Genomic DNA, 130,602 nt, shown 5'->3' with positions numbered 1-130,602 from the left:
TTGAAAAAATAAATCCAACATTTTGAAAAATAAATCTAACATCTTTATTTAACCTATTAAAAATCTAACCTATTCAAAACAAATCAAATTACTTCACATATTAAAAAAAAAAATCTAACATCTTTTATTAACCTATTAAAAATAAATCCGAATTTCAAAAATAAAATCTAACCTATTCAAAACAAATCAAATTACTTCACATATTCAAAAAAATAAATCTAACATCTTTTATTAACCTATTAAAAATAAATCCGAATTTTAAAAATAAAATCTAACCTATTCAAAACAAATCAAATTACTTCACATATTCAAAAAAATAAATCTAACATCTTTTATTAACCTATTAAAAATAAATTCGAATTTCAAAAATAAAATCTAACCTATTCAAAACAAATCTAATTACTTGACATATTCAAAAAAATAAATCTAACATCTTTTATTAACCTATTAAAAATAAATCCGAATTTCAAAAATAAAATCTAACCTATTCAAAACAAATCAAATTACTTCACATATTCAAAAAAATAAATCTAACATCTTTTATTAACCTATTAAAAATAAATCCGAATTTCAAAAATAAAATCTAACATATTCAAAACAAATTTAATTACTACACATCTAACAAATCTAACATAAACTAAATAAATCTAACAAATCTAACATAAAATAAATCTTACAAATCTAATTACTTAACAAATTTAATAAATCTAACATAAACTAAATCTAACATTCAAGTTAAATTCTAAATTTCTCTACAAAAATAAATCAAACATCAAATTTAATTTTTAAATTACTCTACAAAAATAAATCTAACATTCAATATTTCAATCTAACAAAATTTAATCTAGCAAATTTTAATCTAACAAAATGTAATCTACCAAAAATTAATGTTACCTTTTTAATTTCGCGGGAAAATCTTCGAGAATACATTCGTAATTCCGTTTGCGTGTTTGCGTTTGCGTATTTGTTAAATTAACAACTATATTTTTTTTTAACAATAAAATTAAAATTGGAGAATAATAAAATATTGAGTGAGGGATGAAAATATTGAGAGAGATGTGAAAATTTGTAAGGAATGGGTGTATATTTATAGAATTTTGTTTGGAGGGATTAAAATTTGAATTTAAAAAAAAGAAACTGAAAAAAAAACGGGTAGGGGTCCGGGTAGAAAGTGGGACTGTGGGGCATGGGGGGGGGGGGGATTTGAGTTTAAATTTTGAATTTTAGACCAAAAGTAAAAAAAAAAATCTGCCACGGGCTCACGGGCACGGGCGCACGGGTTCACGGGCACGGGCGTCACGGGTACGGGGGTCCGGGTTCTCACGGGTATTTTTTCAAAAAATCGAGTCCGGCCTGTTTAATACCCGTGCCCGTGTACCCATGCATACCCGTGGCACGGGCGGACCGGTCCGGGTTGGGCCCCTGGGGGAATTTACCAAACACTACGGATGGGCAATTAAAAAATTAGGTTATCTCTGGCTTAATTCTTTTTTTTTCCTCTGTCAAAAGTTGCAAAAAAGACAATGTTATTTGGTTTCTCGTGAAAGCGCGCCTACGTAGCACGAATTGGCCATTTGATCAAGATCTAATGGTCATAAAATTATGATTTTTTTTTTGTATGTGCATGCATCCAGTCGAAGAAATACTGAAATTTGATATCTATCAAGTAAAAGTAACAACAAATCATCACATATTTATTCTCTTGACGCAAACTCAATACATTCTTGTCTCTTGACTGCTTTGAAAACAAATTAAGTAGCCAATTTTATTTATTAATTTGGTTATTTAAAAGAATAACTAAACCTCGAAACTTCGAATTGAATTACTAAATTAATGTGACATTGGTATTTTAAAATCCTTGGGCGCGTGGCCACCACGCGAAGTATCTACCATCGAGGAACTGTATCGAAACGAACCAGCGAATAATAGCAAACAAATGCGTCACTAGAGAGTATGTAAAGCACGTCTCCATTCCATCAATTAGTTATAAAACATCCCTGATGTGGCTGTGAAATATGGACCCATACGAATTAAAATTGTTGTTTGTGAAATAAAATTAATTAAGTAGCAGTCGTCTGAGATGAGATCATCTTTTTGACTTTTTGGTAATTGTGTATGGCAGTAATTAATATAAAAGTGATTGCTTCAGATCATGGCTTTGCTAAGCATACGTAATTTTTTTTTTTTTTTTTAATATAGGAGTCGTCTAAATCTGTAATTTGTGCCTCTTGCTTTTACTTAATAAAAGGTATCACTTTCTCAAAGAAGCAACAAAAATATTTAACATAATTCTTCTTATTTCTAAAAATACCAGGGGGCAAAAAATTAAGAAATTATTTGTATATATATTATTTTACTATTCTCTAGAAGCCCGGCCGTTTTAAAAAAAACGATAGTTTAGACTGATTAGTTGTTGGCGATAATCAAATCCTCATGAATTTTTTTGTCTAATCGGATGATTATTTCTGAATATGATCGATATTTTCAATTATTTCTAATTAATCGCTTAGCGGTATCTTGTCAATCTGACAACCGCATACCGTTATTTACAACACTGATCTGAACTGAAATGTTTTAAAGATAATAAATTCTTGTCTGTGTTGCTAGGCTTGGTTCTGTACACATCCAAATTGGACCAAATCATAAAATGAAGAAGCTTGATCACAATAATATATATCTAATTTTCAGTAAAATACTTAATAAATATTAAAAAAAATAAAATAAAAATATAAATTTAATCTAAAAACACATTTTAATATAGATTTTCATTGTGAAACAAACATTTAACACGCACCAGATGCATGTCTTAAAAGGAGGAGATCAAATATCTTTATTTTCAAGTCATTCACTACAAATCATTGCAATAACTTAAAAATTATTATTTCTGTACGTATGTAAATATAAATATCGATTAGTGATATTTCGACTTCAGTTTGATAGAAATGAAGAACCTAAAATATCAATATTTATATGAGTGGATTCTTACATTTTTTTTTTTTGATAAATAATTGACAGTAGCTATCAATCAGTGCAACAACTAAAGTAATTTTTTTTTACAAAACATCTATATACAGCAACTGTCAGCCTCTAAGCATGCTAACCTGAGCCCGCATTCCAATTCTTACATTTTTTTTTATTCCAACTAAAATGATGTTAAAAGATCATTACATTTTATGTGTAATTATTTTGAAATAAATTACATTTAAAGGCTTTATTTTAATATTTGGGTCACTACTACAGAAAAAGAGATTGCACACGAACGTAAACAAGGGAGCTACACGGATTTTCTGCCGTGTGGAATGTGAGGGTGTAGAAATCCCTGAATACATTACACACGGATATTTACCCGTGTGCGATTATTGAGAGCTACATGGATTATTACATAAAAAATCGTGTACAAACACTTGCCAGCATCGCTCTCAAAATAACCGAGCTACATGGATTATTACATAAACAGCCGTGTACGATTACTCTTTCTACACAGACATTTAGCCAAATGTTCATGTACGATTACTCTTTCTACACGGATATTTAGCTAAATGTCCATGTAGCTCTCTTATTTTTATGTTTAAATACCTTTCTACACGGACTTTAGTTAAATGTCCGTGTAGAATTGTCTTTTTTTTTAAAGTTTTTTTATTTTATGTTTAAATACCTTTCTACATGGACTTTAGTTAAATGTCCGTGTAGAATTGTCTTATTTTTTATTTTTATTTTGTGTGGCTAGCCTCCAGTTTTGCTAGCCATTTAAAATCAGAATTCCAAAACAGAGAAATATTAAACAAAGGCCTTTTAAACTCAGAATTCCAAAACTATACAACAGTATAAATAATTCATGTACACTACATTATACAAAATTATACAAATCCATATTTAGCATTACAAAATTCTTCTTGAAACCACCGTGCCCACAAACATCTGAGATCGTCGATCTGCTCCTTGGAGTAACACTTTTGCTTTGGTCCATACTACAATTATGATTTGGTATTAGTTAGTAACAAAAAATGGTAGATGCAAGACACTCGCAAATATCAATTGCTATTAATAACATAAAATCCATATTTAGCATTACAAAATTCTTCTTGAAACCACCGTGCCCACAAACATCTGAGATCGTCAATCTGCTCCTTGGAGTAACACTTTTGCTTTGGTCCATACTACAATTATAATTTGGTATTAGTTAGTAACAAGAAATGGTAGATGCAAGACACTCGCAAATATCAATTGCTATTAATAAAATAAAAAGTATAAGTAAGACAATATGAAGACCATAGAAAATATTAACATATTACAATTTATGCAACATATATATATATATACATAGCCTTTTGTACACATACAATCCCATGTGATAAAACATAACATGTACTCCTCAGGATCCAATACAATGTCTGTATATAAGTTATGTCCTTACCACTTAGTAACCATGTGTTCAAGATTTGGCACAAAATAATCTGTAAAGTTGGGCTCATGTTGCCAAAACGCTTGGTTATGATCTAGTTTCGACTAGAATTTCATACAAACTAAGGCGTATTAGATCTAACATATCAAAAAAAGAGCTCCCATGTGATCCATGACATGATGCATCATGGTTAAAGGTCTCCGACATATTGCATCTCCAATAAGAATCCATTGATCAAGATATATGTGCATACATAATAGCGAATAAAAATTCTCCTCTAAAATTTTCATCCAAAATTATAAGAAAATATTTATATATAAAATTAGTTGAATCTGTATAGCTTTTATACGAACTATTGAAAATCAATTTCGTAAAAAAAAATTTATTGCATCTTATATGAATTTACGATGGCTCTGATACCAAATGATAGTCTTAATAATTCATGACATGTTTTGCAATTTAAAAACACAAGCAATCCAGAATCCGTAAATAAGCGTTAGGACTGATCTTCAACGGTTTTCCTCAGATATGATGATGGAGACGTTAGGCGTTTTATTTACTTCTCACTTTCAAAAAATGGTCCACAATACACGAAATATTTACATTATCTTAACAAATCAAGCATGCATGCATTAATTAATAATTGACCTAAATAAGCAATAATAAGTAACAGAAAATTAGAGAAAGAAAAGAGAAATATACATGACTAACCTTAGCAAGATAGAGAGGAGAAATACAAATTAACTTTAAAGATCTCAGATCCAGCTTCCTTGTGCGCAGAAATCAGACCAACATTCAATACAGAGAGAGAGAGTATTATAATTGATCAAAACGGTGCTGGAAGGAGAAACCAAAACCCTACAATAACCTTTCTACATGGATTTTTAAGTATAAATCTGTGTAGCTCGCTCAAGGCTTTCTACACTGTTATTTAAACAAACATCCATGTACAATGCCTACCTTTCTACACGGTTCTTTAATAAATACCCGTGTAGCTCTCTCAAGGCTTTCTACACTGTTTTTTAATTAAACATCCGTGCACAATTCCTAATAAACGTCTGTGTAGCTCTCTCAAGGCTTTCTACACTGATTCTTTAATAAATATCCGTGTAGAGATCCCACAGATATTTCAGGCTTCCAAAAAATTATAATTTCTACACGGTTTTTATATAAAATTGCCAAATCCGTGTACAATGTGCAGTGTACAATGACCATTTCTGTAGTAGTGGGTATTAAAGTTGAATTGTAACATTTTGAAAAATTAAAGTATAGTAAAAGATAAAGGCCTATGAACTCTTCTCATCTTCAAATTTGTTCACACATGATGTATTTTTTTTTCTTGGATTATCTGACTTACCATGGGTACGAGTCTGTAATAAGAGAAAGAATAGGTCCAATGTCTGTTGGATCTACTTTTGAGTCTATTGGGTTCCACAATCGTTTGATTTGTTTCAATATATAGATTGCCTGTTAAAATTAGAAATAAAATAGAGAAAATTAGAAGAAAATTCTTATGACATGGAGGAAACTCCACTAGAAAAAAATATTCTTTAGTTGCATGGAGAATTGTATGCAAAAGTAAAGAGCAAGGAGGCTTAGGGGTCTTAGACCTTAAGGTTACGAATAAAGCACTTTTGGCTAAATCGTGGTATAGATTTCTTGATAATATGTCATTTCAAAGGCAAATAACTGGTATATATAGAACTGAATTGATCTCTATTTATGAAAGAATAAATCAATCCATCAATTGTCACCGCACAATTTTTTTTTTTGAATCGTCCCCGCACAGCTGGGGACCATTAAATAAACAATCCCTTCACCCAATGATAAATATTTCTCAGACATAATGATAAATACTTTATGTTACATGGATAAATACTTTATGCTACTTGTATAAATATTTCTCAAACATAATTGCAACTTTCAGTAAAACATCAATAACAAATACTTCTCATACATAATGATAAATATTTTATATTATATGGATAAATACTTTATGTTACATGGATAAATACTTCTCAGACATAACTGCAACTTTTAGTAAAACATCAATATAAATACTTCTCAAGCATAATGATAAATATTTTATGTTACATGAATAAATACTTTATGTTAAATGGATAAATACTTCTCAGACATAATTGCAATTTTCTTATGTATAAATATTTTATTATAATTTTGGACGAAAATTTTAACTGAGAATTTTTATTCTCTATTATGTATGTATGCATACACATTATAATTTTCTTATGTATGTATGCACATATATGTTGATTATTGTATTTTTCCATTGGAGATGCAATTTTGTTGGAGACCTTTAACCAAGAGACATCATGTCATGGATCACATGCACACTCCTTTTTGATATGTTGGATCTAATACAACTAGGTATGTATGAAATTTCGGTCCAAACTAGATCATAACCAAGTGTTTTGGCCAAACCTTGATCACATGGTTACTAAGTGGTAAGGACGTAACTTCTATACAAACATTGTATTGGATCTTGAGGAGTATATGTTATGTGGATCATATGGGATTGGATGTGTACAAAAGACAATATGTATACATGTTGCATGAATTGAAATCTGTTATGATTTTATATGAATTCATATATAATAATCGGCACAATGGAAGTTTAATGTATATTTTTCATATAAATAATTTAAACCATATAATGTTATTTTTCTTTAATAATTTACTGTTATTAATTTTTATCAACTTTAAATTGCAATTTTCAATAAAATATATGTATGTCAAAGACAACGATAAATACTTCTTAGAAGTAATGATAAATACTTTATGTTACATGGATAAATACTTTACGTTATATGGATAAATACTTCTCAGACATAATTATAATTTTCAGTAAAACATATGTACGTCAAAGACAATGATAAATACTTCTCAGATATAATGATAAATACTTGTCAGAACAATGATAAATACTTTCTTGAAATTTGTTCTTGAACTTGTCAATAAGTAATGTTTAATCAAATCAAAGTATTATTATGTCAGGGATACTGATAAATACTTGTCAGAACAATAGTAAATACTTTCTTGAACATCAATAAACAGTAAAAATAATTGTTAGCGGGAATTGTTATTAAAGGACAGTATAATTAATGCAGGGATTGTTATTAGAGGACAGTATAATTAATGCAATGATTGTTATTAAAAGGACAGTATAATTAATGCGGGGATAAATGAAAATTCTTAGCGGAATTAATGGGGGGATAAAAGGCAGTTAAGAAAGTTAATTTGGAGAGAGTGAGTGGGGAGATAAATGGGGGGATATGAGTGAGGGGAATGATATAATTATTCTTGGATATATATATATGCAACATTTGGGATTTTTAAATTATAAAAAAAAAATCTGAACACACATATTTTCACAAAACAAAGAGAGTAGAGAGTTGGATGTTCGGTACTAGTATACTTATTTTTTTTATGATAACATGCTTTTTAGCCCGTTTAAACTTGGAAAGTTTGTTACAACCAAAATAAGAGAACATCATCTCTCACTAACACCAGTTTCAAAAACTACCATATCCAAAGCTTACTACTAGAGTCAACATCTCCAAGTATTACTAGCATACTTATTATTAATTGTTTGTCAACTTATTCATGTGGATCGGTGAAACACAATTGCTATTGTTATTGTTATGTATATTTTTTTACTATTCTCTAGAAGCTTCTTCATTTTAATGATAATTATAAATTCTTGTCCGTGTTGCTAGTCTTGATTCTGTACACACCCAAATTCGATCAAATCATAAAATGTAGAAGCTTTTGATCGCAATAATATTTATCTAATTTTCAGTATGGTCCTGCTCCTGCAGGTGGGACCCAGTATGATAAGAGCTCACTTTAAACCTAATTAGAATCCAAAATCCTAGTGTGAACCTCTAATCACTACCGACAGGAATTATAATATGCCATGCAGATACTATATGCACTCACACATTCTTTTTTTAAGATCAAGAAATCAAAGGTCTTTAATTGACACGATTATGGTATAAATATAACAGCAGAAGGCATCTAAAAAAAATGCACAATTGAATGTGTAGACTATCACCGAAAGCAAAGGAAACACAGAAAAACAATTAAAGATAACAGAAAAATTGAAGCATAGATGGAAAAGGAATTAATGTGGGCCCTGGTAACCATCTTGACGCTCAAAGTTTCTGTAAATTAAGATTTTAAGTGTTAATTTAATGATGAATTTCAGATAGAATTCTAGAATGATGTCATGTACCCATCAATGTAGACAAAAGTGAAATATTCTGTTCCGATGAACACAGAATAAATCATTCTACTGAAGAATAATATTGTTCGTTAAAAACAAATTAAACAATATATATATTGTTATGAATAAAATATTAATGTGGATGTCCATAACTCCCAACATTCATTCTCCACTATCCCCACTACTCCATGCACTACAATTGGAATTGATGGCCACTACTATTGAAATTTATTTCTCTATTTATTTAGATGATTTTTCATTTACAATTTGTAGCCTATAAATAGAGGGTTTGTAATATTGTATTGTACACACATATGAGAAATGTATGAATAAAGTGATTACCATCTTTTTCCTCTCTATTTTGTTTATTCATCTTATGCTTGTTTATATTTATTTTATAAGACGTTATCAGCACGAGAGCTCTACTAGTTGAAGATTTGAGGTAATTTTAATAACTTTTATTTCAATTTCATTTATATAAATAATACTTCCTAGTAATTGCTAAATGAAATAAGTTATCAATTTATTTATATTTATTTTGAGATGTTTAGTACGATTCATAGAATTTTATATGAAGTGCATTTTTTATTTAATCTTCCCGGAGAAGATTTAAAAGAAAAATCTTCTTGAAGAAGATTTATATGATGTATAAATATTGTATAGTGGTTCATATTTTTTTCTTCAATAATTGAATCTTCTTGAAGAGGATTTCAAGAGATATTACGAAAATTCTCAATTTTATAAAATGCACCGAGCAATTGGCCCGAAGCCATTGTAGCCATTTTATCAACTTTTTCAATTCATATTATTGGCCCGAAGCTAATTCACCTCTAAGAAATTCAATTTAATTGATATCATATTATTGAATTTTAACATTTATTGAAAATTGGCCCGAAGCCATTCTATCATAGTATTGATTTCAATTTTAAATTGATTAATAAGAAATTGAATTTATTAAAAATTGGCCTGAAGCCATTCTGTCACCATAATTCAACTTTTAAATGTTCATAATTTTTTTTTTCAATAATTCAATTTTCCGGAAGAAGATTTTAAGAACAATTCTATAATTTTGATCTTCCCAAAGAAGATTTTAAGAAATTTTCTTGAAGAAAATTTAAATAAAAATTCATGTGATGTTCATATTTTTTTCTTAAATTTTAATCTTTATGAAGAAGATTTCAAGAAATATAATTTGTTCAAGTAATATTCCTGAAGAAGATTTATGTGGCTCACAAAAATTAATATGAGAATATTTCAATATATCTTCTTGAAGAAGATTTCAATAAGATTTATATGATGTGGAATTTTTTGATGTACTCTTCCCGAAGAAGATTCAAGAAATATTTCGAGCTTATACATTATCTTTTATATTATATTATGTTAATGAAATGACCCGAGGCCATATGAATATAAATTATGTTAATGAAATTGGCCTAAAGCTATTTCATCAATTTTATCAATTGACCTGAAGTTCAATTATAATAAATTATTGAAGCCACATGTCTTGTTCTGGTTGAACAAAATAATAATTACACATGAAGTGGAAAATAATATGAGGGACAAACTATTAGATATGGACGTGATAATAAAGAAAAAGCGCATCATTCCACTAGAAGTGGAAAAATAAATGAACAAAAAGAATTACCACTAGAAGTGGAGAAATAATTAGAAAGTGAAGAGAATGACAAATAAGAAAATTCATGCTATTATTAGTCATGTACCTGTCGTACGCCAACGTACCTGCAGTACGTCAAAACATTATATTGAACTATTATAGACAAACTCAATTTAGTCAAATGATTTGACATTATTTGAATGATGAAAAGGGATATATAAAATAGGTGACATTTATGAAAAATTGAGCCCTCACTGTTTGAAAAAAAAAAAGTATATCAAACTTATACAAAATTATTTGAAAAGAGATGATTTACTTTCAAAAATCATTTAATTTTCTATTAATACAATGCTCTAAAAGAAGCTTGTTCGTTTCTATTAATACAATGCCTTAAAAGAAGCTTGTTCGTTTCTATTAATACAATGCCTTAAAGAAGCTTATCTATTTCATTAGAGGTATTACATTATAAGGTGGAATTTTAATTTTTATCTTTTATGTTGTTACGAAAAATTGTAAGATAAAAAATGAATAGTTATTCATTCTTTATTTTGAAAAATGAATTAATACTTATTTATTATTTATATTGATTGTAGTGCATAAAAAAATGTAAATGTAAGATAAAATTTGCTTATTTATGTTTAATTTTTTAAAATACTATTTATTTATTCTTTTTATTATTGATTATTGTTGAAATCGTGTTTATTTATTTTTATAAAAAAAAATTGATTGAAAGCTCCAGAAGAGTTATTTTGTTGTTACATGTAGAAATACAAATTTATATTAACGATGTATTATATTCTTGTAAGTCTCAAAGAAATTTGAGACAACTAATGAAAAAATATTGAATATTTGAAAAAGAATGCATATTGAAAACAAATTGCATATGTTTTACCTTCGACTTGTACTACACATATATTAGTACAATTAAAGCACATGTTATTGTAAACCAGAAATTTACATACAATAATATGTTTATAGTTTGGCATGACCGGTTGGACCATTCCGGATCAATAGTGATGCAAAAAATAATAGATAATTATTATGAACATTCATCAAAGAACTAGAAGATTCTTTAATCTGATGAATTTTTTTTTGTGTTGTTTTTATTTCTAGAACGTATACAATGTGATATTTGTAGAACAATATATCCAACATGTGAACCATTTGAATATTTTATGATTTTAATTGATGCATCAATAAGATGGTTACATGTATGTTTATTATCAAATCGCAACCTGGCGTTTGCGAAATTACTTGCTCAATATATTTGATTAAAAAGCATAATTCAATTATGAAAATACGTCTAGACAATATCAAAATTAATGTTGAACATCCTGTAGATGCTCATATATAAAAAGAAGATATGATATTCGCATCATGCCAACTAGCTATTATAAAGCTTCCCCTTATAATTGGTTTTTGGTCACATACCTAATATTTCCCATATAATAATTTTTGAATGTGCAGTATATGTTATAATTGCTCCACCACAACGCACTAAAATGAGATATCAAATAAAATTGAGAATTTATAATGATTTTGAATCTCCATATATAATAGAGTATCTAGAACCATTGATGGGAGATTTATTCATGGCTAATTTTGCCGGTTGTGATTTTGATGAATAAAAATTTTCAACCTTAGGGGGAGAAAACTATCAGCTGGAAAAAAATATATTAGTATGAATTATCATTGTCTTATTTTGATTCTCGTACTAAAGAATGTGAACTAAATGTTCAAAAGATAATTCATTTGCAAAAGTTAGTGAATCAATTGCCAGACACATTCACAAACTCAAAGAACGTGACCAAATCACATGTACCATCTGCTAATGCTCCAATTAAAGTCGGTGTCCCTGTTGGACAGACTAATTATAACACGCATGAAGCGTGGAAAAGCAATCGGTTCCAAAGATTAAAAATATAAAAATCCTCGAAAAAGAAAAGGAGCAAAGAATGAAAATGGTCAAGTCGAGGATATGATAATTTCAGATAAAACTCCAGAAGAGAATAAAATTATAAGTAATATTGGAGTTCCAGCAGAAACTCAGGTATCTGAAATTCATGAAAATAAAGAGATATCGATAAATTATATCATGAATGAAATAAGATGGAACCAAGATAAAATTGATATCAATAATATTTTTGTATATAATATAGCGCTAAACATAATAAATATTGAGGATCATGACTAGAAGTCTATTAAAGAATGTCGACAAAAGAATGATTGGCCAAAATAGAAAGGTGCAATTGAGGTAGAGGTAAACTATCTTGAAAAATGAGAAGTTTTTGGACCTGTAGTCGTTGTAATTCAAGGTATAAAACCAGTAGGATATAAATGAATATTTATGAGAAAATAAAATGAGAAATGTGAAATTTTGAGATATACTCATATGTGGTGGATGCAACAACTTTTTGATATATAATTAGTCTAGCAATCTATGAAGGACTTAATTTGCACCTAATGGATATTGTTACAACCTATTTAAATGGCTCGCTTGATAATGATATTTATATGAAAATCTCTGAAAGATTTAAGATGCCTGAAGCATGTAATTTAGGTTCTCGAGAACATTATTCAGTTAAATTGAATAAATTTTTATATCGATTAAAGCAATATGGACGCATATGCTATATATATTGAAATATGGATATAAGAATGATACGATTTGTCCATGTATTTTCATGAAAATATATAGAAATAATTTTGTTATAATTGCAGTTTATGTTGACGATCTAAGTATCATTGGAACTCCTGAAGAGCTTCCAAAAGCAATAAATTATTTAAAGGAAGAATTTGAGATGAAAGATCTTGAGAGAACAAAATTTTGTATTGGATTGCAAATTGAACATTTAAAAATGATATTTTTATGCATCAAGAAAATTATATTGCAAGAGTGCTGAAATAATTTTATATGGATAAATAACATTCATTAAGCACTCCGATGGTTGTAAGAGCATTAGATGTGAATAAAGATTATTTAGACCTCGAGAAAATGATGAAGAACTATTTGGTCCTGAAGTACCATATCATAGTGCAATATGAGCACTTATATATCTTGATGGACATACAATTCATGATGTATCATTTGATGTAAATTTAGCAAGATATAGTTCTTCTCTCATGCGAAGATATTGGCATATAATTAAACATATATTTCGCTACCTATGAGAAAATTTAGCAATACACAAAAGCAAGCCGAGTATGTGTTTGGTTAAGATATGTGATTCAACACGTTTGTCAGACATGCAGCTTGTCTTTTAGAGAAATGATCATGATGATCATATATGAATATAATATTGTATGTATTGCTCAATGAAAGAAATGATACATTAAAGGAGATATAACAAAACATATTTCACCAAAATTATTTTTCACACATGATCTCCAAAAGAATAATGTTATTAATGTTCAGCAAATCCATTAAAGTGAAAAATCTAGCAGATTTATTCACTAAGGCACTCCCTACTGCAATATTCGAAAAGCTAGTTCGTAATATTGGAGTTCGCCGAATTAAAGATCTTGATTGATACTGTCATGAGGGGGAGTTCATATGCACATATTTTCCTTAACCATGATTTTTCCCACTGGATTTTCCTGGTAAGGCTATAGTTGCGTATTTAGAATAATATTGTACTCTTTTTCTTTCACTAGGTTTTTATCCCATAGGGTTTTTCCTAGTACGGTTTTAATGAGGCATATTCTCATGTAATGGACATCCAAGGGGGAGTGTTATGAATAAAATATTAATGTGGATGTCCATAACTCCTAACATTCATTTTCCACTATCGCCACTACTCCATGCACTACAATTGGAATTGATGGCCACTACTATTGAAATTTATTTCTCTATTTATTTAGATTGTTTTTCATTTACAATTTGTAGCCTATAAATAGAGGGTTTGTAATATTGTATTGTACACACATATGAGAAATGTATGAATAAAGAGATTACCATCTTTTTCCTCTCTATTTTGTTTATTCATCTTATGCTTGTTTATATTTATTTTATAACATATATATATATATATATATATATATATACATATATATATATGAGCAGGGTTCAAATGCTCCAACATTTTGTGCTCCAAAAATAATCCAATATTTGAACCGCACGTCCCATTTGAGATTAAAGGTTCAGATGCGATCTGACTGCGACGTTTCATTTCCAAAATGACACGCCCACTAGTGGAGAACATACAATTAGTGTCGCCTTAAAAAACCGACACTAATACTTTAGTATCGGTCGTTTACAAAAACCGACACTAATAATATTAGTGTCGGCTGTTTATAAATAGCCGACACTAATTGTTAAGTATTAGTGTCGGCTGTTTATAAACAGCCGACACTAATACTTAACAATTAGTGTCGGCTATTTATAAACAGCCGACACTAATACATTAGGGTCGTCTTTTTATAAACAGCCGACACTAATTCTCAGTTATTAGTGTCGCCTATTTATAAACAGCCGACACTAAAGCTAAAAAAAATTCATTTTAAGTCCCGCGCACCTCTTTCAAACGCACGCCTAGGGTTTAAAACATAGTCTTCACTTTGCTTCATGCTTCTCTCTGATCTGATCTTCTCAAACCTAGCCGCTTCTTCTAGGCGAATACCAGAAGATGTGATGCAATATGGTCCTGCGCATGCTTCACGAAAAGGGGTGTAACTTTTGATCCGTCCGTCGGATCGGGCTGAAAGTTTGACAGGAACTCCACAGCCCAAAACCGGACCCGAAACAAATTTTGACAGGAACTACTATGGAGTTCTCGAAGAGGTCATTCAGCTCACATATGAAGGAGGCAACAAGGTGGTTCTCTTTAAGTGTTATTGGTTCGATATAACAAATGGTGTAAAGGTCGACCGCCAACATGGGATTGTCGAGGTTAAACACGAGTCTCGGCTGAAAACTTATGAACCATTTGTATTGGAATATCAAGTAGTCCAAGTGAGCTACCTTCCTTATGCTTCAATGCTTCTTGAAAGAAAAAATGGTGGGTTGCGTTCAAAACATCCCCGAAAGGCCAGTTTCGTCATGATGAAGACGACACAAACCTCGAATTTTACCAAGAGGAAATGAGGGCAATTCAGCAAAAATATATGAGCATTCCAGAACAAAAAATTTCATTTTTAGAATTTTCTATGATTTATAGTGAATTTTTGAAATTTATTTAAAAAAAAAAAAACATTAGTGTCGGCTATTTATTAAAAAGCCGACACTAATAGGCATTAGTGTCGGCTATTTATTAAATGGCCGACACTAATACTTATTAGTGTCGGCTTTTTAATAAATAGCCGACACTAATACTTATTAGTGTCGGCCATTTAAGAAATAGCCGACACTAATGCCTTACTTTTAGTGTCGGCCATTTAATAAATAGTCGACACTAATGCCTTACTTTTAGTGTCGGCTATTTACAAAGTATTAGTATCAGCCCGATTAGTGTCGCCTATGTTAGTGTAATAATCTAGAAGTCAATAATACGATAATTTCTCATAAAGCTTTGTTAATGAATTGGATGATTAATATCATTTTGTTGCCTTGAGTATTATTGAATTTATGGATCATTTCGAGTTCATGACTGAAATTGTGAAACTCCATAATATAGATAATATATACTCTTAAAAAGTCACAAACCAAGGTAATTAGCAGGAACACTAATTACCGCGATAATGTTAGTATGTGGATTAAAAGATGGTTAAGTTTTACAAACCACCTGACACGAGATGTCATTTTAATCACATAGATACATGTTCGAGGAACATGGTATTTGACAGACCCCGAATGAAACATTAAATAGAATTGTGTTCGTGTCATTTATGTTTTCATTCAGTGTCAAGTTCTACAGTATGAGGTATTCATCTTTCCTACTAAGAAATGTATATGTGTGATTGTTATCAAACGCTGTCGGTAAAATGCAGTTATAACGGTAGCTCTTCGGTATACATGGCTTAGCTGAGGTAGTGATGGTTTACCAAGAATACTATTTGTCCCTCATATCTCTATACGAGCTATAGCATCACTGGGCCCCTTGATAGAGTAAGATTATCTGCTAGCGGTATAATTACAAGAGTAATTATATTTGATAATCTGCTCAAGATCAAGAAAAGATTCAGTTAGCAAGGATGACACACATCTACCTTGAAACTAATCTGATAGCTATGAGACAGAAGAACAGACACAAGTAAATTGTTTACTGGATCGTGATATTGTACTGTACAGCTTCATCTGTGTAATTGGATGGTCATGATGTGTTGCCAGATGCTGCTCATGATTATAGAAGTTAAAATAGTTTTAACTCTATTTACCAACATAACACAGATCCTATTGGGTCACATCATATAGGAGTTAATCGGAGAATCTTATTGTGATTGATTATAAATTGGTTATGATCAATAGTAAGATGGTTATAATTAATTATACGTGTTATAATTAAATTATAAATGTTATGTAAAAATAACAAGCAAAAACATTGGCTAATTTATAAACGTGTGTGACACGTTGTATAAAAGTTAACCGGTTAATTTATAAATGTGCAGGACACATTGTATAAATTACCGAAACAACAACCGCAAGAAAAATATATATAATTGTTCAGAATAATTATACGAATATTATTTGTATTCGGGCCGAGGGCATTCGGGTCTTTTCAGATTCGTCCTTATCCGCATGACATGTCATCAATCCTATCCAGATGACACGTCATCGATACCGAAACGAACAACCGAAGAAAAATATATATAATTGTTCAGAATAATTATACGAATATTATTTGTATTCGGGCCGAGGGCATTCGGGTCTTTTCAGATTCGTGCTTATCCGCATGACATGTCATCGATCCTATCCAGATTACACGTCATCGATCTTATCCACATGACATGTCATCCTTATCCATTCAATGGCATATCTTGTAAATAGGCCGAACTTGGAGGGCATTTTGGTCTTTTGACAACCGACCCTAAACCCTATAAATAGGGGTGGAGGGGTAGAGAGAAATTCGCTAATTCACTCATACCGTTTCGTGTCGAAACGGATCGGTATTTTCTCTCTTTCTCGGTTTCTCTCCCAAATAGTGTTTCGGTTGAGAAAAGAAAGTTATACGTAGTTGACGTATAATCTTGCGAGTTGTTGTGAGGTATATTTACGGGATCGATGAATAGTGTTTTACCGAATTTCGCGGTATGTCAGTTTTGCATATTAATGAAACTGAGCAACCGAAAATTCGTGTTTACGGGTTTTCGTCTTTTTCCTGTGAATAGTATTTTTGCAGAATTCCGCGGTTTACGGTATTTCTGGCAGAAGAAATAAACCGCTCTCCGGTTAGTCCTGGTGGATAACCGATAGAGGTATCACACGTGTGATACTCCGAGTCGATTCCTTCCCTGGTGAGGCTCTACTCGCTCGGTCTGCATTCCAACTGTGATTTGGAAACAAGATATAAATATGTTATATTAATCTATTTAATTGGTAAGTATATTAAAGTTTTAGAAATCAATCATGGAGTAGATCTGTAAAAGGATTAAATTGGGTTTTGATGCCAAAAAAATATTGAAGGTGGACCGCCTTGGAAAGTTTCCTGACATACCCCGTTTAATCCTGAGCTTAAGTTGGCCGTAGAAATTTTTGTTCTACGGTTATTCCGCAACTTAAGCCTAAACGGGTTTTTGGTTAGCACCGTAAACCCCAACAGCCTAATGTCCGACACTAATACCCATAAATAGCCGACACTAATTTCAAGTTCTCCACTAGTGGCCTTAGCTTCTTTCAATGATCTCCAGTATCTGAAACTAGCCTTCTCTCCAGTAATTCAGAAAATTGTTGCCATGACTGAATCGTGCGTCCCTGTCTTCGGTAATTCTGAAAATTGATGCCCTTTCTTCTTTCCACGACCTTTGATGTTCTTGCCTCTCTCATTTTCTCCTTCATGCGACAGAGAAAGAGAACAGGAAGTGGCTCCTTTTATTTTTTGCGCAAATGAAGTTTTTGGAGACAGATCGGTTTTGATTTTGCAAATGAAGGATTTTTAATTTGATGATCTCTCTAGCAAGTAGTAACTCCGTCAAGATACCCATTTTTACTCCAGTCTCTACACCTCTATATGTATTTGATTGTTGATACTTGATTTTGATTTTACCATAATTTGAACTGTATAGATTAAGTTTGTACTTAATTGTTAAAAATGAAAATCATGACTTGATGAAAAAATGACGCTGACATATAAATTTAGAAACTTGACAAAATAATGAATATTCTTATTTTAGTTTTTTCGTGACCTTGTTCACAAGAGCGATATGGTTCTGGGAACGACATCTCAAAAGAATGAGATGATCGAGGGGAGAGAGACTCAAAGAACGATAGTGCTTGGGAGAGGATGGGAGGGGGTCGCCGAGTCAAGAGGAGGGCAGTGAGCAAAGGAAATGGGCGAACAGAGAGATATTAATTGTAATTGGAGGCGATAGAGGAAAGTAGATTATATTTTTCTTTCGCTGATCAGAGCTTTTGATCCGTATAGATCTTAACACAAATCGTGCAGTTCAGATTTTGGATTATTTTTGGAGCATAAAATGCAGGAGCATTTGAACCCTCCTCTATATATATATATATATGGTTCAGCCTGATGAACCATCGTGCAACTTATGTATAGAAACCAAGATATACATTAAGCAAGTCATGATGATTCAAAGGTAAATGATTTGATGGTCATTAATTATTGCTCAATCTTGTGCCGAAAATATGGTAATGAAAAATTATAGAATTGTCATACACTTCAGAAAAAAAAAGGACTCATTAATATTATGTAAAAAAAATATTACTTACGTCATATTCCTGTAAATCTTCTTATGTGGAGAATTAATATATACTAAGGTCTAACAGACATTAGATTTTGTCAGATATCACTACTACAGAATAAGTGATTGTACACGGACATAAACAGAAGAGCTGCACGAATTTCTTGCCATGTGAAATGTGAGGGTGTAGAAATTCTTGAATATTTACACACGGATATTTACCCGTGTGTGATTATCGAGAGCTACACGGATTATTACATAAACAACCGTGTACAAACGCTTGCCAGCGTCGCTCTCAAAATAACCGAGCTACACGAATTATTACATAAACAGCCGTGTATGATTACTCTTTCTACACGGACATTTAGCTAAATATCTGTGTACGATTACTCTTTCTACACGGATATATAGCTAAATGTCCGTGTAGCTCTCTTATTTTTTTTAATGTTTAAATACATTTCTACACGGACTTTAGTTAAATGTCCGTGTAGAATTGTTTTTTTTTTCCAATTTTTTTTAATGTTTATATACCTTTCTACACGGACTTTAGTTAAATGTCCGTGTAGAATTGTCCTTTTTTTCCATTTTTTTTTGTTGGCTAGCTTTCAATTTTGTTAGCCATTTAAAATTAGAATTCCAAAACAGAGAAACATTAAACAGAGGTCTTTTAAACTCATAATTCCAAAACTATATAACAGTATAAATAATTTATGTACACTAAATTATACAAAATTATACAAATCCATATTGAGCATTACAAAATTTAAATTGAAACCGTCTTGTCCACATACATCTGACATCGTCGATCTACTCCTTGGTGTAACAATTTTGCTTTGGTCCATACTACAATTATAATTTGGTATTAGTTAGTAACAAGAAAAGGTAGAAGATTACAATTCATGCAATATATATATATATATACAAAGCCTTTTGTACATGCAATTTCATGTGATAAAACATAACACATACTCCTCAGGATCCAATACAATGTTTGTATAAAAGTTATATTCTTACCACTTAGTAACCACATGATCAAGTTTTGGACCAAAATTCGGTAAGTTGGGCTCAAAAACTCTTGGTTATGATCTAGTTTGGACTGAAATTTCATACAAACTAAGGCGTATTAGATCCAACATACCAAAAAAGGAGCTCCCATGTGATCCATGACATGATGCCTCTTGGTTAAAGGTCTCCAACATATTGCATCTCCAATAAGAATCCATTGATCAACATATATGTGCATACATAACAGGGAATAAAAATTCTCCTTTAAAATTTTCATCCAAAATTATAAGAAAATATTTATATATAAAATTAGTTGAATCTGTCTAGCTTTTATACGAACCATTGAAAATCAATTTCGTAAAAAAAAAAAAATTATTGCATCTTATATGAATTTACGATGGCTCTGATACCAAATGATAGTCTTAATAATTTATGATGTGTTTTGCAATTAAAAAAGCACAAGCAATCCAGAATCCGTAAATTCAAAATAAAATAGCAAAGTAATTTAAATCTTACAGTTATGAAGTGCAGACATCTTTAGGCAGAAGTGTTAGTACTGATCTTCAACGGTTTTCCTCAGATCTGATGATGGAGACCTTAGGCGTTTTCTGTACTTCTCACTTTCAAAAAATGGTCCACATTACACTAATTATTTACATTATCTTAACACATCAAGCATGCATGCATTAATTAATAATTGACCTAAATAAGCAATAATAAGCTAGTAACAGAAAAGAGAAATATATATATATATATATACATGACTAAGCTTAGCAAGATAGAGAGGAGAAATAAAAATTAACTTCAAAGATCTCAGTTCCTAGCTCCTTGTGCACAGAAATCAGAATGACACTACTGGAAGGAGAGAGAGAGAGAGTATTAATTGATCAAAACGGCGCTGCTGGAAGGAGAAGGTTTTTTATATAACCAAAATGTTACCCTGACACTCCTAGAAACCTATCGTACCCGTGTCCGACACGTATCCGACACCGACATGCCTCTGACACGGCCACGATACGTATCAGACACGCCAGCTGGCGCGTCAGGTGAGATGGCGTGTCCCAACTATGTTGATACGGTCTCCGACACCGCGTTGAAACGTGCCGATACGGCCCGAAATGTCCGATACGATTGGGACACGGCAGGATACGCACATGTGGACCATGAGCCACGCCCGTGCCTGTGGACCGCGACCGTGAACCACTCCTGCACCCGTGCACCGCGCGTACACCACCAGTGAAATTGAATTTTTTTTCCTCCTTGCGTGAATCGAACTGGGGTTTCCTTGGTGAGTGTCAAAATGTTTTACCACTCCACTAGTGCTTCTTTTGTGTTATCTTCTAGTAGTTATAATATTTACTATATTCTTTGGTTAAGTCTTTACTCATTTATACAAATTTATTTTATGTTATGATTATCTTAAATACAATATATAAAATAATTAAAAATAATAAATATATAATAGACGTGTCGTGTCCTCTATTTTTTAGAATTGTCGTGTTGCCGTACTCGTGTCGTGTCCGACACGACACCCGTACCCGTATCCATGCAACATAGCCCTAGAATAACCTTTCTACACTGATTTTTAAGTAAAAAATCTGTGTAGCTCTCTCAAGGCTTTCTATACTATTATTTAAACAAAAAACCGTGTACAATTTTCACCTTTCTACACGGCTCTTTATTAAACGTCCGTGTTGCTCTCTCAAACTTTCTACACTACTATTTAAACAAACATCCGTGTACAATTCTTACCTTTCTACACGGTTCTTTAATAAATATCCGTGTAGCTCTCTCAAGGCTTTCTACACTGTTATTTAAATAATAATCCGTGTACAGGTCCTAATAAACGTCCATATAGCTCTCTCAAGGTTTTATACACTGATTCTTTAATAAACATCCATGTAGAGATTCCACAGATATTTCGGGCTTCCAAAAAATTACAATTTCTCCACGGTTTTTAGGTAAAATTATCAAATCCGTGTACAATGTGCAGTGTACAATGACCATTTTTGTAGTAGTGTATAGAGTAGTATATTTTTTCTACATATTTTCCGAAAATATATTGAAATATTGGAGTTATTTAAGTATCCATTCCTATATAACCTCCATCTGGTTTTGGCCTTAAACAGAAAAAAAAAATGTGCTATGCATTAACTGAGTATGTAATAGTCAAGTGTGTTTTAAGAAGGTTTAGACTTTAGAGAGAAAAAAAGTGTTGAAGTTGAAAACAGTATGTGTTTATTTTTGTTTAAATTAAGTGTCATATTGTAATAGTTAAGTATGTGTATTAATAGTTTTGAATAATGACAACTATAGAAATTTACATAGATTTAATTTGACATAATGTGATAGATACAATAATTAATTGTATTTAAACTGAACAAGATAAAATTTGGATTATATAAAATAAATGCACATTTTAAGATGCGTTAGAATGGCGTGAAATGCAAGAACCTGATTATAACATGAACCTGTTATTCCGATCTAGATATTATTATCTGATAATTGTAAATCTATATAATAAGATGAATAGCTTCTCTAAAACCATCCTTTGTTAAGTCCAACAGGAATTATAATTAGGGACTGAAATAAAAGAAGCAATTATAATTAGGCACTGAAATAAAAGAAGCATTTGATCTTAATTTAGATACTTAATTAGGACTGTCAGAAACACTATCCAACTTTAAGTACCATGCAGCAAATTATTTAAGGGACTCTAATTTACAATTTAATAAATTGATATGTAGAGATGAAGAGAAATTTTCATTCCTTCTATATATTTATTCGATTGGGGAAGATTGGGGAAAGTTTCATTTTTATCATTAAAAAAAAACATGCTAATAGAAGCTTAAGGTATATATTGTCTTATGACATATATAATATATGATATATTGACATATGTAGAGGAGGATTAAAATGCACCCTCTTTATGTGCTTCTAACGTGCACTCTTCTCTCATATCTTCATTTTCAAAGTTCAAATAGTTGATTGGAACCTTCCAACGTGTTCTTCATATTAATATGTGCTTGAAGACCAAATTTTACATTAATTTTTTATAATTTTTTTACTATTTTTTCAGAATTTTTGATTAAACTAAACAATAATAAAAAATTCAGAAAAGTGATGATTTTTAAAAATTCTGAAAAAATAGTAAACAATTTCCAAAAAATGTAAAATTTGGTCTCTAAGCACATTTTAATATGAAGAACACGTTCGAAGGTTCTTACCGACTATTTGAACTTTGAAAATAAAAATATGAGGAGAGGGTGCACGTTAGAAGAACAAAAGAGAGGGTGCATTTTAACCCTCCTCACAAATATATTATGTATCAATAAACTAAGAGGATCTGTATATGCGATTGAACCATATATATACCCTTATAACATAGGATTAAAGTTTGAGTTTTAATTAAAACTTAAAAAAAAAATTATGCAAATCATGTACTTGAATAAAAAATTTAGTATGATTGAATCTAAGAACTTAAAAAAACTACTTTAAAATTATTAGCTTTGGTTAATGTTGTTTAGTGCGTCTTGAGTCTTGACTACATGTCCATAAATGCAGGCAGCAACAGGTGGGGATTTAGAATTCAAAAGGTCATTTTAAAATATTTTTTCAAATTCTTCAAGTATAAAGGAAATTTGTTTATTGTATCAAGTACAACAAGTTATACTAATATTGCGGACTCTAAATTTCAAATTTCAAATTAACGGTTTGTATGTTATTTTTATTAGAATTGCGGACTCTAAATTTCAAATTCTACCAATATTGCCAACGATAATTAATTAGTTTATTAGCTAATGCATGCAAAAGAAATTGAGAAATTTGAAGGTAAATATCAAAACCTGGTGAAAATATTCCAGAGGGGGTTGGTTATGATCACCCAGGGGAAAATTCATCCATTTTGTAGATAAATTTGCTTTTACTACTAATAAAAAAGCTCTTTTTACTATGTGATTCCAAGTTCCACTCAATAAAGATTTTGACTTTATTTATAATTTTGTTTTGGTATCCTCTCCATATATAACTGCTTTATAGAATTATTATTTAGCGCTAAAAACAGTTGGAGCGATCGCCTACTACAAGTCCATGAAGAGCACTCCAAATTAACGCATCGTTCATCACCTTCTCCAGAAACTCATCGCTTAACAACTCGTCAGAGCCGCCGGGCCTTCAGGCGGCCAATGGGGAAGAAATTGACGAAGACGAAAGGCTCATGGTGAAACTAGTATGTCGACTGCGGTGGTACTGGAGAGGAAAAGATGAAAATGGATTGGTATATCGCTCGAAATGAGAGGTAATGGTTTTAAGCGGTAAAGTGGAGGGAGAAAGGGAAAGGTTGGAGAGAAGGGTTTCGAAATTTTGTTTTCTTATTTGGGTTTTGAAATTAGAAGGGTTTGTCTTGGAGAGAAGGGGCAGGAAATGAAAATTTCCTTAGCGCGCGCGGCTGATCGAAAAAGAACGGGGGAAGAAATTTTTCGCTAGAGAGAACACTGACGGCTCCGAAAAACAGTCAGTACAGTGTATCAACACTGACGCTTTTAAATAACAGTCACTGTTGCTATACTTATACTGTAACACTGTGAACTTTTAAAATTCTGATTTAATTAAAATAATAAGTGGTTAAATCGAATAATATATATATACGTATATACGAAATTAGTGACGTGGATGGTGAACAATAATTATACGATTAATTGTGTTAAGAAAGAGGAGCAATAGGTGTTATATAAATCATTTAATCAATATCGAACAAGTGGAGGGTTTATTTTGCAAAAAAACCACTTACAAGTGGGGGCCCTTGTCATTCTTTCCTCTTTCCCTCCTTCCTTTCCTTTCCTGCGCCCCCATCCCTTCTCTTTTTCTTTCTTTGTTTCCGCCAAGAGAGAAAGACAGCGAGAGAGTGAGAGAGAGACAACCTTAAACCCTCCCCCGGTGACCGTATTACCCGAAAACAGAGATTTAGGAAGAGGAGCTCAAACCTCGCACATCCATCCGTTCCATTGGTAATTCCCCTTTCTATTTCTCTCTCATTTCTTGATTCCGTGTTTTTAGGGTTTCGGTGAAAACCCGTAGAATCGTACCAAACTGATTATTTCGTGCCTTTGTTGTTTCTATAGTGTAAATTGATTGATTCCGTGTTCCAAAGTGCAACCAAATTTTCAATTTACGGATTTTCCCAAAAATTGATTAGGGTTTAAATTGTAAAAGTGCCAGAATTTAATAAATTGACCTATGTATAGATCCTAACGAGCACGGCTAGCGGGATTGACGAGCTTACCGAGTCGCGAGATCGCGGACCCTCTACGTGCCCTACGTAACCAGGTGCGGGGGTTCACGGGATCTGTTTTGGGGTTTATTCGTAGAACTAAATAACGGTGCATATTATTATATTTATGTTGATTGCTTCATTTAAATAAACTGTGCATAGCATGTTGAATCTCTAATTGAAAACATTTGTTGCCGCATTGCATTAATTGTGATATTAGTGTAATTGAATTGTATAACTGTTATGATTCTCATGTTGGTACGGTTTATCGATTGTTGATCTATCGTTTTGAATAAGTGAGTGGAACCACAGTATGACTTGGATTGATTGTGTGAAGTGAACAGTGTATCATAGTGGAAAGTCTAGCTAGCTACTAGACTTTCATCCAGGACCCTTATGCGCATCTGGAGAATGGCCCTAGTGAACCCAGTACCGGTTGGGTAAGGGAAGTGCAGTGTAATTTTAGGTAGAACTGTGGTTCAGTGATTCAGTGAAAGTGTCAGTGATTTCTTTTTGAGAAAAGTGATATTCTGTTGCATATTCGCGGAATATGCCCGTGTATATTTTAAGTGATGAATTGATGAAATTGTATGACTTGAAACCAGAAAATATAACTGTTAAGCCGGAGGTGATCGATAGTTGATATCTGTACCTCATAACCAGACTTATATATATTATATCTATGAAACCAAATCTTTCTGGAAATTCGTTGATTGATGTTGATGAGATGTGAATTGAAATCCGTTTGAATCTATTCCCGGTACATGTGCATTTATTATTGTTGGTGAATAAATAAATAGATACCCTTTTGCTAGTGTATTTAGTTCTGGTGATGGATTTCTCACAAATCTAGTAGCCCTTTAAATTCCGCACTGAGAAAACGGATGACAGGTTTTTCTCACCCCCTCCCCTCGGGGAATTTTTTTTCCCTTTGAATTGAAATGTGCAAGTAAACGCGAGTGAAGTGGGACTCGGGCTCGACGCGTGAGTTTAGGCCGAGCTAATAGGTTATGCCAAACCCTTTATGCCCATTTTGAATGTGTAGTTGAACCTGTAGTCGGTTATTTTGATGTATAGGTTATTATCGAACCGTATTATGTTATAAAACCCTAACGGTATGTTTTAAATTGTTGTTATGACTTAAATGTTGAAATTGCATGTTTAAATGTCATTAAAATTTCTAGTAAATGGGGAATAATTGTTTAATTATATGGGGATTTGATCGGGTTTGAAAACGGGGTGAAATTTCACGAAAATGGGCAAAGGAATGAAAAACTGTACCCTTATTGCGGGCCGCAATAACCCTATTGCGGGCCGCAATGAGAGTAGACAGAGGGAATTTCGCAGATTAAAATCCAACCAGGTCATTGCGGGCCGCAATACATTTATTGCGGGCCGCAATGAATGGAGGCAGAGACCAACCAGGTCATTGCGGGCCGCAATACATTCATTGCGGGCCGCAATGAATGGAGGCAGAGACGATTTGCAGAGGCTGGAAATTTTGGAACTTGTTGCGGGCCGCAACAGCCCTATTGCGGGCCGCAATGGGGTTTCTGAAAAATGCTGTTTTGGGTATAACTTAGCCAAATTAAATCGGATTTGAACCAAACTTATTTTAAATCAAATCCTATGATAGTATGATTGTATTTTAATTAAAATTTATGTGAAAAAGGACTAATCTGGACCGTCCATCTTGATCGGTAAACTTGACTAATCTGGGCCGTCGGTTAAAGGATTCGAAACCTCAGACAACGCTCGCAGGGAGCTGCCGCCCCCCTGCCACCCCCCTGCCACCCCCCGCATACTCCTAGGAGCAGGCCCACACACATAAACATAACAATATATATATAAATCCGCATGAAAATCCGCATATGCGTCCGCATACCGCATATGCGGCATGCAGTGGCCTTCCGCATGCATGAACAAAACCGCATTTTAAAACACTGGCGAAAACTGCGTGACACCCTGTTTCGGGGTGTGACATATACTGACCCTTTTATCAAAAAGAGTCAGTGTTAGTTGCCAATACTGACTGTTTTTTTTAAAACAGTCAGTGTTGATTGTAAGTGTTTTTTTTTCAACTATTGTATGGTTTGGAAATAGTTTTTTGTAAGATTTTTTGGAAATCGTCATTGTAGCACCTAAAAAAAAAATACTCAAGTTTGTATTTATTTATTTATTAAGTTATTTTCATACTATTGTATGGTTTGGAAATCATTTTTTGGTAAGATTTTTGCATATGAAGTGGAAATATATTTCAAATTTGAATTGAGTTAATTCATGGTAGTGGTATCAGAGACTTTGTTTTAATCGATTTTTTAATTACTTGTACACATTTCTTGCATGGTTGATGCAATGATTTTTAAATTTCTTGTATGATTTTTTTATGAATTTTTTTTATTACTTCATGCAATTCATAATTTTTATTTTTATTTTATGAATTACAACAATAAAATATTTATCCATCCCTTATGAAATTGTATTGTAAAATATCCACAAATTACTTAATTGGACTCCCTTATAAAATTTGTCAAGCGACGCAAAATCCTGGTTGAAATCACATTTCAAACCAAAATAGTATAATGTGTTAAAATTTGTCATATATGCAATATGCATGTAATGCTATATAATATAATGTGTTAAAATCATATATGCATATGCAATATGCATGTAATGCTGTATTTTACACTAACTCAAAATTTGATTATTACAATATTGCTATTTAGATAGATAAACGATGAATCTCATACTTTAAACTGAATTCTTACACTAAATTATCAACACTGACGGTTTTTCAAAAAATAGTTAGTGTTGAGAACCAACACTGACTGTTTTTAAAAACCGTCAGTGCTGATAACCAACACCGAAGTTTTTTGAAAAAACAGTCAGTGTTGCTAGCTAACACTGACTGTTTTTTAAAAACAGTCAGTGTTAATCAACCTCTGACTTTATTAATGTGTTTCAATTAAAAACAATAATTTATGATCTACGTAACAAATTTCTATCAAATAATAAGAGTAATTATTTAAACCATTTTAACTGAAGAAGTAACTAAATATGCCCTTTATACATGGCTCATGTACGTGGGATACTGGGATCAGACATAAAATTTGGTGCTGGCTTAACATATGCTCTCTGTTTTACTTGTGTTTAACATAATTTCAACTGTTGCCTTCCCTTTAGGGTGAATCCAATTTTTTCTACAATAAATATATACACAACATTAGAATAATTTTATACAAAATTTGAAGTTAGAATTAAATTGAATTTAGAATAATGTACCTTAATTTATGCAAAATTCATATATGCAACATGCATGTAATGCTATATAATTTAATGTGTCAAAATTATTTAACAATTTATTTTTAAACTTACAATTTAAATTTACAAAATTCTAAGTTTCTAATTAACATATTTTTATTTTTATTTTCTTCAACATAAACTATATTATCATATTATTTATTTATGTACACACTTTCTTAACAACTAATCAAAGTTTAAAAATATATTATAAATTTTGGAAGACTTAATTGTATTGTAAAATATCCACAAATTAATTAATTGGATTCCCTTATCAAATTTGTCAATGAAAGCAAAAACCCGGTTGAAATCACATTTCATATAATGAACTAGTGATTTTCTTTAGGATTCTCCGTCTTCTTCTATTATCTTGTGATTATTAAATTCGTATTTGTAAAAACTTGAAAGATTTTAAGTTTTAACTTGATATTATTAAATAAATTGACGTATTACATGTGTTCAATGAAATGTTATAATATATTTTTAATTATGATATTTGAAAAAAAAAATAAAGAGAAAAAATGTAAAATAAAATGAACAAACAGTCAACACTGACTGTTTTTAAAGGGTCAGTATTCCCACTCAACACTGACTCTTCTCCAAAACAGTCATTGTTGACACCAACACCGACTCTTTTGAAAAACAGTCAGTGTTGAGCACCAACACTGACTCTTTTTAAAGAGTCGGTATTTCTACTCAACACTGACTCTTTTTAAAAACAGTCAGTGTTGGTGATCAACACTGACTGTTTTTCAAAAGAGTCGGTGTTGGTGTCAACACGGACTGTTTTTCAAAAGAGTCGGTGTTGGTGTCAACACTGACTGTTTTTAAAGCGTCAGAATTGGTAATCAACACTGACTCTTGAAAAACAGTCAGTGTTGGTGTTCAACACTGACTCTTTGTTAAAAAACAGTCAGTGTTGATAACCAACACTGACTGTTTATAAAGCGCCAGTGTTGAACAATAAAGCTGACTGTTATTTAATAAAAGAGTCAGTGTAGTGTGAGCAACACTGATGCTTTGCTTAAAACAGTCGGTGATTAAGAGTCGGTGAAGGGATTTTTTGTAGTAGTGAGCGAATTTCCTTGATTCCCCCAAAGTATATATAGTGTCAAGAAAATTCAAATTAATTTGCCTCTTTCCTTTATGATGAAAACTGTTTACTGAAACCAGGTGATCACATGCTTAAAAACGATGTGAAGGAAATCAAGTTACTCAGATCCGAGAGAGCGGTCCTCTTGTTTGGTATAGCTAATAACTTGCACGTATTATGTATCTGCATGTGTTGGCCATAAATATTTCGATAATTCACAATTTGACTGCAGTTCATGGAATCCTGGTTTAAGCTACGCACTGCTGGAATACCAACAAAAATAGTGGAAAAAATAAACTTCCCCGGCTAAGTGAAAGAAAATATTTAAATTACAAGAAAAAAAAAAGCAAGGATTATTAAATCTACATGGAATTAACCACCGTCAAGATATTATTACATATACTAATTAATGACATGATACTACACTGAAGGGGAATATCAGGCACTCCTGCCGTATATATTATTAGCAGGAAAAAAAAAAAAGGAAAATAGAGAGCAATATATAACTAACATAAATAATTCATAGGCTTGGCTTCCAACCCAACTAGGCACTTATAGCCGTTAATAATTTATAATCACTTTAACCAGATGAGGAAATGTTCACATGGAAAAGTAAACTGAACACTTTGAGAATCCCATAAGTAATCAGCATAGCCAGCCATCCTCCGATCAAAACCCTAAGCGCACCCTTATAGGGCTTGGCACCACCGAGAAGTGCACCAATTGCACCGAACACAACCAATGCAAGACTACTCACTCCACAAACAACACCCAGCCTCGCTCCCCAAGATTTAATAAACGCCCCAGCAAGCAACGGTAGCAGCCCGCCAATTAAAAATGCTAAAGCTGATGCACCAGCAGCCAGTAACGGATTTGCTAATGGTTCCTTATCTTCTTCTCCATCTATCACTTCACCTTCCTTGATCAGAGTCTTTTCTATGTCGTACTGAGCGTAAACCGACACAAATTCACCGATGGCCATGCTACATGCACCAGCTACCAGACCAGCCAGGCCAGAGACCAGCATAGCCTTGGCAGCCGAGCTAGCTGCCCCCACACCAATCATCAGGGAAGCGACGGATACAAGCCCGTCGTTGGCCCCTAGGACAGAGGCACGGAGCCACTGGGCCCGTTGCATGTAGTCAATGGTGTCATCGGATTTGCCGAGTTCAAGGTCTTTGTTTTGGTCGGGGGGCGTCGGGATTTGGGAAATTTCTGGTGATGGGGTTGTTGTGGGGACAATAGAGTTCATACGAAAAGACATAGTTGTTGTCTCTAGTGTTAGATCTTAGGGGAGAGAGAGGTTTGGGAGTATGGAGGGCACACGCCTAATAGTCCGGTATTTATGGACTCTGTATTTTGACTGGACCAGGCGATTTTTTTCAAAAATTAAATAAAGAATTTATAGGAGGATGCTTGTAGAGTGGAAAAAAGGTATCCTGCCGTGCCGTCGTTAACACACCGTGACTTTGGTTTCGTGCCGTACCGTGTTGTACCGTGACTAAAATATTGAGAGATGATCACGGCACGCGAGTAACGTCATAAGTCGCGTGTCGTGTCCAAATGTAACTGGTTATGTTTCTCACATTTAACTATTTTTTGTCATAATTTAAGTTAGTTTATTCAAGATTCACCATTTAATTAAGATCTAACGGTCCTAATTATACGTGACTCGCATGATTACGTGTCGTGCCGTGATCGGATCTTTCGCGTGACGTACCGTGATCGGATCTTTCGCGTGACGTGACATGTCAAATTTTCAAAAGCTGATCACCGCACGGGATACACAGCACAGAACAGTCACACATACCATACCATAATCGTGACGTTCCATAACGGAGCCGGCTCCGTCGTGCCATTTTTCCTACTCTAGATGGATACTTCGGATTTTATTTTCTTTTGGGTTCCCATGTGACTCGGGCAAAACGACAAGGAATTCGGTTTTGAGGTTTGAACCAGGGAGGAAATTAGTGGGGTAGGGCCTATATTGGTAGTACATTTACTATTATAAATTTATACTTTATTTTTTAAAGGTGGGAAATAAATCTGCTACGATTCCAGCAAGAATTGTAGGACTTTTTTTTTTTCAAATCTAACTATCAATATTTTAGAATGCATGAATTTTAAAAACAGTTGATTTTTATACACAAATTTCTAAATAAATGAGTGATTGGATTTGAAAAAGCAGCTTCTTACGATTCTTTAGAATCGTAGCAGATTTATTTCCTTTAAAGGTGTGCAAGGAGCTAGCAGGTGTTGTGCTGTACTTATTTCTCAGAATATTTAATTTTACCACCCAAAAAGAAATTCTTTAATTGATTTTTTCTGTATGCCGAGCAAGATGAGCAATTAAGAATTACATTATTTTTCTTTTGCTGTGTCAAAAGTTGCAAAAAAGACAATGTTCACTACTAGAATCCCTAATATTAGCAACGGCAGGATTTTGATTCTAGCAACGGCGTGCCCTTGCTACAAGCTCGAAAAAGGCCATTAGCAAGCGCTGCGCTTGCAATAACTACCGTTGGTTAAAGCCCCCTTGCTAATACTCGGATTCTGATTTGTTGCAAGGGCTACGCTTGTTAATATTCTTGTCCAGGGTATCCGCAAGCGGGGCGCTTGCAAATAGCACGCTTGCTAATACATTGATTTTTGGAGCCCAACTGAGTATTAGCAAGGTTATGTTTTGTGGGTCCCACTGAGTATAAGCAAGGATATGTAGTGTAGGCCCCACAGAGTATTAGCAAGGATATTATTTGTGGGTCCCACATATTATTTGCAAGGATGTCCCATGTGGGTCCCACTTGATTATTAGCAAGTGTATCCAGCATGGGTCCCTTCCGGTTATTAGCAAGCGTGACTCTCGTGGGACCCATCGGGTTATTAGCAAGGTAAGTGTGATTGGACCCCACATGATTATTTACAAGGTTAGCTCGTGAGGGTCCCAGGGGGTTATTAGCAAGGTTAGCTTTAGTGGGGCCCATATTTTATTTGCAAGGGTATTTATTGTGGGTCCCACCCAATTATTTGCAAATACAATATAATTTAATCATATTTCTTTTTGATAATCCGGAACAATTTATAAAATTACTATTAATGCCAACATATCAGTAGCCATGTTTATAAAATTCTCCCGGTACCAACCAGGTACCATGTAATTTGATACGTTTAACATTGAAATAAATAAACCATAACATAACACATTGAAATTGAATAGGAAAGCTTGGAAATAGCAATGACAGTATTAAAATCAAGCATGTACAAAGCATGCATTGTACCAAAATAAAAACTGTTATAACCTTACATGTGTTATAACATTACAACTATAGATAATATGAAACTATACCAAAATATGAGCACCACCCATCAACAAAAATTTACCAAAAATAAACATCCACTATGTTCCTATTGAAAATCCAAAAATCTATAATTATCGGTTAAATATTGGCAATACCCCAGACAATTAAAGCGGGTTGTTGTCCGAGTTGCCTTGCCCGAACCATTCACACATTGACACTTTGGCCCCCATAAGGTTGGCCACCTCTGGTCCAGAATTTGCTTGTAGTAGTGCTTGGAATCCCCCCTCTCGATTTGTTGATGCCTGCAAAGATGGAAGACCCTGTGTATACATTGGCATAAGCACCAAGTTAGTACTGTTCGTACATTATAAGCATTGAAACAAGGGTTAATCTGAAAATTTACCCTTCAAAACTTTTTCAATTTTCTATTTACCCTTGTACTTTTCATTATATGTAATATACCCCTTTACTATTTTTATTATTCTCTATTTATCCATAAAAATAGTTAACTACAGTTCAAAATTACTAAAATATGTTTTTTTCCCATTATACTCTTCTTTTTTTCTTACTCTTGATCTCCTCTATGCCCACTGACAAAATTGCAAATTGCTTTGACCATGTATCATTTCTATGAAATGTATGAACCTCAATTAATCCAGTATCAATGAATTTTATTCGAGTCTAAATAAATCATTTCATGTGGCTAACTGAGAGTGAACAGCAATGTGCAATCACACACTGGAATTAAAATCCTGTGTTGCAATGAATCCAAAATAAGCTGGTTTATATCCTAACCAAGAGTTGTAAAGATAAATAAGAAAGACTCAGAAGATTTGAGGGGTAAATATAATATACTCAAGTCTTGAGGGATGAGTAAGAGACTTAGTAAGAGTTGGAGGGTACATAAGAAATTAACACAAGAACAAAATGTTCTTGTTATTGAGGCTAGATTTCCATATACACCCTCGATGAAATCGATTTTGCAGCCTAGTCACTGTATTCAGTGAAATTTCAGTTTTTTTTGGGTCTTTTTACATTATCAGTGCTTTTCGTTGCTTGAAAATTTCAAGGTATGTAAGTATGCAAGTACTAGTAAATCTCCTTACCTGAGAGTGTGGAATCTGCATTAGTGAGCCTCCTTTCTGAGATTGAGGTAGAGATGTAGGACACTGACCCTAGTAATTACATATGCAAGGGCATTGTTAGCATTTGGAAGAACAACATCTGATAATAGAATAACATTACAATGATCAAGTCCTAAAGTTGAAAGATGTCACCTGCAGAGTTTGCATATTCCCCATTACCCCCTCGTGCAGTGCATGAGAACTATAAAGTGGTTCCTATGTAAAAATTTTGCAAGAGGAAAGGTTAGTACTAGGATGTAGAATGGTATGAGATCAGTAATTAATAGGATCAAGGAGTGAGTACTTTTTAAATTACATAGGTGACAAACCAATAAGAGCTAACCATCATAGTGCAACAGTACACTAATTTTTATTGTACTTACGCAGTCCCCTCTTAAGCTTGTGAAATTAATTTGGTCATATGAGAAATATATATTTAACAAGAAAGTTAAAAGGAAATAAAAACAAACTAAATTGATATTTCCTTTGCATTCCTAATTAGCATATGAACAAAACTGTAACATTCTTAGGACAAGCTGTCATGTTGGAAGAAGACAAAATAAATAAAATTTGTAATAAAGGCAGTGAGTGGAGTTATAAAATGGAAGACCCAGTTATTCTTACTTACCTGTACATTTGGGTTTTGTTGTCCAACAAGGGTGAATAATTTGTTCAAGAGCATGTTATATCTTGCTCCTTCTATTTTTCTCTCTTGTCTTTCTTCAGCTAGTCGCATATCACGTTCTTTTAACATTCCGACTAGGACATCATCCATGAAGACCCTGTTGTTTCCAAGATTTGTAACCCCAGAAATGTCGGATGCTGTAGGGGTTGCCCGGCCTCAAAATGTTTTTGGCAACCTTGGGTCTAGGACGCATCCAAATCCTCTTACTCGGCCATGGTTGCGACCGCCAACCGCTGACATAAACAGGTCAGCCTCTTCCATATGAGCGTTGACATTGTTAGCCCTCATGTCCATAACATCTGTCTATTATATACAACAGACGAGAAATATATATTATTGCTCAATACGGGTTTAAAAGTGGTGAGGTACAGTTGTGTGTTTCTAATTTGTTACTGCTATAAACATGTAGCAGCATCCTTTTGGTGTAGTGTCTGTTAAAACCAGCTTTATATACTCTGAATTAAATATGGTAAATGTCAGTGTCTACAATGCAAAATTTATGTCATGAATGGATTTGGGGAGTTTGAAGTGTTTGGTACTCACAATTTTGATGAAGCACAATTTCTGAAAACTCGTTCATTTAGTTGTACATTTTAAGTAAGTAAACGACAAAGTCTATGACAATTATGTTGTGTGCAGCCAGTAAACAAATAAATCATATATTATTTGCAAGTTATTATAATTGATCATTTGAAATATAGTTTGAAAACATGACCTGCAACGAAGGCCTTGCACATAGCATCAATTCCATGCAACAATTTAATTTCAAGTTTTTATAAATAGTTATTGTACTTAATAGAGAAATTTGCCTAGGTTTTAGGTGATACAAGTTAAAACTTACAAGAACTTTTTCTGCTTTCTGGGTGGTAAATTTCAAGGAGGTGATGTCGAAAGATTCAGTTTCTGCGCCAGTCTCCTCGGTAGTTGGTTTCAGCGATACATTGTCATTATCATTTTCATTAGCTTCAGATGCAGCCTCCACCTGGGATGCCTTGTATTTTTCCAACACCGGTGATTTCCCCTCTGCATTTCTACTGTGAAGATGGACGAAGAGCTCCCTCATAGTTGGCGCACCTCCCTTTTTCAGTTTTGTCTCCAAATGCGAAAACAGTAAACAATTAGTATTCACGAGTTGAGTAATGACTAAATTACACCTTTATTTTTTTTTTTTAACACAATTGCATTTCAGCTTACCAATTTGTTAAGATGCTGGTGTGCGCTTGAACAACCACCATAATGGGGGATCACAGTGCCAGAATTGGTGTGGTTCATTTTGTTTTGTTTGCTCAGTTCTTTCCAATCCTCAGTGTCAAATATATCACACAGAGCAACCTAATTGGGGGGGTCCAGACACCAGTGAGGAACCATTGTCTTCCATGCTTTTACATTGCCTGGAAATTTCTTCTCACATTTAGCTCTCGCTTTGTTCAGCTCCTCATTGTATCATTTGGCTGCAATGGCATCCATGACGGTCCGACATAGGCTAACATCTTGGTCTTCCCTATACCTGTATCGTTCCTGTCAACAATGGGAAATAAGGAGCATCATCCAACACGCATATTAGTAAGTAAAATTGTTTTGGAGAATAATTTTAATCATGGGTTCTGTGTGGATTTTAATTAAAAATAATAACAGTAATAAACTTATTATAACATGCATGGATTTCATTTCATGTGAGAAATAAGTGCATACACAACAAAATCAGAAGTATTTAAAATATAATTCTTGATATTCATGTGACAATGACCTAAACTATATGTAGCATATTTTGAAAATAGATAATTACACTAAAGAAACAGACATGCATTAAAAGAGAACTTTAAAAAGTCCAAATTAGTCAAGGTTAGACCATACAATTCCTGGACTTAACCAGTACCTAAGCTTTTAATGGCCTATACAAAGATATACTTCAGCTCATAATATACAACATAATATAAAATTTATATTGACCAATATACCATTTCCTTGTCTTCCACTTCTCTTTCACGAACAAAATATAAAACTAAACTTGTTTGCAGCTAGAAAATTTGCAAAGAGATTGAATACACGAAAACTATCAAATTTATTCTTGATCTAAAAAGCACATATTATATCATAGATTGTAGCACATTCTGACAGAAACTATGATTTCTATTTTCAAATCTAATAAAAGTATTTTGTTACCAAGAACGCCCTCTCCACACTGTTCTTTCGTTTGAGATCCCAGCTGTGATAACTTCTTAGTGGTCCAAGCATGTAGTTGAGAGCTAGCCTAGTGATCGATTTGGTGATATCCCCTGGTTTAACATTTTCTGTTTCTTCACAGGTGAACTCCTTTTTCCCAACCACCCATATGATCGGACGTTCTTCGACCACCTCTGTCGCGTCTCGCACAATTGCAGGGCCTCTTCCCTTTCTCTTTGGTGGTGGTACTTCAACTTCTGTCGAAACCATTGAACTGTCCCCAATTTCCAAAGAGCCAAAACCTTTTCAGAGCCGATTTCCGAGGAGGCATATTGTTCTGTCTACCTATAGAAAGATAAATGTTATCAAAATTAAATTTAGTTTTGAGTTTGATGCAGGAGAGTTGTAGAAAATAGAGAAAATGATGGAGGCATATCTTTCTGTCTACCTATTGCAAGGGTGTCTATTCCTATTAAAATGAGGGTCATAATTAACATGATTGGTCATGCTAAAGAGGTCCATTTAATGTTGGTGTCCATAGATGTCAAAAATATTTTGCTTGAAAAGTTAGGACGAAATTAGATTAGTATATCACGAAGTATAGTGGTTTGATACCTAAGTTACCGTAGGTGCTCAACGTCATTTATCAAGAAGGGAGGTAGTTTTATTTATAAACAAAAACAAGCACCAAGTTAAGTGTAACCCTTCATCATTTTGAATGAATTATGATAATATTGTCAACAAGAACCAAGTTTAACTTTGTTGTCAATTTAAGTGTAACCCTTAAGAACCGTTTAAGTAACAAGAAAATTCAGAAATTAATGATATATTAGTTAATTACTAGTAAAATGTTAACAAATAAATATGAGTATGATTAAAAAAACTGGATTAATCTCCTAGATAAGTAAAAGTGTTCTCCAATTTCTTATTTACCCTTCAAGTCTTAAATTGGACTTATTTGTCCCTTAACTCTTACAATGATGTCTTATTTAACGAACACTTAATGAATTCTAAATTATCTCTAGTTAAATTATAAAAAATATTGATTAAACTTTGATTAAAAAAACTAGAAGACAAAATTGCCCTTTTTCTGTAACAAGTGTGAAGTCGCCCATACTGGTACCATGAGAAAGAGTGTTACCAAATGAAAAATAGCTAAATTAGTAAACAACTAAGAGTTTGGAGATGTATTGAAGGGTGATGGCCAAAATTAACCCATACATTCGAAGGGCAGCAATGAAACCACTCAAACGAGTGAGTTGTTATGAAGGGTACGAAATCAATGGTTACCGCTATCACACTGAATCGCATGGGCAAGACAAGTGTTCAAGAAATAGCGGGGTTTGCATCAAAGGAGAAACCGAATCAGGTGGCACCCCACATGACTACTATGGAGTTCTCGAAGAGGTCATTCAGCTCACATATGAAGGAGGCAACAAGGTGGTTCTCTTTAAGTGTTATTGGTTCGATATAACAAATGGTGTAAAGGTCGACCGCCAACATGGGATTGTCGAGGTTAAACACAAGTCTCGGCTGAAAACTTATGAACCATTTGTATTGGCATGTCAAGCAGTCCAAGTGAGCTACCTTCCTTATGCTTCAATGCTTCCTAAAAGAAAAAAATGGTGGGTTGCGTTCAAAACATCCCCGAAAGGCCAGTTTCGTCATGATGAAGACGACACAAACCTCGAATTTTACCAAGAGGAAATGGGGGCAATTCACATCGAGGTTTCGAACGGACTAGGTTTTGATTGGGATAATGTCGTCATTCAAGAAGACGACTACGACCTAGTGGACGACATCATGGAGGTCCCACAACCACGCGCGACGAATGATAGCAATCCGGTAGAGGATGGTGAGGAAGATAATGACATGGATGAAATGGATCAAGGTCAGCAAGAAGCTTATTGGGGTCAATTTTATGAATCAAAGGAGGAAGATGGTTTTTAATTAGTAAGCACTCACATTTTTTACCAATTACCACAGCCTTAGACAGATGCTGTTACTGGCGCATAGTATAGATGCTTCAGTACTATGCATTTTGTTCTTGTGTTCTATGCACTCCTTTAATTGATTGGTGACAACAATTTGCTACCAAGTTTTTTATAATTTTCTTATTGAAATGCACATATTAATTTAACATGATCTAATTGCTCACAAATATTCAAATTTTTTCCACATTATCAGCAACTATGCCTATCCGATGCATGCGCGATTGCTTCTATGTGAGGTCAGTGCATTGACGTATTATTCCTTTTAGTCCTTATTATGTTAATATTAACATTTTAATGATCAATCTTATTTTGCTCATAACAGTATGCTTGTAGTAGGGAACAACTTAGAATTAAAACATCACAAGCATAAAAAAACTCTATCAAAAAACACTAAAAACCATCACATGACTGACAACCACAAACATCATCTACAAATAAACAAATTACCCCATCCCTAGGGTTATATTAGTAAAAAACAGTAATGTCAAACCAAACTAGTCATCTTGACCCCCTCGTGGGCGTCTCTTCTTTTTAGCCGGGAAATATCTGACCCGTTGCCCATTATTGTGCCTTTCCACCCCTTTCCAAACCCTCTTGCTTCTCCTCAGTCCCAAACTCACAGGCTCTCCTACTGGGCCGTAAGGGTAACCGGGAGGGCTCTGTCCAAACAAATTCACTTCTTCATCCGAAGAGCCAATCTCATGCACTGGAGGATCCGGTACTCTCCATTCAGAACCATCTCCGGGTTGAGTCACCACTGACCTGTTATAGATTATTAACCTGTCAGCCCCTTGCACAATAACGGGCACCGGGTTAGGATTGGGATGATTAGAATGAGAATTTGGATGATTAGGATTAGGATTAAGAGGAGTATGATTAGGATTAGGATTTTCTATTCTTTAAATTATTTTTTTCTAATCCTAATGAAAACTCTAATATGGTGTTTGTTGCATATTAGATTACTATGGGGGAGAAGACAGCAACAAGTGCTAATTAAATAGTGTCAAGGCATAAACCCTTCATTGCCCAAGCAATGAATTCAACCCTTCATATGCCACCCTTTCATAAACCCTTCATAAACACTTGTGTTTTTTTCATTCCAGAATCTGTTGGTGACACCCCTTCACATCCAATGCTAATTAATATGGTTTTTTTTTTATATTAATATTTTGAATTATAAAATTGTATTATGTTGTGGATGTTAATTACAAGCAATGAATCCACCCCTTCAAATGGCACCCTTTCGTTTTTTTCATTCCATAATCTTCACAAGCTAATTAATATGGTATTTTGGTTATTAGTATTTTGAAATATAACATTGTATTTTGTTGTGGTTATATTAATATTTCAAATTTATGTGATTGTTGTATTAATATTTATTGTGTCACAAATGGAGATATCAAATTTAGGTGTGTCTCTCTTTCTAAGGGTGTCAGAAACAATTGCAACGGTGGCCCTTGCTAATAAATTCCTCCTTTTATAATAAAATAATATAAACCGAAACATAGAAAACATTAGCAACGGTGCCCCATGCAAATAGTTAAGCCCTTCACAATAAACTAATATAATCTGAAACCTAAACTCAATTGCAACGGTGTCCCTTGCAAATATTCTTGACTTTAATAATAGAATAATATTAAAAAATATCGTTAAACATTTGCAACGGTGCCCTTGCAAATAGATATGGCATAAGCAATAAAATATTATAAATAGCATCCTAAGAACTTATGCAACGGTGGCCCTTGCAAATAATAAGGTCTTTCAGAATATAATAATATAAAAACCCACTCCAAATGCATTTGCAACGGCGACGCTTGCAAATAGTTTAGGCATTCACAATTAAATAATATAAACACAATTCTAAACATTATTTGCAACGGTTGCCCTTGCAACAAATGTGTGGGACCCATCTATGACTCATTTGCAAGCGCAATAAAACTGCTAATTGCAACGGGTTTTAATAAAAAAATAATAGCTGGGGTGTTTGGGGTGGGTCTTATTATTTTCAAGGGGGAATATGTGACATTAGCAAGGGCCAGTGGAACACATTAGCAAGCGTGATTATTTGCAAGCGCCTCCCGTTGCAACAATATTAATTTAATCAGCGAAATTCAAAAGCTCTATTTCTATTGCAAGGGGGCTTCCTACGCTTGCTAATAACGCTTGCTAATATTGGGAATTCTAGTAGTGGTTGGGTTCTCGTGACACCCTACATCGGCACATCGCACGAATTCACATCATCTAAGGTATCTCAAACTTTGAGTTAATATGTGAAAAATTCATATCGTTCAAAAAAATTTTATGTACAAATATAAAAGCAAAAATAATACTAATCCAGCATTCTGATTAGACATCAAAACAAATTTAATCTGATCTTAAATAAATTGAAATTTTGAGATATCTCAGAGGATATATATATAACGGACCAACATAGCACCTGTTTGTGGTCACCTTTTTTACATTAATTTTTCTGAGATTATCTTGAAAGCTGAACTTTTACCCCCCCACCCCCCCTTAACAAGTTAACATGCATGCATGGTTTACTGCGGCATAATTTTGCATGTAAACGCATCACTCGTAAGGTAGAAAGATTTCAACGGCTTGAATTCGTCGTTTAAAGCCAATTCGATAAATTTTAAAGTTGAGTTTACAAAAGAACTTGATGAACTTAGAAACACTATAGTACTATCCAGAAATAAAATAATTTTGATGAAAAATTTCTAGTCAAGCAGAATAACTTTCATCATTGAAAATTTTAAGATCTTGAAAAAGTAATTGTCTTGACCATACCAAGCACAGATTATTATTTTTTTTTAAAAGGCAAAATGTTCATTTCATTGATCGGAATATGGATAATTACACCATCACATTTGTTTCAAGACTAGAGTCAACCAAAAAAAGTAACGAAATAATATTCAGCAAGACATACATCATCCAAAGCTTAACATTTGCAATACTCCAAAAATAGACTAATGTTGCTAAAACTAAGCCACTAAGTAATGGGCTGAGGCTAACTATATCTAAATGACAAAATTGGGGTTTATTCTTCATAAGCATCTAGGTCATCTCAGGAGTAGCCCTATCCGAGCCAGCTACTGGTTGCTAAACGACCACCTCCATAGGCATGTACTGAGCTAATGGAATGGCATCTTCAATCACAGGAAGCCACTCTCCAACCGCATCCTTGACTTTCTTCTTCAAATTGCCTGACCAATATCCACACAAGGTTTTAATGAGCAAAATTAATGATCTAGCAGTTTTAACATTATAATTAGTAAAGCAAACTTCATTTCTATGTTTTCAAATACTCAAACTAACTGCACTAAGAACAATCATGAACCCAGTTCTATTTTCAAAATCCAACGACTGAGCAAAATGTATTATATCATCCCATGTATGCCAATTTTTCATTACCCATTGACTTTTACCCAAATAAAACCAGATTTGCTATGCTAAATTACATTTAATGAATAAATAATCAATGGATTCACGTTCAGAACAGAAATGACAAGTTTGGTCTCCAACCCACCCTTTCAATGTAAGATTATCTTTGGTCAGAATTGTGTTATGAGATACTAACAACATAAACAATTTTATTTTTGGTGGAACCGGTAATTTCCACCAGAACATTGATTCTCTAGGTTTAATCCCCCCAAAATTAAGAAGTGTGTAAATGGAGTGTGTTGAAAACTTCCTTGAAGCCTCCCATTTCCATTCAATGTAATCATGTGGAAGAGTGAAAGAGGTTGTGCTGATAATGTGTAGTAGAGCCGTCCATTCATGATAATCTACTCCTACTAATTCTATCCTAAATCTAACTACATGTCCTTGAGAGTGGATAATATGTATTTTGTTGTTTTGTATTTTAGGTTTTTATGTTGCTAGCTGCCTTCTTCAGAAGTTCTCAGTTTTTTTTTCTTTTTCTATTTGTGTGAGAAAACAATAACACTCTAACCCTATTTAGTTTTTTTTTAATGTTAGAATTGTTGTTAGTCAAACTTAATGCAATATTCCTCCTAGACCAAGTCTTCAATGTCCACTTTTTTTTCAGAAACAGAATTTATAATATCTGATATAATTGAACAAATTTTATGATGGTATATAATTCTATAAATATTTAAAATTATGATGTATTTTTATAATTTTATTCTTGAAAAATTACAGCAAACAATATATATTTTTGAAAATTTTATGGACAAGGGATGGCGAGTGTCCCACACTGTCCGTCATGCAGCTCTAATCCTTTCTTTTCCGAATTAATGTCTAAAAAATTAGCATGTACTAGTTCTTAAAGGATGAACTAAATTCATAAACTTCCTATATTTCACAAGCAAATAATGTATCCCAAAAATTAATGTAATTTTTTAATTTCATTTCATCATAAATCAAAAGGACAAAAATGTGATTAAAATATAATTTTTACTTATTAATTAATTTTACGTTCTTACGAACTCGTAAAATTATGATTTTTTTATTTATGTGCTTGCATTTAGATGAAGCAAAATAGAAATTTGATATCAATAAAGTAAAAGTAACAACAAATAACAACATATTGACGCAAACTCAATTTTTATTTTGAAGCTCCGCCTCTGCTATTAACACAAACTCAATACATTCTTGTCTCTTGACTGCTTTGAAAACAAAGTAGCCAATTTTCTTCATTAATTTGTTTATTTAAAAGAATAACTAAACCTCGAAACTTCTAATTGAATTGCTAAATTAATGTGACATTGGTATTTTAAAATCCTTATTAAAAGGTGGGCGCATGGCCGCCACGCGAAGTATCTACCATCGAGGAACCGTTATCGAAACAACCAGCGAATAATAACAAACAAATGCGTCACTAGAGAGTACGTGGCTGTGAATATGGCCCCATAGGTATTAAAATTGGAAGCGTCTAATTGTCCACAGCCTTTTGTCCACCATTTGTCCACAGCTTTGACTTGAGCGAATACTGTAAAATTACTTCTACATGCTGTATAATTATACAATATATCACATAAAATATATCACTTAATCACAAAACATCCAGCAACTATTTGAAGTTGTTCCATCATAGTTAGAAAAAGATTGCAACTTGCACAACATGACAAAATAAATGTACTTTCAAACTGTATTTTCGGAAATTACAGTTATAGGAAGTTATTGGCAGTTAGAGTTAGTTATTAGCGATTATTAGCACTGGGTTGAATCTTGTATACTGTAAAATTGAATATTGTATACTGTAAAATTGAATATTGTATACTGTAAAATTAAATCTTGTATACAGTAAAATTGAATCTTGTATACTGTAAAATTGAATCTTGTATACAGTAAAATTTCCAATTGAATCTTGTATACTGTAAAATTGAATCTTCTACACAGTAAAATTTACAATTGAATCTTGTATACTGTAAAATTGAATTAGCAGAATTGTATAATTGAATCTTGTATACAGTAGAATTTTCAATTGAATATTGTTCGGATGAGTAAGAAGCCTTTCTATCATCTTTTTCTTCCAGATTTTCACAAAATGAATACTGTAAAATTACAATATGAAAACTGTAAAATTACAAGATAAATACTGTAAAATTAACAAATAAATACTCCATATCGCCTTTCTATCGTCTCTTTCCTCCAGATTTCCACAAGATGAATACTATAAATTGACAAGATGAATACTGTAAAATTAACGGGGCAATACTATAAAATTAACAGATCAATACTCCATATCGCCTCTCTATCATCTCTTTCTTCCAGATTTCCACAAGATGAATACTGTAAAATGACAAGATGAATACTGTAAAATTAACAAGGAAATACTGTAAAATTAACAGATTAATACTCCATATCGCCTCTCTATCATCTATTTCCTCCAGATTTCCACAAGATGAATACTGTAAAATGACAGATGAATACTGTAAAATTAACGGGGCAAAACAGTAAAATTAACAGATCAATACTCCATATCGCCTCTCTATCATCTCTTTTCTCTAGATTTCATTTGAAATGCTAGATCTGTTACTGCATACAACGAAAACAACAAATTCAACAGAAATAACAAATTCAACAGTGTAAAAGTACAGTCATTACCTCACTGCTTATAGGTTTCTTAGGATCCATTAGGTCTTTCATCACAATCAACCTGCACCAGAAGCCTCCGGGCGTGCGAAGGAAATCAACTTGAATTTGGACTAGACGTCTCCAGCTCTTCTAGGAATTGATCTTTATCCGAATGGGAGCAATGAAGCATAGAATTATTTAAATCCAAGCAACACGTGAGCTGTAGAGTCAAATCATAATTTTATTTTCTAGCATCTCCAGCGAAATAAGCATCACATTACTCGTGGAAAGGACTTTTCTCGGAGACAACACCAAAGTCATATGTTCAACGGGATTTTGTGATTTATAGATCGAAACTGAATCGCGTCACGATACGATCAGTCGGTGATTCGCGATCGCACCCGCTGCTCCATATTCGTACTGCCCTATTTCAGAGATAGATGGAGATAGCGAGACAGAGGCAGAGAGAGAGAGAGAGAGAGAGAGAGCGAGCGTCAGCAGCCTGTGGTGGCACCCGGCTAGATCCGATTAAAGGTGCTCATGCTCGATTGAGATCAATGGAGGCGGAGGGATATTGATTGGAAATTTGTACGGGAGAGAGATTAGGAGAGAAAACAATATGGCGATATGAGGAGAGATCTGAAATTTTGAAAATTAAAATCGTGTTGACGGAGTATGAAGGTTCTATTTAAGGCAATGCGTGAGGAGGGACGGTTAAGCAGATTTATCCAGACTTATTAAAACAGTTAGACAGAAGTGAATAAGATACTGTGGACAAATGGTGGACAGAAATCAGTGGACAAAAACCTTTTCTCATTAAAATTGTCGTTTGTGAAATAAAATTAAGTAGCAGTTGTCTGAAATGAGAGCATCTTTTGGACTTTTTGGTAATTGTGTATGGCAGTAATTAATATAATAGTGACTGCTTCAGATCAGGGCTTTGCTAAGCATACATAATTTTTTTATTGGTTATTAATAAAGGAGGAGTCTAAATCTGTAGTTTGTGCCTCTTGTTTTTACTTAATAAAAGACATCACTTTCTCAAGAAGCAACAAAAATATTTAACATAATTATTCTTATTTCTAAAAATACCAAGGGGGCAAAAATTTAAGAAATTATTTGTATATATATTCTTTTACTATTCTCTAGAAGCTTCTTCATTTTAATGATAATAAATTCTTGTCCGTGTTGCTAGGCTTGATTCTGTACACATCCAAATTCGATCAAATCATAAAATGTAGAAGCTTTTGATCGCAATAATATTTATCTAATTTTCAGTATGGTCCTGCTTTAAACCTAATTAGAACCCAAAATCCTAGTGTGAACCTCTAATCACTACCGACAGGAATTATAATATGCCATGCAGATACTATATGCACTCACACATTCTTTTTTTAAGATCAAGAAATCAAAGGTCTTTAATTGACACGATTATGGTATAAATGTAACAGCAGAAGGCATCTAAAAAAAATGCACAATTGAATGTGTAGACTATCACCGAAAGCAAAGGATACACAGAAAAATAATTAAAGATAACAGAAAAATTGAAGCATATATGGAAAAGGAATTAATGTGGGCCCTGGTAACCATCTTGACGCTCAAAGTTTCTGTAAATTAAGATTTTAAGTGTTAATTTAATGATGAATTTAAGATAGAATTCTAGAATGATGTCATGTACCCATCAATGTAGACAAAAGTGAAATATTCCATTCCGATGAACACAGAATAAATCATTCTACTAAAGAATAATATTGTTCGTTAAAAACAAATTAAACAATATATATATATATATATATATATAGAGAGAGAGAGAGAGATGGGCTATGATGCATTGCAATGCATGGAGGGATTTGTGCATTGGACCATAAATCTAAAATTAAACAATATATATATATATATATATATATAGAGAGAGAGAGAGAGAGAGAGAGAGATGGGCTATGGTGCATTGCAATGCATGGAGGGATTTGTGCATTGGACCATAAATCTAAAATTCAAAATCCAAATGACCGATCCAAACCGTTCATCTTGTTCTCCATATTAATATGTGCTTGGAGACCAAATTTTACATTTTTCTGAATTTTTTTACTATTTATTAAGTATTTTACAAAATTGTTGATCCAACGGTGGCTTAACAAAACAGTAAAATCAGCAGCCACCGTTGGATCAACAATTTTGTAAAATACTTAATAAATAGTAAACAAATTCAGAAAAATGTAAAATTTTATCTTCAAGCACATATTAATATGGAGAACAAGATGAACGGTTTGGATCGGTCATTTGGATTTTGAATTTTAGATTTATGGTCCAATGCACAAACCCCTCCATGCATTGCAATGCACCATAGCCCATCTCATATATATATATATATATATATATATATATATATATATATATATATATATATATATATATATATATATATATATATAGGCTAATATGCATTCGGTTGCATATGGACCGAAGTGCTACCGGTCCAAATTTGATTTTTCAAAATCCAAACGGTCAATCTGAACCGTTCATCTTGTTCTCCATATTAATATGTGCTTGGAGACCAAATTTTATATTTTTATGAATTTTTTTACTATTTATTAAGTATTTTACAAAATTGTTGATCCAACGGTGGCTGCTGATTTTACTATTTTGTTAAGCTACCGTTGGATCAACAATTTTGTAAAATACTTAATATATAGTAAAAAAATTCTGAAAAATATAAAATTTGGTCTCCGAGCACATATTAATATGGAGAACAAGATGAACGGTTCAGATTGACCGTTTGGATTTTGAAAAATCAAATTTGGACCGGTAGCACTTCGGTCCATATGCAACCGAATGCATATTAGCCACTCGCTCTCTCTCTCTCTCTCTCTCTATATATATATATATATGAGGAGGGTTCAAATGCACCCAAATTTTTGTGCACCCAAATGCACCCTATCTTTCAAATCTTTTTTCTCCGTTTTCAAAGTCCAAATAGTCAATCCAAACGTTAGATGCGATCTATATATTAAGATGTGCTTGGAGCTCAAATTTTACATTTTTTGGAATTTTTTTACTATTTATTAAGCCACTTTGAAAATCGCTGATTTTACATTTTCTGGACCATTGGATCAGCAATTTTCAAAGTGGTTTAATAAATAGTAAAAAAATTCCAAAAAATATAAAATTTGGTCTCCAAGCACATCTTAATATATAGATCGTATCTAACGGTTCGAATTGACTATTTGGACTTTGAAAACAGAGAAAAAGGATTTGAAAGATAGGGTGCATTTGGGTGCATTTGAACCCTCCTCTATATATATATATATATATATATATATATATATATATAGAGTTAGGCTGGGGTGCTATGGATAGCATAGTGGCCTCTATGCTACGGCTCAATATTCGAGTTTTCAAAATCCAAACGGTCGATCCGAACCGTTCATCTTATTCTCCATATTAATATCTGCTTGGAGACCAAATTTTACATTTTTCTGAATTTTTTTACTATTTATTAAGTATTTTACAAAATTGTTGATCCAACGGTGGCTGCACAAAACAGTAAAACCGTTGGATTAGCGATTTTCAAAGTAGCTTAATAAATAGTAAAAAAATTCAGAAAATTATAAAATTTGGTCTCCAAACAGATATTAATATGGAGAATAAGATGAACGGTTCGGATCGACCGTTTGGATTTTGAAAACTCGAATATTGAGCCGTAGCATAGAGGCCACTATGCTATCCATAGCACCCCAGCCTAATTCTATATATATATATAGAGAGAGAGAGAGAGAGAGAGAGAGAGTTAGGCTGGGGTGCTATGGATAGCATAGTGGCCTCTATGCTACGACTCAATATTCGAGTTTTCAAAATCCAAACGGTCGATCCAAACCGTTCATCTTATTCTCCATATTAATATCTACTTGGAGACCAAAGTTTATAATATTCTGAATTTTTTTACTATTTATTAAGCCACTTTGAAAATCGCTAATCCAACGGTTTTACTGTTTTGTGCAGCCACCGTTGGATCAACAATTTTGTAAAATACTTAATAAATAGTAAAAAAATTCAGAAAAATATAAAATTTGGTCTCCAAGTAGATATTAATATGGAGAATAAGATGAACGGTTCGGATCGACCGTTTGGATTTTGAAAACTCGAATATTGAGCCGTAGCATAGAGGCCACTATGCTATCCATAGCACCCCAGCCTAACTCTATATATATATATATATGTATGTATGTATATATGGTTTAGCCTGATGAACCATCGTGCAACTTAATTATGTATGGAAACCAAGATATACATCAAGCAAGTCATGATGATTCAAAGGTAAATGATTTGATGGTCATTAATTATTGCTCAATCTTGTGCCGAAAATATGGTAATGAAAAATTATAGAATTGTCATACACTTCAGAAAAAAAGAACTCATTAATATTATGTAAAAAAAAATATTACTTACGTCATATTGCTGTAAATCTTCTTATGTGGAGAATTAATAATTGTATTTAAACTGAACAAGATAAATTTGGATTATATAAAATAAATGCGCATTTTAAGATGCGTTAGAATGGCGTGAAATGCAAGAACCTGATTATAACATGAACCTGTTATTCCGATCTAGATATTATTATCTGATAATTGTAAATCTATATAATAAGATGAATAGCTTCTCTAAAACCATCCTTTGTTAAGTCCAACAGGAATTATAATTAGGGACTGAAATAAAAGAAGCAATTATAATTAGGGACTGAAATAAAAGAAGCATTTGATCTTAATTAGGACTGTCAGAAACACTATCCAACTTTAAGTACCATATGTAGCAAATTATTTAAGTGACTCTAATTTACAATTTAATAAATTGATATGTAGAGATGAAGAGAAATTTTCATTCCTTCTATTTATTCGATTGGGGAAGGTTGGACTTGATAATTCTAAGGGCAGACGTAAATATATATATATCATTCTCAAATCCTATTTGATTTCTTTGGGGACTAAAAAACCTTGTTCATCATAATTGTTTATTGGAAATGCAATTTCTTTGACGATCGGTATATATATTTGTTTTACAATGCCAGCTCCAGCCTCCAAGCCGTTGGTGGAAGTGTGGCCGCCACACGAAATAAAATAGGTATTGACTCTACAAGCCGGTATTCAAAGTTGCATTAAAGAAACGGACACGAGAATCGTGCTTAATTTGTTAAAAACATGCCACAATCTATATGAATAGTCTTATTTTTCTATTTTTTGTGATTTAACTCTCATTAATTAGGAAAATAATTAGTTATTATTTTATCAGCCAAGATTCTCAGTACGTAATAGCTCACAAATTTAAATTTTGATTAGACGATTGTTATGAATATTTAAATTAAAAAAAAATTAAGTTTCATTTTTATCATTAAAAAAAACATGCTAATAGGAGCTTAAGGTATATATTGTTTGATGGCATATATTGACAAATGTAGAGGAGGGTTAAAATGCACTATCTTTTTGTGCTCCTAACGTGCACCCTTTACTCATATCTTCATTTTCAAAGTTTAAATAGTTGATTCGAACTTTCCATTTTTTGGAAATATTTTACTATTTTTTCAGAATTTTTGATTAAACTAAACAATAATAAAAAATTCAGCAAAGTGATGATTTTTAAAAATTCTAAAAAAATAGTAAACAATTTCCAAAAAAATGTAAAATTTGGTTTGTAAGCACATTTTAATATGAAGAACGTGTTGGAAGGTTCGAATCGACTATTTGAACTTTGAAAATGAAAATATAAGGAAAGGGTGCATGTTAAGAGCACAAAAGGGAGGGTGCATTTTAATTAACCCTCCTCACAAATGTATTATGTATCAATAAACTAAGAGGATCTATATATGCGATTGAACCATATATATACCCTTATAACATAGGATTAAAGATTAAGTTTAATTAAAACTTAAAAAAAAATTATGCAAAGCATGTACTTGCATAAAAAATTCAGTATGATTGAATCTAAGAACTTAAAAAACTACTTTAAAATTATTAGCTTTGGTTAATGTTTTTAAGTGCGTCTTGAGTCTTGACTACATGTCCATAAATGCAGGAAGCAACAGGTGGGGATTTAGAATTCAAAAGGTTATTTTAAAATATTTTTTTCAAATTCTTCAATTAACGGTTTGTATGTTATTTTTATTAGAATTGCGGACTCTAAATTTCAAATTCTACCAATATATTGCCAACGATAATTAATTAGTTTATTAGCTAATGCATGAAAAAGAAATTGAGAAATTTGAAGTTAAATATCAAAACCTGGTGAAAATATTCCAGAGGAGGTTGGTTATGATCACCCAGGGGAAAATTCATCCATTTTGTAGATAAATTTGCTTTTACTACTAATAATAAAGCTCTTTTTACTATGTGATTCCAAGTTCCACTCAATAAAGATTTTGACTTTATTTATAATTTTGTTTTGGTATCCTCTGCATATATAACTGCTTTATAGAATTATTCACTAGTACAAAAAACCCCTTCACCGACCCTTAATCACCGACTGTTTTAACCAAAGCATCAGTGTTGCTATACCTACACTGACTCTTTTATTAAATAACAGTCAGTGTTTTTGTTCAACACTGACGCTTAAAAAACAGTCAGTGTTTGTTATCAACATTGACGGTTTTAAAAAAAAACAGTCAGTGTTGGTTGTCAACACTGACGGTTTTTACAGCGTCAGTGTTGAACACCAACACTGACGATTTTTCAAGCGTCAGTGTTGATACTCAACACTGACGCTGTAAAAACCGTCAGTGTTGACAACCAACACTGACTGTTTTTTTTAAAAACCGTCAGTGTTGGTGGTCAATACTGACGCTTTTAAAACAGTCAGTGTTGGTAATCAACACTGACGGTTTTTAAAAAACAGTCGGTGTTAATATCAACACTGACAGTTTTTAAAGCGTCAGTGTTGACAACCAACACTGACGCTTTTAAAACAGTCGGTGTTACTAAATTTACTGACTGTTTATTTTGTAGCCGTCAGTGTAGGTTGATTTACTGATTATTTCGTTTAGCCGTCAGTGATTTACTGACCTGTTTTTCATGGGTCTGGTGTGAAGAGCACATACATACTTAACATGAACATGGATTTTCTGTAGCAGAATTGCAGGTGCCTCATCGAATGGAGCATGAGTGTATCACTGACATGTGGGGACCCGACCCAAACTAATAGTTCTCAATAGAGATTCTACCAAAAGGAATAAAAAATATTTGAAAGCAGTTTTTGAGTTACGACTCTGAATTTGTACTCGTTTGGTGGTCCACACCGAATTCAAAGGATTGAAACACTTTGTTTTTCTGTTTCGTCCTTTATTTTATTTTTCTTTGAAAGTATAAATTCTTGTTTTGATAATATTGATTAGCTTTAAAAATATTTTTTAATTTTTAAATGAGACATTTAAAATATGATGTATACTTTATACATTCACATATATATGTGTGTGTGTGTGAAGAAAAATGGTGAAATTGATGTAAGTTATACTGTCTTGCATCAAAGTTTGATCAAAATTTATTTTTATTTACCCATCCATCTAGTTGACCAAAAATTGAAGCATCGTATGGCCATAAATATTTCTCGTTAGATCGAAGCTCATACATAATTAAACTTTCGAATTTTTTGGTTGGTTACGTTCAATGTTCTCCCTTGATCATTTTAAAATATTTATGCACTGTGTATATTTTGTAAGATATTTAATAATTAAGTTTGATTGTTTAAATTTAATTTATAGATGCAATAAATATTTTATTGTTGTAATTCATAAAATATAAAAATAGGATTGGAATTATATTTGTGACTGAAATATCAATTTACAATTATAGTTGCTGAAATATATACCAACTATTTATATCTTAATTAATAATGTATCACCCAACAAACATGCATCTCAACACAAAGCAACATAAACTCTTGTTTCGTGAGTTAATGAAGACGCACGAGAATATGTTGTCCTTGGTTTGTTTTTTTTTTAGAGTTTGGAGTTTGGAGAAAAAAAATATCCATGGTTTGATTTGTTTTAGGGCTTAATACCCAACAACAAATATTCATGCATAAAAAATAATGCAAACTAAGATCAAGAATTTCTATTCCCTGTAAATTTGTTAACTCTCTACCAAAAAAAATCACCGACGGTTTTAAAAAAAACAGTCAGTGTTGGTATTCAACACTGACGGTTTTGAAAAAACCGTCGGTGTTGAGCACCAACAGTGACTGTTTTTCAAACAGTCAGTGTTGAGAACAACACTGACGCTTGAAAAACAGTCACTGTTGGTGCTCAACACCGACGGTTTTTTCAAAACCGTCAGTGTTGAATACCAACACTGACTGTTTTTTTTAAAACCGTCGGTGATTTTTCTTTTATATGCCGCTGAAATCTTCGTTCCCGGGTTATATATTTTGATTTTAGCGAACTTCATTTCCCTCTGCGATAAACCCTCCCCGTCTCTCTCGCTCTCTTACAAAACCTTCTAGCCGCCAGACCTCACCCTTTTCGCCCAGCACTAAACCCTCTCCGCACCATCCCTACCCATCTCTCTCTCGCTCTCTCGCATCAGATCGGCACCATCCCTCTCTCGATCTCTCACCAGCACAGACGCATCAGATCGGCACCGGTTTCTCTGCCTCCGCCTCTGACGCTGCCACTGCCGCCGGTTTCTCTGCCTCCGACTCCTTCCTGCCACTGCCACTGGTCTCTGATGTAAGTGGTTCGATAATCCCTTCTTAATTTGGGAGCTCTTTGTTGTTTTAGGACTTCTTAAAAGTATCGGACTTGAGTCATGCTGGTACTGGTACCCCCTTTTCTGATTTGCTTCTGGTATGAATTAATTATGTCAAAATATGAGTATTTGTTTGTGAATTTTTGTTATAATACAATGTCAGAGGTTCAAAACTGAAAAATTGACGAGAAGGTTCGGACGCTAGAAATTCTTCACGGCCTTGGCGCTGCGCTGTAATTCTTCTTGTTGAATCAAATTAAGATGGTCTTCCGAAATCTGGCTTGGTTAATTGCTTGGTAAAATGCATGATTATGAAATTGCTTGGTTAATTGTAAATAGGTAATCCCACATATTAAATAAAATTGACACCCAATGATAAATTGGTGAACAATCTTGATTTCAAGCTTTACAAAACCTGTAAAGAAGAACAACACCAATTTTTATTATCACTAGACTATCTCGATCTTATTTGATATTTCACATTCTATAACTCAGATTGGTATAACATCAATATTCCCACAAGATGCGAGAGTGGGAACTTGTATCTCTGAAGAAGCATCTTCCATTTGGCAAGAAGTTTGATTGGGTGTCAAATGTACAGGTTATACAATTTTACTTTTATTCTTTCAGCTATTATTTATTAATTAAGTCGTGATACCCATTGTCTGCTCCATGAGATTTGTGCTTATGTTTTGCTACTGTCATTGTTGTATCCAATCTTGGTAGAATTACTAAGATAAATGGCATCATGACACAAGTATATTAGAAAGAAAGAAAAGAAGACGAAACAAGTAACATCTGCATGTAACTTTCAAGTAGAGCTTATTTACCATACTAAATTTAAACCGCAACTTCTAATAATTTAGCATACTCCTTTGGCATAATGGAAACCAGAGCCTAACTGCATTCATAACATTGAAGTTTAATTAGGCCAGTGTGGGTTTAAATGCAAAACTGTCATGATTGTTATTGCTCTATATAAATAATTGGTTAAGGATGGAATAGTTAAAATTGCAGATTTGGGGCTAGCAAGGGAACTTTACTCGGAGCCTCCTTATACTGAATATGTCTCTACGAGATGGTAAGTTCATTATTTTTGTTCACTAAATGAAATTCTACTGGTACCTCAAAGACCCCAAATGACCTTCTGTGACAGATCAGCCAGTGCAGGCTGATCAGAAGTCCAAACCAAAAATCCACATGAACAGTCAGATAGAGGACTCAAAAACACACACTTTAGACCCAAATTTTACATTCATAGCATTTTTCTATGATTTACTAGCTATTTTTAAAGTTGGCTTTCTGAATCTCCAAAAATTGCTGTTTTCTGCATCTTTTACCAATCTGCCCCTGCATTCAAGCATCTGTTAAAAATAGTTAGAAAATTACAAAAATCCTGAAACTTGGCAAGCATGTAGTTTAGACTTTCCTTTACATTTCTATAAAAAGAACAAAAAATTTGGCGTTGTAGATTGTCCAGAATGCATTAATTTGAGAATAATTTGCAGAGTGAGTTTGCATGGAGTGAATACACTTCTACGGTATATTGTCATACTACCCTCTTGTCAAGTTGTCATACACTTTATCATTGTGACATTAAATTTAATGGCACAGATTCTAATTTTCACTAATTGCTAGCTGTAGGTTGTACTAGGTGAAGTAGCAATGTGAGGTTGATTACGTTGAATAGGCCTCGTCAATTGAATGTCATCTCTTTTCGGGTGGTACTATCTTTTATATTAGTTATAGGTTGCAAGAAAGAGAAGCATTTTTTATTTAAGTCAAGTAAATAGATTTTAGATGCCAATTAACTTGGATAATTTGGTGTCTTTTGTGTGTTTTGTGGATATATGGCATGTAATTTGGATAGTTTTGAATGGCAATTAACTTGTTTGGTGTCTTTTGTTTGTGATTGTGGCATATTAATTTTTTAACGTCAATAAATGTTGAATGGTAATATATGGCTAGCAAAAATATGGAGGCTAGCCTAGAATCAAACAGAACCATGTCCAACACTGACTGTTTTTAAAGTGTCGGTGTTGGTACTCAACACTGACGGTTTTTAAAAGCGTCGGTGTTGGTACTCAACACTGACGGTTTTTAAAAGCGTCGGTGTTGGTACTCAACACTGACGGTTTTTAAAAGCGTCAGTGTTGGTACTCAACACTGACGGTTTTTAAAAGCGTCAGTGTTGGTACTCAACAGTGACGGTTTTTAAAAGCGTCAGTGTTGAACCCAACAGTGACGGTTTAAAAAGCGTCAGTGTTGAACCCAACAGTGACGCTTTAAAAACCGTCAGTGTTGAACCCAACAGTGACTGTTTTTAGAGCGTCAGTAAAAGGTAACATTCACTGGCGCCGGCTTTACTGACGCCGCTATAACAGTCGGTGTAGGGGTATTTCAACCGTCGGTGAAGGGGTTTTTTGTACTAGTGATTCTTTAGCGGATTTCCTTGATTCCCCCAAAGTATATATAGTGTCAAGAAAATTCAAATTAATTAGCCTCTTTCCTTTATGCTGAAAACTGTTACTGAAACCAGGTGATCACATGCTTAAAAACGATGTGAAGGAAATCAAGTTACTCAGATCCGAGAGAGCGGTCCTCTTGTTTGGTATAGCTAATAACTTGCACGTATTATGTATCTGCATGTGTTGGCCATAAATATTTCGATAATTCACAAATTGACTGCAGTTCATGGAATCCTGGTTTAAGCTACGCACTGCTGGAATACCAAGAAAAATAGTGGCAAATATAAACTTCCCCGGCTAAGTGACAGAAAATATATAAATTACAAGAAAAAAAGAAGCAAGGATTATTAAATCTACATGGAATTAACCACCGTCAAGATATTATTACATATGCTAATGACATGATACTACACTTATCAGGCACTCCTGCCGTATATATTATTAGCAGGAAAAAAAAAAAAGGAAAATAGAGAGCTATATATAACTAACATAAATAACACATAGGCTTGGCTTGCAACCCAACTAGGCACTTATAGCCGTTAATAATTTATAGTCACTTTAAACAGATGAGGAAATATTCACATGGAAAACTAAACTGAACACTTTGAGAATCCCATAAGTAATCAGCATAGCCAGCCATCCTCCGATCAAAACCCTAAGCACACCCTTATACGGCTTGGCACCACCGAGAAATGCACCAATTGCACCAAACACAACCAATGCAAGAGTACTCACTCCACAAACAGCACCCAGCCTCGCTCCCCAAGATTTAATAAACGCCCCAGCAAGCAACGGTAGCAGCCCGCCAATTGAAAATGCTAAAGCTGATGCACCAGCAGCCAGTAACGGATTTGCTAATGGTTCCTTATCTTCTTCTCCATCTATCACTTCACCTTTCTTGATCAGAGTCTTTTCTATGTCGTACTGAGCGTAAACCGACACAAATTCACCGATGGCCATGCTACATGCACCAGCTACCAGACCGGCCAGGCCAGAGACCAGCATAGCCTTGTCAGACGAGCTAGCTGCACCAACACCAATCATCAGGGAAGCGACGGATACAAGCCCGTCGTTGGCCCCTAGGACAGAGGCACGAAGCCACTGGGCCCGTTGCATGTAGTCGATGGTGTCATCGGATTTGCCGAGTTCAGGGTCTTTGTTTTGGTTGGGGGGCGTCGGGATTTGGGAAATTTCTGGTGATGGGGTTCTTGTGGGGACAACAGAGTTCATACGAGAAGACATAATTGCTGTCTCTAGTGTTAGATCTTAGATTACTTAAGAAGGAAATGAAGTAATCTGAGGGGAGAGAGATTTGGGAGTATGGAGGGCACACGCCTCATGGTCCGGTATTTATGGACTCTTTATTTTGACTGGACCAGGCGATTTTTTTCAAAAATTAAATGAAGAAATTATAGGAGGATGGTTGTAGCAACAAATCAAACCGAATTCAACTTATCCTAGTTTGAGTTTAAATTTGAATAAAATTCAAATTGAACTGGATTTGATTTATTTTGAACCGAACTAATTTCGAATCGAATTAATTGCAAACTATACATTTTTCGAATCGAAGTCAATCGAATTACGAACTACAATTTTTTTTAGTAGTCCTAATTATATCGGTAGTTTATGTATTAGTTTTCTTCTCGCGAAACAAAATTCACATTATTTTCTTTTACCTTTCACGAATTCACACTAATAGATTATGGGTCAGTTCAAGATTTTTCTTCCTTTTATGCTGCTGGATTGATTAAAATCACGACATGGACCTAGTCAAATAAAACTTATTTATTGTTAATTTGTTATGCTGCTAAAATATTTTCCTATTATAATTTATCATTATATTAACAATTTTGAGATGTGATATAAGTTTGGTTCCTGCATTATTAAAGATATTATGTTAAATCTCTTAGTTGTATTATTTGAGATTAGAACCTAAATAGCTTGCAAATTAATTTCGAACGAATTATATCTAGTTTGAGTTTGATTTGAATAAGATTCGAACTGAATTAATTTAATTATTTCAGGTTTAACTAATTTCAAATTTAACTAAATTCAAATCAAACTCAAATCATGAACTACGAATTTTATTGGGACACCTAATGGTTGCTTCGGATTTTATTTTCTTTTGGGTTTCCCATGTGACTCGAGAAAAACGACAAGGAATTCGGTTTTGAGGTTTCACCTAGGGAGGTAATTAGTGGGGTAGGGGTATATTGGTAGTACTTTTATTATTATAAATTTATAATTTTTCTTTAAGCAGGTGGTGTGCTGTACGAATTTCTCAGAATATTTAATTTTACTACCCAAAAATAATCTCTTTAATTGATTATTTATATATGTCGTTTGGAAAGGGCTGGATGGGCAATTAAAAAATTAGGTTATCTCTGGCTTAATTCTTTTTTTTCCTATGTCAAAAGTTGCAAAAAAGACAATGTTATTTGGTTTCTCGTGAAAGCGCGCCTACGTAGCACGAATTGGCATCCTCTGATATGGATCAAAATCTGCTTCTTAATTTGCACCCGCTTTTCTTTAAAAAAAATATTTTATTTTTAAAATTAGTAATTTTAAATACCTATTAACAATTTTATTTTATTGAGAAAAATTATATTTACAATTAATGGGTCAAATAATAACTATAATTCTTAAATCTACTTTTTTATTTTCATGAAATTATATATCTAAACTACTATAATACATTAATTCTCATCTCTTGACGATCGGATCTGCTTCTACGACTGCTGCTGTGCTCCGATAATGATCGGATCTACTTACTGTCACGCTCCAATCGAGATATTAATCACCCTACTAGTTTAATTGCTATTTTGCTCCACGTACGCCCCTCGATACTGCGCTCTGAACTCTGATGATACCGCGCTCTTGGCTCCAGTCCTCGCCCCTTTCTCATTCTCCTCTTCGCTCGAGAAGGTAGAACTGAGAGAAAGGAGGGGTATGTGTCGGGAAAGAGGATTACAAGGAGTGAAAAGGGTGGAGTGGGGTTTGGGGAGGAGAGGGGGGAGTAGAGTGGAAAAAATGTGTCGTGCCGTAACTTTTGGTCTTGTACCATGCTGTACTGTGACCAAGTTAATTTTTCACGTGTCGTTACTAAAATGTCAAGGGGTGGTCACGGCACTTGAATGGTCACGTCGTGCCTAAACGTGTCGTGACCAAACGTGACTCGTGTGACCATTTAATCATAATTTAAGTTAGTTTATTCAAGGTTCACCATTTAGTCAAGATCTAATGGTCATAATTACACGTGACTCGCATGACTATGTGTCGTGCCATGACTAAACCTTTTGCGTGTTGTGTGTCGTGTCAAATTTTCTAAAGATGGTCACGGCACGTAACTGACACACATTTTATGCCGTAACCGTGACGTTCCGTGACGGAACTGGCTCCGCCATGCCATTAATTTGTCCCACTCTAGGGGGGACGGCTGTCTAGGATTTCTTTTCTTGGCTCTTCAATCGCCCTACTCGCGACAATTTGCATTCGATTTTTAAAGAGAGAGCTGATAGAAGGAGCGAAAGAGAGAGAGAAGAGAAAATAAGAGAGGAGAATAGGGCGGTAGCATATATAGCTAGTTGGAAAAATGTTCTAGAAATATTGAATACCTAAAGGTCAAGAATTTGAGCTCATTTCACCACTTCTCAAACTTTTTATGAAGCTTTCAAAAAAAATAAGAAGAAGAAGAAAAGAGAGAGAGAAAAAAAAAGCATCAGAATTTGGATCAGGGACATCTCAAACTTTGAGTTCATTTGTGAAAAAAAAACCGTTCAAATTATTTTTGTACAAATCTCAAAGCATCATAATACGAACCTGCATTTCAAATATAGGCACACACAAAAAAATTAATCTGGTTTTAGATAAATTGAAAATTTCAGAAAATTTCAGAGAATATGTATTTTATTTTAAATGCCTTGGTAATGGCTGTCAATGGTTTATTACTTGTATTTTGTTCGGTAGCTTAGCATTGATATATATATATATATATGATCTTGTTGAGAAAGTAGAAACATAAGATGCAGCTGGTTGAGAACAAGAAGTCGTTTAATCATTGATACAGCTAGTACAAGGCTAGCTATTTTAGTTATTGTTTCCTATATGCTTAGAAAGAATGGTATGGATTTGTATATTTTAATGAACAATATGACTCTATAGCATATATAATTAGTGACTATTGTTTTGTTAACATGATATATGTTTTGCATGTAATTAACAAACTTATTATTAAAAATATCAGATCTAACTTATAAATAAAAAATTATAGTTAGAAGTTATTTCTTTTCCGGAATATGCATCAATAATATATTTTTAACTATCTGAATTATATTTCATATATGTATTCATATCTGTCCAATGCTTAACCTGTATCTATTTAACATTATATTTGTATATGTATATATCAATATTCAAAAAATTATATCTAATTAGAATACGGTTGTGATCACTATCCATCCGTGCAGGGGCAGATCTACGTATATGTCTGGAGATGCTAAGTCACCCTGTGATTTTAAATTTTTTAATTATGTATATTAAAATTGAATTAAACTTTTGAATTTTTTTGAACTTACATATAGTCTAGTTCGCTCATAAAATGACAAATGTGTACTAGTAGTCTAATTACTTGAGTTCTAGTTGCTATGTGTAAGATCATGAGTTCAATTTCTACTAACTATATTATTTTGGTCTTTTTAACATATTATATGTTATAAATTAGCTCCCTCCTATTCAAATTTTCTAGTTTGGCCCCTTTTTCCGTATCTGATCTGTTTACCCCTGTACTCCTAGAGCATGGCTTCAACGTCTTAGTTGTCAGAACCACCAATTTTAAGGAACAAGATAGAATATAAATATATATATATATGATGGAGCAAAATTTTAGAATGTACGTTCTTACGAACTCGTAAAATTATGATTATTTTTATGTGCATGCATCCAGTCGAAGAAATACTGAAATTTGATATCTATAAAGTAAAAGTAACAACAAATCATCACATATTTATTCTCTTGACGCAAACTCAATACATTCTTCTCTCTTGACTGCTTTGAAAACAAATTAAGTAGCCAATTTTCTTTATTAATTTGGTTATTTAAAAGAATAACGACTAAACCTCGAAACTTCGAATTGAATTACTAAATTAATGTGACATTGGTATTTTAAAATCCTTGGGCGCGTGGCCACCACGCGAAGTATCTACCATCGAGGAACTGTATCGAAACGAACCAGCGAATAATAGCAAACAAATGCGTCACTAGAGAGTATGTAAAGCACGTCTCCATTCCATCAATTAGTTATAAAACATCCCTGACGTGGCTGTGAATATGGATCCATACGAATTAAAATTGCTGTTTGTGAAATAAAATTAAGTAGCAGTCGTCTGAGATGAGAGCATCTTTTTGACTTTTTGGTAATTGTGTATGGCAGCAATTAATATAAAAGTGATTGCTTCAGATCATGGCTTTGCTAAGCATACGTAATTTTGTCTAAATCTGTAATTTGTGCCTCTTGCTTTTACTTAATAAAACGTATCACTTTCTCAAGAAGTAACAAAAATATTTAACATAATTCTTCTTATTTCTAAAAATACCAGGGGGGCAAAAAATTAAGAAATTATTTGTATATATTTTCTTTTACTATTCTCTGGAAGTCCGGCCGTTGTAAAAAAACGATAGTTTAGGCTGATTAGTCGTTGGCGATAATCAAATTCTCATGAATTTTTTTGTCTAATCGGACGATTATTTTTTAATATGATCGATATTCTCAATTATTTCTAATTAATCACTTGGCGGTATCTTGTCCATCCAACAACCGCATACCGTTATTTACAACACTGATCTAAACTAAAATAATGTTTTAAAGTAATAAATTCTTGTCAGTGTTGCTAGTCTTGGTTCTGTGCACATCCAAATTGGACCAAATCATAAAATGAAGAAGCTTGATTACAATAATATATAGAATAATTATATGAATCCCCCCACTCTCATCCTCCCATCATCCCCCCATCTCTTAAACAGATTTTAGAGATAAGTTTTTTTTTTCTATTTTCAATGTTATCCACATTTTTCACGATCTATGAGGAATTTTGCGAATCTAAAACTACAAACGTATTCTAGGCAATTTTATCTTTCAAATGAGATCCATGATGACATACTTTCGGGCTCATCGTCACACAAGTATTTATACCTCATCATGCAAGTATTTATATCTATGCTTGAAAGTATTTATCCCCAATCGTGGACCCCGCATCTCTGCATCTCCCCTTCTCCCCATCATCCCCTTATCTCTTAAATAGATTTTAACTTCCATAAACTAATTTAACTAACTAGTTTAATTAAATTTATTCAAAACACTGTGGTCTTCCAAGTTTAATTAAATTCATAGGTATAAATACTTGGAAGATAATAAATTAATACTTGCAAACTAACTCTATGTTTGGTTGTGGCCTAAAGGGTGGAATAAGGAGTTTAGGCCTCGTTATTCCACCAAACGTGCCTTAATTGAGCCGAACTAAGATGGCATAAGCCGATCTTTAGGCCGGTCTAAATTAAACCACCTCACATGATGGTTTAATTTTTATTCCACCTCATGGCCTAACTTGAATGATTATAATAATATTTTATTTGTATATAATTAGTATATTATTATTAATAATTATTATTAGTATACAATTATATAATTAATATTTTATATTGTTAATATATTAAATAATTATTATAATATTTTATAGTTATTATTAATATATTAATATTATCCTATTATTAATAATTATTAATAATATATAATTATATAATTAATATTTTCTTATTCATAATTATTATTAACATGTAATTATATAATTAATATCTTATATTGTTAATATATTAAATAATTATTATAATAATATTACAATATATTATAGTTGTTATTAATATATTAATATTATATAATTAGTACCTTATTATTAATAATTTAGGCTTTTAAAATTTTAGTCCTTCACCAACTTTAACCAAACAAGGAATAATTTAAGCTATGATTTAACTTTAGGCCTCAACCAAACATGAATAATTTAGATCGGCCTAAGTTGGAATAACCAATTTAGGCCTCCTTAGCTTTAGGTCACAACCAAACATGGGGTAAGATATTAATATTTGCATGTCTAACTTGATATGACTATATAGGGGGGTCACATGGGGGAGAAGAATCATACACGTTTTTAGAAGTGTTTTTTTCTTTCAATTTCATCCACATTTTTCACGATCTATGAGGAATTTTACGAATCTAAAACCACGAACGTATTTTACGCAATTTTATCTTTCAAATGAGATCCATGATGACATACTTTCGGACTTTCGTCACACAAGTATTTATACCTCATCATGCAAGTATTTATATCTATACTTGTAAGTATTTATCCCCAATCGCGGACCCCGCATCTCCGCATCAACATTTTCCAATCGTCCATGCATCAACCTCTATCTAACAAAAATAGTTGATGACGTAGGTATAAATACTTTAGTACATAGGTATAAATACTTGTAATACTTGATATTAATAATTTTAAATGTCAGCAGTATCATATGTGGAAAATATTATGTATAAATACTTAGATGACGAGGTATAAATACTTGTGTGATGATGAGCTCGAAAGTATGTCATCATGGATCTCATTTGAAAGATAAAATTGTATAAAATACGTTCATGGTTTTAGATTCGCAAAATTCCTTGTATATTGTGAGAAATGTGGACGAGATTGAACAAATAAAATTGGAGGATAATGGGGAGATGAGAGTGGAGGAACAATTATCAGGGCCCTAATAAATATCCAATTTTCAGTAAAATACTTAACAAATAGTAAAAAAAATTAAAAAAATATATAAATTTAATCTAGAAACACATTTTAATATAGATTGAAACAAACATTTAACATGCACCAGATGCATATCTTAAAAGGAGGAGATCAAATATCTTTATTTTCAAGTCATTCACTACAAATCATTGCAATAACTTAAAAATTATTATTTCTGTACGTAAATCACTACAACTAATTCCGGTCTCAGAAAGTCAAAACCGGTCGCTGAAAGCCCGGTCGCTGAAAGCCTCGTCGCAGGTACTCTTCCGATGACATCACCGGTCTCTGAATGACATCATCTGGTCGCTGAAACTTTTTCTGCGACCAAAGGGTTTTGCTCGCTGTTGTTTTTTTGGTGACGTCATGTAACGTTATCAGAGACCACAAATAACGGTCGCTGATAGTCTATTTGGTCGCTGATACTTATTTATCAGGTTTTTAGGCTTTTTGTTATTATTTACATTTACACCATTTAATAATTGGTACCATACATACCAACATACAACATACAAGCAAAAATAAATATCGATACACACTCAACATACAACACAAGCATACAAACAAATATAAACATAAAAATCAAAAAATAGTATATCATCTCATCAAACATAAACATCCGAGTAACATAAATAGTAAGTCTAAATACCAAACAGTACCATCAGCACCATAAACATAAATATCAAGTACATAACTGTGCCAATAACATAAACAATATCATATGACAAGGTAGAAATATATAAAAAGACCTAAGAAATACCATCACCGCCAACATCCGACCAATGCTCCTCGTCATCAGTGTCGTCATCATCCTCGTCATCCTGAGGAGTGGGCGGCGACGCCTGGTGCGAGCCCGAACCTCCTGGCTGTGAGCCTGAACCTCCGGCCTATGAGATTGTAAGAAAGTAGTTTACATAATTAGGATTAGTTTACGGTTCACAATTAAAACATACTTATCGAATTTTATACCTGAGTAGCTCCCAACCGAGCCTCCAACCGAGCATCCACCCGAACCTCGATCTGAGCCTCCATCTAACGAAGTACCCGAGAAGATATCCTGTCGATATCTTCTTTAGTGAGACGCTGACCTGGCAGCATAGAGGAATATGACTGTGAAGAATGCGACTGAGAGCCGCTAGACCCACTGGAGCGAAACATGTCTCTCGTCTTGCCTGGAACATTAAAAGTAAGACAATTAGTACGAAATGACAAAACTAAAATAAATTTCAAATTTCAAAGAATGTTTATTTTACCTAGAGCACCAAGACCATAGTTGTCGCCGTGGACATTCTGATCATCAATGCCCGTAGAGTACCAGAGGTAGGCGTCGTATGCGGGCCATGCGCCTCTATCCGCTCCATACTTCTCCGTCATAGCTTTCTCATATTTTAGCTGCAAATTTTTTAAAATATAACAATAATGTTATGTACAACTGGAACCAATTGGTGTAATCTAAACGATTCAAAAGTATTATTACCTGTGTGTTTTTAGCCTTAACATTAATGTATTCCCCCGTTTCCTTTCTCGTATGAGTAGGCTAGAACAACTCATCCGACTATCTGGGTTCGCGCCCTTGTGTTTGCTCCTGTTAAGAATTTGAAAAATCATTTCATTTAAAAAAAGATTATCAAGGTTAGATCGATTAGATTCAATTCGAATGAAAATAAATTAATTTAATAAAAAACAACTTACGAAGCGCTGTTTGTGAACAAACATGTTCATAGAGCCCGTCGTGGCACCTGAACCTTTGGCATTGGCCCTATTTTCTGCATTCCGCTTGCTCCTACTGGTAAAATCATTACTGCACCAATGATCGACGAGTCCGGGCCAGTACGCCGGCGTGATCCATTCGCAGTAGGGGCGAGGAGCAGCCCCACGCTCCTTCCACTCAACCATTGAATCTCCATACTGCTTGGTTGCTGCCCCCTTGCACTTATTCAGCATATCCTTCAGCCGTGCATTAGCTATCTTTCTAAATGTAGACCATGCCTCACGTTCATCTACATCAGGTGCAAATTGATAATGCTTCTGCAATGCATAGTAGATAATTAATATCATCTGTTAGCTTTGAAGAAAAAAAAGAAATAAGTAATTATTAGAGGTTTTGTTTCAGAAAATTTTAGTTACCAAAAACTCCGCCTCGATAATATCCTTAGTATCCTGGGGGAAATCATTGTATTTGTAGTACGGGCCAGGATAATTATTTCGTACTTCCTGCGAAATAATTTTTGCAACATCCTTCGTCTTCTCCGAGTGCCCTGCATCAAAAGTCCTGCAAATAAAAATAATTATTACAATCACTACAATTAAAGCATAATTACAACATACAAAAAATTGAATATTACTTGAAACCTGCCAACCGAAGCACTGGTCGCAAACTCAGATCTGAAGGCGGCGCTTTGTATGCATTTCGACCGCGAACATTTTTCTCACTGGACTCTCCTTCGTTTTCCGCCGGTGCCTTTCCCTTTCCCTTTCTACTTGGTGCCATATCTAGAGTTGAGATGATAAAAATCAATTAGTTTCACTCAAGCGAATTGAAAAAAAACAAGTAAATATAAAAATTGCTGCAACTTAAAGAGAAAGATATTAACCTAATGTTCCAATTTACGTTCTTTTTTTCTTTTTTCTTTTTTTGCTACTATCTTTTTTATTATTTCCTTGTAATTCTTGTTCTTCTACAATCTCAGGAACAGCCCCATCAACGAAGAAACTTGGGTCATTCAGTTCATATGCAGCACGCACTACAAAATCGGTTGGCGGACTATCTTCCTGAAAGAACTCGGTCAAATGTGGGTTGTTTTCCACAGACGCATCTCCATCGAACAAAATAAGTGGTTTTCTTTTTTCCTTTTGTCTTAATGGTAACCCACCAGTCTTGTCTCTCTCGTTTTGATGATGCGTAAGGCAGGTAATACACTTGCATTGCTTGACAGGGAAACACAAAATGCTCGTCCTTTTGAAGAAGCCTTGTATGATTTATCTCCACTAATCCATGCTCCTTATCTACCCGTAACCGCTATGTGTGTCGAACTAATGACACTTGAACAAGAACACTTTGTTGTTCACGCCACTATATTCCAACCAAATAATTTCTTCAAGTATGCCGAAATAGTCCCTTGATGTGCCTTCCCAATTCTCCCCTTCAACACAAACACCGTAATTTGTTGTTTTTCTGTTTTTCCCATATGACTCAGTGTGAAACCGAAAACCGTTCACATCGTACATGTTGTACCGTTGAACTCGTCGTGTGACTGGCCCACATGCAATCTCAACAATCCTTGAATCTGCAATCTTACCACTGAGCGCCGATTTACGCATCCACATACCGAACTCTTTCGAACGAATTCTATCGAGACCTGATGCGCTTATTGTTGGTCTTTTTTCTCTAAATTCAGCATCGAATTGTCTGCAATATGCCGAATTTAGTCACAGGACGAACAATGCAAATAAAGTCATAAAAATTAGAATATGTAAAGATTCTCACTCAATGAAAGGGTCGAATTCAGTGAGACAATTAGTCATGATATAATAGTGTGCTGCTTTTAACTCTTCCTCCGTAAGATCTCTGACGGGAATTGAACCCATTGCACGTCCAGGATAGCTCATAACGGGAAGCCGTGTGTCATTCTCGACAAATCCACCGTCGTCGTATCGCTCTGGACGATTCAACCGTGTAACTACCTCATCTTCAAAATATAAAGACATAAAATTGGTCATCTCTTCAGCTATGTATGCCTCCAAAATTGAGCCCTCGACACGTGCCTTATTAGCCACCTTTCTCTTCAGACACCCTATGCATCTACAATATCATGTAATGAAAATAGAAATACATCTCATGAAATGATATTTAACATTGAAATAAATATACTCCAAAGAATTGAATGTTAACCTTTCAAATGTATACATCCAACGAAATGAGACGGGACCACAAACTCGTGCTTTGTAAGCGATGTGGACAATTAGATGTTCCATTGAGTCAAAGAAACCCGGCGGAAATATTTTCTCTAGCTTGCACATTGTAACAATAATATCCTTTTCAAGCTTCTCAATATGAACAGGGTCCAATTCCTTGGCACATATGTCTCTAAAAAAGTTACTAACCTCTGTTAATGCCTCCCATATTGGATTAGGAAGAAAATCTCGAAATGCTGTAGGTAACAACCGTTCCATAAAAACATGACAATCATGACTTTTCATCCCACTGAATGAACCATCATCAACATCCACGATATTCGACAGATTAGAGGCATACCCATCGAGAAACTTTAAGTTCTTCACCCATTCACAAACTTCACGTCTCTGTTTTTTGTCTAAGCAGTAGGTTGCGTGTGGTTTTACATAGTTGTCCTTATCATTGGTCGTCAGCTCTAAGTGTGGACGACTACATAGTTGTGCCATATCGAGACGAGCCTTTGCGTTATCTTTTGTCTTTCCTTTAACATCGAATAACGTGAATAATATATTTTTAAAGAAATTCATTTCTAGATGCATAACATCTATGTGGTGTCGTACCAGATGATCTTTCCAATATGACAACTCCCAAAATATACTTCTCTTTTTCCAATTATGCGTTTCACCAAAACCAGGAATGTTCTTCTTATTTTTGGTGCCAAATGTGACTTGCTGCAACAAAGAAACCCGATCGAACAATTCTTGTCCGCTCAAGCGTCGCGGAGGATCGTCAGTCTCGATTGTGTTCTTCTTAAATGCATCTTTTTCAAATCGAAATTCATGATCAGGGGGCAGCATCCTTCTGTGATCATCAAAAAATGAGATCTTCCCTCCCTCATTAAGTTGGAAAGCCTTTGTGTCTTCCATGCATACATGGCAACCTAGCTTTCCCTTCGTCGACCATCCTGAGAGCATGCTTAAAACCGGATAATCACTAATAGTTCCCATTAGGGCAGCTCTCATGGTAAAATTTTGTTTCTTGAACTTATCGTATGCTAGCACTCCATCCTTCCACAGTTTGTTCAGCTCATCCACGAGAGACTGCAGGTAGATGTCTATGCTTCTAGTAGGACTATTGGGCCCTGGTATCAATAGAGACAAGAATATGTTGTTGTCACGCATCACCAGACCTGGGGAAAGGTTATAAACAACTAGAAATACCGGCCAATTGCTGTAAGACCGCCCCCCCCATATTGAAAGGAGAGAAACCATCTGAACAAAACCCAAGATACACATTTCTAGAGTCTGCTGCAAAATCTGGGTGCAGACGATTGAATTCTTTCCATCCTTCACCATCAGCAGGATGAACCATGACCCCTTCCTTTTCCCGCTTTCCTTCTTTATGCCAACGCATTTGTTCAGCGATAGTAGAAGTTAAAAAGAGTCTTAGCAACCTCGGACCGATTGGAAGATACCGCACTTCTTTGTACGGCAAACGTTTCGTGGTGTTTTCACGGTTTCCGTGTTTGAAACGATTATGTCCACAAACATCACACTTCTCTTTAGAAATGTTATCATCACCGTAATATAACATGCAATCATTCGGACAAGCATGGATCTTCACGTGGCTTAATCCCAACCCTTTCACCAATTTCTTGCATTGATATTGATTTGGAGGCAACCTATTCTCTTTCGGAAGCCACTTCTTCACGGCCGATATGATGCGATTGAATTCCTTCTTGGTTATGCCGCAGTCGACTTTAATGCTGAGAAGTTCGGTAACGCATGGAATGACAGTATGTTCCTTGTCACAACCATCCCATAGCGGTTCGTCTGCCGCTTTCATCATGTTATAAAACTCTTGAGCTTGTTGATTCGGGGGCTCGTCCGCAGTCCATTCAAAAGACGAACCTGCAGCATCAAGAAGCATGTCCACCATAGCATTTGGCGACTCCACCTCGGGTTGGCTCTGTTCGGGTTGGCTGTATGCCTCACCATGCATGAACCAATTGGTGTAGAAAGGTCGGAATTCATATTTCATCAGGTGTTTTCCGATAGTTTCTTTATCCAACCATCGGGTACACCCACACTTGGCACATGGACACCTAATGCGATCACCGCTAGTTATATTTTCTTGAATACTAAATGCATATTCAAAAAAACCCTCAACACCCTTAACAAATGTGGGATTCATTCGCTTATTCAAGTAACGAGGACCGTACATCCAACTACGATCACCCTCCATTTCTCCTAATCATGACATACACATTTATAATTAAGACATTGTATATATACTTTAAGACTCAAACAAAAAAAGAAGTCCAGATCTATACTTTAGACCCTCCAGATATCATCAATTGATAATGGACCCTCTAAAGCAAGTCATGGAAGAAATCACAATCAATTGTTGCATCATCCATGCAACAGGACTTGTATACAGCCATACAAGCGGCATCTACACTACATAAACTATGAATTTAAACATACGTACCAGATAAAGAGAGAAGACGCTTCGCTTGCCTTGCCTTGCCTTGCCTTGATTAGGTCTAAATTAAATAAAATGCACACGAGGTCAAAACTAAAATTAAAGTTATGCCTTGTTATTTACTCTCTCGCTTCAATGAAATAATGACATTAAATATAAATAGGTCCAAAGTCATTAGTCTTTTGGGACTTACAAAGGGCCGGTGTACAATCCTATCCCACTCTTTGAATGCTATGTCTCAGTAGTGAAGAAATGTCTATGGATCTAGTATTTAAGAAAAATTCGGCAGCATTTCCCCTTAGTTCCCCGAGTACGCGTTAGAAACACATTCTTTTGGACATGTTTCAATACGTAATCGTAGGAACAACAGGGGAAAATGATACCGAATCTTTCTTAAATACTAAATCCACAAACATTTCTTCACATCCTAAATGAGACAAAGCATTCAAAGAGCAGTCCCAAAATGGAGACTATTCAAAATTAATCCCTATTGGATTAATTTTGAATGGGTATAGACCTAAAAGGCATATTAAATGTTCCGGTTTTGTTGGATCATAAAACAATACTATACTAATAACTAATGAATTGTACTACACAATTAATAATATAATTAAATACCATTTCATTAAGAGAGCGAGAAAACTTGCCTGACTACAAGCAATTATTCTGCTTCTTTAATCCCTAGCTTGCTCTGATCCCGCCAAATCAGAAGACGGAATGGCACCAACTTTGATCTACAAGTATATTTTCATATTTAGAAAACTAAGCTTTAAAATTATCAATTTAGAAAACAAGCTTTAAAAGAATCAATTTAGTAAAAAAAAAATTAGCAATCAACTATGAATTTAAACATACAGTACCCCCGAGCTATCAACTCTAAACCGGTTTATTAGCAATATTTTTCTAACTAAAAAGGGAATCAGTTGAGAGATTATTAGCAATCTCATGACTAACTATGAATAAAATAAAGAGAAATTTAGATATATCCCCATCATAACTTGCTTAATTAGATATTTCCCCATCCAAAGTTGAAAATTAGTTATTTCCCCATCTAAACATATCTATTTTATTAATATACCCATTCTAAATTTTTTTCACTGTAAAATTCATATTAATATTAATAAAATAAATATTTGACAATTTTACCCTTAAATAATTCTTTCATCTTTCTTCCCTCTTTGTAAGCTTCACTCTTCCCCATGGCTATGCTCTTGCCTTCCCCTTTCCCTGCTCGCGTTGCACCCCTGATATCACCTTACTGCCTATTTTAAACCCCACAGGAGCCTCGCTGTCACTCCTTCTCTTGAGAATAATAAAGGAACTGGTGGTTCATGGGTCAGCCCGGACTAGCTCACTTCACTGACCCGAACTATCTCTCCGCGCGCGATAACTCAGACTTGCTTGGAGGCCCTCTTCCTGCCATTGTACAAGTGGATGATGAAGAACGGCCCGGTGCACTGACTGGCAGCTGAGCCCCACAATTTCATGGTCGTGACCCTACTGTTACTAGCAAACTGGCATCAGAGAGTGAAGACCTTTCATGTTTGGTGCATGTCAAACATTTTTGCATGAGTTATATATTATTATTTTGTATACAATACAATGATTTGTGCTTAAATGTACTATTTCCGTATACCATGTACTTTATGATTAATTGTGCATCATTAAACTGGTGTTTACAATAATTATTTGTCGAATTTTGATTTTTGAAATTAATGGCAAAAAGACACATAACGTTGGGCTATGCTTTTGGAGCTTCTAAGGGAGGCATGATTTGTTTCTCCCTTGAAACAGAGGAATATCACACCTGGAGAGAGGGAGAGTGGGGCATAGCCATCTTGAAAGGAAGGGAAGAAAGAAGAAAGAATTATTTAAGGGTAAAATTGTCAAATATTTATTTTATTAATATTAATATGAATTTTACAGTGAAATTTGTTTAGAATGGGTATATTAATAAAATAGCTATGTTTAGATGGGGAAATAACTAATTTCAAACTTTGGATGGGGAAATATCTAATTAAGCAAGTTATGATGGGGATATATCTAAATTTCTCTAAAATAAATGGCAAAGGAAAACATTAATTTTACACTACCTTAATCAATTTTTTTTGGTGATTACAGTATGATGAAGGAAAACCTTTTTTATACTGTAATCTCTTTTGAGCATTGAAATCACATACTCAGACAAATAACTTCTTAACTTATCAACTTTTTTAAACATGAGTTTGTATACAGTATTCAAAGTATTCAAAGTCATCAAACAAACAAACAAACAACTTTTTTAAAATCAGAAAATAAATGTCTAAAATGACCCTAAAATCATCAAACAAACAATATTAAGGTTTTCTAGTAGTGATGAACTATATTAAGGTTTAAGAAAAATTATTTTTATCAAATCAGAAAACCTTTATCTCTCTAGAGACTGGAAATAACTAATTGACCCCTAAAGAATTATTTGATTACACAATCATGCTTAGAAAATTAACCATTTATCCTTGAGAAATTTTATAATTGTGAGAAACACTCCTACAGTCTTAACAAACTTCAAATAAACGAACTGGTGCAGTAACAGACCACTATATATATATATATATATATATACCAGTATATTAAGAAGAAGTGTACAGGCTAATCTAATTCTCAAAACAGAATTACAAGCCAACTAAATCTCATAACTAGCTTTTCTAAACCTTGTGTTATGAGTAAAAGTAGACCCCCTGTGTTATGAGTTTCAACTATCAAATGCTACTGGTTTTGAAACATTTGATTTTATTATTTTGCTTAATAAAATAGAAGCAAGACCAACAATTTCATATACAAGCCAAATTTGATGATTTTCAAACATCGTTAGATCGGACTAGCATACATCAGAACCGGACTGATTCAAATCAGAAAATCAGAAATTACTCAAATCAGAAAAATCTGTACTTAAAGAAATTTGGTACTAAAATTAGGTTTAAGAATTACATGTAGGCGCTGGGAGGAGAGAGACGACGGCAGACAGTGGAGAGGATCCGCTTGAGAGGCATCGGCGGAGGGACAGGCACCGGAGGAGACAGAGGCGTTCGGCACCGGAGTTTGGGGTTATGGCGCGCGGAGAAGGAGGAGGCGATCAATTTTCGAGAAGAGAGAGGTTTGTGGTTTTGGCGATCGAGGGAGAGACGACGGCAGAAGGGTTTGGCGGAGAAGAAGGGTTTTGGCGGAGAGACGACGTGCTGGCGCCTTTTTTTTTCAGCGAAAAATTTCAGAGATTAAAAAAAAATGATTATCAGCGACCGGCGCTATAGCTGGTCGCTAATACGGTCGCTGAAAATGCTGGTCGCCGTTGTTTTTCTTTTTTCTTTTTCTTTTTGGGGAAAAAAATCATCAGCGACCGGCGTCTGCCCCGGTCGCTGAAAAACTATTATGCTGTAGTGAATATAAATATCGATTAGTGATATTTCGACTTCAGTTTGATAGTAATGAAGAACCTAAAATATCAATATTTATATGAGTGGATTCTTACATTTTTTTTTTTTATAAATTGACAGTAGCTATCAATCGGTGCAACAACTAAAGTAAAAAAAAAATTACAAAACATCTACATACAGCAACTGTCAGCCTCTAAGCATGCTAACCTAAGTCCGCATTCCAATTCTTACATTTTTTTTATTCCAACTAAAATGATGTTAAAAGATCATTACTTTTTATGTGTAATTATTTTGAAATAAATTATATTTAAAGGCTTTATTTTAATATTTGGGTCACTACTACAGAAAAAGAGATTATACACGGACATAAACATGGGAGCTACACGAATTTTCTGTCGTGTGGAAAGTGAGGGTGTAGAAATCCCTGAATAAATTACACACGGATATTTACCCGTGTGTGATTTTTGAGAGCTACACGGATTATTACATAAACAACTGTGTACAAACACTTGCCAGCGTCGCTCTCAAAATAACCGAGCTACACAGATTATTACATAAACAGCCATGTACGACTACTCTTTCTACAAGGACATTTAGCTAAATGTTCGTGTACGATTACTCTTTCTGCACGGATATTTAACTAAATGTATGTGTAGCTCTCTTATTTTTTATTGTTTATGTTTAAATACCTTTCTACACGGACTTTAGTTAAATGTCCGTGTATAATTGTCTTATTATTTTTTTTTTGTGTGGCTAGCCTCTAGTTTTGCTAGCCATTTAAAATCAGAATTCCAAAACAGAGAATAAAACATTAAACAGAGGCCTTTTAAACTCAGAATTCCAAAACTATACAACAGTATAAATAATTCATGTACACTACATTATACAAAATTATACAAATCCATATTTAGCATTACAAAATTCTTCTTGAAACCACCGTGTCCACATACATCTGAGATCGTCGATCTACTCCTTGAAGTAACACTTTTGTTTTGGTCCATACTACAATTATAATTTGGTATTAGTTAGTAACAAGAAAAGGTAGATGCAAGACACTCGCAAATATCAATTGCTATTAATAAAATAAAAAGTATAAGTAAGACAATATGAAAACCATAGAAAATATTAACATATTACAATTCATGCAACATATATATACATAGCCTTTTGTACACATAGAATCCCATGTGATAAAACATAACATATACTCTTCAGGATTCAATACAATGTATGTATATAAGTTATGTCCTTACCACTTAGTAACCATGTGATCAAGATTTGGCACAAAATTCGTAAAGTTGGGCTCATGTTGCCAAAACACTTGGTTATGATCTAGTTTGAACTAGAATTTCATACAAACTAAGGCATATTAGATCCAACATATCAAAAAAGAAGCTCCCATGTGATCCATGACATTATACCTCTTGGTTAAAGGTCTCCAACATATTGCATCTCCAATAAGAATCTATTGATCAACATATATGTGCATACATAATAGGGAATAAAAAATTCTCCTTTAAAATTTTCATCCAAAATTATAAAAAAATATTTATATATAAAATTAGTTGAATCTGTATAGCTTTTATACGAACTATTGAAAATCAATTTCGTAAAAAAACATTATTGCATCATATATGAATTTACGATGGCTCTGATACCAAATGATAGTCTTAATAATTCATGACGTGTTTTGCAATTTAAAAACACAAGCACTCCAGAATCCGTAAATCCAAAATAAAATAGCAAAGTAATTTAAATCTTACAGTTCTGAAGTGCAGACATCTTTAGGCGGAAGCATTATGATTGATCTTCAACGGGTTTTCCTCATATCTGATGATGGAGACCTGATAGGGTCAAATTTGTCATGATTTTCCCTATCACTTAGCATATATTATTGTCATTTATCAAGTTACAATTGCTTATTTTTTTAGAGAATCAGATTCATTTTTGTTATTTCACTTGATTTTAGAGAATTGCAGATTTTCAACAGATCTCAGACAAATCGCACGGCGCTATTGCAGGCGGTTATGCGACCCGTGCGGATCTCAGCCAAACCGCATGCTATTCCGGCGTCCGCACGCAGAAACTGCCAGAACAACAGTTATGAATCTAACTTCCCAATCAAGACCTATTTAAGCAAATGGAAGCCTGGGAAAGAAGAGGGCTCTCACTCTAGACATAACACAGAACATAATACACATTTGAGAGCACTTAGAACTAGAATTTCACTCTAGTGGAGTCTATGCATAAGGAAATCATCACGGAATAGCAAGGTCTCTACTAGAAGAGGAGGAAGGAACAAGACGTAAAGACGGCGTGCATGAGATAAAGAGGCAGCATAAGTGTTCTCCTTCCATCTCTCTTAACTGCTCTCTTTCTTTATGTATCTTGTTTCTTTTGTTGTTGAACCCGCCATGAGCGGCTAAGCAACCATATTCTAGGGTGAAGACATGTAATCTTGAATTCTTATGAGTTTAATCTAGTTGTTCATTTATAATTATCTTTGCACTATGATCTGAATTCTTACTGAGATTTTATGCCTTATGATCTTGTTTATTGTGTGATTAAAGCGACCTCGTATGAATGGTACAATCCTTTCATACATAATTGGGGTTAATCAATATCCAACAAACATAAGTTATCCTAAGTATAAGTAGAATAGACTGACCAGTTGACCGCTTGTATTCGAATCACAGTTAAGGAACCTATTAGGATATGGTTTAGCAGACGAATGTCGCATTCCATAATTAGTAGTGGGGTAATCTTGATTATTGACATCGTGAGATATTAGTAATTGGGACTTATCATTAATCGTAATGCTGCTGAGCCTTACAAAGTACTCAAAGGGTACTTGCTCAGTTAGGGTGTTGTGAGTCCGACCCAGAGATCAGCACTAGAATAGGATTAGCAGCTCTCATATCGCAGAGATACCAGTATAGGGCGTGTACGGTTCTGGCCAAACCGTGTGCGATTCCGACTGGAGTTGTAACCCGATCTTGTACGGTTTACCCCAAAACGTGTGCGGATGGTGACAGAGCCACATGTTATTGAGTGACCATACACTGACAGGTATTAGCAATAGCACACGGTGGATGACAGACCGTGAGCTATTATTAATAGAATGTTTGATTCTCTAGAAGCCCATCTTCTAAACACTTAATCTACTACCTCTTCTTTGTTGTAATCCAATATTACAACTGAGAAATCAACAATCAACAACCTAAAAGAACCGATAACCTAGACCTTAGTTTACATCTTAGATCTCTTAATACACCATCCCTACGGATCGACACCCCAATCTATACTACACGGTAGATTCATGCGCTTGTGAATCGACAGTAAGTAGAAATTAGGGTTATAAATATTATTAGCATTGATTTACACCCCATCAAGACCTTAGGCATTTTCATTACTTCTCACTTTCAAAAAATGGTCCACAATACACTAAATATTTACATTATCTTAACAAATCAACCATGCATGCATTAATTAATAATTGACCTAAATAAGCAATAATAAGTAACAGAAAATTAGAGGAAGAAAAGAGAAATATATATATACATGACTAACCTAAACGAGATAGAGAGGAGAAATACAAATTAACTTTAAAGATCTCAGATCCAGCCTCCTTGTGCGCAGAAATCAGACCAACATTCAATACAGAGAGAGAGAGTATTAATTGATCAAAATGGCGCTGGAAGGAGAAGACCTTTTATATAACAAAACCCTACAATAACCTTTCTACATGGATTTTTAAGTTTAAATCCGTGTAGCTCTCTCAAGACTTTCTACACTGTTATTTAAACAAACATCCGTGTACAATGCCTACCTTTGTACACGGTTCTTTAATAAATACCCGTGTAGCTCTCTCAAGGCTTTCTACACTGTTATTTAATTAAACACCTGTGTACAATTCCTAATAAACATCCGTGTAGCTCTCTCAAGGCTTTCTACACTGATTCTTTAATAAATATCTGTGTAGAGATCCCACATATATTTTAGGCTTCCAAAAAATTACAATTTCTACACGGTTTTTATATAAAATTGTCAAATCCGTGTACAATGTGCAGTGTACAATGACCATTTATGTAGTAGTGGGTATTAAAGTTGAATTGTAACATTTTGAAAAAGTAAAGTATAGTAAAAGATAAAGGCCTATGAACTCTTCTCATCTTCAAATTTGTTCACACATGATGTATTTTTTTTTTTGGATTATCTGACTTACCTGTTAGTTTGTAATAATCTAGCAGTCAATAATACGATAATTTATCATAAAGCTTTGTTCATGAATTGGATGATTAATATCATTTTGTTGCCTTGAGTATTATTGAATTTATGGATCATTTCGAGTTCATGACTGAAATTGTGAAACTCCATAATATAGATGATATATACTCTTAATCTTAAAAGGTCACTAACCAAGGTAATTAGCAGGAACACTGATTACCGCTATAAGGATAGTATGTGGATTAAAAGATGGTTAAGTTTTACAAACCATTTGACACGAGATGTCATTTTAATCACATAGATACATGTTCTAGGAACATGGTATTTGACAGACCCCGAATGAAAACATTAAATAGAATTGTGTTCGTGTCATTTATGTTTTTCATTCAGTGTCAAAGTTCTAAAGTATGAGGTATTTATCGTTCCCACTAAGAAATATATATGTGTGATTGCTATCTAACACTGTCCGTAAAAAGCAGTCATAACGGTAGCTTTTTGATATATATAGCTTAGCTGAGGAAGTGATAGTCTACCAAAAGTACTACTTGTCCCTCGTATCTCTATACGAGTTATAGCATCACTGGGCCCCTTGATAGAGTAAGATTATCAGCGCGCGGTATGATTACAAGAGTAATCATATTTGATAATCTGCTCAAGATCAAGAAAAGATTCAGTTAGCAAGGATGACACACATCTACCTTGAAACTGATCTGATAGCTATGAGACAGAAGAACAGACACAAGTAAATTGTTTACTGGATCGTGATATTGTACAGTACAGCATCATCTGTGTAATTGGATGGTCATGATGTGTTGCCAGACGCCACCCATGACTAACAGAAGTTAAAACAGTTTTAACTCTGTTTACCAACATAACACAGATCCTATTGGGTCACACCATATAGGAGTTAATCGGAGAATCTTATTTTGATTGATTATAAATTGGTTATGATCAATGATAAGATGGTTATAATTAATTATACGTGTTATAATTAAATTATAAATGTTATGTAAAAATAACAAGCAAAAACATTGGTTAATTTATAAACGTGTTTGACACGTTGTATAAAAGTTAACCGGTTAATTTATAAATGTGCAGGACACATTGTATAAATTGCCGAAACAACAACCGCAAGAAAAATATATATAATTATTCAGAATAATTATACGAATATTATTTGTGTTCGGGCCGAGGGCATTCGGATCTTTTCAGATTCGAGCTTATCCGCATGACACGTCATTGATTCTATCCAGATGACATGTCATCGATACCGAAACAAATAACCGAAAGAAAAATATATATATAATTGTTCAGAATAATTATACGAATATTATTTGTGTTCGGGCCGAGGGCATTCGGATCTTTTCAGATTCGAGCTTATCCGCATGACACGTCATTGATTCTATCCAGATGACATGTCATCGATACCGAAACAAATAACCGAAAGAAAAATATATATATAATTGTTCAGAATAATTATACGAATATTATTTGTGTTCGGGCCGAGGGCATTCGGGTCTTTTCAGATTCGTGCTTATCCGCATGACATGTCATCGATCCTATCCAGATGACACGTCATCGATCTTATCCACATGACATGTCATCCTTATCCATTCAATGGCATATCCTGTAAATAGGCTGAACTTGGAGGGCATTTTGGTCCTTTGGCAACCGACCCTAAACCCTATAAATAGGGGTGGAGGGGTAGAGAGAAATTCACCAATTCACACATACCGTTTCGTGCAGAATCGGATCGGTATTTTCTCTATTTCTCGGTTTCTCTCCCAAATAGTGTTTCGGTTGAGAAAAGAAAGTTATACGTAGTTAACGTATAATCTTGCGGGTTGTTGTGGAGAATATTTACGGGATCGATGAATAGTGTTTTACCGAATTTCGCGGTATGTCAGTTTTGCATATTGATGAAACTGAGCAACCGAAAATTCGTGTTTACGGGTTTTCGTCTTTTCCCCGTGAATAGTGTTTTTGCAGAATTCCGCGGTTTACGGTACTTCTGGCAGAAGAAATAAACCGCTCTCCGGTTATTCCTGGTGGACAACCGATAGAGGCATCAGACGTCTGATGCTCCGTTTCGAGTCGATTCCTTCCCTGGTGAGGCTCTACTCGCTCGGTCTGCATTCCAACTGTGATTTGGAAACAAGGTATAAATATGTTATATTAATCTATTTAATTTGTAAGTAGATTAAAGTTTTAGAAATCAATCATGGAGTAGATCTGTAAAAGGATTAAATTGGGTTTTGATGCCAAAGGAATACTGAAGGTGGACCGCCTTGGAAAGTTTCCTGACATACCCCGTTTAATCCTGAGCTTAAGTTGGCTGTAGAAATTTTTGTTCTACGGTCATTCCGCACCTTAAGCTTAAACGGGTTTTGGTTACCGCGAAACCCCAAAAGTGGTATCCGAAAACCCTACAGTGGTATCAGAGCACAAGGCTCTCCCGCTGATTGATTTTCTAAAAGTTATAACTTATGCAAATTAGGTGCATATACCGTATATCAGTTTAATTCTTACATTTGCAGCTTAAGTCCAAAACCGATTAGAAATGAGATTTTCTTGGATCGGTTCTACCGACTAAGAAAGTTAAATTAGATTTAAGCTTTCTTTATGCTTTCTTATGAAATGTAAACTTTTACATTTCTTGGATCGGTTTTCCGACCGAGAAAGATAAAATAGGATTTTATGCTTTCTTTATGTTTTCGTTTTCAAAACTTTCAACTTCGGATAAGTAAAGTTCATCGAAGAATGTGATGAAGCAATAAAGTACCTGAGTAAGAGCTGTCATTTCCACACAAGAAAGAGATGGTTCTGTCTAGGAAAGATTGAGTCTTAGCGGTCCTTGTGACCCCGATCTTTCCTGGGAGCCCCTTTCACGTGTCCTAATGGCTGGCCCAAAAGGAACTTTGTCACATTACCAAATTGCTTTATGGACCGAAAAGAATATCTGATTTTAAAACATATAAATTGTTTATGTGCTTTAAATGGTATAAATAAGAACTGAGCATAGCTGCAAAACAAAGAATTGGTAACTGATATATTATATACCCGACTTGGTCCTGTATATAAGTAAATTAGATTTACAGCTTAGAGTAAATTAGATTTACTGCTTTAAAATGAAAATGGGTAAAACTAGATTTACCATCTTTCCAGGGAACCGTGAAAGAAAATTTTCTTTGAAGAAAAATATGAATGTGAGATCACATTTGACATTGTTTCTTTCTGACTTCCTTTCCACGACTGCTTACTGAAGCATATGAAAGAGGTCTTTTAGGAAAATGTAAATGAGATCGTATTCACTATTCTTTCTGTCTGACTTCCTTTCCACGACTGCTTACTGAAGCATATGAAAGAGGTCTTTGAGGAAGATAGGAAGTGGATCACAATCGGTATTTTTTCTGACAAGCAACTTTCACGTGTCCGTAACGCTGACCAAGGTCAACATTACGAACTGAAAGAAATATACGTGACTCGGTCACATATATAGGTAAATTAGATTTACTGCTATCATATAAAAACGTATAGATTAGATCTATCATTTTTATAAGAAACCATAAAAACTACCTCTACAAGATAGACGGTAGCTAAAGTTAGTTACAAGAACTGACTGCTTAATCAAGTCAAAGCATATGGAAAAGGTACTGCTAAGAATAGAAAGTAATGGGGATCATATTCAGTATTCTTTCTAGACTTCCTTTCCACGACTGCTTAATGAAGCATATGAAAGAGGTCTCTTTAAATACGAATAGAATCACATTAGTCGTTCTTTCTGGCGAAATGGTATTGCTAAGGATAGAAAGTAATGGGGATCACATTCGGTATTCTTTCTAGACTTCCTTTCCACGACTGCTTAATGAAGCATATGAAAGAGGTCTCTTTAGATATGAATAAAATCACATTAGTCGTTCTTTCTGGCAAACCTCCTTTTAAATATTGCTGGCACTGTTAAGCATAAACACCAACCCATTAAATATTAAGTAGTATGCCCTTCCCACTCTATCCTCCTCAAACTATTGTTCATTGGTTGATGATTAACCTGCTCAGTGGGCATCGCCTTTTACCTTTGGTGGTCGAGGGTTATGTGAGACATAACAAAACAAAATAGAGTGAGGTTACTTACCGATGATTTCTAAAAGAGTTTTAGGCTCGGGGCAAAGTCTTCGTTAAATACACGTGATGTTTTAACGAAACTAAGAATCACAAAGAGATGTGATTAGCATGTTTGCTTACCTAAGATAACTGATAGCCATGATATGCATACACTGCCTTGGTTATTGGTGAAAACATGGATCTTGGTCCTACTGCAAACGGGAATAGAACAAATTTGCAGTGGGAGTTTTATTCATTGAATAAAACATTACATGAACAAAGCTAAAATCTTTACTTTAAACGTTGTAGAAATATGGCTAAAGAAACGTCTTTTTCTTTACGCTCCTTACTCGAAAAAGTAGACATGCGTGAGAAAAGGGAATATATCCTAAATACACCGGTCCCTGCTGAAATAGTAGAGAGCAGCTCTGTCAGTACTCACACGCTTCGTATGACAAGCGATGATGAGAAACTGGAGAAGCTTAACTGTCCGTGGAGCCACGAGTTGGCCACGGAAGTTATCCTGAACTCATTTCCTCCCAGCTATTCGGAGTTCATTGTGAACTCCCATAAGCAAGAGTTGGATAAGAGCTTGCAGGAGCTCCAAGGGATGCTGAGGATCACTGATAAAGACATTGAGAATAGCTCTCATGTCCTCATGATCCAAGAAGGTGGGAGGAAGATCAAGAAAGCAAAAGGGAAAAACGGCGATTAAGTACAAAGGCAAAGGGAAGTTGGTTCCAGGAACGAACTCTCCCAAGATAAATGTTTCTGCTAACTCTGACTGCTATTTTAGCAATAGCAAATGTCACTGGAAGAGAAACTGCCCGGAGTGTCTTGGAGATATGAATTTTGAGAATGTCTCAAAAGTCTCAGTCTCAAGTATTTATGTTATTGAAATTAATGTTGCGACCTCTGTTAATGATTGGGTACTGGCTACTGGATCATGTGCTCATATTTGCACGAATATGCACGCACTAAGAGGAAGTTACGCAATAAGGAAGTACAACTCCGAGTTGGAAACGGAGCACAAGTTGCAGCCGTTACAGTCGGTAGGATAGAATTGTACTTGCTTAGCGGGTTTATTCTGGAACTAGAAAATGTCTATTTTGTTCCTACCATTTCTAGAAATATCATATCAATCTCGTGTTTAGAGATGAATGGTTTCTCGTTTGTTATAAAAGGACAATAGATGTTCTATTTATAAAAATGAGACATATTATGGACCATCTTACTTGTTAAATGGTCTTTATATGCTAGAAATGGAAAACCCCGTGTTTAACATCAATAACAAAAGACTCAAAACGTTTCATGAAAGTATTGACTTACATGAGACATAAGTCTGAATTCTTTGACGAGTTCAAGGAATTTAAGACTAAAGTAGAAAATCAACTGAACAAAAGTATTAAGGCATTACGGTAGGACCGTGGAGGCGAATACTTGAGTTATGGTTTTCAAAATGTACTTAAAGGAATGTGAGATAGTCTCATAACTCACACCTCTAGGAACACTGCAATGTTACAGTGTTGCCAAGAAAATGAAACAAACCATGCTGGACATGATTCGTTCCATGATGAGTGACGCCACCCTTCCAAAATCATTTTGGGGACACGCACTAGATACTGCCGCACTAACTATAAATATGGTTCCATCCAAGTCAGTTGAAAAGACTCCATACGAGTTATGGTTTGGGAAATCCCAAATATGTCTTATCTTAAAAATGGGGTTGCGAAGTATTTGTCAAACGCCTGACGTCTGACAAACTTGATCCCAAATCTGACAAGTGCTTTTTCGTAGAGTATCCTAAGGAAACGAAAGGATATTACTTCTATTACCAGTCCGAGAACAAATTAGTTGTTGCTCGTCATGGTATACTTTTGGAGAACGAGTTTCTCGCAAAAGGAAGTAGTGGGAGTAATGTAATACTTGAAAAAATTCAAGATACATCACACAATACAATATCTGAACTAGATCAGATTAACCCACCTCTTGATTTTTTGGCTGATGAGCATCTGGAAGTACCAAGTCCACAAGTAGCTGTGGATAAGGTTCTAGTCTCGAGCTCAAGTGCTTCAACGCAAGTTGAAGTAGAACTGGATCCGCAGACAGTTGTGGATCAAGTTCGACAGCCTGAAGAACAAGTGCTACGTAGGTCAATAAGAACAGTCCATGCACCCGAGAGGTACTTGGGACTGCACGAGATCTCAGTTTTTGAAACTGAAGATCCTCTGACCTATGCGGAAGCAATGGATAGGCCTAACTCTGATAAATGGCTGGAGGCCATGAGATCCGAAATACAGTCCATGTATGACAACACGGTTTGGAACCTAGTTGTACCACTTGATGGGTGAAGCCCATAGCTAACAAGTGGGTTTTCAAAGGAAAACAGACATGGATGACAATATGACTATTTACAAAGCACGGCTAGTAGCGAAAAGGTTTCAAACAAATTCTGAGAATTGATGAAACTTTTTCCACCCGTGGCTATGTTTAAGTCAATTCGGATATTCCTAGCAATTGCTGCATTTCATGATGATGAAATATGGCAAATGGATGTCAAAACCGCCTTCTTAAATGGAAATTTAAGAAGAGGATGTGTACATGACACAGCCTACGGGTTTTGAAGATCCAGAGAATGCTGGGAAGGTATGCAAGCTTCTTGAATCCATTTATGGATTGAAGCATGCATCACGGAGTTGGAATCTTCGATTTGGCGAAGAAGTCAAAAGCTTGACTTCATCAAATGCGAAGAAGAATCTTATGTGTAAAGAAAAACTAGTGGGAGTGTCATCGCCTTTCTTAATCTTATATGTAGATAACATACTCTTAATAGGAAACGATATTCCTCTATTGCAATTAGCCAAGTCTTCATTAAAGAAAAGTTTTCTCGATGAAGGACTTGGGCGAGGATGTCTATATACTAGGCATAAAGATCTACCGAGGTAGATCAAAGAGACTTATAGGATTAAGTCAAAGCACGTACATTGACAAAGTGCTGAATCGGTTCAGCATGCAGGATTCTAAGAGAGAATTCCTGCCAATGAATCATGGTGCACAGCTTAGCAAGACTCAGTGTCTTTCGACAACTGATGAGCAAAGCACTATGAGTAGAGTACCATACGCTTCGGCTATTGGCTCTATCATAAACACCATGTTGTGCACTCACCCTGATGTCTCGTACGCTTTGAGTGTGACGAGTAGATATCAGGCTAATCCAGGCATAAAGCACTGGAATGCAGTAAAGAATGTCCTTAAGTTCTTGAGAAGAACTAAGGATATGTTTCTCGTCTACAACGTTATCACCTAATACGAAAGATCATAAACATCATAAGATGTTTATAATTAATTATAAAAGATATAATTAATATAAAGGTGATGTAAAGATAAGTAGAATTGACACAGTCAGCAACACAGCTGATCCACTCACAAAATCTCTTCCTCAAGCCAAGCACTAGATGCTTAATGCTTCTATGAGTTTGGAACACATAGAAGATTGGCTGTGAGATTTTCTCAGGATCTGCGAGATCTTAGAGAATATAGAGTTTTGTATATAAGTAGGGTCTACGATGATTGACTCCTAGCTTAAGTGGGAGATTGTTAGTTTGTAATAATCTAGCAGTCAATAATACGATAATTTATCATAAAGCTTTGTTCATGAATTGGATGATTAATATCATTTTGTTGCCTTGAGTATTATTGAATTTATGGATCATTTCGAGTTCATGACTGAAATTGTGAAACTCCATAATATAGATGATATATACTCTTAATCTTAAAAGGTCACTAACCAAGGTAATTAGCAGGAACACTGATTACCGCTATAAGGATAGTATGTGGATTAAAAGATGGTTAAGTTTTACAAACCATTTGACACGAGATGTCATTTTAATCACATAGATACATGTTCTAGGAACATGGTATTTGACAGACCCCGAATGAAAACATTAAATAGAATTGTGTTCGTGTCATTTATGTTTTTCATTCAGTGTCAAAGTTCTAAAGTATGAGGTATTTATCGTTCCCACTAAGAAATATATATGTGTGATTGCTATCTAACACTGTCCGTAAAAAGCAGTCATAACGGTAGCTTTTTGATATATATAGCTTAGCTGAGGAAGTGATAGTCTACCAAAAGTACTACTTGTCCCTCGTATCTCTATACGAGTTATAGCATCACTGGGCCCCTTGATAGAGTAAGATTATCAGCGCGCGGTATGATTACAAGAGTAATCATATTTGATAATCTGCTCAAGATCAAGAAAAGATTCAGTTAGCAAGGATGACACACATCTACCTTGAAACTGATCTGATAGCTATGAGACAGAAGAACAGACACAAGTAAATTGTTTACTGGATCGTGATATTGTACAGTACAGCATCATCTGTGTAATTGGATGGTCATGATGTGTTGCCAGACGCCACCCATGACTAACAGAAGTTAAAACAGTTTTAACTCTGTTTACCAACATAACACAGATCCTATTGGGTCACACCATATAGGAGTTAATCGGAGAATCTTATTTTGATTGATTATAAATTGGTTATGATCAATGATAAGATGGTTATAATTAATTATACGTGTTATAATTAAATTATAAATGTTATGTAAAAATAACAAGCAAAAACATTGGTTAATTTATAAACGTGTTTGACACGTTGTATAAAAGTTAACCGGTTAATTTATAAATGTGCAGGACACATTGTATAAATTGCCGAAACAACAACCGCAAGAAAAATATATATAATTATTCAGAATAATTATACGAATATTATTTGTGTTCGGGCCGAGGGCATTCGGATCTTTTCAGATTCGAGCTTATCCGCATGACACGTCATTGATTCTATCCAGATGACATGTCATCGATACCGAAACAAATAACCGAAAGAAAAATATATATATAATTGTTCAGAATAATTATACGAATATTATTTGTGTTCGGGCCGAGGGCATTCGGATCTTTTCAGATTCGAGCTTATCCGCATGACACGTCATTGATTCTATCCAGATGACATGTCATCGATACCGAAACAAATAACCGAAAGAAAAATATATATATAATTGTTCAGAATAATTATACGAATATTATTTGTGTTCGGGCCGAGGGCATTCGGGTCTTTTCAGATTCGTGCTTATCCGCATGACATGTCATCGATCCTATCCAGATGACACGTCATCGATCTTATCCACATGACATGTCATCCTTATCCATTCAATGGCATATCCTGTAAATAGGCTGAACTTGGAGGGCATTTTGGTCCTTTGGCAACCGACCCTAAACCCTATAAATAGGGGTGGAGGGGTAGAGAGAAATTCACCAATTCACACATACCGTTTCGTGCAGAATCGGATCGGTATTTTCTCTATTTCTCGGTTTCTCTCCCAAATAGTGTTTCGGTTGAGAAAAGAAAGTTATACGTAGTTAACGTATAATCTTGCGGGTTGTTGTGGAGAATATTTACGGGATCGATGAATAGTGTTTTACCGAATTTCGCGGTATGTCAGTTTTGCATATTGATGAAACTGAGCAACCGAAAATTCGTGTTTACGGGTTTTCGTCTTTTCCCCGTGAATAGTGTTTTTGCAGAATTCCGCGGTTTACGGTACTTCTGGCAGAAGAAATAAACCGCTCTCCGGTTATTCCTGGTGGACAACCGATAGAGGCATCAGACGTCTGATGCTCCGTTTCGAGTCGATTCCTTCCCTGGTGAGGCTCTACTCGCTCGGTCTGCATTCCAACTGTGATTTGGAAACAAGGTATAAATATGTTATATTAATCTATTTAATTTGTAAGTAGATTAAAGTTTTAGAAATCAATCATGGAGTAGATCTGTAAAAGGATTAAATTGGGTTTTGATGCCAAAGGAATACTGAAGGTGGACCGCCTTGGAAAGTTTCCTGACATACCCCGTTTAATCCTGAGCTTAAGTTGGCTGTAGAAATTTTTGTTCTACGGTCATTCCGCACCTTAAGCTTAAACGGGTTTTGGTTACCGCGAAACCCCAAAAGTGGTATCCGAAAACCCTACATTACCATGGGTACCAGTCTGTAATAAGACAAAGAGTAGGTCCGATGTCTATTGGATCTACTTTTGAGTCTATTGGATTCCACAACCATTTGATTTGTTTCAATATATAGATTGCATGTTAAAATTAGACATAAAATAAATAAAATTAGAAAAAAATTCTTATGGCATGGAGGAAACTCCACTAAAAAAAAAATTCTTTAGTTGGATGGAGAATTGTATGCAAAAGTAAAGAGCAAGGAGGCTTAGGGGTCTTAGACCTTAAGGTTACGAATAAAGCACTTTTGGCTAAATCGTGGTATAGATTTCTTGATAATATGTCATTTCAAAGGCAAATAACTAGTATATATAGAACTAAATTGCTGGCCTTGCATCTAAAATTTCAACATTTCACTGTCTTCTCATTTGGAAGATTGATTAATATGGAGGTGGTTTCAAGATGATCACTTTAATGTTTATTCATTTTATAAATGATTAGAGTATGGTGGTATCCGTAATTCTGAATATGATTCTATTTGAAAATATCATATCTTAAAAATAAAAAATAAAAATCTTTGGTTGGTTCGAAGAGATAACATTTTGAACTTAGCAAAAGAAGGGTGGCCAGGGAATAAACCTGAGAGTACTGAACATTTATTTATACATTATTCTTATATAATAATGATTTGGAACTGGATTGCTGCATACAATAATTTCAACTTTGAATGTGATCCTTCAGATGATTTGTGGTTGTTTGATGCTTTTATACCCTTAAAAGACTGATTGTTAGTAGAATTGTTAAGGGGTGCTATTTTATGGACTGTCTGATTAGAAAGAAATAGGGTTAGCTTCAATGACACTAATCCTATGTCTATTAAATCATTAGAGTTTAAAATTATATCTTTAGCATCTTTTTAGTGTAAGTTTAGATCTGATAATTCATTTTTTAAATTAAATCTAATGCTTCTATATAATGTTAACGACATCTCAGATCAAATAATGAATAGGAAAAGGTAGTAAATATGTTGTTATCAATAGCAAGAGAGGAAGAGCAGCAAGTTCAAGCTCCTAGAGCTGGCAGCCCCCAGGTCAAATGTCTAGAGAAGACTTGACAGATGAGGACTTACTATATGATTAGTCTCATTTTGTTCTACTGACTGTTTACCTTTTGATATAATTACTTAGTGGTCTTTTGTTGATTGATTAGCTGTTATTACTTAGCTAGTTATGATTTATATGTTTTCAGTCTTTTGCTGTAGATACTAAACTGTTGTAAGACTTATCGTATTTGGTTTTGATACCTATTTTGGGTATCATATCAAGTATGCTTGATTTCATAGAAATCGACAGTAATACTACTATTTTTCAAAAAAAAAAAAAAAAAAAAAGATATGTGCGTACAGCATTGATGTGAGCATGTATGAATATTAAAGCTGAAAGCATAGCCGATTCGGGAGTTGAGAGTGTGGTACCGTCAGAGCTTGGAGCGTAGAGTCTCAACTCGATCAGAGCATGACGGTGAGTAGATTTGGTCGTCGTCGGAGCACAGTGTCGCTCGAAGAAGCAGATCCAGTTGTGAAGTGATAGGGGATGGATTAGAGCTGAGAGCACGATATTGTCAGAGCTGGGAGCATAGAGTTTTCATCTTTATTGGAGCACGAAGATGAGTAGATCAGTTTATTATTGAAGCACGACGACTATTAAAGAAACAGATTTGATCGTTGAGCCAGATGGAGAATAAATTCTAATCATCAAAAACAGTTTGCAAATTTATACATGGCTATGCTAAACATCTTCAACATTGAGACATCAACAGTTATAAGAGCAATTTTGCATCTCCAACAGTTTGTCTAGTTAAGAGAAATTTTATAAAATGCTGTTCTTTCAAAAAAATTTATATATAAAACAGAAAAGATGGAGTAAATACACAAAAACTTTTGAGATTATTAATACTCAAATATTGCGATTATTTTAAAGGCTCTATTCTACATAAGCACATAAAATAAAGCCTGAATGCGATTACACATTAAAATATTCTATGCTAAACATCATTATATAAGCACATGCACCTAATAAAGCCTTTAAATCATGTTGAGATTTGAATTTATTTTATAATAAACATCTATATATATAAAACATGCATACGACTATTAATCATGTTGAGATTTGAATTTTGCTTCTAAAGATGAGCTGTCTTATTTTTATTGTATGGCCTGAATAAAATTTGATTTTTGTCAGTCCAGGCCGTCTCAGCCCCTAAGCCGATATTATATATTGGCAAATTCTGGAATGGATCAAAAATATTTTGAACCGTTTATTTACCCACGATCGAACGGTTGATATAATTTGCAAGGATAAAAAACTCTATGTTAAATTTAACAGAAGTTTTTTCGGAAGGGTAAAATTGATTTTTTTATGATGTTCTCCGTTACTCTATCAAATCGCTCCGTTAACCCTTTCCCACCGAGAGGCAACCCGAGAGCCAAACCCCAAACCCTCCCTCCTCTTTGCCTCCCGGCCCAAAATCCTATCTCCCCGCCTCTCCTCCCGCTCACTTCAGTCATCTCTACTCCGTTGGTCGTGTCTCTCTCCCTCCCTCTTCGCCGCCTCTCTCTGTCGCGCCGTCTCCTCTCTCTCGCGCCGCCTCTCCTCGCTCGCGCCGCCTCTGCGTCTCTTGGCCTCTGTTGCTCCGCCTCTTCGCCTCAAGGTACTATAGGCTATGGAAAACTAATTTTCCTGCCTCATGCATTTCATCTTTAAACCTAGGTGATGATACCATGAATAATTCCAAGTGATATGATGAAATCCTTGTTGGGTATTGATATAATTCTTGTTGGGTATAGGAAGTAAGATTCTTAAACGATACTTGAACTGACAATTTCTATTGATTTTAGATTTGAATATTTCAATATTCAGGTGCGTATTTAGATGGTGGTATCAATAGTTATACTTGATTTCCAGTGAGCAGAAAAGCTTTTTTCTTTGCTGCTTCTTAATTAATCAGATCTTGTTCATAAGGTCTTGTGTTGTATAGTCGTAGTGAAACTGTATGAAATTATTTAAAAGGGCTGACAACCTTTAACCAAGGCTTGGGCTTTTATGCAGCTCATATAATGTGCATTTTATCTATTACTGATGGTTTGTAGTAACTTGTAAATGTTTCAGGTGCTACCTGCTCCTAGTGACCTAGTGACTCAGTATCTAGTCTAAAGCTTCAGCCCAAAAGCAAATCATTTGTTGTGACCTTTTGGGATAATCAGGTAAATAAACGTAAAATAATGTAATTGTTAATTTTTGCTGTAGGTAATCTTCAGTGCTTTGCAATGCACCAATCCTCTTGTGTTTTGGCTCGATCTTGAATTTGTGATTCTAACATTGGATCAGGTTGCTCAATTTAATCTACATATCGAAATGTTGTAGGAAAGCAAGTTACTGGTGGACCTGTGGCCTTCTTGAAAATATGTTTATGGTTTAGCCCCCTTTTTTTCTTCTTTCTTTTCTAGCTTTGGCCCTTCATTCAGCTCCAGTTAGGTTAGTTGATTGATGCCAAGTTCATTTGTCTAGTCACTAAAACCTCACAATTAATTACAAACCCTGCAGTTTGATAGTCTTTTTTTTTAAGTTCAGTTTGCCCAAAAGTTAGGTCATTAAATTTTGTATCGGTCGACATACAAAAGTTTGAACTTGATGGGGAAAAGTGCTGTGTTGTACTGTACATACTATGGATCTGATATATCCCTCCACAGATCACCGCACACCAAGTGCTGCCGGAAGCTACCATAGCAACACAAGGACTGGTTATCAATTTTCAATTATATCTTTGATTGATTTTTTAAATTTGCACCGACATGAACTGTGTTTGTACCAGTATGCTTTAATTTATTGTAAATTAACTGGTAATTCATTACTTCACAGTGAACCGATAAGAATGTCTAGTAAGTAGTGTGCAGTGGTTGTACAACTCTTCTTATTACCCAGCTGGAGCCCCCACTGTGCAATGCAGAGCATGTAACACACAGTATATCCTCAAGGTAACTTAGAAGTTAATATATATTTCTAAGTTCTAGACTGGGATTTGAACCTAAATTCAACAAATGAAAATTTTAGGAGGCGGCATGGATCAGATTGTTTGTGCTGGCTGCCGAACTCCGCTAATGTACAATCGTGGCACGACAAGTATTAGATGTGCTTGCTATCAGACTGTAACTCTTGTTACTACAAGTATCACACAACTAGATCAAAACACTTTTTTTTTTTCTTTTTTCAAATGTGAAAAATGTGGGCTGCTTGTACTAGTTGGTTTGTAAATGTAGGTGGAAGTTCTGGACCCAAAATTGTGCATATATATTAGGACCAAACATTGATTGTTTTTATGATAAAATTTATTGTAGTTATCTTTTATTTTATTTTTTGTGACACACACACCCTTTTTTCATGTTCTGAGTAAGAACTATGAACCAATTAATGTGTGCCTCAATGGCTTACTTTGTAGATTGTAAAATGCAAATTATGTCCAAATTAACCCTACTAACTCAGCATAGTTTAATAATGTGGTACTTAGAGATCTTTATTTGTTTATTGAAAAGGATCAGACCACATGGTACTTATCTTTATCTCTTTCAGTTTCGAAAGCTTGTTTTTTTTTCTAACTGCAGGTTACTACTATCTTTATGATGCCAGTTAGACACTGATCTGTACCTTGAAAGAGGCTTGGATGTGGAAATAGGCCTAGTAAAGGATTTGGAAGACATTCTAAGCATTGGTGATGTAGTAGTACTGATACCAGCACTGTTACTGTTTGTTTCTATATGAATGAGGAAGATAAGAAGGTTAGTGGATATTAAAAAGAAATTACCAGTTAAGAGAAATTGTGTGATTTTTTCATTTTTTTTTTTCAAAGGACATGCAACATATCACTTGTTTTGCATGGTTTTTTTTTTTAATATTATGGTGGATGTTTTGATGATCATACAGTCATACAAAGTAATGTTTTTCCACTTAATAGGTTTTAGCTGCTGTGACTTTTGGAGTCAGATGCTGATCAATTTTTGTGCTTGTCAGAATTTACCAAACAATAGCATGATCCAATTATTGAACCCTCTATAGTGAAAATAGGTTTTCTGGCTTGAATTAGAACATATATCTTATGGTTTAATTAACTATCAGACTAGTTTAGCTTATGCTTGTCAGAACATATAACATTTACCTGATATTTTCGGATCTTCGGCCATGGATATCATGTAGTGTTATGATTACTGGTACAGCTGGTACGAGATTAAACAACCATAATTATTGATGGATCACGGGCATCAACAACAATTGCAGGTATGGGCATGATCATTTCTGATAAGCACGGCCAAATCCACAATGCGCAATGCAGGTTCCTAAATGCACAAGACCCAATGGAGGCAAAGGCTCTGACTCTATACCAGGCGATACAGTAGATAAAGACCATGGCAGTAAAAAATAACCGGGCGCAATACACCATCTTTTCATTTTGTATTTTCTTCCTTTTATTTTTGCTTTTAGTAGCGTTTAGTAGATAGTTTACCTTTCCAGGTTTCTATTAAGCTTATGTAGGAGTTTATGTAAGACTTTCGTTTGTTATAATCAAGCATGCCTACGGGCTTCAATTAAAAAAAAAGAGGATTACTGTTTCAGTCTGGAATGCTCTAATTTTAATAATTTGTTTAGCAGATTTGGCATCTTGTTGTAATTTTGATCTTTTTCAGGGTTAGATTAGTGAGAATTGAGAAGGTTTGCCAGAATGACTACATTTCTCAGGTTTTTGTTTATTGTGGTTAGATCGGATGGGAATGAGATCCGGTGCTCTTCAAATCCCTGTTATTTTCTACTCTTCTCTCTCTCTTCTGTCTTTCTCTGCTTTCTTTCTGTCTCCTCCTCTTTGAGGAGAGAGAGAGAGAGAGAGAAAGAAATAGTAGTGTCCTGCTTTTTACTTGAGAAAGACAGCGAATGTTGATCCAGATCAAATGATGGCATGGTGCATCTAGTCACGGAACTACGCAAGATGACTCTGGATTATGAGAGAATATACAAAATTTGTTATATATTTAGATGTGATTGTATTATTATAGTGTGAATCCTAATAACAAGCAATAATTAGGTCATTGTTCAATTATTCTATCATTGACTGAAATTCTCATGTTGTTTTGCTTCTCTCTTTTTTGTATAATTTTTTTTCTCTTTTACTAGTAAATAAGGAAAATTTTGACATGTTTCATTCTTTTCAATTATTAGTTTGATTTTTTCAAACTTAATTTGATTATTCTCTCTTTATAAATGTTGTGCTGGAGAACATGTCACGCTGTATAAATTTTCCATTTATGAGAAATAAATTTACATTTTTCAAGAAATATATTTAGAAGATTACTATCTTTAGTTCAAGAGTCTCATAGTACAAGTTGTTTCCATAACCTTCACGTATCTCAAAAAAAAAAAAAAAAAAAAATAGAACAATACTAATTATAATTATTAGACACGAACTCTCGCATTATTTTGACACATTTATTAAATGTGTTGTAGGCTTATAGTTATTGTCACACCCCAAATCCCGCGGGGTCTGACAGCCTGCCGCGTGTATTTATCTAGCGTCACATATATACGCAAGGCAGTGGATCTTTTTATATGCATTACCAATATCCTCACTTGCTGCGTCCGTGTAATAAACCTGAAAATAATCGGGAGAGGGGGTGAGAATAAATTCTCAGTGCGAAATTTGCCACAGTTTAGATTATTGGACTTGCAATCAAACTCTATATTCAACAATGAAACCCAAACAATAAACAATGCAAACAGATACATATAATCATAAATAACAGAATGCCAATGCACGACAACAGTTAATTCAACCTGCAACACAGTTTACGGAATTTCCAAGATGAATTTCAAACACAACATATATTTTGGCTTAACTCGATTCATAACTCAGTTCATTAGGGCTTGTAGCAATTACAGATGTTCTTTCGAGCTGAACCATTATCAAACCCACATCTGTAGGGTTACTGACACCTACAGATGGCCAACCGCTGGACCCTTTATCTGACACCCATCTGCAATCACTTGGCTTAACAGTTTATTAAGGTCTGGTTTGAATCATATAAAGAAAATCCTTTTTAGAATCGTTTCCAATATTCGTCATATTCAATTGACCTTTCAAATACATTAACACGTAGGAGAATGCCACCGAGCCATAGACGTTACACATGTCACCCACGATTTCCAATCACATCTCATAACATAATCACCCTCCCTCGTCCCAACCGGTACTGGGCATATCGAGGGCCGTTCACCTAAGGCCATTTAGGATCCTGGGAATCCAAGTCAGCATACAGCCCGACTTGGCAAATTCATTGGATCCAAGTGCTTAACTTCGTAAATCCATTCACATACATATCAAATCAAATCGTGGTGACTTTCAATCAAATCAGATCATAATAGATCGACACAACCTACAACCATACCAGCATGCAAATCACTCAAGTCACATCAATTCGAGTTTAATTTGATTGGGCTATGCAAATGCTATACACAATTCAATGATGCAATCAATGATATTCAACATGACAAACGAAAACACAGTTTAATTCCTGAAAATAAAGTATCAAACAAGTCCAAGAATCCCGCACCTTATTATGACGAGCGTACCGCTTAATTTAAAGATCAGGCGTCTCGAATTGCCTCGCAAAAATCTGGCTCGACTGAGCCTACACCTATATTATACGATTACTTGGTTTAGTTCGGTTACATTCTCAAAACTTAAATTTCAAAAGCCGTCTTTTAATTCGTCAATTCTTTTATACCTTTCGGCTCATTTATAATCATTTTAATTCAAGTCCAATTCCAAAATTATATATATATATGGTCGGCCCTTATATAAACTTTCACCTTATTACACTTTGGTCCATTGGACGTATCAATTATTTTATTCCAATTCAATTAAATTAAAGACTCATAATTTAGTAAAGGTTTACGCCTCTAATTAACAATTCACAATTTATTCCCAGTCCATTTATAACATTTCTAATGCATAGGCCGGCCATAGCCTCAAACAATTTACATCTTACAAGTTGGCCCCTTATTTTTATACAACTCATATAAGGCCTTATATTTTACAATTCCTACCCTTTATTTTTATCAAAATTCCCAAGGCTTGTATTTTGCACGAAACAACCCTCAATTTAATTTATTTACATTGTTGGTCCCTGTCAAGTCAAGGGCTGGTACACACACAAAGTCAGCACCATAAAACCAGCAAAACAGATACAAGCCACAGGTCAGATCAGAACAGGCACATCAGAAATTAATAACACGACTCAAGCCTCAAGTCAGCACCATTTACCGGGAAAATCAACAACCCGAGCAAAGGTGTAATTAACTATAATTCCCTTTAATTCATACAAATCCCTATGGTCATATATTTTACAATTCCGACCATTCATAAAATCATTTTGCAATACAACCCCTTATACTTAATTTATTCGAGCAATTCGATTGAGTCGGGAAAATCAACAACCCGTACTCGAAACTTAACAATTTCACATCCTACGACATTAATCAATTCATCAATACACACAATTCACGAATTTTAGAAATTAACCGCAAGAGAGGATGTCAAGAAAAGTGATCGGTTCCGAGGGTTTCACCTCGTCTTGCAGTCGTCTAAAATCAGCGAGCACCACATGCAATGGGCACTTCCAAGTACCGGGACAGCACCAATCGAACCGAGGCAGCACCAATCAACACCAGCACGGCTCAGCACCATAACCCTAATTTCTAGGGTTTCTCGAAAGCTCGCAAAAATCAGCGGCAATTGCGAAGAATCCAAGAGATTAGTGCCCCGGGTCAAAGAGAGAGAGAAGAGAAGGGTTTTCGTGGTGGTGGCGGGGATCAGCGAGAGAGAGGAGGGTTGCCGGCTAGGGTTCCCATGGCAGGTGAAGAGGGAGGCGGAGAAGAGACAGGGGCGGTGCTGGTGCGGTCTCACGGACCGAGGAAGAGAGGGGAGAGTGGGGCGGCTCACCGGCGACGGGAGGGGGCGGAGGGGCGGAGGGGCGGAGGGGCGGAGGGGCGGAGCCCCCTGGTTTTGGCGCTGCAGAGAAGAAGGGGGCGGGGGCTGTGGGGGGGTCTGTTTCTGTCACGGGTAGAGGGAGAGGAGAGAAAGAGAGAAGGGATGGGGTGGGATTTAAATGGACTGCTTCGAGATTCGTGCTGGATCAAGATGAGGGGTTCTTATAATTCCAGCATTTAAATTACAATATTTTAAGATCCGTGTTAGATTAAATCCAAAGGTCCAAACAAATCCAGAATTTCAACAAGGTTATTTAATTGGTTTAAGAAATCTGTTTCTACTCTAATTCGAATCGAAAGTTCATAATATTTTTTTGTAACTATATTTGTACATAGAGTTCGTATTTTTATTCTCTTATTTAGAATTAAATTATTTATTTATTTACACGGATCTAATTAAATAAATTTCTTCCTTTCTAAAATTTCAAAGGAAATTCTTTTAACGGGTTTTCTGAGTTGCTATTTTACCGAGTAATTATAATTTTATTCATATTGCTATATTTTATTTTATTTCTAAATCTCTAAATTTTATTATACATAATTTCATACATTATTTATATTACGAAATTTAGTTTCGTTTTAGTTGGTCAGAAAATTTCTGAACGATCGTTAAGTTAATTAAACATTTTATCTAAGTAAAATTGATCGATTTATCAATTTTAATCAAGTTTTTAAAATTTTGGAATGTAACAGTTATATTTCTTATATACATGGAGAATTAACAGAAGTTATAACATTGAACATAAATAAGGAATAATTTCAGCTTAATATGATAACTAGTATTTGATTTAGTAATTAAAGACAATATTTTTATTTTTATATGAGAGATCCCGTCATTTTTATTTTTACCCAATTAAAAAATGATTTTAATAATAATAACCAAGTTTTCACAAAAATTTTAAAAATACCCAACCCGTGGAATTTTTCCACGGGTTGAAATTTGAATTCCCACCGTGGAAAAATTCCACGGGTCAGACCCATTTTTTTTTTTTTTTAAAAACAGAAATTTGTATTTATTTTTTATTTTTTGTATTGAAATATTAGAAATATTGGATATATTTCTTTGAAAATAGATGGAATACAATATAATTTGATTTATTAGAATGACTGCAACAAATAACCCGGATCAATATTTTTCAGATCGGATTTTTCGCGGCTGTAAGAAAAATTAATATATTTTTTTATGTGTTATTGGAAAAAAATAAAAATGCTTAAATTCCGAGTTATTGATCCCGGTTCAAAAGTCACTACTATGTAATCTAGAAAATATTATGATCTTTCTAGTACATTTAATTTATTAAAAGTTATATCTATTTTAAAAAAAAAATAAAAACTTTCATTTATTTAATTATTATTATTCAAAAGTTATATCCACGGGTCAGACTCATTTTTTTTTTTTTTTTTAAAACAGAAATTTGTATTTATTTTTTATTTTTTGTATTGAAATATTAGAAATATTGGATATATTTCTTTGAAAATAGATGGAATACAATATAATTTGATTTATTAGAAAGACTGCAACAAATAACCCGGATCAATATTTTTCAGATCGGATTTTTCGCGGCTGTAAGAAAAATTAATATATTTCTTTATGTGTTATTGGAAAAAAATAAAAATGCTTAAATTCCGAGTTATTGATCCCGGTTCAAAAGTCACTTTTATGTAATCTAGAAAATATTATGATCTTTCTAGTACATTTAATTTATTAAAAGTTATATCTATTTTGAAAAAAAAAATAAAAACTTTAATTTATTTAATGATTATTATTCAAAAATAATTCTCAAAATAGATAAAACTTTTAATAAATTAAATGTACTAGAAAGATCATAATATTTTCTAAATTATATAGAAGTGACTTTTGAACCGGGATCAATAACTCGGAATCTAAGCATTTTTATTTTTTTCCAATAACACATAAAGAAATATATTAATTTTTCTTACAGCCGCGAAAAATCCGATCTGAAAAATATTGATCCGGGTTATTTGTTGCAGTCTTTCTAATAAATCAAATTATATTGTATTCCATCTATTTTCAAAGAAATATATCAAATATTTCTAATATTTCAATACAAAAAAAAAATACAAATTTCTGTTTTAAAAAAAAAAAAAAAAAAATGGGTCTGGCCCGTGGAATTTTTCCACGGTGGGAATTCAAATTTCAACCCGTGGAAAAATTCCACGGGTTGGGTATTTTTAAAATTTTTGTGAAAACTTGGTTATTATTATTAAAATCATTTTTTAATTGGGTAAAAATAAAAATGACGGTGAGAGATCGTAGGTTCAAAATTTAGATGATAATTTTTTTGTGAATATTTACATGTGAGGAGTTTGTTTTTCATCTTTATTTTTAAAAATAATTGGGCAACTATGCATAAACTTTTATCACAAAGATAAAAACAACCTCCAACTTAGGGAGTTGATAACAGTACCCGCAGGAGTACCACCGAAAATTAAATGTGGAAAAATAACTTTTTGTGGGGATCACAAAAACTCTAAAATTCAATTTTTTTTTGTCTTAAAGTATTAATACTTATTCATGGAAGTATTTACAGCTATGACATGAACAATTATTTATTGTGCGAGTACTATAGTGTGAAGATAACAGTACCCGTACTGTACCCGCGGGGGACCACCGAAAATTAAATGTAGAAAGATAATTTCTTGTAAGGACTGCAAAATCTCAACAATTTTTTTCCCAAAACTATTAATATCTACACAATTTTCTCTTTCAAATGAGATCCATGATGATATATTTTTAGACTCGTCATCGCATAAATATTTATACTTATACTTCCAAGTATTTTTCAAAATATGACACTGAAAGTATTAATATCTAAATATTGAAAGTATTTATACTTATACACTTAGTATTTATACGTATGAGGTCAACTATTTTTGTTAGAGAAAAGTTGACACGGGGATAATTGGGGAACTCGAAAATGGATAATCATAACAAGTTACGCATCAAATTATTAATATCTTTTTTTTAAGTGTTAATATCTTATCTTCTAAATATTTATAACTACGAAGGTATAAATATCTAAGTATTTTTTTTTACATATGACACTGAAAATATTAATATTTAAGTATTGAAAGTATTTATACATATGCACTGAAGTATTTATTCCTATGAAATCAACTATTTTTGTTAGAGAAAAGTTGACGCGAAAACGAGTGCAGAGACTGTAAACGAAAAACTATATAATCAGTGGAGATCATAGAGAAATGGTGCTGCTAGAATTTTACAATAATAATTAATTGAGACTATATAATATCTTTTTAGAATAATAATTAGTGGACACAATATGATTAGTGGGGACTATAATACATTATTCCTCTAAATGCGGGTACTGTAGCGCGGATATAGTGCGGATACTGTAGCGTTGATATTAAAATAATTATTCAAAAAAATAACCTGATCTTAACTACACCGTATTTTACAGATTTAATAATTAAAAATAAAAGTATAAAATCTAAAATTTATTTAAAATAAGGAAAAATTTGCTATGCTTCTTTATTCTATTATTAATCTGATTTTTATTCACTTAATTTGATTATTCTCTCTTTATCATTGTTGTGGAGAAGAAAGCATGTCATGCTATATTCTAAATCTAATTTATGCAAGAAGTAAATTGTTACTGATGGATAACATTTCTATGTTTAATTTTTGAAATTTGACACATTATTATGATAGATATGAAATGTCATATTAAGTCATAAACGATATTCCAAAAAAAGAAACAACAAATGCTAAATTACTAATTATGTTATGAATAAAATATTAATGTGGATGTTCATAACTCCCAATATTCATTCTCCACTATCTCCACTACTCCATGCACTACAATTGAAATTGATGGCCACTACTATTGAAATTTATTTCTCTATTTATTTAGATAGTTTTTCATTTACAATTTGTAGCCTATAAATAGAGGCTTTGTAATATTGTATTGTACACACATATGAGAAATGTATGAATAAAGATATTGCCATTTTTTCATCTCTATTTTGCTTATTCTTCTTTATGCTTGTTCATATTTATTTTATAACACGTTATTAGCACGAGAGCTCTACTAGTTGAAGATTCGAGGTAATTTTAATAACTTTTATTTCAATTTCATTTATATAAATAATACTTCCTAGTAATTGCTAAATGAAATAAGTTATCAATTTTTTTATATTTATTTTGAGATGTTTAGTATGATTCATAGAATTTTATATGAAGTGCATTTTTTAATTTAATCTTCCCGAAGAAGATTTAAAAGAAAAATCTTCTTGAAGAAGACTTATATGATGTATAAATATTGTATAGTGGTTCATATTTTTTTTTTCTTCAAAGCCCTTCGACTGGAACCACCAAGTTCATAGCTTGTATTAGAGGGAAAATAAAACTGCATACTGAATTAATGCGAATAGTTTGCTCAGATACAAATACATATATGAAATATGTGGATACGGATACAATACGGTTTCAATTCTGAAAGCATATATGAATACAAATACTAATAATTATCTATATATGTGTTTATTTTTTATTTTTTTTAGACATTTGTTTGTGCAGATACAGATAAATATCCATATCTATATTTTTTAATCTTTCGGATATTTGTTTGTTTTAGAATTATAAATATTTATAGAAAAAAATATTATTTTTGTTGGTATTTTTTATTTGAAAATATGATTATATCGTTGATTAATTTTTATTAACCAGATATATATTTTATAATTACATAACAAGTTTAACATAAAAAATTATTTGTTCACCTTAATGATCAAATATCTAAATTATAGTTGTGTTTTATGTTATTTTATTTTCTTATATGAAAATTAATTTAATATGTTTCGTGTTCAATCCGTTTGGAGTAGGGTTGTAAATGAGCCGAATTTGAGCGAGTTACCTCCAACTCATACTCAGCTCATTTAGTTAATGAGTGAGTCAACTCGAGTTGGGATAGCAATAATGAGCTGTAAAGCCAACTCAAGTTCAGCTCATTACCAACTCGAGTTGGCTCACAACTTGTTTATAACTTGTTTGACTAGTCAATTTTATTAGTTATAATTATATACTAGTAAGAGTTTATCTAAATACAAACAATTCAAACGACTTAGCTAGTAAGAGTTTATCTAAATACAAACAATTTAAATATAATTCACAATACAACTAACAAAACATACAATTCAAACAACAGCTTAGGAGTCATTTAGAAAGGCATATGATTTATTATGATGAAATTTGTGTAACTCGAGTTGTTAATGAGCGAGTTCGGGTATGTGATATCTCCATATTATATCTAAATTACGGCCCTGATTTACACTGAAACCTGTGCTTTAAAGCCTATAAATGTGGACTTTTTACTTGTATTTCGATGAAATGTGGTACTGCTATGCTTTGTTTGGTATTTTGCAGGAAAAAGGGCGAAAAACTGGATCTAACTACTTTTCATACAGTCCGTATGACATTTTGTACCGGATCCCGTACAAACCGTACGACGCTAATTCGGAAAATCCAGCTGGAATCTGAAATGAGCATAATTTAAGGAGGCCGAAAAGGAAGCCTCTAGGGGTGTGATCTGAGACATTAAAGGAGATATTCCACAGCAGAAAAAGAGAGATGGGGTCATTGAATCTGGACAACCTTTCCTGGAGGTGAGAAAAGACGAGGAAAAGAGGAAGAGAAGTGAAAAATGCGAGTTTGCAACGGATCTTCAGATTTTCCACTGTTTTGTCATGAACTCTTTCATTTCTTGTTATTTGTGTTATCTTGTGAACATGAGTAGGTAATTTACTTTGTTTCTAGGGCTAAGATGTAGTTTCTAGTTTGGCTTTGTTTGCATGCTACTTGGGTTTTGTGTTGAATGCTTTGTTTTTACCTTGTTGCGTAGTATTTTGATTGCTTTATTTGTGCTTGCTTGAATTGATTAGTCATCTCGTTAGATGAATGCACACATCTAAGTGTTAGGAGCCAAGTCTATGACATTTAATCCAACTGAATAAAGTATATGAAGTAGGGTGAAACCAAGGAGTACCCGAAAGGTGAAACTTTCCTTGAGGCGAAAGTCCTTGGATACTTTTAGTAAACCGACAAGTAACTTAGATAAATTAGGCCAAAATGCGAAAGTTGAGGTTTAACGCATCTAAGAGGGAAGTATTTGAGTCCGGTAATCAGGTATTAGGCCAAAATGCGAAAGTTGAGGTTAAGTATCTAGATCTAGTCGATAGAAACCCTAAACATTAGTATCAACACAGAAAACAGTAGCTGCAACATCAACTTGGGGTCCCATATGGACCGTACGGGAATCTGTACGGGCCGTATGCCTCGGAGCTGAACAGAAATGAAATCTGAACCCTGGAAACGCCTTTTTATCAATTGAAAATAACTTTAATTCTCTTTTATTGTCTTTTAAACTTGTCATAAATCAGTAGAATTGTTAGAACTAAACCAAACCAATTTCTCTCACTTTTAGAATCTTAAGTGATTTTAGGATAAGTCCGGTCGTTTTCTTCCGTCCCTGTGGATCGATACCTGAGCATACTCATCGATAGGATAGTACACTTGCTATCTGATTTGACAGAGTATAACAAAGGTTTAAAAGGTATAGCTTGTCATACCGAAACTTTGTAGCATATATTCTGTGCGAACAGTATGCTCAAACTCAACTTATTTATTAAATAAGTCAGCTAACTCTAGTTGAAACTGACTTGAGTTGTAAATGAGCAAGTTAAAGCAAGCAGTTAGCCAACGAGTTATGAGCGAGTTACAAATCTAAGCTATTTTTTACATCCCTCGTTTGGAGTCCTCTATCATCGTCCCTTTCTGTCTCGGAAATATCCCCAAATTTCGGATAAGGATCAATTCGCAAAGTGCTCTTCGTGCAGGTTCCTTTGAACGCTTTTTGCTACAGTACTTCACCACCATGGAAAGCACAAATATAGGCACAAAGTATTTCTTAATTAGAGAAGACATGCACCAGCAACAGACCATAATTTTCAAAAATATAAACTTGCAATTTTTTTTTTTTGCGATTATTTAATATGTGTGCTCGTGGAAAGATGTGTTAAAAATATTCTATTACGGGTCAAGTTATTTTAAACTAAAATTAATAGTTTAATTTTTAAAATTAAATATAGATTAAATCATATATATTAAGCCACATAAATTATAGGCTAATTAAATTCTGCACTCTACCTTTAGGTGCAAACAAATGGTGCAACTTAATAGGTGCATTTGGATATAGGATTCTGATAACAATCCCCAAAGCTTTATCCCCGGACAAACTGTCAAAAAAATCATGGGGGACCACTCAGTCATTAATAAGCATTTCGTAAACTATTAGTATTTAACTTGAAGCATCAAAGTATTTATCTTGAATTTGCAAAGTATTAATCCCTATGCAATGATATCTATTTATGAAAGAATAAATCAATCCATCAATTGTCCCCGCACAAAATTTCTTTTTTTTTGAATCATCCCCGCATAACTTGGGACCATTAAATAAACAATCATCTCATAAATACTTGTCAGTTATCCCTGCATAAAATTTCCTTTTTTTTTTGGATTGTCCACGCACAACTGAAGACCATTAAACAAACAATCTCCTCACCCAATGATAAATACTTCTCAGACATAATGATAAATATTTTATGTTACATGGATAAATACTTCATGCTACATGTATAAATATTTCTCAAACATAATTGCAACTTTCAGTAAAACATCAATAACAAATACATCTCATACATAATGATAAATATTTTATATTATATGGATAAATAATTTATGTTACATGGATAAATACTTTTCAGACATAACTCCAACTTTTAGTAAAACATCAATGGTAAATACTTCTCAAGCATAATGATAAATATTTTATGTTACATAAATAAATACTTCTCAGACATAATTGCAATTTTCTTATGTATAAATATTTTCTTATAATTTTGGACGAAAATTTTAACTGAGAATTTTTATTCTCTATTATGTATGTATGCATACACATTATAATTTTCTTATGTATGTATGCACATATATGTTGATTATTGTATTTTTCCATTGGAGATGCAATTTTGTTAGAGACCTTTAACCAAGAGACATCATGTCATGGATCACATGCACACTCATTTTTTGATATGTTGGATATAATACAACTAGGTATGTATGAAATTTTGGTCCAAACTAGATCATAACCAAGCATCCGATTTTTTTATTTATATCCAAAAAATTATATAAATTTAAAAAACTAACCAAACCGCTTGTTTTTTTTCCAAAACTACCCAAACCGGAAAAAACATTTCGGTTTCAATACCAATTTCCAGAAAAAAAAATTTCCGGAAATTGGATCCTAAATCCGGAATAAATTTTTCCGGATTTAGGATTTCTTTTTTTTTTAGGATATTTTTTTTCCCGAAAAATTTTTTATAGGAAATTTTTTTTTCATTTTTCAGTTTTTTATTTATAATTTATTTATTTTTTGTATTGAAGTATTACAAATATTTAATATATTTTTTTAAAAAATAGATGGAATACTATATAATTTGATTTATTCGAAAGACTGCTACAAATAATCCGGATCAACATTTTTTATGCCGGATTATTTATGACCGTAAGAAAAATTAATATAATATAATATATGTATACGTATATGTATAGGTATATATAATATAATATATGTATATGTATATATAATATGAGTGTGGCTAATTTGCTACCGGAAGCACTTCGACCGAGGTGCTTCCGGGGCTATATTAGCGAATGTGATGTTCAAACAACAAATCCAAACCGTTAGATGTTTAATCTATATTAAAATCTACTTGGAGACCAAATTTTATATTTTTTGGATTTTTTTTACTATTTATTAAGATGGTTTGAAAGTCGCTGTTTTTTACGGTGCAGAATTTTAATAAAAACAGCGATTTTCAAGCCATCTTAATAAATAGTAAAAAAATTCCAAAAAATGTAAAATTTGGTCTCCAAGTATATTTTAATATAGATTAAATATCTAATGGTTTGGATTTGTTGTTTGAACATCACATACGCTAATATAGCCCCGGAAGCACCTCGGTCGAGTGCTTCCGGTAGCAAATTAGCCACACTCTATATAATATAATATATGTATATATAATATAATATATATGTTAAAATGTGCTTGCATATCAAATTTTATATTTTTTTTGAATTTTTTTTACTATTTATTAAGTATTTAACAAAATCGCTATATTCATACCATTGAATTTTTGTACCCATCTTAATAAATAGTAAAAAAATTTAGAAAAATGTAAAATTTGATCTGTAAGCACATTTTAAAATATCCATCATGTTGAACGGTTTGGATTGACTGTTTGGACTTTGAAAACTTTGAAAATACCAATCGTTGAATGCCTACCGTTGAACGAAAACTTAAAGTGAATTTTTAAGGCACTAAACGAGGGTTCCAATACCTCATTTTTTTTATACCTCATCATACCTCATATTTTATATCTTCATTTTCATATATATTATATTATATATACATATTATTAAGCACGTTGGGTGTCCGATCCGCCAACGGCTACGATTGAAAGATGAAAATTCGGATTTGATCTCAGCCCTTCAATTACATAATTTGTCTTCTTTTGATTAAATGCATCTATTTTATGTATAGAAGTTTAAATTTAGTTAAAAACATACCCACCACATGTGCTGCCACACGATACGTTACAATTAAAATAAAAACAAATTCCTAATTTTAGCAATATATTTATCTGTTTCTATATTTCTCCTCTTCAATTGAGAAGACTCCACCTTCCATTTTCTTATTTCTTTGTTTCCTTACTTTTTCTTCGTTTCTATATGGATCACAATAGAAATCAATATTTTTTTTATTTCCTTATTTCTCTTTCTTTGTTTCTATATATATTGGTGTGAGCAATTTAGAATATATTTCCAATATATAATATATCAATGTGTGTGTGTGTGTGTGTGTGTGTGTGTATTTTAAATTGAAAACAAAGAAGAAGAAGAAGAATATAAATTGGAACGTGTGTGTGAATATATATTTCTCTTGTAATGTGTGTGTCCTATACATAAAAACGATAACACTTTTATTTATGTTTTTTGATATCATATTACATGTTGATATTGAATTGTTGTATGATATTTGATATTAGATTCGAATCGAGCTATTATTTGATATCATTTGTACTTAAAAATAGAGAATCATCACATCATCAAATTATTATCAGAGATCACGATTAAAGTTAATTAAAAATACATAATCATATAAATTTTCTATTAAAATGTGTTTTAATTTTTAAATAATTATTATTTTCATTGATATATTTGTTTCTTATAATATGTCCCGTTGCAATGCACGGGTATGATACTAGTATTATATTATATATACATATACATATACATATATTATATTATATTATATATACATATACATATATTATATTGTATATACATATACATATATTATATTGTATATACATATACATATATTATATTATATATACATATACATATACATATATTATATTATATTATTTTTTTTACGGCCGTAAAACATCCGGCATGAAAAATGTTGATCCGGATTATTTGTAGCAGTCTTTCGAATAAATCAAATTATATAGTATTCCATCTTTTTTTTAAAAAAATATATTAAATATTTGTAATACTTCAATATAAAAAATAAATAAATTATAAATAAAAACTGAAAAAAAAATCCTAAATCGGGAAAAAAAATTTCCGGATTTAGCAAAAAAAAAAAATCCTAAATCCGGAAAAAATTATTTCGGATTTAGGATCCAATTTCCGGAAATTGGTATTGAAACCGGAAAAAAAATTTCCGGTTTGGGTAGTTTTGGAAAAAAAACAAGCAGTTTGGTTAGTTTTTTAAATTTATATAATTTTTTGGATATAAATAAAAAAATCGGACCAAGCATTTTGGCCAAACCTTGATCACATGGTTACTAAGTGGTAAGGACGTAACTTCTATACAAACATTGTATTGGATCTTGAGGAGTATATGTTATGTGGATCATATGGGATTGCATGTGTACAAAAGACAATATGTATATATGTTGCATGAATTGAAATCTGTTATGGTTTTATATGAATTCGTATATAATAATCTGCACAATGGAAGTTTAATGTATATTTTTCATATAAATAATTTAAACCATATAATGTTATTTTTTTTTTAATAATTGACTATTATCAATTTTTATCAACTTTAAATTGTAATTTTTAATAAAATATATGTATGTTAAAGACAACGATAAATACTTCTCAGAAGCAATGATAAATATTGTATGTTACATGGATAAATACTTCTCAAATATAATTGCAATATTCAGTAAAACATATGTACGTCAAAGACAATGATAAATACTTCTCAGATATAATGATAAATACTTGTCAAAACAATGATAAATATTTTTTTGAAATTTGTTCTTGAACTTGTCAATAAGTAATGTTTAATCAAATCAAAATATTATTATGTCAAGGATAATGATAAATACTTGTCAGAACAATGGTAAATACTTTCTTAAATATCAATAAACAATAAAAATAATTGTTAGCGGGAATTGTTATTAAATGACAGTATAATTAATGTGGGAATTGTTATTAGAGGACAGTATAATTAATGCGATGATTGTTATTAAAAGGACAGTATAATTAATGCGGGAATTGTTATTAAATGATAGTAATTAATGCGGGGATAAATGAAAATTATTAGCGGAATTAATGGGGGGATAAAAGGCAGTTAAGGAAGTTAATTTGGGGAGAGAGAGTGGGGAGATAAATGGGGGGATAGGGGTGAGGGGAATGATATAATTATTCTTGGATATATATATGCAACATTTGGGATTTTTAAATTATAAAAAAAAAATCTAAACACACATATTTTCACAAAACAGAGAGAGTAGAGAGTTGTATGTTCGGTACTAGTATACTTTTTTTTTTTTTATGATAAAATGCTTTTTAGCCTGTTTAAACTTGGAAAGTTTGTTACAACCAAAATAAGAGAACATCAACTCCCACTAACACCAGTTTCAAAAACTACCATATCCAAAGCTTACTACTAGAGTCAACATCTCCAAGTATTACTAGCATACTTATTATTAATTGTTTGTCAACTTATTTATGTGGATCGGTGAAACACAATTGCTATTGTTATGTATATCCAACACAACAATGAGAAACATGAAGTACAACTAGAGTTGCAAAAGACTTCTCTTATGCTTCTAATAGTAACTTTTATTTTGAATTTAATTTTACACGTTTATATAGCTTAATTCACATACGTATGTATGAACTGAATTAATTGTAACCCTATAACTTGCCCTAATTTTCCACATGATGTGCATTGGTATTTTTGGGATATTTTTCATTTTTGTTAGGATTTCGACGAAGTAGAAAGATAGTAGAGAGTTGGAGAGAAAGAGAGACATCATATAATTAAGTCGAAGCTTAATTATATTATTTCTCTTACCTACATTTTACAACATAAAGATAAACATAAACTAGAAAAAGTTAGAAACAAAACTAGCAACAAGCTCGAAACAAACTGACATCGATCATTAGTAAAACTCAAAAACTTTACAATTGAAAGATGCTTCGTAAGCATATTAGTGGATTGATTCGGTATCAATCTTTTTTCACAATAATTTTATCTTTTGAGATCACATCTCGAACAAACTAATACTGAATTAATATTGTATTATATTCTAGAAAAAAGGTAAGCTACAGTCCCCGATGATCCCCGAACTGATTTCTACACGTTTTTAACGGTCAAACTATCACATTTTTAACGGTCAAACTATCACAGTTAAAAAGCTTCCGATCTCTCCCGTTCTCTTTCTCTCTCTTCAAATTTAAGTTTAGAAAATTCATAAAATCCATAACCTCTTTCTTCCCCGAATTCCTCTCCGACCCCTTCGACAAAATCCAGGTCGTCACCCCTGCGCACCGCCATGGCCGCGCCGGACCTCCTCACCCCTGTGCGCCACCATGGCTGCGCCGCTCCTCTTCGGTCTTTTACAGCGTCTACCTCGTCGCATATCAAGTCGCCATTAACAACAACGAGTTCTCCAATCTATCACCAGACGACGCGATCGAGCGCGATTCCCTTGTGTATCGCTCCAAACCTGAAGAATCGCTCACTCGTGAACAAAGTAGAACGAATAATCGCCGTCGTTCGGCGGTGAGTCGGAGGATTCAGGCCGCCGGTGGTTACCGCTGACGGTGTTCCACTGTCGATCAGGAAGTGACGTGTAGTTATGGGATATACAGTGTCTTGTTGGCGTTGTGCGCCAAGGAGGCGGAGGTTGTGCTAGCCGCCTAGCCTCTTCTACATTGCAGGTACCTCGCCGAAATTATGTCAATGTCAATGAGCTCAGATCACCTAGATCAATGGACAACAGATCGTCACCTGAGCTCAGATCGCTAAAGAGATATCTACAGTTGACGGTAATTTACTCTCTAAATTTTCAATTTTAGAATAGAGCACATGAGGTGTTTGTGAAAATTACTTTTTAAATATACTTATCTAATGTGTACTATTTTCTAATTTCATGAGGTGGTTGAAGAAGAGGTTGATTCCAAAGACAATAATTTCATCAATCGGTTCAAGGAGCAACTCAAGATTTAGAGGTTGAATTCAATTTTGAATTACAAAGAGATGCTTAATTGCGGAAGGTAGATTCATCACTCAAGTTGAACAATTTTTATACGACAGCTTGCAGTTCTGAATTTCCATACTATATAGGTCTCATTTGATTTGTTGATAATGTGTTAGTATCAACACTATGTTGATTTGGCACTTCATCTTTATCATCTTATATAGGTCTCACAAAGAAATCGGGGTAGTTATTTCAATCAGAATTGGTTTTATTGTAACAATTATTCCACCAGAATTTTCTTAATATGAGAATGTTTAAGCTTCTATTTATTTCCAAAGTAAATGAGATAGAGCCTAATCCAATTTTGATCCGGCTTGCTTTCATATTACTGGCAAACTTTGACTTTGAATAGCGGGTGTTCTTTTTACCCTTTTATGCTCATTATTCATTGTTATGGTTGTATCATTGAACCCCCCCCCCCCCCCCCCCCCCCCCCCCCTTCCCCATAATGGCATCATATTCCAAAACTAATTGAATCAAGCCATACATGTGCAACAATTAGCATCAAATTTATAACAACAAATATATGAAATATATCTTAATTGTCACAATAACTAGGAGACTGCAATTGGTATCGAATATTATTTTGTTCACAATATGGAAGGCACAACCAGCACTGGTATGTACTCTCTGCATCGTTGTAAAATCTTGCATCTGGTAAGTTAATTCTCATCTTTTCTCTTAACATACATGTATAGCATAGTTAACTCCAGAGGAAAGTACCCGCAGGCACTAACTACTACTCCCAAGTGCTGAAAATCCCAGTACCATGAAATTGTTGGTTCAGTAAAACATTCTATTGCTGTTTCACTTCTATTAATTTTCCTTTTAAGAGAAGTGTAATTATAATATATTCTAGTGTGAAGCATGCTGGATGTGTGATTGTATCAGATCCAGTTGATGGACAGTTTAATATGCCGACTCGATTTTTATGCGAGATTTGCCGTATTCAACGGGCTGACCCGTAAGTTTTCAACTTTTTTTTCCTCAATTTCATATTTCCAAAAGTTTGTGTTTTATTTAACAAGTAAACATTTCTCTGCAAGTACCACAAACTACTTTTGTGATAGATTATTAGTTTCAAACTTCTCATCGACTTTTAGTTGGCATATCCATTACTTCCAATGAAGCTGGTACCTTCTCTTGTTGCCTCAGATGGGTAAGCTATTTGTTTGTTTTTTCCTTATCACTTTTCCTTTTTATTTTTTCTTGACTTTCTTTTCTAATTCAGTTCAAGCCCAGCGCTCTGTGTAGAGAAAACTTTTGTACTTTCTAATCTACACAAGAAACTTCTCCAATTCACCGAACATGAGCTTCAGGTAAGTCTTTATGTACTACTCATCTGAACCAGCATGGCCATGAGCAAATCTTTTTTTTTATGATCAAACTTTATGCACAATATTAATTGCCCCTCTCCCTTATATAGCGCTGGGTGTAATTTACCAGTATTAATGTTCATTCTGATGCTAGACTGGACTACTATGGAGATGACAATTTTATGCCCAGCCCTTTTTTTCATCAATCGGTTCAAGAAGCAACTCAAGATTCAGAGGTTGAATTCAATTTTGAATTATATGGAGATGCTTAATTATGGTTGATGCCAGAACCGATGTATAGGCTGAGTGAATGATTTATAGTTTGTATACATTACATGCTTGTACTTGAATTCATGTATTAGATTTACAGTGTTCAAATAAACAGTTTACAGTGTTATGTAAAAAGGTTTATAAAATTTAAAATTATTGGAAGTAGCATCTAGATGTAGAATAAAAAAATTAAATTTTTTCTAGTGGTTTACAGTATTCAATGAAATTATCTACAGAGTCATGTGATAAGGTTTATAGAATTAAAAAAAAATTATAATTGAATTTTTTTACCGGTTTACAATATTTAATGAAACTGTCTACAGAGTTATGTGATTATGTTTACAGAATTCAAAACAATTGAAAGCATCATTTAGATGTAAATTTTAAAAAAAAAAAAATTTAATTTTTTTTTATTAGTTTACAGGATTCAAAGAAACTATATACAGAGTTATGTAATAAAGTTTACATAATTTAAAATAATTGATAGTGGCATCTAGGACGATATTTGAAAAAAAAAAGAGGGAAAAAAATTTCAAAAAAAATTTCAAAAAAAAGTTTCAAAAAAAAATTTTAAAAAAATTGGAAAAAAAAATGGAGGTTGAAGTGGAGGTTAAAGTGGAGGTTGAAGTGAAAGTTAAAGTGGTTAAAGTGGAAGCTGAAGTGAAAGTTAAAGTGGTTAAAGTGGAGGTTAAAATGATTATTGGGAACCACACAGAAATGATAAGTTTTTATATTGACAGGATTCGTTGAATTAGTTTATAGGATTTAGTATTGAAATTTACCGAATTTGCTCTATTAGTTTACAGGATCTTTAAAAATATCTAGAGAATTTTTGGATGACTGGAGTTAGGAGACTATTAGCTGCTTCCTATATTCTGTATCCTTATATCTTGACTGGATTCAATCGAATAATGCACATATTTCTATAGTTTGAAATTATGTTTCTTGTTCTCTTTATTTCATCCTTCAACAAGTACGAACACAGAAATTAATTAAGAAGTAAATATAAGTGTGAGCAACACAAGCCATGTGTTAGTTGATTGTTAATTTATTGTTAGATGCTTGCTAGCATAGAACAATTAGGTAATTAATTCTCAAGACAATTTGTAGTGATGTAGTTGCATCAAACAAATTAATGGCCCAAGTTCATTGATCCAGCTCAGGTTAACTTGGATAATTAGGATCATTTCAACATCATAAAAAAATGACAAAATAAATTATGGGTTAGATGTCCGTGTTTACGACACAAATAATTTTTGTTTAAATAAACTTGAAGAAAACCATGGGCACAGCACCAAATTGCACGTCCCATTGTAACCTGTATTTGTTGACTTCAATACAAGACAGCTATTTTAATTTTTATTATTTTATTGGACAGTTGTTTTTTACTATAAAAGTTTTGCAATTGATTAAAAGTTTCTGTATCATCAATTGGATTTTCGTTTAACCACCTTAATTAGTTTACCGATTAAATAAACTGTAATTAATTAATTAGCTATTAAGTTTACAGATTTGTCAGTCGTACCTTAATTAGGACTACGATCAGATCCCTCCCCAATCTCTCTGTACAGAAAAGAAGTAATTAATGGATGGAAATCTGTATAGTTGTAGAACTATAAACCTGACGAATAATTGAAACTGAGTAAACTATACAACATAAATACATAAAGAGATTCAACAATAACAACAAAAATATATATATATATGTGTGCCTAATTAAAGTCTAAAACCATACGTACATCTCTATCCTAATGTAGATCATCCTATAATTATTCCGTCCTCTTTACACTCGAAATTAATTAATTTCTACCAGAAACCATCACTGTCCTCTCTCTCTTAGCAATACCCTTGTTCCTCATTTTGAGCAATCAAATCCTGCATATATTTATCCGTCTGATCAAGCTCGGCCAACATAGCTTCTATTTTCTTATCCGTCTCGACTAACACCTCACTCAAATGTTCCCCACACAATTTTGCATAACCCATCTCCTCTTTAACCTTCATCCATTCTTTTCTCACCTTAGTTAGGCTTCTCTGTGCCACTCTATGCTCTTTATCATGGCTTCTACAGTGTGACTTTGAAGGAAGTCTATGGCCATTCGAAGAACTACCCAGACCGTAACACCACCCCTGTTCAACACCATATGATTCATTGTTAGACAAGGGATCTTGCGAGAAACTTAGCATTCTATTCTGTCCCGCTCGCTGCATGTTATCCTGTTAGATGTAAACAAAAAAAGTAATCTTAATATTATTGATAAAACTCAATTAGAGCTGAGAAGCTTGAGCTTGTTCTGGTTTACAAGGAGGAAAACAAAAACAAAAACACAATGTTCATGATTTTATTACTCGGGGGGGTGCATGGCTGCTTATTGTTTTGAAAATGTGCTTCAAAAGGTTAACAAATTATAACTGGAGAATGCTAAAGTATAGTCTGAAACTCTTACCTTAAATTTCTGAACTTCTCTCTTGTTTGTGCTGATAAGGAGAGAGAAATTAATTAAGAGAGGGTAGTGCAGATGACTCAATCCATGGTGCGGCCTCTAATTTATAAGAGATAATCAAGCTGGTCTACTTACCTAATGCACCACACCACTTGACACACTATATATGATGTTAATTTGGTCTCATAAGACCCATTCATTATAGTCAAACAGACAACAATGTAAGTCGTCAGCGGATTGGGAAAAGTGGCTTAATTCACTGGATCCAGCATTCCCAGCTAATCCCACCATTAAAGGCTTATTATTTTAAGCATTGGCGTGTGTCCACCATGGGAAAAGTGCGACAACATGACAAAGAGGCTGGCGTGTTAGGTAACCTTGTGGTATTAAAGCAATGAGAGGCGCGTGGTTACCACGCTAGTCGGTACGGGAAAGAGAAATAAAAATTAAATTTTTAAGAAGGACAAGGTATGAGGTACTTGGTCAAATAAATTTATAGAAATAGCGGAATTTTTTTCATAAACCATAATTAATAAATCAAAAATTAGGAAACTAATATGATTTTTTTTTTTTTTGAAAAACCATAAGGACCGTATGGTCCCTATGGTCTCCAAAATTGCATTTCTCCAGATCGTAGGGATCATACGGTCTTACCATTTTTTTTTTTTTGTATTAAAATATTAGAAATATTGAATACATATCTTTGAAAATAGATGAAATATAATATAATTTGATTTATTAGAAATACTGCAACAAATAACCCGGATTAATATTTTTCAGGTCAGATTTTTCGCGGCTGTAAGAAAAATTAATATATTTCTTTATGTGTTATTAGAAAAAAAATAAAAATGCTTAGATTCTAAGTTATTGATCCCGGTTCAAAAGTCACTTCTAGGTAATTTAGAAAATATTGTGATCCTTCTAGTACATTTAATTTATGAAAAGTTGTATCTATTTAAAAAAAAAAACAAAAACTTTAAGTTATTTAATAATTGTTATTCAAAAAGAATTCTCAAAATAGATACAACTTTTTTATAAATTAAATGTCCTAGAAGGATCACAATATTTTCTGGATTACCTAGAAGTGACTTTTGAACCGGGATCAATAACTCAGAATCTAAGCATTTTTATTTTTTTTCCAATAACACATAAAGAAATATATTAATTTTTCTTACAGCCGCGAAAAATCCGACCTGAAAAATATTGATCCGGGTTATTTGTTGCAGTCTTTCTAATAAATCAAATTATATTATATTTCATCTATTTTCAAAGAAATATATTCAATATTTCTAATATTTTAATACAAAAAATTAAAAAATTTATGTTTTATAAAAAAAAATGGTAAGACCATATGGTCCCTACGGTCTGGAGAAATGCAATTTTGGAGACCGTAGAGACCATACGGTCCTTATGGTTTTTCAAAAAAAAAAAATAATCATATTAGTTTTCTAATTTTCGATTTATTAATTATAGTTTATGAAAAAAATTCGAAATAGCGGGTGGCAACGTCGCTTTGAAAAGACTGAAAGGAAGGCGCATTTGACACGGCAAGTACCACAGTACCAACAGCTACAACTACTAATTTTCTTGAATATAACTAAGCAATTTGATCTCCTCTTGGTCTTTTTGGGACGATATTCTTTTCATACAAAGATAAACGGGTAAAGGAGCATGGGATACTGATATTTTTTTCATAGAAAGATACACGAGTAAAGCAGCATTGACGAAAGCTCCGTTAGCTAATCCATGTCGTGAGAAGGCTAAATATATCTCATGTGGCCGGTGCTGAATGAGAGATCCTATCGTCTGATATATATGCAGAGTATATGGAGACAGAAATGAATCTGCTGTTATTCCGATCTCAACTGTTCAAACTTTTTATGTGCGCATCTCAAAAAATAAGTTTTTTATGCACGAATCTCAAAAAGAACCAATGGTTGAGATCGGAATAACAAGTTCCTGTTATTCCTTGAGAATAACAAAAGATTTATTTCCATACGGAGACACCGAATCTAAATACGGGTCCTTGTTTCGCATCGATTGCAATATATCCCATAAATGTTCGCTCCAATATATTTCGAGGGACTTGGCTACGGTGCTATGGGTTGCATAGAGGCCTTCCGTGCTACGGCTCAATATTCGAGTTTTCAAAATTCTAACGGTCGATCCGAACCGTTCATCTTGTTCTACATATTAATATGTGTTTGGAGACCAAATTTTACATTTTTTGGAATTTTTTTACTATTTTTTTAGATTTATTGAAAATCGTTGTTTTTCAGACAAATCTGGACCATAAAAAACAGCGATATTCAATAAATCTAAAAAAATAGTAAACAATTTCCAAAAAATGTAAAATTTGGTCTCCAAAGACATATTAATATGGAGAACAAGATGAACGGTTCGGATCGACCATTAGGATTTTAAAAAGTCGAATATTGAGCCATAGCACGGGAGGCCTCTATGCAACCCATAGCATATTAGCCAAATCCATATTTCGAGATGTCTTCTAGAACTAATATCAAAATTTTATATTTGTGTATCTTGAATTTTTGAAGGAATAACTTTAATATTTTTGTTTTACAAAAATTGACTTAACTATATCTATTTTGTGTTTGTCTATTAGCAAACATTAGAAATTAAATATAATCTCGTCAAATTTTAAAAAAAAAAAAATTGATACTCGATATATACGGACAAAAATATCCTTGCCTGATTGATAAGATGTAGTAATTCGTTGGGTTTATATATGACGCTTCCAATAACGATGTAGAAATAAATCTACATACATAATATACATATATAGCAAGAATAAATTTACACATATGTTAATAAAAAGAGACCCATTAAAGAAACAAAATTGATTAAGAAGATCTAATTAATAATTTGATTATAGTCTTTTCTCAAATATATTTTTTATGTATTTGAAACTCAAATTTTCCTTTTTTTTAACTTTATCCCAATTCCTGTATGATCAAGAAATCTACTTGCTTAATTTGAGAATTTTATTTGAGAATATGCTGGAATATATAACCAAAGTTTAAACAGATGATTCAATTAATTATATATGAATTAATGATACTTCTATTAATTGTTAGGGTAATTAAGTCAACTAAAAAAAACAAAATTAAACAACAGAGAAGAACACAAGGATGAAAAAAATACAGGATTAATAACTGAAATGAGGGAACAGTGAATTGGTCTGTCCGGCCGGTTCTAGTATTTACTATTTAGCCATATATATATACATATGGCCGGGGCTGATTTATTTGTTAGCAATATAGAATTATTAAGCAGCTAATTAATAAATTAATTAATACGGTGATACATTTTTAAACATGTTTTTCCAATTTTAATAACAATCAAATTGCCAATATTATATCTTTAAGATAATAATATAATTATGTATATCTAATTTCAAAAATATTAAGATGAGCAAAAATTTTATATGAGATAATAGGATGCCAAGTACCACGCAAATGACTATGATCTATTTCTAAAACTTATTTGAAATATTGCTATAACAATGCAATTCGGAAGATATTTTTTTTTTGCTATCTATAACTGTAAATTTAGATTTAAAAAAATTGAATTGTAATAATTGTTAAATTTGCAAGTTAGCAAAAACAAACAAAGCTTCCTTTTTTTTCTTTCTACCAGCAAAAATGAAACTATATTTGGAACCTTGAAGAAAAAAAAAACTACAAGGTTTGCAATTTTTCAACTATCCAGAAAAAAGTTATATAAAGTTGTTTAGTGGTGGGCCAGGCCCAGGTTTTCTTATTTGAGTATCAAACCAAAACCATACCCAGCCGGCCCAGAAAAAGCGTGTCAAACTAAGAATCATTTATCCCCCTCTCATGCGAAATTTATGGTTTTACTTAGTAATTAACCTTCAATTTTTTCTTATACAACTAGTAAAGTGAAGATGCTTTCATATTGACAAAACGTGGGAAGTACGATATATCATGTCACCTAATGAAATCTAAGGAATAATGTTGAAACCTCTTTTTCATCATGACATTCATTTTGGGGGATATATATATGTTTAGCATTGCTACTTATTTCCTTAAAAATATATTAGCAGGAAATTATTTTGTGTAATCCTCAAGCACCGAAGATTGATCACCAGCTGCATTAGAACAAATAAAATTAATTTCAGAACTGGGTTGCACTCCCCACTAGTAAATGAACTAATTCATGAGAGGGCATATGCATATTAAGCAGTGTAATTTAGGAAGAGGCGGATATATATGTTAATTGAGATGTATCCTCCTAAGGCATGCCGTGCATGTATGCTCGAATTCAGTGGCGGGACACTGTGGAGAGCAAAGGAGGTACCCCTTATAAATTGACATTTTATACTTCAGTCCATTAAATTTTGTAATTTTCATATGTATTAATACCTTTTAGTTCCCTTTATAAAATAAAATTGCACTATATTTGAATTTTTAGCCCCCTCAATCTCTATTTTCTAGTTACGCCCCTGCTCGAATTCAGCATAAACAAACTGCATAGGTAGATCAATTTTTCATGATAGAACAAATGATGGATATATAATGAAATACAAATTATATCGAATTTATGGGTGCATTATAAAACTAGGGGCATGCATGCATATACAAATTTACATTCATAGAAAATTATTTTTAAACCTAAATATGTAATACAGTTTAACATATATACTAATAGGAGCTCAAGGTCTAGGAACTTGTTTCCGTTAGGAAATTAAAATTTGTTTGGTATATATTGTTATATATATAGAGAGAGAGATGTGCTATGGTCCATTGCAATGCATGGAGGGATTTGTGCATTGGACTATAAATCTAAAATTCAAAATCCAAATGGCCGATCCAAACCGTTCATCTTGTTCTCCATATTAATATGTGCTTGGAGACCAAATTTTACATTTTTCTGAATTTTTTTACTATTTATTAAGTATTTTACAAAATTGTTGATCCAACGGTGGCTTAACAAAACAGTAAAATCAGCAGCCACCGTTGGATCAACAATTTTGTAAAATACTTAATAAATAGTAAAAAAATTCAGAAAAATGTAAAATTTGGTCTCCAAGCACATATTAATATGGAGAACAAGATGAACGGTTTGGATCGGCCATTTGGATTTTGAATTTTAGATTTATGGTCCAATGCACAAACCCCTCCATGCATTGCAATGCACCATAGCCTATCTCTCGCTCTCTCTCTCTCTCTCTCTCTCTCTCTATATATATATATATATATATAGTAAGGCTATGGTGAGTTGCGAAGTAAAATATGTTTTTACTTCATGCAATATTTTTATTTTCAAAGTTCAAATAGCCGATCCAAACTGTTAGATGTTTAATCTATATTAAAATATGCTTGGAAACTAAATTTTACATTTTTTGGAATTTGTTTACTATTTATTAAGCCACTTTGAAAATCTGAAAATCCAGGTGAACAGTAAAAACAGTAAAAATTTATGGATCGCTGGATCGGCAATTTTCAAAGTGGCTTAATAAATAGTAAAAAAATTCCAAATTAAAAATGTAAAATTTGGTCTCCAATCACATTTCAATATGGAGATCATGTTGAGCGGTTCGGATCGACATTTTGAACTTTAAAATCGCAAAATATGAGCGTGAAGTAAAATAGTCGCTTTACTTCGTAACTCACCGTAGCCCAACTCATATATATATATTGACAATTGTATTATGTATCAATATATTAAGAAGATATGTATATGCGAACCGTATATATAGCATTATAATATAGGATTAAATTTTGAGTTTTAATTAAAACTTCAAAAAAATTATGCAAATCATGTACTTGCATAAAAAATTCAGGATGATTGAATCTAAGAATTTAAAAAACTACTTAAAATTATTAAGCTTTGGTTAATGTTTTTTAGCGCGTCTTGACTACAAGTCCATAAATGCAGGCTGCAACAGGTGGGGATTTAGAACTCAAAAGGTCATTTTAACATATTTTTTAAAAAAAATTCAAGTATATATAAAGGATATTTGTTTATTGTATCAAGTACAACAAGTTACACAAAATACAAGCGGCCGGCCCATCAATTAACGGTTTGTATATATATTATTTTCATTAGAATTACGGACTCTAAATTTCAAATTCTACCAATATCGCCAACGATAATAATTAGTTTATTAGACAATGCATGCAAAAGAAATTGACAAATTTGAAGGTAAATATCAAAACCGGGTGAAAATATTCCAGATGAGGAGACCCAGAATTGATCCATTTTGTAGACAAATTTGCTTTTACTACTAATCAAAAAGCTCTTTTTACTATGTGATTCCTCGTTCCACTCAATAAAGATTTTGACTTTATTTATAATTTTGTTTTGGTATCCTCTGGATAATGATATATAACTGCTTCATAGAATTATTATTTAATGGATTTCCTTGATTCCCCCAAAGTGTGGTCTCAAGAAAATTCAAATTAATTAGCCTCTTTCCTTTATGCTCAAAACTACTGTTACTGAAACCAGGTGATCACATGCTTAAAAACGATGTGAAGGAAATCAAGTTACTCAGATCGGAGAGAGCGGTCCTCTTGTTTGGTATAGCTAATAACTTGCATGTATGATGTATCTGTGTTGGCCATATATAAATTATTTCGATAATTCACAATTTGAGTGCAGTCCATGGAATCCTGGTCTAAGCTACACTGCTTGAATACCAAGGAAAATACTGGCAAAAATAAACTTCCCCAGTTATCTATTAAATCTACATGGAAAATAAATTACAAGAAAAAAAAAAGCAAAGACTATTAAATCTTCATGGAATTAACCACCGTCAAGATATTATTACATATGCTAATTACATGATGCTACACTCAAGGGGAATATCAGGAATTCCTGCCATAATATTATTAGCAGGAAAACGCAAAAATGGGAAGATAGAGAGCTATACATAGGCCTTGCAACCCAACTAGGCACTTATAGCCGTTAAAGATTTAATAATTTATAATCACTTTAACCAGATGAGGAAATGTTCACATGGAAAAGTAAACTGAACATTTTGAGAATCCCATAAGTAGTCAGCATAGCCAGCCATCCTCCAATCAAAACCCTAAGCGCACCCTTATATGGCTTGGCACCACCCAGAAGTGCACCAATTGCACCGAAGGCAACCAACGCAAGACTACTCACTCCACAAACAACACCCAGCCTCGTTCCCAAAGATTTGATAAATGCCCCGGCAAGCAACGGTAGCAGCCCGCCAATTGAAAATGCTAAAGCTGATGCACCAGCAGCCAGCAACGGATTTGCTAATGGTTTTTTAGTTTCTTCTCCATCTATCACTTCACCTTGATCGATCAGAGTCTTTTCTATGTCATACTGAGCGTAAACCGACACAAATTCACCAATGGCCATGCTACATGCACCAGCTACCAGACCAGCCAGGCCAGAGACCAGCATAGCCTTGGCAGCCGAGCTAGCTGCACCAACACCAATCATAAGGGAAGCGACGGATACAAGCCCGTCGTTGGCCCCTAGGACAGAGGCACGGAGCCACTGGGCCCGTTGCATGTAGTCAATGGTGTCATCGGATTTGCCGAGTTCAAGGTCTTTGTTTTGGTTGTGGGGCGTCGGGATTTTGGAAATTTCTGGTGATGAGGTTGTTGTGGGGACAACAGAGTTCATACGAAAAGACATAGTTGTTGTCTCTAGTGATAGATCTTAGTTTACTTCGAAGGAAATGAAGCAATCTGAGGGGAGAGAGAGATTTGGGAGTATGGAGGACACACGCCTAATGGTCTGGTATTTATGGACTCTGTATTTTGACTGGACCAGGCGATTTTTTTAAAAATTAAATAAAAATTATAGGAGGATGTAGTGTTTGGTAAACGGGCCGGGCCGGGCGGTCCGGGCAAAACCCGGGCACGGGCACGGGTAGCCACGGTCACGGGCGTCACGGGCACACGGGCAAAACGGGCCGGGCATCACGGGTATTTTTTTTCAAAAATCCCGCCCTGCCCGTTTAATACCCGTGCCCGTCACGGGTTCGGGGGCAGGACGGTCCGGGTACGGAGGGCCGGGCAGTCCGATCCGGTCCGGATCCGGATCCGGATTTTTTTTTTCTTTTTTTTTTCTGTTTTTTTTAAAACAGAAATAAAATAAACAAAAATAAAAAACAAAAATAAAAAACAAAAATAAGAAAAACAGAAATAAAAAACAGAAATAAGAAAAACAGAAATACAAAAAACAGAAATACAAAAAAACAGAAATAAAATTCAGAAATAAGAAAAAATATAAAACAGAAATAAGAAAAACAGAAATAAAAAACAGAAATAAAAAAACAGAATTTAAAAAACAGAAATAAAAAACAGAAATAAGAAAAACATAAATTAAAAAACAGTATTTAAAAACCAGAAATGGGGGGAATTTGGGTTTAAATTTTGAATTTTAGATCAAAAGTAAAAAAAAAAAAAAAAATCTGCCACGGGCTCACGGGTTCACGGGCACGGGTGTCACGGGTACGGGGGTCCGGTTCTCACGGGTATTTTTTCAAAAAACCGGGACCGGCCCGTTTAATACCCGTGCCCGTGTACCTGTGTACCCGTGCATACCCGTGGCACGGGCACGGTCCGGTCCGACTTGAGCCCCCAGGGCATTTACCAAACACTAGGAGGATGGCTGCTTCGGATTTTATTTTATTTTGGGTTTCCCACGTGACCCGAGCAAAACGACAGGGAATTCCGTTTTGAGGTTTGAGCTAGGCCTCTAGGGAGAGAATTAGTGGGGTATTGGCTTTTACTATTATAAATTTATAATCTATCTGTTAAAGGTGCGCAAAGAGCAGGTGTCCGTGTTGCCGTGTTGTGCTGTACGTATTTCTCATGATATTTAGTTTTACCACCCAAAAAGAAATTCTTTAATTGATTTTTTTTATGTATGTCGAACGTTTGGAAAAGGCAAGATGAGCAATTAAAAATTACATTATTTTTCTTTTGCTGTGTCAAAAGTTGCAAAAAAGACAATGTTGAATTATCCTGACACCCTACATCGGCACATCGCACGGATCCACATCATCTAAGGTATCTCAAACTTTGAGTTAATTAGTGAAAAATTCAGATCGTTCAAATTTTTTTATGTACAAATATCAAAGCAAAATAATACTAATCCAGCATTCTGAATAGACATCAAAACAAATTTAATCTGATTTTAAATAAATTGAGATTTTGAGGACCAACATAACACCTGTTTGTGACCACCTTTTTACATTATTTTTTTCTGAGATTATCTTGAACACTGAACTTTTACCCCTTAACATGCATGATTGAATAAATATTTTACTGCGGCCCAATATTCTTGACCGATATTTCCAATTTATAAATTAAGAAATAAAATAATTTGATGAAAAATTTCCAGACAAGCAGAATAACTTTCATCATTGAAATTTTAAGATCTTGAAAAAGTAATTGTCTTGACCACACACCAAGCACACATTTCACTAATATGTATTATGTTGTTTTGTATTATAGGTTTTTATATTGCTACCTTCTTCAGAAGTGTTCTCAGTTTTTTTTTTTTTTCCTTTCTTTTTCTTTTTTTTTTTAGAAAACAATAAGGTTCTAACCCTCGTTAATTTTTTTTTAAAATGTTAGACAATAAAATTAATACCTGCTCTCATTTTTTTCAAAACAACTCGGTATTAACCACATGTTTTATTGTCTCTTGACTAGTGACGGAATAGAAATTTTTTTTTTCTCACTTGTAGTTAATGACTGGTTGTAATTATACCATCTGATAGCCACTATCAGAGTTTCAAAAAAAAAAAAAAAAAAAGACTAGTGACGGAACATTATTGTGGAGAATAAAGGGGGCTAAGCACCCCTTATAAATTGACATTTTATACTTTAGTTCATTGAATTTTGTAATTCTCATGGGGAGCATGATCCTGTTATTCAAAATCTAACCGTTGAGTTTTTTCATGCACGAATCACATCACAGATGAATGGTCGGATTTGAAATAATAGAATCCTGATCTCATTTTTAAAGAACAACCGAGTTAGCTCCAATTATCATATGTATTAATACCTTTCAGCTTTCCTAATAAAATAAAATTACATTATATTTGATATTTTTAACTTCCCTATCTATATTTTCTAGTTCCGGTTCTGCTCTTAACGCAAACTAGTGGATTGAATTCGGGTAGGGTACGGGTACCTCGGGTACGGGTAGGGCGGGTAGTCGGGTAGGGCGGGTACGGGTAGGTCGGGTAGGGTTTTAAAAAAGTGTACCCTACCCGTTTCAAACCCGTGCCCGTCCCGGGTAACGGGTACGGGTACCTCGGGTACGGGTAGTCGGGTAGGGCGGGTAGGGTACGGGTATTTTTTTTTATTTTTTTTTAATACTGTTTTTTAGTTTTTTTTTCTGTTTTTAATATTATTTTTTTCGGCGGCAAAATAATTTTGAATTTTGAATTTAAAAAAAACGGGTAAACGGGTAAAGGGTAATGGGTAAACGGGTAAAAGTACACGGGTAAAAGGGTAAAGTAGGTCGGGTAAACGGGTGCGGGTACGGGTAAAACGGGTGCGGGTAGACGGGTTTCGGGTATGGGTAAAACGGGTACGGGTTGGGCGGGTTTTTTTTCGAATCATTGAGTCCGGTCCGTCTCAAACCCGTACCCGTTTACCCGCCTATACCCGGGCACGGGTACGGGTGCCTCGGGTAACGGGTACGGGTCGGGTAAAACGGGTCATACCCGTTCGGGTAAAAGCAAACCACTAACGCAAACTCGATACATTCTTGTCTCTTGACTGCTTTGAAAACAAAGTAGCCAGTTTTCTTTATTAATTTGTTTATTTAAAAGAATAACTAAACCTCGACACTTCGAATTGGACTACTAAATTAATGAGACATTGGTAAATTAAAATCCTTATTAAAAGGTGGGCGCGTGGCCACCACGCGAAGTATCTATACCATGGAACTGTTATCGAAACGATCCAGAATAATAGCAAACAAATGCGTCACTAAAGAGTATTTAAAGCACGTCTCCATTCCATCAATTAGTTATAAAACATCCCCGACGTGGCTGTGAATATGGCCCCATACGAATTAAAATTGTTGTTCTACAAAACAAAAAACAAAAATGAATTAAAATTGTTGTTTGTCAAATGAAATTAAGTAGCAGTAAGGGCTTGAGTTAGACTTTCAAAAAATGTGGATCAAACTAAAATTATTGTTTATCAAATAAAATTAAGTAGCAGTCAGAATTAGAGTCAAACTTTCGAAAAATAAGAATCAAATACATATAGAATCAATTATATGAAAAAATTGAACTATAAGATGAATTATATAAAAACATTATGTAAAGAATGGAGATCAATGTTATCATACTATGATATTTTATGTTAAATTATATAAAAAGAGTAAATATAAATATAAAAAATTTAAAATTAAATGGTTCAATTTATCCCATTGGATCTTATGTGGATTCCCCACTTGTAGGAGTCGTCTGAAATGAGAGCATCTTTTTGACTTTTTTGGCAATTGTGTATGGCAGTAATTAATATAATAGTGCTTGCTTCAGATCAGGGCTTTGCTAAGCATACATAATTTTTTTTATTATTAATAAAGGAGGAGACTAAATCTGTAATTTGTGCCTCTTGCTTTTACTTAATATAAGGTATCACTTTCTGAAGAAGCAACAAAAATATTTAACATAATTTTTCTTATTTCTAAAAATACCGAAGGGACAAAAAATTAAGAAATTATTTGTATATATAATTCTTTTACTATTTTCTAGAAGCCCATAATCTGAACTGAATAAATTCTTGTCCGTGTTGCTAGGCTTGATTCTGTACACACCCAAATTCGACCAGTATTTATCTAATTTTCAGTATGGTCCTGCTCCTGCAGGTGGGACCCAGTATTATAAGAGCTCACTTTAAACCTAATTAGAAGCCAAAATCCTAGTGTGAACCTCTAATCACTACCGACAGGAATTATAATATGCCATGCAGATACTATATGCACTCACACATCCTTTTTTGAAGATAAATAAATCAAGGGTCTTTAATTTACACGATTATGGTCTAAATATAACAGCACAGGGCATCTATAAAAAAGGCACAATTGAATGTGCAGACTATCACCGAAAGCAAAGGAAACACGGAAAAACAATTAAAGATAACAGAAAAATTGAAGCATAGATGGAAAAGGAATTAATGTGGGTCCTATGGTAACCAACACGACGCTCAAAGTTTCTGTAAATTAAGATGCTAAGTGTTAATTTAATGATGAATTTAAGATAGAATTCTAGAATGATGCATGCCATGTATCCATCAATTAATGTAGACAAAAGTGAAATATTCCGTTCCGATGAACACAGAATAAATCATTCTACTAAAGCATAATATTGTTCGTTAAAAACAAATTAAACAGTATATATGGTTCAGCCTGATGATCGAATTAACCATCGTGCAACATATGTATAAAATGTAAAAACCAAGATATACATAAAGCAAATCATGATGATTCAAAGGTAAATGATTCGATAGTCATTAATTATTGCTCAATCTTGTGCCGAAAATATGGTGATGAAAAATTATAGAATTGTAATACTTCAGAAAGAACTCATTAATATTAAGTAAAAAAATATTACGTCATATTGTTGTAAATCTTCATATGTGGAAAATTAATATATACTAAGGTCTAACAGACAATATTATATTTTGTCAGATATAGATCTAGTAGTATATTTTTTTCTACATATTTGCCGAATTGAAATATTAGAGTTATTTAAGTATCCATTCCTATATAACCTCCATCTGGTTTTGGCCTATATTAATTAAATTGTTAAGAAAAAAAAAATGATTATATACGAGTATTCATATAGAGATAGTCAAATGTATTTTAAGATGGTTTAGACTTTAGAGAGAAAAAACAGTGTTGAATAGTTGAAAGCAGTATGTGTTTATGTTTATTTAAATTAAGCGTCATGTTGTAATAGTTAAGTATGTATATTAATAGTTATGAATAAGAGTGAGTCTATGGTAATATGCATATCACGGGTTGTTACCGTGCTACGGCTCTATATTCAAGTTTTTAAATCCTAACGGTCGATCCGAACCGTTCATCTTGTTCTCCATATTAATATGTGTTTGGAGACCAAATTTTACATTTTTTTTGAAATTTTTTTACTATTTTTTTAGATATTTAGAAAATCACTTGATTTGAAAATTCTGGACCATCCAAAAACAGTGATTTTCAATAAATCTAAAAAAATAGTAAAAAAATTTGAAAAAATGTAAAATTTGGTCTCCAAACACATATTAATATGGAAAACAAGATGAATGGTTCGGATCGACCGTTAGGATTTGAAAACTCGAATATAGAGCCGTACGTAGCACGGTGCCAAATCGTGATATGCATATTACCATAGACTCACTCTTTGAATAATGACAGCTATAAAATTTTACATAGATTTTGACATAATGTGATAGATATAATAATTGCATTTAAACTGAATACGATAAATTTGGATTATATAAAATAAATGCGCGTTTTAAAATGCATTAGAATGGCGTGAAATGCAAGAACCTAATTATATATCTGGACTCTTACAGGATACATAGGTGGGAAATAAATCTGTTGTTATTTCTTTGGAATAACAGGAGCCTGTCCTTCGGAATAACAGAACATGTTATTCCGATATAGATATTATTATCTGATAATTATAAATCTATATATAAGATCAATATAGCTTCTCTAAAACCATTTTTTTTTAGGTGCAACAGGAATTATAATTAGGAACTGAAATAAAAGAAGCATTTGATCTTAATTTAGATACTTAATTAGGACTATCAGAAACACTATCCAACTTTAAGTACCATACAGCAAATTATTTAAGGGACCCAAATTTACAATTTAAAAATTGATATATAGAGATGAAGAGAAACTTTTCATTCCCTCTATAATTATATTTATTCGACTGGGGAAGGTTGGACTTGATAATTCTAAGGGTAGTCGTAATTAAATATTCAATTCTCAAATCCTATTTAACTAGTGGCTTTGTTGCGGCGTTGCCGCAACTGTTTTTTGGGTGCGTGTTTGTGTAAATGGAGGACAATGTGTTAATTAGTTTCAATTTTGCAAAATGTAAGTGCAAACAATTCATAAAATCTATGTGACAGTACAAAACTGAGTTTAAACTTTTAAGACCTAGTACTATTGTATTTTTTTTTAGATCGAAGTACTATTGTATTTAATACCAAGTCAGACAGTTCATCTCATGGTACACTCCTTCGTGAGATGAGTTTAAGTCTTAAGACCTAACAATATTGCTAATTGAAAACTAAAAACAATACGTTACTTTGCAAAAAAAATGATACTTTTTGATCATGAAGTCCATGTCATTCTTGTAGACTGTGTTCACTTTTCGTAAGCAATCGGTTCCAAATTTTGGGTTTTAATTTTCACAATTGTGGAAAGTTAATCAGTAGATCTTGCATTTATAGAAGAAAATAAAGCCCACCTAGAAAGAAAATGAAGTAAACATGGAAACACACAAATAGTAGATGAAATGATGGTCAAATCATCACTGGCACATATCATCGCTGTGTTCGCATAAAAATGATTATACACATATGCATAGAAATTATTATACACATATGCATAAGGATTGAAGGCAACAAGGATATTAAATTCAGATTCTTTTCGTACCATTGTCAACATTAAAGAGAAGTAATATATTATAAAGCTTGGAATGAAGGCGTGGCTATGAAATCCTGACTTTTATCATATCTAAAGAGAGTATATGTAGGAGCTGAAAATGGAGTGAACTGATTCGACAACAAAAGTAAATACGTAAATAAAGGTAATTCATTACACACTGAAGGGAAAAAACTCTTCTAGAGAGAGAGATTTATATTCCACATTACTAGTAAGCAATAGACATGTAATGCATTGTAAAGAAAGAGTAAATATAATTTAATTTCACACAACAGGACTAACTATAGCATAACATGTTACATGCATATTTGTTTGTATAATGAGGGCCAAATTACGAAATAAATGCTTCAATGCAGAGTACAGTAGTACTAAATTTCAAATTTGTTGTGAAGGTTGTACCATTATTTGAGAATTATCACAGGAAGAGTACTTGCTTCTCTAGAGATTCTTCACATTTTAGAGGAGTTACCAGGTTCTTTTAATAGAAACCAATAATACCTGAAATTATGTATAAAATAAAAATTTACTTGCAACACTAATGATTAGTCTAATAATACCATTCAGATTAAGTTTGGAACAAAGGTTTGCAAAATTACCTCCTCGACTTGTGATCCCTCACTGCTGTTTTTCCTTGTGAAAGCAGCCACCAAGTCAGTAACCCTTAACCAATTTTTTTTTGCGAAATGGGGAGGCACCCTTCCTTGATTTTTTTTACCTTCATTGAGAAAGTGGAAATTAGGATGGTATACTTGGGAATTTAAATTTGTTATGGCTTTCCAGTACGGCCATTATAGGAAGTTATTTTACTGAGTATTACGAAATTTGAAATGAAGGTATGGCCTATTGAATAATGTAGGGGGGAGAAAGTGCTAATTTGCACTTTTGCCTTTCTTCAAACTAATAAAATGTGGAAGTTAATTCAGGAAGCAATTTTAAAAATGGAATTTCTACCTCTTCACCACCGTTTAC

The 130,602-nt window shown here is 33.5% G+C and overlaps 3 protein-coding genes, 6 long non-coding RNA genes and 1 pseudogene across 19 annotated transcripts; 4 read left to right on the top strand and 6 right to left on the bottom strand.

The window, feature by feature from the left end:
- Positions 1–30,076: 30,076 nt before the first annotated feature.
- LOC144562067 (vacuolar iron transporter homolog 2-like) lies at positions 30,077–31,009 on the bottom strand. Its single transcript, XM_078311199.1, has 2 exons — positions 30,309–31,009; positions 30,077–30,148 (listed from the first exon to the last, which is right to left on the bottom strand). The coding sequence occupies exons 1-2, from the start codon at positions 30,985–30,987 to the stop codon at positions 30,144–30,146; spliced, it is 684 nt and encodes a 227-aa protein (XP_078167325.1). The 5' UTR covers positions 30,988–31,009; the 3' UTR covers positions 30,077–30,143.
- Positions 31,010–33,068: 2,059 nt separating this feature from the next.
- LOC144561546 (uncharacterized) lies at positions 33,069–34,333 on the bottom strand. Its single transcript, XR_013513883.1, has 3 exons — positions 34,297–34,333; positions 34,126–34,194; positions 33,069–33,339 (listed from the first exon to the last, which is right to left on the bottom strand). It is a non-coding gene; the product is annotated as an uncharacterized LOC144561546 (long non-coding RNA).
- Positions 34,334–53,447: 19,114 nt separating this feature from the next.
- LOC144562249 (uncharacterized) lies at positions 53,448–55,653 on the top strand. 4 transcript variants are annotated; one of them, XR_013514023.1, is made up of 5 exons: positions 53,448–53,734; positions 53,917–54,092; positions 54,249–54,354; positions 54,771–54,834; positions 55,392–55,653. It is a non-coding gene; the product is annotated as an uncharacterized LOC144562249 (long non-coding RNA). The 4 variants fall into 4 exon arrangements; XR_013514024.1 differs by adding an exon at positions 55,262–55,294 and having other exon boundaries at positions 53,917–54,354; positions 55,398–55,653; XR_013514022.1 differs by having other exon boundaries at positions 53,917–54,354; positions 55,398–55,653.
- An 891-nt stretch (positions 55,654–56,544) lies between these two features.
- LOC144561456 (uncharacterized) lies at positions 56,545–122,021 on the top strand. Its single transcript, XR_013513835.1, has 2 exons — positions 56,545–56,747; positions 121,887–122,021. It is a non-coding gene; the product is annotated as an uncharacterized LOC144561456 (long non-coding RNA).
- On the bottom strand, positions 56,767–57,526 carry LOC144561453 (vacuolar iron transporter homolog 2 pseudogene; annotated as a pseudogene).
- Positions 65,606–69,694, bottom strand: LOC144561865 (uncharacterized). Its single transcript, XM_078310963.1, has 8 exons — positions 67,943–69,694; positions 67,538–67,852; positions 67,106–67,459; positions 66,693–67,006; positions 66,396–66,543; positions 66,178–66,322; positions 65,743–66,078; positions 65,606–65,635 (listed from the first exon to the last, which is right to left on the bottom strand). The coding sequence occupies exons 1-8, from the start codon at positions 69,298–69,300 to the stop codon at positions 65,606–65,608; spliced, it is 3,000 nt and encodes a 999-aa protein (XP_078167089.1). The 5' UTR covers positions 69,301–69,694.
- On the top strand, positions 90,638–93,976 carry LOC144561458 (uncharacterized). Of its 2 annotated transcripts, none has more exons than XR_013513840.1 (4): positions 90,638–90,876; positions 91,335–92,200; positions 92,825–92,998; positions 93,495–93,976. It is a non-coding gene; the product is annotated as an uncharacterized LOC144561458 (long non-coding RNA). The 2 variants fall into 2 exon arrangements; XR_013513839.1 differs by having other exon boundaries at positions 92,277–92,998.
- Positions 110,116–112,672, top strand: LOC144561454 (uncharacterized). 7 transcript variants are annotated; one of them, XR_013513833.1, is made up of 5 exons: positions 110,116–110,706; positions 110,816–110,934; positions 111,477–112,077; positions 112,150–112,237; positions 112,389–112,672. It is a non-coding gene; the product is annotated as an uncharacterized LOC144561454 (long non-coding RNA). The 7 variants fall into 7 exon arrangements; XR_013513832.1 differs by having other exon boundaries at positions 112,345–112,672; XR_013513829.1 differs by having other exon boundaries at positions 112,150–112,672.
- On the bottom strand, positions 114,515–115,081 carry LOC144562283 (uncharacterized). The gene is made up of 2 exons (XR_013514037.1): positions 114,952–115,081; positions 114,515–114,721 (listed from the first exon to the last, which is right to left on the bottom strand). It is a non-coding gene; the product is annotated as an uncharacterized LOC144562283 (long non-coding RNA).
- LOC144561452 (vacuolar iron transporter homolog 2-like) lies at positions 121,738–122,710 on the bottom strand. Its single transcript, XM_078310413.1, has 2 exons — positions 121,932–122,710; positions 121,738–121,786 (listed from the first exon to the last, which is right to left on the bottom strand). Exons 1-2 carry the CDS (start codon positions 122,608–122,610, stop codon positions 121,782–121,784), a joined length of 684 nt encoding a protein of 227 aa, XP_078166539.1. The 5' UTR covers positions 122,611–122,710; the 3' UTR covers positions 121,738–121,781.
- Between the last annotated feature and the right edge of the window lie 7,892 nt (positions 122,711–130,602).

Source organism: Carex rostrata, chromosome 11, assembly GCF_964058835.1.
Source record: "Carex rostrata chromosome 11, lpCarRost1.2, whole genome shotgun sequence".
Lineage (NCBI taxonomy): Eukaryota > Viridiplantae > Streptophyta > Magnoliopsida > Poales > Cyperaceae > Carex > Carex rostrata.
This window is presented reverse-complemented; position numbering and strand designations above follow the sequence as displayed.

What these genes read in the sequence shown, in the direction of transcription:
- LOC144561865 (XM_078310963.1), bottom strand. Translation starts at nt 69,300, where the DNA reads ATGGTGAAGGATGGAAAGAATTCAATCGTCTGCACCCAGATTTTGCAG. An exon ending in AGTGGCGTGAACAACAAAGT is followed by an intron (nt 67,007 to 67,105) that starts GTTCTTGTTCAA and finishes CTTCTTCAAAAG; the next exon opens with GACGAGCATTTTGTGTTTCC. An exon ending in TTATCGAGGCGGAGTTTTTG is followed by an intron (nt 66,079 to 66,177) that starts GTAACTAAAATT and finishes TATGCATTGCAG; the next exon opens with AAGCATTATCAATTTGCACC.
- LOC144562067 (XM_078311199.1), bottom strand. Translation starts at nt 30,987, where the DNA reads ATGTCTTTTCGTATGAACTCTATTGTCCCCACAACAACCCCATCACCA.
- LOC144561452 (XM_078310413.1), bottom strand. Translation starts at nt 122,610, where the DNA reads ATGTCTTTTCGTATGAACTCTGTTGTCCCCACAACAACCTCATCACCA.